Here is a 117,339-nt window from a genome sequence, read left to right as displayed (position 1 = left end):
TGTTATAAATGTTTTCATAAGGAGTAATGCTGTATAAAGGCCACTGTCCTGACATTTGTGTGTCTGAGGAAATGTATGAGATTGAGTAAATCGCCTCAGGTTAATTCTTGTCAAAGCCCATGTTACAATAATCAGAAGTAGTAGGTTAACATCTGTGATCTAAAATTTTCAGGATATTACCCCACATAGACTGTCTATTTCCACTCCCCTCCTCTCTCTCATTCCCCCCGCCAGCTCTCTTTTTCTTTTAAAAATAGGGTTTGGCTGTGTTGCCCAGGTTGGTCTTGAACTTGTGATCTTCCTGCCTTAGCATTTTGAGCAGCTGAGACTCTACGTGTGTGCTACTATATCTGGTTCCAAATTCCATTCTTTTCAAGTTACACCCATTTATCTGCAGCCTAGTGGCTGTGAACACAGGCCATGGTGTTAGCGTATGCTTTCTGCTCCATTGGTCATTATCTGTGTGACCCTGGGCAGGTCATAGCTTCTTGGTGCCTCAGTTTCTCCATATATAAAATGATTCATTTCTCATAGTCAGATGGGAATGCTCAGTGCTTGGAGTAGTGTCTGGCCAGTAAGAGCCACTGCCACATTCCTGCAGCGCTGCCCGCCTGTGGGCACTCACACAGAGACCCAGAGGTGTGCACTGATGTCTCCTTAGTAGCTTGGCTTTCATGGAAATGATATAGATGTTCTTGAAAGCTAAGTATGGCCAAAAATTAGGGAACTGGATACTTGAAATGGGTCCTAGAGAGGAAGAGAGTTTCCGGAGATACCCTTCCTGCATTATAATTTTGTTTTGATTTCCCTGTTCTCATGTACTTAAAACAGCGAGACTCACACATTCACCTACCTGCTTAGCTAGTTGGGCATCCTTTCAAGAGAATATCCTCCTTGCCATTTTCAAACTAGACTTGTGGTTCATAAGCCTCCACCATCGATACCACCGATAAACTAGGAGCATCTTGCTTCAGAAATCCACACCACCCCCAAATGAGTTGATTAAACCATCTCAGCATCGTCCTTTACTGATCTCTTTCCCAGACATCATATTGCACTTGTTCTTAAATCCTATGAATTATTTCTTTTGAGTAGTCCTCAGCTTTGACCTTTCCCTTTCTGCCTCCTCTAAGACTGCCTTACATCTAATTTTCGTTTCCAGGGACCACTGTAGAGTCATCTGGGGAGAAGGAAGTAAAGTTGAAGAATGAAGGGCTTGCAATGGTCTTGGTTGATTGGTGTAAGAGGTCCTGCCCTCTGCAGGCGGCACCATCCCTACGCAGGTGGGGTCTGGCCTGTATAAGCAGTCTAGAGGAGTAAACTAGTAACCAGTGTCCCTTCATGCTCTCTGTTTCAGTTCCGGCCTCGTTTCTGCCCCAGCTTCCCTCAGTGATGGACTGTTAGCTCGAGGTATAAGTCATACAAACCCTTTCCTCCCCCAATTGCTTTGGTTAGATTGTTTTATCACAGCAACAGAGAAGCTAATTAGGACAGAGTGTTAAGAACTAGGTTTTTGGAGGAGAAGAGGGAAAAAAAAGCACCCTAACCCTAAGAAGGGGAGAATGGGTGACAGTTGTGTGTATCGAGAGTGGAAGGCAGTTTTGAAACAGATTCTATGAGTTGGGGGACTGGTCTCACTTTTCACAAGTCCACAAACAGCTCGTGACTTCAAGCAGGAAGAGCCCAGATGAAGCCTGTGGGAGTGTGACCTGAGTTCTGTGATGGAGCCTGTAGGAGTGTTGGCTCGAGACTGTCTCTGGAGCAGCCCTGACCAGGGCCAGCTCTGATGGAGCCTGAGGGAGCTCTGTAGGAGCTGCCTGATGGAGAGTGTGGCCTGGGTGCTCTGATGGAGCCTATGTGGGCGCAGCCTGGGTGCTATAGACCCAAACATCACAACAAGATTCCTTGTGGTGGATCTGTGAGCAAAGACAGGAATTTCATGAGCGTATTCAGAAGCCTGCCAAGGTAAAAGGTCCCTTCAGACACTGAAGGGCAAGCAGACAGCAGCATGGCAGCTAGGAGACCAAGATCAAATCGACCCCATTTTCAAGGCACCATGTGAGCCTAATGCCCTAGAATTATGGGGCGGGTGAGTAATTAAAGTTTTCTCTGTCTAAGGTTCACGCTAAGCCATGAGTCTTATACCAGGAGCCGTTTCTACAGACACACCACTTAGTTTCTATTCTTCCCCCCCAACTTTGCCCATGTCCCTCCTCTTCTTCCTCTTTGTTCTTCCAAGAATATGACATTATATACCATAAATCAGTTGTGTCATCGTGAGCACAGCATGACAAGGTGGCTTTCTTGCCTGTGTGACACAGGGGGTGGGGTTGAATTTCTGCCCCAGCTTTACTACCCCAAGGTTTGATATCATCACCCACAGAACAGGATTGCCAATGCAATGACCTGAAGGCTTTTTTTTTTTTTGGAATATTGGTCATACTCCCAGCAGAAGAAATGAAAACTGAGGTTTATCTGCATCAGCAAGCACACAATTTCTTATAATTTATGGTCAGTTGTTTCCTTAAATGCCTATCAGTGAAAATACAATCAGCAGCAAGACTGGGGCCAGATCTTCCTGCATTGGGACCACATGACTTCTCTTGGAGACAAAGCATGTGAAATTGATATTCAGATCTCCTTGCTTGAGGCTGGAGGAAGGGAAGGCCACAACCTAAAGACGCTTCATGCTAAGTGAATAGAGAGACTCCTCCCTGCTAACACACAAGGGTTAGTCTCCACAGGCCGCTTCCAGTCAGGAGTGCACAAGGCTTCATGGGCTAACAGCCAGCTTCTCTCAGGGACTTTGGGAAAGGGAGCTATGTGAGAACACACTATTGAATGTAACATTCTATTACTCATGCAGATATATTGAAGGAGGCTATTGAGAAGGAAGAAACTATGATTTTCCACCTGGGGAAATCAATTGCCAGCCAAGACATCTGTTGTTATGCAGCCATCCAAAAGAGATCACTTCTGGTGTCTTCTGAGGTCCAGGTAAATCAGCCAATAGAGAGGAGCTACATCACAGGGAATGTTCTGATGGTCAGGACCCTTAGAACAAGGTCTTAACTTGTTTGATAAATAATATATTTCCAACCAAGTCTTTAAAAACATGGATTAGGATTGTTTGTTAAATAACATTCTGGAATGGTTAATACCAAGGATGCAAATGACAACAAATGCTAGTGAGGATGTAGGGAAAGAGGAGCCTTATTCACTGCCAATGGGAAATTAGTTCAGAGGTTTCTCAGGAACCAGAAATAGGACCACAATTGTCCAGGTGTACCACTTCTCGGTGTGCACCTGAAGGACTCCAAGCCAGCACACTAGAGAGACTTGCATGCCTCTGTTTCTTACTGCAACACTAAGTAGCTAAGAAACAGAACCAGTAAGATGGACGGATAAGGAAAATGCTGCACGTGTATACAACAGGATTTTATTTAACTATAAAAAATAAAATCATAACATGTACAGGAAAAATGGATGCAACTGTAAATTTTTATAATTTTTATTTTTATTTTATGTGCATTGGTGTTTTGCCTGCATGTGTTCCAGATCTTGGACTTACAGACAGTTGTGAGCTGCCATGTGGGTGCTGGGAATTGAACCTGGGTCCTCCGGAAGAGTAGTTAGTGCTCTTAACCACTGACCCACCTCTCCAGCCCTGCAACTGTAAATTTGTATGTTAAGTGAAGTCCCACAGACTCAGAAAGACAAATAACAATGTTTTCTCTCAACGTGGTTCCTAGATAGGAAGTAAATAGGAAGAGCATTGTAAGCAACTTCTAAAAATCTAGAATGGCAGAAACAGCTGGCTATGTGGTGGACAGTAATCCAAAGTTCCTCTGTAACATTGGGGCATCCATCTTCAGCCTACAGGCCTAGAGTTTTTTAGTTACTTCTCTGTGTGTCCTGTAGAATATCTGGCAGTCTCCTTGCAAAGTTCAGTGGTCACCTTCCTATGGTTCCTGCATGTTGATACATTTTGTCAAGCAGTCCAGGCAAGAATAGTTTCTTGTCCAAATGGCTTTTTTTTTGGGGGGGGGGGTGTTTTCAAGACAGGGTTTCTCTGTGTAGCTTTGGTGCCTATCCTGGATCTCACTCTGTAGACCAGGCTGGCCTTGAACTCATAGAGATCTTCCTGGCTCTACCTCTCAAGTGCTGTGATTAAAGGTATGTGCCACCGCCGCCTGGCCAAATGGCTATTTTTGCCAAGAAGAAGATAAACTCCATATAGTGTTAATGCCATCTTTCTCTTTGAAGTAAATCAGTGCTGCCAGGAGCAGACATGTCTCACTGTCCAGAAAAGTCCAAGTTTTTAAAACATTTTAAATGCCATATTATGTAGATCTTTGAAGTGTTTGAAGATTACCTACCTAATTGAAATATATCTATGTATACCTAGAAAACTTAACTAACATGACTATAAGTTTGATTATCAAAGATGACTAATAATCTGCATTTCTTAATTATACATTACAATTTCAAATGAGTTGCACAAACAAAATACCTTAAACAAGAGCAGAAATATACATACAGTATAACAAAATTAACTTTAAATTTGTATCAATAAACTAAAATCCACAGCATTGTAAAATATTTTAAGCAAGTTGTTGCTTTTTAAAAGTAGATTCAGCAATCCACCCTTTTATCCTATCCTATCTATATCCTATATTTCCATATCATATCCCCCTTTCTTCTTTTAGAAAGAGATTGACTATGACCAATGACAATTTGTAACCAACAACCTAAACAAAGAAAACATCTATAATCCATTTTTTGGGAATGTGGGCATAGTTTTCTAGGCTATTTCCTGCTGATAGAGGGCACTGGTAATCTTATGGGGATCCTGAGAAAATTAAGAATTATCATCAAGTCCTGACTGGAATAGTCAATGATGTTGTATTTTTTTCAGCCAGTTGCCTTGAAGCTGTTTGGATGTTGGATCATCTGGGCCTCTCAGGGTCTCTTGGCTAGTCAAACCATATTAGCCTGGAAGCAATCCACAGGTTCTCATCCTCTGTGGAAACAAAAGCAGAACCTCTTTTCCAAAGCAACATATCCTTAGACGTAGATTTTGAAATCAAGATATCTTTAAAAATATACATATTGATTTAACTCAGCAGCTTTTACAATCAATGTCTCTCTGCAGTTAAAAATCCCAAAGACAATATAATCCAGACTCTCTGTGTAATATCCATCTTTGTGTGGCTTATTTTTTATATTACCTTTACTATCTCTTTAAAGACTTTATTTTTTAAAACTATTTCTTTATATAACTACCTATATTCATTTTCTTCTTTCTCCCAAGCCTATGTACACTAGGAAGCTGTTTTTAGCTCCATTTTAGAATCTTTTTTTTTTTTTTTTTAAAGGTTTCTCAGGTTTTAGGTGGAAACTTTGCTCCACGTTTTGGTGCCATTTATAACAAAGTTTTTCTGTGTCCAGCTAGCCGGTGGTTGGGACAAATCTCTCTCCTGCAGCTGCTTATAAAATAATCATTCAGATGCTTATATTAATTATAACTGATTGGCCATTAGCTCAGGCTTATTACTGACTAGCTCTTACACTTAAATTTAGCCCATTTCTGTTAATCTACATGTCACCACATGTTCTGTGGCTTTACCTGTGTGCTCCCTGGATGGCGGGCTGCCATCTCCTCATTCAGCCTTCCTCTTCCCAGAATTCTCCTTGTCTGCTTATCCCGCCTATACTTCCTGCCTGACCACTGGCCAATCAGCATTTTATTTATCAACCTATCAGAGCAACACACATTCACAGCATACAGAACAACATCCCACAGCATAACAAAGCCTGTAGTTTTGGTTTGTTGGGTGTGTGTGTGTGTTAAGATTTATTTATTTATTTATTTATTTATTATTTATTTATTTATTTTTTTATTTATTGTGTATACAGTGTTCTGCCTGCATGTATGCCTGCACACCAGAAGAGGGCACCAGATCTCATTATAGATGGGATGGTTGTGAGCCACTGTGTGGTTGCTGGGAATTGAACTCAGGACCTCTGGAAGAGCAGCCAGTGCTCTTAACTGCTGAATCATCTTTCCAGCCTGAAGCCCATTGTTTTATATGCTAATTTAAAAAGCTATTAAAAACATCATTCTAGAATTCAACTTTCCCAAATGGATTTTGGTGTGTGTGTGTGTGTGTGTGTGTGTGTGTGTGTGTGTGTGTGTACTAGTATTTAAGGGGAGTACTTTTACTTTTTTCCAAGGTATAGAACAATAAATAAATACATCAACATTTCTAACCTGCTTAGAAATATAGGTGAAGTAACACATGGTAAAATTCCATTGAGGGCAATTGTGAGCAGTCATGTTTTCTTAAATTCCATTTGACATAAAGGTTCTGCATCATTTTTCCTCATAGTACCCTGCTGATCCTCAGTGTGTTGAGAATAGTGGTCCCTTAGAGAACCCTGAACACAATATTGATTTTCTCTGTAACCTAAAAAGCCACAGCAAGACATTGGTAAGTTTGGCATAGTTGATGACATTTGTGGGGATCTTTTTTTTTTTTTTAAATGCTCTTATGCTTCTTAAAATTTCCAAAATGAACAAAACATTTTTTAAAGAATTGAAACCCCAGTACTAGGAAGATGGCTCAGAAGTTAAGAACATACACTGCTTTTGTAGAAGACATGAGTTTGGTTCTCAGCATCCAAGTCAGCAACCTCACAACTGCCTGTAATTCCATTTCCTGGGATCTGATGCCTCTGACCTCAGTGGACACCTGTGCTCACAAGCACAGCCCTCCCCAACACATAATTCTTAAAGTAATTAAAAAGAATTAAAGCTCTTTAAAAATTAATTTTTGCTATTCCACTTATTTTCTTTTTATAAAAATGGTATTTTTTTTCAACTATGGATGTGTGTGTGTGTGGGGGGGCATATACATGTGAGTGTCGGTGCCCACAGGAGCCAGAAGAAGGTATTGTAGCCTTTGGAGCTGGAATTACAGGCAGGTGTGCATTGCCTGGCATGGGTGCTAGGAACTGAACTCCAATTTTCTGCAGGAGCAGGAAGTGTTCTTAACTGCTGAGGCATCTTCCCAGTCCCTTCACTTATTTTCATAAAGCAAAAAGAAACTGACTAGTTCATTGCCTTCTAGAAATAGCCCAGAGAATAAAACACATGAAGTCAGCATGTTGTATTGCCTTTAAAAGAGGAAACTGCAATTCCCCAGGTCTTGACTTTGGCATAGTGGGCTCTTGGAGGTCATAGTATTGAAATGTGTGACACCTTGGAGACCTCATTTCTATTCTTCTCAATAATTTTAGATCACTCTGACCATACATCTAGCCCTAGAAAAGTAGACTAGAAAGTCCCTGAGATGCAAATATCTAAGAGATATACAAGGATCTAAGAGATACCACGAGTAGCTGAAGGCTGCCCCGTAGCTTCTCTACTATTTGCTCCACTGGTCTTAAAATTATAGAGACCTGGGATTAAACTTTGAAGGGGGAAAAAAGGTAATTCTTATATTTTACCCCCAAAACTCTTCTCTCTGTATTTGAGTGTGTTTAATTAAGGTTCGGATTTGAATGATATTTTATTCTGAAGTCACATGGTAAAATACAGTATTCAACATTCTCAGTTCCTCTTACTGCAAACCACAGCCATATCGTCAGAAACAGGTCTGAAGGAGAATGAGATGTTGGAAGAAGGCAAAGCCCGGGCTGGGGTTTTGCAAGATGTTACTTCATTTATCAGAGGAATCTCTTTCACAGCCCCAGAGTAAAATTCTGGATATTTTCGGCTGAGGGAGTGTTAGCCCTTTGCACTTCCTCATTTTTCATCAATGTCATTGACAGCTGTAAACTCCCTGCAAATCCAGTACCTTCTGCAAGTCCCAGGTACATACACAGTGCCTAAATCTTGGTCCAAACTTGTAAGAGATATAAGTCTTATTAGAAGATCATCAAAGCAGATCTTGTAAACCTTTTGAAGACTAGTAAGCCAGGGATGGCGGGGTACACCTGTAATCCTCGAAGGCTGTGGCATTGGGATTATGAACTACAAGCCAGTCTGGGCTACATTGAGAAATCCTTTCTCTTTAAAAAGAAAAAAAAAGATTATATTACAGTTCTTATTCATCTGGTTTGTGCATCTCTTGAAAAAGCCAAGGACCTCAGCAGTTAGGTCAGCTTCATCAATTATGGTTCAATACATTCTTTATGTTGCTTCCAAATTTAACCTAAAATAAAAACTGCATTGCTCCTCCGACATGCCTGACATCACGTATGTGGTTTTTTTCTGTCAGCTACCACCTGACCAGCTCTGCAGATACCAACTGGGTGTCTTAAAATGCAGTTCATGACAGTTCTGGGATCTAGCACGCACACATGACTCACCTCACTTCTGATGCCAGTGCTGCATTCAGGCCTCCAGCATTCTGGATCAACTTCAGACGACAAATAGGGACTCCCACAGTCCTACCCCCAAGGTTCAGTAACTTGCTACAATGGCTCACAGAACTGAGGGAAACAGTGCAGTGCTTCCCCTGGCTTATTTTATGGGGCATGATAAAGACTACAGATAAACTGAAAGAACAGACTCTCCAAGAATGCTGAGGACAGGACCTGCTCTGTGGAATTGAGCTGCACCACCCTTTGGCTTGTGGGTGTGTTTATCACCCAGAGATCTCCAAACTCCACGGTCAAGGGTATGGCTGATTTATAACTGTACCTCCTCCCCAACTTCCCTTTTCAGAGATGGGGCTCCACTGGAAGTGCCAAGTCATGGCTGGACCTGGATACTGTGAAGTATCCAGGTGACCATCAGGAGGTGCCTCATTAGAGTAACAGATGCAGGGCTGGAGAAATGGCTCAACAATGAAGAGCACTGTCTGCTCTCCTGGAGGACCCAGGTTTGATTTCTAGTACCCACATGGCAGCTCACAACCAGGGTGTTAGGACCTCCGAATCAGGAACTGAGAACAGAAACCAACTGTCTGCTGCTGCTACAGCTACGCAGCCTTCTAAGTGAAGGAAAACTACATACTCAAAAATCAAGGATTCCACTCTGAACACTCTTCTCCTCTGCTACACATTTTCTACTGTAGGAATTGCTTCCAGTGGACTCTAACAACCAAACTAAAACCTCAAGTCTCCCTCATCTTCCCTAGATCCAAAGAGATGAGAAAAATTGTGGTTGATATTGGGTTTTTATGTTAGTTTTGAGTCCACCTAAGATTCTGACTAGTCATTTTTACTTCTTTTCATTGGCTCCCAGTAAAGTCCTTTTAGCAAAATAGGGCTTTGGTGATCTTGTCTTCTCAGTAGTATGTTAATAAATCCCTAAGTCTCACTTACCACTCAGCTGGTTTACCTTTAGGATGAAACAGAATTGTTTTCTATGCATCCTTTCAGTACTTTTCCATTTTTTTCTCTCATTGTTCATTCATTCATTCAATGAACATTTCATTTCAATAAAACTTCATTGTGACAGGCACTGTCCTAAGAAAAGGTGAGTCTTGAGCTTTCCTCAAGGACTTCACATAGAACTGCTAGAAAAATACAGTGCACATGCATGTCTATGTGCATTAGAAAGCGCCCTCCATCCTGATGGACAGATCTCAGTAGGACTCGGGCTTGGCAAAAGAGAAAAGAGAGGAATCCAGCCCCTTCTTGCCTCTTTGGCCGGGAGACTTTACGTAGAGTGCAGTGAGCAACTCTGTGTTATGGCCCCAGATACCCAAGCAGCACAGAACCACCGTGTGGTGAACATCAAGGAAAGAGCCCACCCGGGAAGACGGAGAGCCTGAGGAGGTTTAATGGCAGAGGTTTCACCTGAGCTGAGATTGAAGGAGCTTGCCAACTAAAGAGAGATGAGCGTGAAGGGCAGAGGGGGGCTACACAAAGCCACACAGCTTTAAAACAGTATGGTGTTTTGCATGACGTTTTATGAGCTCTTCAAGTCATTGATGAGGGCCAGAATGCCGTGTACAGAGTGGGAGGATGGGGGTGGGAGACACTCTAACCATGATCAAGGACCCAGACTGTAGGTTCTTGCTGAGTCAAGCGTCGTCTTCCACATGCAACTTATTTTACCAAGAAACATGTTAGAATTGCGGAATCCTGAGCTCACCCACGACTCACTGAATTAGCCTCTACATTTGAAGATACTCAGCAGTTCGTGTGCACATTAAACAATGAGCAGCACTGGCTTGGGGGAGAGCCAATGAGAACTCAAGGTTTGCTTCTCTGCTTTTCTTTAGATACTGGCAGCTCTGTATTTTCCTTAGGTTTGCTTCCACAGGCCTCCTGTGAGAGGATTTATCTTCAGGGCACCTCAGTGACATTAACCAAAGTTCCCAGTTGGGGAAAACAGACACATTAACTTGCCTCTAGCAACCAGCTAATTAGAACAGAAGGGAGCAAACATGAACTTTTTCCTCTCTGTCTTTGTTCTTAGTACTCAGGCCTGTGTAGCCTGGATCCCACCTCGGAGGTGCTGTCCTCTTATTCTAGCAATTGCTAAAGTCGGAAGGAGGAATGATTGACAACTGTTCAGCCTGAAGGTGGTATCTGAGCATCAGGCTGGGGCAGGGATGGAGGTGACCTAAAACAAAGATAAATAAAGCAGAAACAGCCCTCAAGTACATGCTAGGAAGAAAGGTGAATGTCTGTTCCCACTGGCCCAGCTTCACTGGCATTCAACTACTCAGCTATTCACACTTGGTCTGTGGGTGTGGGTGTGTGCCTACATGTGTATTCCATATGTCAGGCTCAGACCTGCTTTTGTGAGTGACTGCAGGACCATCCAGACTTTTTCAAAGACTCGAGCCCACCCTTAGGGCCCCCAACCCACCCACACTGTTGAAGCTTGGCCTTCCTTCCTGGCCCCAGGTAGCTCAGAAACCTCAAATCAATTGGAGCTAGTAGGCTTTACCTTCTGCTTGTAGATGCCTCATTATTTTTCTCCATAGGAAATATTGAAAGACAAAACATCTAGGATCCAGTGAGGGACTTAACACGTGTGTGATAGTGTGGTCGGAGCTGACTGTGATGGGTCGCTTAAGTCAAAGCCCAGTGCACCCCTACAAACCAGCATTTTCTCTCAGAAGCTGATGAACAGGGCATGGTGGTGCAGGCATGTAATCCCAGTCTTAGGAGGATCAGGAGTTCGAGGTCACCCTTGACTTTATAGCAAGTTCCAGGCTAAAAACATGAAATCAAGAAGTTCCTGTTGAAGGGTAAGTTTGAGGTGCACAAAGGGGGAGCTCTCGGGGAGGAGGCTCAGAAGGAAAACAACACGGCTATCTCAAACAGTTTCTGGGAAATCAGCGAAGAAAACCCACAGGTTACAAATGTATCATCAACCGATGACAGGATCATGTCAGCACAAAAGAGGGATGGTAACAGAAAGGCAGAGGGGTGTTTTGGTGGTGCCTGTTTAGGTTTTAATATCAAATTCTGCTAGGAAACTACGCAAAGCACAATTTGGGTGCTCACCACAAGTTGATCGCTCTGCACCCACATTCTATCATTTCACCTTAGCTATCTTGTTCATCTGAAAGTGTGGTTGCAGATCTAGGGAGAGGGGAAATTAGAGAAGAAATATGAAAATATCTATTTCTGACCCTGCCTTGTCCTCAGGCTGCTGGGGGATATTCAGTCACACCGTGAACCCTGAGTTTGCATTTGCATTAATTAAATAAAATTAACCTTGGGTCAGGAGCCTGCATTAGCAACTAGTTGACAGGAAGTAATCATAGAGCACCAGAGGGCATCCCGGAGTGATAGAGAGACACAGGAAGTAGCAGGGAGGGATTTGGAGTGGGACAGCCTTTTCTGGTTTGGTGAGGCAGAAGTACGGGTCTTTCGGAGACGCCAGTAAGGAGAATAGGGTTTGCTGGTTGCTACTCAGCCTCTCGGAGCTAGCAGGTTTCCACCCCAGCCTTTGAATCTCCAGTCTTATTTATAAATAAAATGATAGAGGTTTAGTTAAAGCTCCCTTTAGCGGCAGCAACAGAGCTGGTGCCTGTGGGCACAGAATTCCTCCTGCTAGGCTGTGGCTAGAGAAGCAAAGTTGCAATTTCTGGCTGAAATAGCAGTAGATTTCAGTGCAGCCACTGTGCTGACGTTAAAACATCAGGCAAATTTAATTATCTGTATTATGATAAAGCTAACAGTTTAGGTCCACATCAATTATCAGAAATACAATGTAGTCTCTCCAGATCTCTGTTATTTACTATAGAAAGTCTTCAGTGAGTGAAGACTTGTTTGAACAGGCCTATATCCTGCTTGAGTTATATTTAAAAAGAAAAAACTAAAAACAAAAGAAAGAGAAGCTGTCTTATGTAATTATCTGGTAGATAGCGATCACACAGGGCCCCGTGGTTAGTGTTTCTTATCGGAAGCAGTGCTAAGGATGAAAGCGAAAGAGACTTGGCGTTTGCAAATGTGGTCTGCACATCTTTACCCAGGCGTCACTTACGGCTCTACAGAGACCCGAGGCCAGACACAGAACTCAGAAACTCTTGAGAGAAACGTGGAGTAATTTTGGGTCTGTTGGACCTACTAGTCAAAAAATGCTTCAGGTTGCCATTTGAAACTTCTTTGCTTATTTTATTTCTTTTCTAATTTTTATTGTGGTTTATGAAACTCTTGGTGTGTGGCTGGTCCTGATGGTACGGGCCTAACCTATCATCACACAGGACACAAAGCAGGAGGATCATGAATTCCATGGAGCTTAAACCAGATAGTGAGACCCTGTCTCAAAACAGAACACAAGTTCTACTATAGCCTGTTAGTGGCATTATCAGTTGCTTTCTGGACTTACCAAAGCACACCCTCTTGTATCCAGTGGCCCTGACTTCATATCATGTCTATTGTGTCCTACCTATGGGCCATACATACACCATTGTTTGTAAATGGGATTTTGAATGGGCAAGGGATATTTACGAACATAAACTCTTAGATACCAGATATGTAAAACAACTTGTGTTTGAAACCTCATGTTTTTATTAACCTTCTAGGAAAACACCCCCTCCAAATAGGTATCATTTCTCTGTACACATCATCCAAGAAGGTTCTTTTGACTCCGTCATGACCAAGCTGAAACTGCCTTACTCCACCTCTTGTACCCTTTGGCGGTCCCCTAAGTGGAGAGGGAACATGAGACCTGTGTGTCTTCATTACAGACGAAGGTCAGTGTCCGTGGACAGGCGTCAGTCTACCTTTAGAAACATTAAACATTTCTCCAAACACACTTTTCTTCTTAATTATGTTTTGCTTAGGAGAATCCTAAGATCCTTTATGTGATTGTGTAGAGAGCTCTGGTGTTGGATAAACCTGTGTTTGTGTGGACTGTTAGCCACCTACTGGCTGGGTTACATAGCCCCTCAGTACCCATTTCTCACTAGTAAATAAGGATAGTTACCTGTTTTGCCTTGTTGGTGCAAAGGATAAAATGAAATAACTCATGAAGAACATCTAATCAGTGTTCAGCAGACCAAATTTCATACTTGATAACTTCCTCCCTTCTGGGTGATGGGTTGCAGAACGAGTGTCGGAGAGAGCTGACTGGTAAAGGGAGGCAGAATGGCTGGAGAGGTGGCTCAGTGACTAAGAGTGAACCACACTTGCAAAGGGCACAAGTTTGAATCCCAGCACCCACACCAGGCAGCTGACAACTGCCTGTAACTCCAGCACAGGGATCTGCTCTGCTCTTCTGGACTCTCCAAGTACCTGCCCTCACATGTATATACACCAGCATTCAGACAGACACAAATGCACATGCCATTTTTAATTTTTTAAAAAAGAAAAATAGCAATGAGGAGTTTAAAGGCTATCACTTTGGACTTTCAAATCCATGTGTTCAGGACGTCGTCCCCTAGCAAATGAAGTCATTTGGATTTTTAACGCCCAGTGACCCGAGGTCTCGGGAGCATGCCCTGTTGCTTTGTGAGATTGCTCAACTCGCCCACAGAGACCTGTGTGACACCTGTTAAAGTTGACCAGGTTCCAAGTGGCCACAGTTCTAATCAATGTCCCAATAACCTCGAGGCCCATCTCCATGTGTAACTGTGATAGGGTCCCTCTGACTTTTCCCCAAGGATTTCAGGGAATTCTCAAGGAATGCTTGCTTATAGCTAACCACCACTGACCACCGGAGTCACAGGTTATAATTCCCCCAGACACCGAACAGACCCTAATATTTAACAAAATTTTATTGAAGGAGATGTGGGAATAATGAAAAAAAAATAGCAGTGGAGAAAATCCCTGAGCCATTCTTTGGGTTGCCTGTCAGCCCCCTCCCTCTACTGTGTGGTAGGGACCTATCCCCTGATAAACATCCAGTGTATGGCTGTGCCTCCCTGTCTCAGATGCCAGACAAAAGAGTTTCAAGGGTGTAAACTGTACTTACAGTAGAGACATCCTTTTTACATAACCACTGCCTTTTATGAATACAGCAAGTGCTCAAAAATGTTCGTTGAATGATGTTGTTACTGATGGAGGAACTCTTCTACAGTGCCCTGAGGTACTAAGCGTTTGAGGACTACTATTAGCATACCTCTTCTCTCATCTCTCTTCCTCTGTGCAAGCCTCAAAAAAAAAAAAAAAAAGTTCTGAGAAAATATAGCTCATTGCCAGTTTTATTCCGGTGACTCCTGCTTACTTCTGTAAATGACCTCCAGAAAATAGAGAGTTCCAGAAAAATGCATGGCACTTGGTTGGAATGTTCAACTTGATGCGGTCCTGCCGAAGCCTGGCTTCAGGTTCTGAGACAAGGAAGGGGCATTGGTGGAAGAAGAACTGTTGGACCACAAGATGCGTTTCACACAAGTGGCCAGCCCTGAATATCTCTAGCCGTCTTTATTTATACTTCAAAAACAAGCATGTTTTTCTATAATAACAAACACGTTTTTAACTACCCTCCAATGTTAACCTCTGGCAAAAACAATTACGCCAAATATGTTTTTTCCCAACTTTTAAATCAAAACATCTTTTAAGCCAAAAACAATGCTTATCATTTTGCTAGCTTGGCTAAACTTTGAGCCAGGTACATCCTGTCCTTACAAAGTTAAAAGGTGACAGGATATCCAAGAGGAGCCCCAGTGAGAGCCTATTATCAGTGTCGTAGCAGAAACCAGAGGCCTCGAGCCAGACCAGTGACTCAGGGTCATGAACACTTGCAATAAAAATGAGTGAACTAAAGGGTCAACTGTGTGACTCAAGGAAGCCACACTACAGCTGCCAGGACAAGAGTCTTCTCTCTCTCTCTCTCTCTCTGTCTCTCTCTCTCTCTCTCTCTCTCTCTCTCTCTCTCTCTTTTCTTGTTTTGTTTTTGTTTCTTAGTTTTACTTAGTTTATTTATTTTGTTTGTTTTTCCTTTTTAGTTTGGTTTGGTTTTGTCAGGGAGGTTGCAAGGGCAGAGAGAGGGTGGATGTGAGGGGACAGGGAGATAAGTGGGATTGGAATGCATGATGTGAAATCCATAAAGAATCAATAAAAGTTAAAAAAAATAGGCACACATCCGCAGAAACAACAATATCATTCAAAACTTAACAAAGCATATTTGCAGAAATAGGGGTGATCTGCTATCAGCTGCTTGTATACAGTTAGCTTGTATTTTCTCTAACTGTTCCCCTGGCCTACAAAGGAGTCTTTTGCCTAAGCCTCTTTCTAAAGGGTGGACTTTGGGAAGGCATTCTCTCCATTTTGCCACACTGTCCTCAATGTTCTGTCCCAGCGTTGGGGGACATAGCTAACAGCCCTGTGCCGCTTCCTTACATGTGCCCATGAACTTCACCTGTCCCATGAGTGACTGACAAAGTAAAACTAAAAGCCGCCCAGAGAATCATCAATATGAGAGAAGAGAGTGTACAGGCCACGTAGTCCCGGTGGTGTTCTATGCTGTTCCACGGTCTCCTGGCCCTTGCCAAGCGAGAGACCGTCTCCTTCTGGCTTTACCTCGCAGACCCCCATTGGACAAGCACCCGTATGCCAATCCAAAACTAGGTCACACGGCTCCCAAGAAGCCCCTGTAGTATCATGTTCATCGGTGGGTTTTTGGTGCCTCAGTAGCTGTTTCTGACCACTCTTCTTGGTGACGAAAGCATTTACTCAGGGTCAGGGCACACTGGAAAGGGATGCAGAACAGGTTCATCTTTTTCTTGCGGACACAGCTAGAAGCTGTGCGCTGGAAAGGACCTTTCTTTCCTCTGTTTCTGCATTCTCCAGCCTAAGGCTCAATTCGGGCATCTGAGAATACTCAGTGGTGGACCCAAGCCCCTCACGACAGAGATGCTGTTTACTCTCTCTGGTTCCATGCCGTTTACTACTTGGTTTGATAAAGAAAAAGGACAACAGGTTGACTTTCCCATGTTCGCAATTTCCCTGAATAGTCCTGGTGTCTATCTTGGGAAAAAATGGCTCTTTCCCCGAGGCCTCGTACAACACTGCCCTAGTGGAGTTAAGGAATGGAGCTTCTTAAAACCTAAAACAGTCTTGGAAGCTTAAAAGAAACGATCCCCAACAGGGAAGTGTGCAGGGGAGCCTGGGACGTATGAGTACACTTCCCGACATGCTCACACTTTCTTTTCTATGCGGTCTGAGTCTGCTCATAGGTGCTTAGTTGAAGCAGGTGCCCATCTCCCTTTCCCTGCCCCGGTTAGTGGCTCAAAGTCAAGTTCAGAATGTCACTGCGGCCCTGCGCTAACCCTGACGCGATCAGATAAAAGTCAGGGCTCCTAGTTTCCTAGAGGGCCGGGGACTAAGTGGAAGAAGGAAGTTATTACCACCTGCCCCTCCACACACACACACACCAAACTCTCCTCTGCACCTTCATCTGTTTTCGTCCTGCTACGGACAAACAGATGGACAGTTATGCCAACAGACGGAAAGAGAGGCTAGGTCAAGCGAAGCACCATGTGAAAAACCAAGTTTACAGTGCTCAGGGCTGAGTTCCAGCGAGTGTCCAGGGCTGTGGCTACACCATTGTAACAGACAGAACTGGATGGAAAAATGCCCACTTTCCCAGGCACCCTGATGGCTCCTGCTGCCCTCACCACCCCTCTGGGACTTATCTCTCCTCTGGGTCGCTCAGAAGCCCTCACAATCAACAACCACAAGAGTAACTCTTGCCTCAGCAAGGCATTTCTGGGATGCTTCTCCGACATTTCTGCATGTGACCATCCTGAATGGCCAGGGAGGTGGCTGGGCAGCTGGGTGAATTTTTGGAGTGCCAATCACTGGAAAGCATCCAGGCTCAGCGCATTGCTCCATCCCTCCCTGCTTCTTGTGTTACTGACTCCCGTGAGGATCGCCCATCTGTTTTGAATTCTTTGGAGGCTCTTTCCACTCATCAGACATGCAACTGTATGCAGTCTTGGTTTTTATATAACGTTCTCGGTGTGTGATGCATTTCTCTAGTTTGTTTTAAAGTCCCCAGTGTGAAACATACCTAAGGCAATGTTTTGTATTCTCCATGACACATAGCTGACAGAGGGGACTAGGTGTACCCTACACACCCTTGAAAAGAAAGAGTGTTGCTGAGATGGTCCAGTGGCTGACCCTGTCACACTGATGCTCAGTCAGAAAACAAGAGCTCTGCTGACCTGGCTTTGAACTGTCCCTCGGGACCTGCATTGCCTCCCCAACAGCCCTTAAACGTCACTTCCGCCACGTGGCAGTCACCTGTGGAAGTCATCCTACCCTTCTTTTCATTCTGAAAACACTCAAAAAGAGTTGGTGTGCTTGTGGAAAGGCCCCTTGTACTCTCCACCCATGACTTTGCTGCCATGAGGCAGTTCTTGAAGACAACTTCCCCAGGCGTTACTTGGAAGGGAGGGGTGCAGGCAGCTCCCGTCACATGTGCCTCATATGCTCAGCCACAGCTCAGTCATGCGTGTGTGCGCGTGTGCGCGTGTGCGCATGTGCGTGCGTGCGCGCACTCTGGCCCTTGTGACATCTTCTGAGGCTGGCAGGATGCTGGCAAGCCCCGCGCCTGCTCGCACTTTCACTTAATCGGCTTATCTTTTAGTTTCTCTTCAGATTCTCAGAAAAACACAGGCGAAAGTTTGCCCTTGACATCAGGGAAACACAAGTTGGGCATGTAAAAAGTTTGCCAAAACTCCAGTGTATCTGTGACCTTCTGAGTTTTAAATATTTAAATGTTTAAATTCAAAATGTTTAACTGTTAATCGTGTGTGTGTGTGTGTGTGTGTGTGTGTGTGTGTGTGTGTGTGTGTGTGTATCCTCTCAAATACAGGAAGGATGTAGTAAAATAAGTAGAGCTCACAGTCTCCTGGCATGGACGAAGCTATTCACTGTCACTAGTTTCGTGAGATAGCCGAGAACGCAGAGGGAAGAAAGAGAAATAAAAGGAATTGAGAGTTTAACACCCCTCCCCCACAATCTTTACAAAGGATTTTATAGAGGAATTTCCCTCAAATTTTATAAAAAAAAAAAATGACAGAGAAAGATCTCAATACTAACAACATTGTGGGAGTGATTTTGTTGTCTTTGAATACCACAGCCTTTCAGTGGCCAGGACACTTTAGAGAACATATTCTAGAGAAAATGAGAGTCTGCAGGAAGGCCAAGAGCTGTGGTGTAGAAATCACGTGCATCACTTCTCTAGGAGGAACACACACGACCTTACGTTTGAACAAAACCCTCTTGATGGTCTAGTGTACTCCTTTCCAGCCATTTCTTACGCTAGTTATTGGGCTTGGCGCTGCACCCAGCATGCTGCTCAGGCACAGTTAGTTGTAAGACCACTGGACCATTGCTCCACCCATCCCCTCACTCCGGCTCTCATACACACCCTTTCCGCACACACAACAACTTTGTCTCTTAGCTGGGATTCTGGTGTCAGTGAGCTTACATTTGAGTCCTGGCTCACCAAGGGTGTAAATGTGGGGAAGTTACTCGGCAACCTGGTCCCCACTTTTTCATCCATGTGAGGCTTGAACCGTCTCCTCCCATAGGGTCCTATAAGGATGGAGAGATGTGCAAATTGTGTGCTGACTTCATAGTAAATGCTCAACATACAGAGACTTAAAATGACATTTGGGCTGGAGAGACGGTTCAGTGGTTAAGAGCACTTGACTGATCTTCCAGAGGCCCTGAGTTCAATTCCCAGCAACCACATGGTGGCTCACAACCATCTGTAATGGGATCAGATTCCTTCTGGTGTATACATAAAAATATATGCATAAATAAGTCTTTTAAAGAATGACATTTGACAATGACTTCATATTTCTAGGTAGCTGTGGTGCCTGACATTTCCACATTTCCATGATTGGATGATAACCTGTAACACAAACACAACTCACTATGACTAATCTATTTCCACTGAGCTTGACAGGTAATTTCCAGTTTGGGGCCACAGTACTGTAATGAAAGCATGTTGTAACTAAAGCATGTTCTTCCCCTCTCTTCTAATTCTTTTCTTTAGAAGAATTCTTGGAATAGTCTTTCTAAGTAGAGTCATTAACCTTGAGTAATTTAAGTAAAAGTTTTATATTTTGCCTATTTCATTCAGTGTTGTAAACAAAGTACACACACACACACACACATACACGAGAGAGAGAGAGAGAGAGAGAGAGAGAGAGAGAGAGAGAAATACCTTTTTGTACCTATGGCTTCCTCTATACTTTGTATGATTTCCTTAGAGAGATTTTGAGCAGTAGAATTATTTGAGCAAACTATAGGACAAATGGCCTGGCCTCCACATTATATAAATACTATAAATGCTGCATTGTGACAATTTACTCCACTATCAACAATTTATGAGATTACCAGTTTTAAATATCTAGTGTATTAACATATTTAGTGTATATATCCAGTGTGTGTTACAATTTAGAGAAGTCTTGGTCAGTTTAACAAGGGGAAAAATCCTGTTCAAATTTGGTCTTGATTAAAAATTTTATATTATTTTGGCCAGGCGCTAGTGGCACATGCCTTTAATCCCAACACTCGGGAAGCAGAGCCAGGCGGATCTCTGTGAGTTCGAGGCTAGCCTGGTCTACAGAGTGAGTTCCAGGACAGCCAGGGCTACACAGAGAAACCCTGTCTCAAAAAACCAAAATAAATAAATGAATAAATGAATAAATGAATAAATAAATAAATAAATAAATAAATTTATATTATTTCTTTTGATTGAAATTTCCGATTACTTGGTAAGCCAATCATTTCAGTTTGGGATTTTGGAACAAGGGGAACTGAATACTGCCAAGTTTCCTGATTTGACAAGCAACATTATTGTTTTCCCTTCCTGTCTCCACAGATAAACACCCGGGACATGGCTGCTTCCTTTCTATTTGGGTCATGGAAGTCAATTTTCACAGGACAAACAGAGCTGAGCAGGAAGCGTGCTACTGCCTTGTTCCAAAGGTCAACAGAAGATACTCCGTCAGTATATTTGTTAGCTTCCTCTTCTCTGGCAGATGCCTGACAAACACCTTAAGGAAGGAGACATTTTTCTTGCCTCGCTGTCTGAGTGAGCGCCGGCAATCCTGGCAGGGAGGGTGTGGTGCAGCAGAGTGGACCCACACCACCAACAAGGAGGGATGGAGACAGAATGGGGGTGGGCATGAATTCAGAGTAAGTCTGCTCTCCAGGGCTCTCCCCATCTCTTTTACTTTCCAGGGCCCCTCAGTCTACAGGATGGTGGGGTGCTATCCACATCCAGCACAAGTGTTCCCCACTTACACAATTTTCCCTGGATGTGACCTCACAGACACACCCATGAGTGAACTTTACCAGTCTCCTAGTTGTGAACTTTTCAGTATAATGAAGTTGATAAGTTTAGCCATCAGGGGTTGTGGAGATGGCTTGATAGATCAAGTGCTTGCCCCAAAGAATTTGGATCATCAGAACCAGTGTAAAAGTCAGGCGGGTGTGGTAGCCAGCCTGTAATCCCAGCAAGCTGGAGGGGAGGTAGGGAGTCCCTGGAGCATGCTGGCTAGGTAGACTAGCCAATGTAAGAAGCTCAGGGATCAGCAAGGGACCCTGCCTCAATACATAAGTGAATAGTCAAGGAACACACTCAACATCAACCTCAGGCTTCCACACATATGTGTACATGCACCCATACACCTACATAATGTATATACAACACACACACACACACTCAACAAAGGAAAGAAAAAAGGTTAGTCACAGTCAGTAAACTTGAAATTAGGGGAACAGTCTGGATTATGATAACAAAACTCCTCAGATGCTGTTCTGTAACAAGAGAGACCACTGAGAGGACGGCCCAATGCTGCTTCGGAATATGCTATTGCTATAGAGAAGTCTGTATGAAGAGCCAAATCATACGCGGTTCTCTTCTGGGTATCCATGTACCAGGAGAGGGTGAGAGGCAGTGGAGAAGGTGGCTGGACTGACAGCCATGGCTGGCCCCATTAGGCTGTGTGGAGCTGATACATCGTTCGCCCCTGGAGGGACAGATCTGACAGGTGGTAGGAATATGTGGAACCAGTGGTCATGCCTGAGATTCACTGACACATTTTTCCTTCTTGGCTTCTTTTCTCTAGAATTCATGCATAGTTTTTTTTTTTAAAGTATTTTATACATGTCAATCCTTGTTTTGGGTTCTATGATTATGGAAATGAATTTAAAAGAATCAATTCTTGCTTCTAAGTACCTCACAGGCTGTTATAGACAATCAGACAGAGATATGATGGCAAAATGCTGTATTGTGGGGGCTCTTTGTAACAGACCTAGGATATCTTGGACTCTTCTGATCCTGGCTGGATGAAGACTCTTAAGATATAAATGGCTATGCCATTTACTAGCTGGGTAATAGAAACAATTTAACTTCACTGGGCTCTAGTTTGCTTATGGACAAAATAAGGACTTTAAGATCCCTACTTCTCTGAATAGTGAGGTCAGAGTCATAAAACACCTGTGAGGTTATTAAAACGATGGCTAGGTGTGGTGATGCACATCTATCGTCCTAGGACATGGGAGGTAGAAGAAGGAGGACCAGGAAGAGTTCAAGGCCAGTCTGGGCCACATGAGACCTACTTTCATAAAACCAAGTAACCACATCCACACGCTGGGATGGAATGACGGCAATAATGATAAATTTGGTCAACTTTTGTGCTAGATACTGGGAGTATGGCATGGGCAATCTAATATTTCAAGCTCAGCCATGGAAGAGCATAAAGCCAAACCCTTCCTGCACATTAACACACACGTATCCTGTGAAAGGAAGGAGGCACACTATCAGGGGAGGCGCACCCACTTCTGAACCTGTGACAATTTGTCTGAAACAGAAATATTTTCACCCAAGGGTTTAGGAGGATAGTGTTATTTTTTTTCCTTCAATGGTTAATATTGACTGACAACTTGGCAGGATTAGACTCACCAAATAGACAAGCCTCTGGATACGTGAGTGAGGGAGTGTCTAGATTAAGTTAGTTGAAGTGGGAAGACCCATCCCAAATGTGGACAGCACTATTCCATGGGCTGGGGTTTCAGACTGCTCACATAAAAATGAGGACGGTAACCCCTCCGCTCAGGGCTGGGGCATCGGTGCGGAAGAGGAGGCAGACAGCCTGTAAGAGCCGGTGGGGATGGAGGACACCACGGAAGCAGTGTCTCCCAGGACAACAGGATTGATGCAAGCGGGAACTCGTGGACACTGTGGCCTCATGCCCAAGGCCTGCACAGGTCCGAGCCAGGTGGGGTCCCGGTGCTGAGAAGAAGTGGACATGATCTCCCATCCTGACCCAGAGGCTATCTCCAACTGACAGCCACCGACAGGAGAAACTGGTATTCTCCAATGGAGTCTCACTCTGTATCGAAACCACACTCAAGGGCGGGCCGCATGCACAGCTATAGCGGCCGACAGAAAATGAACTCATTGGCATTTTCAGGGATGTTTTGTCTCTTCCATCCTGGGTTTGGACTTCCTTTTTTTTAACCTTACTTGTCTTGCTTTTCTGTTTCCCCATTTTATGTTTTTCATGGGTTTTATGTGTATGAGTGTGTATGTGTGTATCTATCTCCCTGTGGGCACGTATTTCTTTCTTGTGCTCTTTTTTCTTTTACTGCCCCCCCCCCCCCCCCCGTCCATTTACTTTGCTTTATTCTGTTTTGTTTTGTTTTTTAATTGGCCCGCGTGTTTTCTAAAGAGAGAGAAAAAGGCGGCATGGGGTTGGATGGGTGGGAGTTGGGGAGGATCTGGGAGGATCGAGGGAGGAGAAACCATGATCTGAATACTTTATGAAAACAATTATTTTCAAGAGAAGAGGAGAAAGCTAGCTGAGTGCAGGCATTAATCTCCTTTTGCTCCCTGGATGCAGATGCAATGCACCCAGTTACTGCAGACTCCTGTCACCATGTCGTGGTGGACTGTCCCCGTGAACTATGGGCCAGACAGACGATTCCTTCTATAAGTGGCTTTTGCCACAGCACTGAGGAAGCTAGCTAACGGAAGCCTGGTATCTTTCCTTACCCATTTTGGTAAAAGTCCACAGGTACACTTGCGACATCCAAAATACCACTTCAAAGACTTTTTCGATGCTCGAGCATCTCTATCTTAACATCCAGCAGACCACAGGGCTGCATTTCCCTGTGACCTCACAGATGCATTAGTTACTTTTCTGTTGTTGTGATAACAATAAACCAATAAAAATGCAACTCAGGGAGAGAGGAAGGGGATTGTTTTGGCTTCTGAGCCCAGTGGGTTTGAATACAGAGGGCCTATTAACTACAGGCAACCATCTTGTGATCATAAAAGGACCCACTGAGCTGGGCAGTGGTGGCACACGCCTTTAATCCCAGCACTTGGGAGGCAGAGGCAGGTGGAGCTCTGTGAGTTCAAGGCCAGCCTGGTCTACAGAGTGAGTTCCAAGACAGTCAGGGCTACACAGAGAAACCCTGTCTCAACAAAACAACAACAACAACAAAAAGAGGCCACACTGAGTCTAGGGTCGGCAGGAAGGAATCAGAATGAACAGACAGTAGAGAGAGCTTGACTCCTGAGGGTATTTGTCAGGACCAATTCCACCTCTCAGTTATTCATTTGCATGAATGAATAATTCTTCTTTTGTATATATCCCAGTTTGCATATGAAATTTGCTTTTCTGTTTGAAACTGGCTCTCAATTTGTAGCCCAGGATAGCTTCCAACTCAAGAGGTTCTTGTGCCTTGGCTTCCTAAGTGCTGGGATTACAGACACATGCTACCATGCCAGCTTCAGTCTCACCTTTTAAAAATTATTGAAAATAATTTTTTTCATACAGTATATTCTGATGACAGTTTTCTCTCCCTTGTCTCCTCCCCGATATTCTCTACCTCCCTACCCATCTAACTCCACACCTTCTCTGTAGATGAATTTCTAAATGGCCTTATTAATTAAAAAACAGGGAGCCGAATATAGGGGTGAAAGCCTTAGGTCAGGAAATATGGAAAGCCACCAGCCAACCTTACCTTACCAATTCTGCACCTTCTAAATGCAAGTTACTTCCTGTCTACCCACGTCTTTATTGCCTTGCTCTTCTGCCCTCTCATTGGCTCTTAGCCCAGCTGCCTCACTTTTTCTTCCTACACAGCTCTGTCACTTTCTGTCTATCTGTACAGACCTCCAAGCCTCTATGGTTGGTACTGGGATTGAAGGCGTGTGTCACCACTCTTGGCTCTGTTCTCTAGTGTGGCCTTGAACACACAGAGATCCTGCCTGCTAAGGGATTAAGGGCGTGTGCTGCCTGACTTCTTGTTTACTTAAAATGGCTGGCCTTCCCCCCCCCCCCCATCTCCAGGTAAACTTTATTTATTAACATACAAATAAAAATATCACCACACTTCTCTCTCTCTTTAAAAAACAAACAAGCCAACAAACAAACAATCCAGAATAAAACAAAGCAAAGAAAGAAACAGAAAAAAAGAGAAAAAACACAAGAAACACATATACATGCAAGTGCGTGTACACACACACACACACATACACACACAAAAAATAAACCCCACAAAACTGGAAAACATAATAGAAAAGCAAGAGAAAAAAAAAAGTTTTTTTGTTTTTGTTTTAAAAAGCCCAAACAAAGTATTATGAGCTAAAGCATCTCTACAAGTACCATGGAGTTTGTTTTGTGTTAGCCATCTATGCTGGGCATGGGGCCCCCCTTAAATGTGGTGTGCATACCCAGTGATATGTCTCCACTGGAGAAAATGAATATTCCTTTTGTGAGCAGTTGTCAGTTGGAGAAGTTTCTGTGTAAGGATGAGGCCTTGTGTCCGGTTGGCCTCTCAGCACTGGGACCTTATTTAGTTTGGACCTGCGCATGCTGCCACAGTCTCCATGAGTTCACGTGTGCACCAGCGCTGTTGTGTCTAGAAGGCCTTGCTTCCTTGATGTCCTCCATCCCACTGACTTACAATCTTTCTGCCTTCTTTTCTGCATAAGTCCCTGAGACCTGGGAGGAGGGGGATGATGGAGGGGTAGGGTTGTGGAGACCGAGAAGCTGTTATATTTGAGCTTACTCTAGTAAAGATGGTTATAAGGGATGCGAGGTGAGGTGGCTGCTTCTGAATGCTTTACCGTGTGGACAGGAACAAAGCAATGAGCTCAGAGATTTCCCCTAAAACCATAGGCAGAGCATCAGTTGAGGTTCGAAGTTGACTCTAAAAATATCTCGTACTCCTTCTGGTTGCAAAAATAACCAAATATGACTGAAAACTCAGAAGCAAATCAAGCATTCAGGAACTGACAATTCTATGGAGAACAGTAACTTGGAAAGAGTAGAACTCAGGCTAGAAGTGGGAACATTTGAGCATTGTTATGAACTTGTCCCTGAACTCCCCTTCATAATGAAAGAAGTCCCTCTTTCCTGTCTGGTAAAACTAACTTCCCTTGCTTAAAACCCTGAATAACCACATATGAACAATGGCCTCACGGGGGTATCCCCATTTGTCAGACACCCTAGTGTCCCCACCACATTCAGGGGGACAGGAGCAGAGTCTAAGTGGATAGGAAAGGCCTCATATTCCAAGAGAATCACAGATTTTTTTAAAAATTTATATTTGAATAAACTGAATAAGACATGCGGTGTATTCTAAAGGTATTTGATTAAGAATAATACACACTAACATTAGATGAAGCAGAAATTCGGGTAGCCCTGACTGTCATTTCCTGAATACTTTGGACTCAATATTTTAGACTGTTACAGTATTTCTGGTCCTTCAGAATACCATGTTTCATATCATCTCTTTATACACTGAAAGCTGGCATGCCTATGTGCTTTCTTTGACCAAAGAAACATTAGAAGTATAATATGACTGGGGCTGGAGAGATGGTTCAGTGGTTTAAAGCAGTGGCTGCTCTTCCAGAGGACCCAGATTCTATCCCCAGCACTACAAGATGGCTTGCAGCCATCTATAACTCCAGTTCCAGGGAATCCAGCGCCCTCTTCTGGTTTCCAAGGGCACTGCACACATGTGGTACACAGCTCTTCAGGCAGATCACCCATACATATAAAATAATTAAAAATAGTATAAAAAAGGAAGTATGATACAATCATAGACTAACTTGAAAAGTCCTTACACATATCAGCTTTCCCTCTTTTTTTTTCTTTGCTGTTTTCAGGCTATCTTCCAGATAGGACAGAAGTGAATTGCCCCCACTTCGATCAGTCCAAATTGTTAATCAAGAAAATCATAAAATATCACTAATTGTTTTAGGTCACTAAGTTTGGGGTAGCTTGTAACACAGCAAATGCTGTGAAACAAATGTATTAGCTCGTACACCTGGGAAAGGTTTTGCTTTCTTGGTTGAGTGGTCGAAAGATTGACATGATAATAGGTTACATTCAGTGACGCTAACTCACCACATGGCATATGGAAGGATTTTAAAGACTCAGGGAGACAAGACTAATGGAGGCTTGGTCATGTATAATTATCTGCGTTGCCTCACCCCTTGGGTCCTGAAGGGACTAGGGAGTAATGCCTTCAATGAAGCCCAGAGAACTGCATTTGTGAGGTGAGTGTCCCCAAACTTGAAGAGTTCAAAGCATGGTGTGGCGGGAAACATCACCACTGAGTTAGATTTCCTGATCTCAGTGGAGATGATGAGATACCAGACTAGCACTCAGAATTTTTTTACCCTCAGGAATCTCTGGTGCGGAGTGGCTCTAAGAATCAAGGGCTATGTCATTTATAAAGCCTACCTTGGATTACAGACCAGAGACCAGACGTGTCTTACCACAACTGAGAATCTAGCTTCTTCCTCTATCCCAACACTGGTATGAGTCAGAGTATATTTTAGTGAGATAAATCACAACTAATAAAAGCAATTTTTTTTTTTTTTTTTTTTTTTTTTCGAGACAGGGTTTCTCTGTGTAGCTTTGTGCTTTCCTGGAGTCACTTGTAGCCCAGGCTGGCCTCGAACTCACAGAGATCACCTGGCTCTGCTTCCCGAGTGCTGGGATTAAAGGCGTGCGCCACCACCGCCCGGCAATAAAAGCAATTTTAAAATATAATTGTTGAAAGATTTTAGTCTAAAACAGTTAAGAATCTAAAAGTATATAATACAAAAACAAATCAGATACAACTGAACCGTCTAGATGCTCAAACTACAACTTTATGAGGTAAGTTAACATAAACATCAAAGAAAATTGACATAAATGTTTGCTCAGAATTTATATAATTTGTTCATTCTTAATTCATATTTATTAAGGAAAGGAATGCATATTTCATGGACAATTTTTTTAAACATATATATATTTCATATGACAGTCCAGTGAGAGGTGTATTATTCTTGGGATGTTCATATATAGGTGAAGACATTGTAGTTTAAAAGCTAAGTACTATATCAAAATGATTAAATTATTAAGTAAGTAAAACCCTGAGCAGGTTGAGCAGGGAAGGGAAGAGCCTTTGAGATACAGATTCTCATGGTGGGCACAGGAAGAACAGTGGTTGAGGAGTTAAAGCCAAGGTGATCAGAGCAGCCAAACCTGAAGGGACCATTGCTTTCGCCTGTCACATTGGCAAAGTTAGGCTGTAGGCATACCCAGCAATGGAAGGGTGCTCCAGTATCAAGGCAAACAGACAGCATCTCTGAAGGTAGATGACGATCTGCAAAGCTTGAGAGGTTTGCCTTCTCTACAAACCCCTGTCCAGGTAACCACCCCAAGGAAAACAATATAGCAAAACCATACTACCAAAACAAAACAACAACAACTAAACCAACCACTCAGAAATTGAATGTATAAGAATAGAGCTTAGGGAATGCTCTAAAAGTAAGAAAAGGCATGCAGTGGGACAGGACCTTCATATGAAGTTTGCTTTGTGCTCTGTCATGTAGAAGTTCGTGAATTGGCCTCATTCCCTTTTTGTATTTGTGTGTGTGTGTGTGTGTGTGTGTGTGTGTGTGTGTGTGTCACACACATGCCATGGCACAGATGAGGAGGTCACATATATACAAACATACCCACATACATATAAACATTTGAACCTTAAATACATTTTTAAATTGCCGTTTATATATGCAGAGATGTACTGATCATGGGTGCCCAGACCTAACATACACATACAATAGAACTCTTGCACCTAAGCTCAAGGAACATCATGGAAGAGGCAGTGGTAGGATGGTAAGAACCAGAGGACCAGGAAGTTTGCTGTGAAATTGTGTCTCCTGGAAATGACTGGGAAGCTACATCCATGATACTTCAACAATATGGCTGCCTTAACAAGACCTAAGCAAGGACACCACCAATTAAACTTGTTAACATGGAAGGGGGAAATCTCATAGGTCACCAGTCTTAGACAAAGAACTACAGGCAACCAATGACTTCTGAGAGGAGAGCCTCTCCTAGCAATGAGTTCCCTAATTGATTATCCAAATTGATTATACAAAATGGTCAACTTTGAAATCACATAAGTGCAAGCAACACTTAAGAGACTCAGCAAGTTGTATTTATATATTTATGTGTATACATAAGTAACAATAATAGTCAAAGAAAAAGAAGCCATTGATTTGAGAGAGAGTGGGGGGCCATGGGAGGGGTCAGAGGGAGGAATCATAGAAGGGAAGGGGTTGGGAGAAAAGAAAGGACAGAAGTGACACAATTACATTTAATGAAATTTTAAAAAATTATCATCATTCACTTTTTCAGCCAATCACATTAAAGTAATAAAAAGTTAGACTAATGAGTGTAATTTTATCCTCAATATATGAAGACATTCAGAGTCAATTGTGTACAATGGACCTATCTCCTACAAGGTACTGTGGGAATGGGAAGATTCTAGGCTTCTTCTGCCTTCCAGGAGTCCAAGAGGGGAGATTAAAAGTGTGCTCTAGTCCCCATAGTTCAAAAATAAAAACATATATGTACTTCTTAAGCCGGGCGTTGGTGGCGCACGCCTTTAATCCCAGCACTCGGGAGGCAGAGCCAGGCGGATCTCTGTGAGTTCGAGGCCAGCCTGGGCTACCAAGTGAGTCCCAGGAAAGGCACAAAGCTACACAGAGAAACCCTGTCTCGAAAAACCAAAAAAAAAAAAAAAAAAAAAAAAAAACAAAAAAAAAACATATATGTACTTCTTGAGTGGGACACACACACACACACACACACACAGAGAGAGAGAGAGAGAGAGAGAGAGAGAGAGAGAGAGAGAGACAGAGAGAGACAGAGAGAGAGACAGAGAGAGAGAGACAGAGAGAGAGAGATTTGTGCTCTAGGGAAAGTCAAATGTCAATGGTTGGAGGAAGATTAGAAGGTCAGCTAATGATTAAATCATGGACAGACTTTTTCCAGGAAAGCTTGAGGTTCCAGAAATGAGACACTGTGGGTAGAGGGGACCATATAAGACACACAGGGACCAGTGAGCACTTTGTGCTAAAGTTGAGGCCTTCATAGGAGCTCCTGGGACTGAAAGCCCGTGCAACATATTTAGGCTGGAAGTTTCTTTAGGAATGGGACTAGGAGAAATCTGCTGCTGATAAATCGTTTGATAATGCCTGAATGCTGTGCTTGCTGATAAATCAGCTGATAATGCTTGAATGCTGTGCTGCTGATAAATCAGCTGATAATGCCTGAATGCTGTGCTGTCTTTGCTGCGGGGACAGTGGCTGATATTTTGGGGGAATTCACACTGACACATATTTATCAAGTATTCATTGCACATGGGACATAATAGTGCCTGATACAGGACAGTAATAAGCATTGTTCTTTTACTACGAATTTTTCAGATAGGTGAGTTAATGCTTAAGGAGGTCAGCTGGTGGATCTAAAGACTTACATAGTTAAGCTAGAGTTTGAATCTCGGGCCCCAAACCTGTACTTCCCCTACACATCTCTTGAATCTCCCCAGGAAGAGTGAGTGTGAAATTAGTCCTTGACCAGTCAAAATACCACTGGGCATATGCAAGTGGCAGAAGTCCACCTTGAAGTCCCATCCAGGGAAGCCAGGGCACATTAAAGGCTGTAATAAATATGGGTTTGATGTCCTTGCTCACTTCCTTCTAAACAATGTAGAAGCCCTGGCCAGATCGTCTAACCTCTCTGGGCTCTGGGCTCCTTGTCTGTGGTGTCAAGTCATTAATAGAGGATTTGGAGAGGAGTCACTCCAATGGTGTGTGTAAAAGGCTTAACAATATCAAGCATGTAGTAACTATTTGGTAAATGCTAGGGGTTAATGTGAGAGGTCACAGTGTAAAACAGTTAACACACTGGACCTTATAGTCTGCTCTTAGGATTTGAAGATATTGGATCTAGATGGCCCTTTCTCTATTTGATACCCTAGAAAACAGCCCCAGCAAGGGCCATGGAATGGCAATATTTTGTCAGAATCCATTATGTCACTGATTCCTAATAAAGCAAACAAACTACTCAACATGATTGGCAATCAGGATTCGGCCTGCCAATCATGCACCTGAGAGGTGGGGTCTAGCATAAGTAGGTCTGTATATCCAGAACTACTTTTCTGTCTGCGATGTTTTCTGGTACTGGGAGGGTCTGCTTCCCCAACAGGAATCTTAGGCCATGGCATGGAAGCAGTGAGAGACCACCTTGCTGCAAAGGACACCTCAGAAGTTCCCAATAAACAGTTACATGTTTGTACTTCAAAAGCATTCCCTCTTTTGTGCAGGCAGATGAGGAAAGAGTAAGATGCACCTTATGGAATATTACTTTAACTATGGAAAGGTGTGTTGCATTTGTCTATGTTGTGGAATATTACTTTAACTATGGAAAGGTGTGTTGCATTTGTCTATGTTGTGGAATATTTAACTATGGAAAGATGTATTGCATTTATTTATGTTGCATTTGTTTAATTATGTAAAGATGTGTCACAGTTTCACCTGGCCTGCCTAAGGCAACTGATTGGTTTAATAAAAAGTTGAACAGAGCCGGGAGGCAGTGGTGCATGCCTTTAATCCCAGCACTTGGGAGGCAGAGCCAGGAGGATCTCTGTGAGTTCGAGGCCAGTCTGGTCTGCAGAGCAAGATACAGGACAGGCACCAAAACTACACATAGAAACCCTGTCTCGAAAAACAAAAACAAAACAACGCCCCCAAAAGTTGAACAGCCAATAGCTAGGCAGTAAAGGAGTAGGCGGGGCTGGTGGGCAGAGAGAATGAGGAGGAGGAGGAGGAGGAGGAGGAGGAGGAGGAGGAGGAGGAGGAGGAGGAGGAATCTAGGCTTGTGAGAGAAGGAGAAAAAGGAGGAGAAAGGAGAGGGGACACCAGAGGCCAGGCATCCAGGCAGCCAGACACAGAGGAAGCAGGAAAGTAGGACATGCAGAATGAAAGGAAGGTAAAAAGTCCTGAGACAAAACATAGTATAATATTTTATACTATACTTATATATATTATTATATAATATGATATAACACTCTTTCATCTCATTAACTCCAAATTCTGCTCAGTCTAAACACCAGGTAAAGCGCTTGCTTCAGGCCGCTAACCTACAGCTGTCACAGTAGCTAATGTGACATTTGGATAGTTCGCAGGTCAGTAAATTCACTGAGTTTCATGGTTCCAGCATACAGACCACATTTAGCACCTTTTTGTCGTCTGAGCACAATGAGACCTGAAAGAACTTCCAGAATGCCCTTCATCAAATGCCCTAACTAATGACAGCACCACATTACAGCTGTCAAAACGAAGCTGCTAGAAGGTTCACTGTAAAATCACACAGAAGGCTAGGAAAGTTGGCTTAACTTGGGGCTCCTCATCTGAAATCTCCGAAGGCACAACACACTGGCATGACTTTTTTCTTAAGGTAATGCCACTGAAAAACAACAATAACAGCAGCAGCAGCAGCAAAACCCTACAACGCTTTGTGTTAAGGGAAAGATGTAGTTGAACAAGAGAACACCAATACAGGTTACAGCAAATGCCTCGTGACTCAGCCCTTAAAAAAGCAAGGTCAAAACAAATGCCTTATCCCAAGTTTGTGTACTTCATGTGTGCTTGTCTGCTTCCTGTCAATTAGAACTTCAGAGGCTGCCAGGATACTAGGAGGCTGTGAAACCCAACAGTTATGACTGTGTTTATCCGAAACCTGTCTGAAGCTTCCAACCACCAGAGGAAATGATGGATATAAATAACTCTATGACAATCTGTTTTACTAAATGGGGAATTTCCACATCTCCCTGTGGAAACCCAGGGGAAAACAATTCTTTTTGTTCTCAGGCCCTTACTGGGGTCCAGGACCCCTGGGATGAGTTTCTAAAGTGCAGTTATACTTGTTCAGATGGAGTCGTGAGACCGAGGCGGCTGTCAGTCTTGCAGGCTCCTGATGGGAGTGCTCGGTCATCATCCAAAGCATTTGAAAAGTGCAAATAGCAGGTTCTGCAGGCCAAGGGGTCCTCATGCAGAGTCCAGAGCCTCTTGAGGATGTCCCATTAGATCATCCTAACTCCCAAGACCACAGGTCCAGATCTGGGGAGAAGAGACCACAAACAGGAAAATAAAGAAATCACTGATTAGAACCTCTGTAACCTCTCAAAATAGCCTGGAGGGAGAATCCATGTATCTGAACCAGCGTGGCTCAAAGCCGTTCATGCCACACTCTACCACTGACTGCCCCAGTATACTCTTCCCAGAACTATTGCAAGAGCCTCCCCCTCCGTTCTGTGGACCACAGATAGCTACACTATGATGAAACATTTCATAGGGTGTCAGATGCCCTGGAGCTGGAGTTACAGGCAGTTGTGAGTTGCTCAACATAGATGCTGGGTCCTTTGTAAGAATAGCAAGCCCTCTTAACCACTGAGCCATCCCCAGGCCCTTTACTTCTGTTTTCAAAGGCTCTGGCAGTTCCAACAAGCCGACTTACTCCATGCACTTGGCCAAGTGGATGGCCAAGACTGCTCCCTCCTCTCTTGGTCAATTTGTTCTATCTACTTGGATAGGCTACGGCACCCATTATCTTATCAAATGATAGTCTAGAGGTTGCCATGAGCTTTAGAGATGCAGTTAACATGTAGTATCAGGTAGATTTTAAGTAGATTATATTCCAAAGTGTAAGTGCCTTCTAATCAAGTGAGGACTTGAGAACAAACCCAGTTCCCAGAGACGGGGGAAAAAAAAAACTCTGCCTAGAGATTGTTTAATGTGGAAAGTCTGCCTCAGTTTCCAGTCTGATGGTCTACTTCACAAAGCTCAGTCTCACTGTGCCCATGATCATGGCCGCCAATCCTTTAAAATGAATCTACTTGTCTTTCCCTCTGTCACTCTCCCCTCCCCGACCCCACAGCCTTTGTTTCCCTGGAGAGACCCTCGTCCCCAATAACAGGGACCAGTTTTCCTGGTTATGACACTTCTTTTCTAGTCACTTCATTTTACATGTCAGATAAGAAGGACTGAGAGTTTTCTGGTTACATGGATAAATATTTGTTACAAAATACTCATGATGCTGTTGGCTCAACAAAGATGCTCTAACACTGCCGTACATGTGGGCACGCAAGAGGGTGAGGCGGTCAGAAGACTGAACAAGTCTTTACATGTCCTTTGAGTTCCCAGATGCTTGTTTCTTCCCCAGTGACCCGCACCTTAGGGCTAGCTGTTGGCATTTCACCTCTAGCCCAGAAGCTGCAGATGGATCCTCTGGGCGTGTGTCTGATTTGGCTAACTTGTTATTTGAAAATCTTTTCATTTAGCATTTAATAACTAGCAGACATTACATAAGCACCTACATTTCCATCGTCTTGGCAGTGACAGGCGAGAGCTGACCTAGCAGGTTGCGTTCTCCAATTGGCCACCATCCCCAGTCCCTCCTGCTGGCTGGAAATCGGAGTTTCTCACCTCTGCTCTCAGGCCTATCCCATGTCTTCCGTCCTGAGCAGTAGAAGGAGTCACTTACAGAAAGCCTTACACAAGCAGGTGCCTCTGGGTCAAGGATATCATTTATGGGAATTGGGATTTTCCTTTCTGAAGAAATAGATATTTTAATCAGGCTTGCCAGGCCTGATGGGAAACTGTTGAGTCAAGCAAATCTAATTGCTGACTTAGCTCAGTGTGATCAGAAGAACTCAGTGTGGACCGGCCCCATGCTGCGTCTTTCCTCTTATGGCTGTGTAAGAACATTTGAGACTATCCAGTGGGTAAAAAGATAGTTTCTTTATATCTTCATTGCCTGCTAATCCCTTTTTATGGAAAAAGAAACTGTAGTAAGTTAGGCATCTGGAAAGACGAGAAGACTCTAAAAGTTAAAAACTAGTGCCAGTATTTAGGCAGCTTTTTACCTGCTCTGTACTCCTTGTACCAGGATCTATCAAAATTCATCATTTATAGGAAGCACTGGTGACCGAAGGAAGGGCTGCCATATTCATCATTGGCTCTGTACCAGGATCTATTGTAATTCATCATTTATAGGAAGCATTGGTGACCGAAGGAAGGGCTGCCATATTCATCCTTGGCTCTGTGTCCAGGGTGTGGGCCGACAGTAATGACTTTCAGACCAGTTGTTGGTAGGCGTGGGGAAAGGGCTGAGGGCCCACCTTAACTCTTTTTCATCACATTTGTACTGATGATTGACATCTCTTATGGTTGAGCTGGAGGCTTTCTGGGCTTGTTTTCACAGCGGGTGGCTTTGGAATTGGGGTGCTCTCCACAGCAGAATTCTAAAAGGAGCAGCTTAAATATTCTGAGTTCCCGACACAAAGGTATTTCAAAGTCTGATTCTCCTGTATCATTTTGGTCAACTCAAGTGCCACACCACATCATTGCTAGACCACAAAAGAAGTGGCTTTTTACCAAGCAAACTAGACATTCCCATTGTCTCACATGACCCAAGCCTATCTGATCCCAGAAGCCCTGCTTCCCAAGCCCCACATCTTCCATTCAACCAGGCTGTAGGAGCATAGCACCCTCCCTTCTGAGGCCCACAGTGCATCCCTTCTCTTTTACCAATTCCAGCTGTGAGCCTGTCACCCTCATCAAGAGGCTTCGTTAGCCCTGGACTGCTCCCAACTCAGGCCCACAAACCTATTTCTTAATCACGGTTGGTTGCAAAACCCTCAGCCAATTGTACCACAGCTGAGTAATTGTCTCACTAGTAAATGTTGACTGCATTTCTAACATTACAAGTACAGACCTCCCATGCAGTATCAGCGAGGAGAATTTAGGGATACAGACAGAGCAAACAATGGCCTGATTGCTTCCAGCCTGAAATGGATGCCATCTTTGCTCTCCAACAAAGACAGGGAGCAAGACACAAATCGCAAGAACAAGCTTAGTAGAAATGTTACCAATTAGGACGCTTCTGCTTCTGCGTACACTGATCCTATTCAACTTTCATGAATTAATTAGCACAACCATGGATACAGTTGCCCCTCTGTATCTCCATGTTCCACACCCAGTGGGTCGACCAACTATAGGTTGACAATGTTTGAAAATAACAAAACAAAACATTAAATGTTTGTGGGTAATTTTTCTTTTCCTGCTTTTTAATTTTTAAAATTTAAAAAAAATTAATATTTTACAAGTAAAGCATACAGCTTTATAATGATTATTCTCTGAGCAAAAGCCATTCTTAAGATCCAGGTGTGTGCTAGCTGGTCTTACGTCAATGAGACACACAAACTACAGTTATCTGGAAGGAAGGAATCTTAATTGGGAAAATGCTTCCATAGGATCCAGCGGTAGGGCATTTTCTTAGTTATTGATGAGGGTGGGCCCAGCCCATTGTGGGTAGTTCCATCCCTGGGCTGGTGGTCCTGGGTTCTATAAGAAAGCAGACTGAGCAAGCCATAGGGGGCAGGCCAGTGAACAGCACATCTCCATGTCCTCTTCTTGTCCTCCATGTCATCGGCTCCTGCCTCCAGGTTCCTGCCCTGTTTGAGTCCCTGTCCTGACGTCCTTTGATGATGAACTGTGATATGGTAGTGTAAGCAGAATAAACCCTTTTCTCCCCAGCTTGCTTTTTGGTCTTGGTGTTTGGTCACAGCAATGGTAATCCCGACTAAGACAAGGCATAGAATCAAGAGTGCACCATTAAAGCCACACTTTAAGCCACCAACACCACATTGTTCCATCTCACATCCACCCACAGAGGTGACAGAGAATGGCACCACTGAGTCCCCTGGCAACTATTTTCCCTTTGCAATCCACCCAAAGATTCCAACAGACCCAGAGACAGGGCTGCCGAGCAGTGGAGTGGGAGAGCATGTGTGTACCCACCCAGGCACAGCCACACAGTGCACTGCTCAAAATGCATTTCAGGGAAAGCGTCTATACAGAGGATGGGAGCTGGGACTTTTGCTTGGTTAGTTTATCTTGGTGGTATGACATGCTAAAATGATGCAGGACAGAACACTTAAACTGAGGGCTTTAAAATATGAAATAACAAAAAAATATATTTTATAATACGGGAAATAGAAATATCTGTTAGGAAAGTAAGACTGGGTTTTCCAGAGCCTTCTATGTTGGAAGACTCAAAATTAGATGCTTTAAGCTGCCCTCATATTTTCAGGTCATGGATGGAAACAATTGTGTCCATTCAGGCCAGGTTGAGGGGTCCTGAGGAAGTTGTTAGACTCCCTAGGACCTGCCTAGAACCTACCTAGAACCTGAATTTCCTCCACCCATGGTCCATCCCAGAGCTGGGTGGATAGCCACAACACCTGACTTCTGCATTAGAGAGGCCTCCAGAGGTCAGGGAAACAAACAAAACAGTGCCAGCCCTGGAAGGTACGAAGCTGGAGCACTTAACCACGGCTCCAGAGTCACCTTCCTCATAATTCCTTTACTATTACTTTCTCAATGAGTAGAAAATTTGGCTTCAGGTAGGCTTAGCGGGCAATTGTTTAGAGCAGACATTTAAAAGACATTTGTACAGACTATTTGTTACCATTTGAAGGAGAAATATCCTTCACAGGCTGCTGTATTTGAATACATGGACCCTTAATGAGGCGGGATTTAGCTGGAGGAAGTAGGTTACTGGGGTTTGGCCTTGAGGTTAATAGCTTGTTCCTACTTCCTGTTCCATGGATACTTCCTGTGGAACTGAGATATGAGCCAGCAGTTGACACACATGCTCCCACTGTCATGGAGGTGCTTGCTACCATGCCTTACCCCTCCATGATGGACTGTAGCCCCTCAAACCATGATCCAAACTAGACCTCTCCCTGAAATTGTTTCTTGTCTGGCTTTTGGTTACTGCATTGAGAAAAGTAACTAATACACGCTTGTTTTTGTCATTGTTCAGTAAACAACACAATGTAACTAATATTTACAAGGCATTTGCACTGTAATAGGTATTTTAAGTAATCAAAATGATTTCAAGCCTCTGTGCAGGTGTAGATAGGTTATCTGCAAATATTGAGCCATTTTACCAAAGGGACATGAAGATTCACTAATTTAAGCGAGGCTAGAACCAATTCTCATGGATACTGGGGGATAATTGAATTTATCAGTTCAAGCTGAGATAGGGAAGAAGCTGAGAAAGAAAAGCAAAACCGTGTTGACTCATAGTTCTTTTGTACTGTGGTGGTGGAATTCGCTGTCTGCAAAACAAGAATCCCAGAAATGTCTAGCTTCAGTATTACTCCTCCCAGTCACTTAAAAATATGTTTTATTAATTCTTTGAGTTTTGTAAGTGCATAGAATGGATTTTGGCCATACTCATCTCCCCATACTGCCCCAATATCACCATCCATCAGAGCATGGTCAACTTACCAGGGACCACACACTTAAAGAAAACCGATTTTCCCTTCCCCAGAACACATCAACTGTCAATAACTTCTCAGATAGGTGTGGGGGCTCTTGAGCTCCTCCTGGCTCCATGTAAGAATGTTGTGAATGCTCCATCTAGTGTGGGCCTTGTGCAGGTAGCCATAGGAGTTGTGAATTCATGAGCACAGCGGTCCCATCGATGTCCAGAAGACACTGTGCCTGTCCTTCCCAAACCCTGGCTCTTACAATCTGTTTCTCCCTCCCTGATGGTCTCTTCATTGGCTGGTTTTATGTCAACCTGACATACAAACTGGAGTTATCCAGAAGGAGGGGCTCTTAATTGGAAAGATGCCTCCATAAGAACCAGCTGTAAGGCATTTTCTTAATTAGTGATCAATGGGGGAGGTCTCAGCCCATTGTGGGTGGTGCCATCCCTGGGCTGGTGGTTCTGGGTTCTATGAAAATGCAGGCTGAGCAAGCCATAGGGAACAGGTGAGTGAGCAGCACTCCTCCACGGTCTCTGCATCAGCTCCTGCCTCCAGGTTCCTGCCCTGTTTGGGTTCCTATCTAATGTATTAGGGTTTTATTGTTGCAATGAAACACCATGACCAAAAAGCTGGTTTGAGAGAAAACGGGTTTATTTGGTTACTTCAGCATTGCTGTTCATCACTGAAGGAAGTCAGGACAGGAACTCAAACAGGGAAGGATCCTGAGACAGGAGCTGGTGCAGAAGCTATGGGGGAGGGGGAGCTGCTTACTGGCTTGCTTCCCATGGCTTGCTCAGTCCACCTTCTTATAGAACCCAGGACCAACAGCCTAGGGATGGCACCACCCACCATGGGCTGGGCTCTCCCTTATTGATGACTAAATGAGAAAATGCCTTCCAGCTGAATCTCATTGAGTCATTTTCTTAGCTGAAGCTCCTTCCCCGATGACTCTAGCTTGTGTCAAGTTGACACACAAAACCACTGTCCTGACTTCCTTCCATGATGAACAGGAATAGGAAAGTGTAAGCAGAATAAACCCTTTCTTCGCCAGCTTGCTCTTTGGTCATGGTGTTTTGTTGCAACAATAGAAACCTTAACTATGACAATCCATAAGCTTAGAGGGGTGGGGGTGTGATATAGATGTCCTCTTGGTAGCTAACTCTCCACGGACAAGTATTCTTTGAACTTCGTGCAATTGTGAGTGTCTGTGCTAACCTCAGTCCACTGCATAAAGAATCTTCCTGATGAGGTCTGGGAGCTGCACTAATCTAAAAATATAGAGATACAAATTTAGAGAGCAGATTGATACTATTGTCCTTTTAGCAAAATCACTGTTGAAGGCTCACCCTCGGAACCTACACGCTCTCCAGTCATAGGTTCCTGGCCACAGATACAGTAGCAGCCATGCAGTTACTCCTGTGGAGTGGACCTTAAGTTCAATCAGAATGCGGCTGGTTATTATTGCCACTAATGCACCCTTGGGTGTATCTTGCCATGCCAGTCATTATTGCAGCTCACAGGATTCTCAGCTGGGTAAGATGTTGATGGCTCACCCCACCTGCAGCTTGCATTGCATCTGTGGCACTATGAAAGCTGGCCAGCAGGGAAGAAGCCTCCACAGGTACTGACTTAATATTTCTGTGTTCCACATCTTCCGTAAGCTTGTATTGTTTTGGGAGTCTCCTGGATACCTCTGAGCAACAACTGGAGGGGAAGCCATCCCACATCTTCCACTGTTTGGCAGCCTATGACTTCTGGGAGGGATGTTATCATTATCCCCTATGTAAAGTAACTCTAACTAAACTCCTTAATATAAATTTGTAGATCATATGAATGCATAGATTAGATGAAAACTATACATAGCTTGTAAAATAGTGGATTTCCATTGGCTTTTTTGAACAACCTTTTGGACTGACACTTCATACCTGCCCGTCCTGGAGTAGAACACAAGGCTTGGTTGCTTAATTTACACTAAGGTGTAAAAACCTGATGTCAGAGTTGCTTCGAGAACAAAAGCACAAGTTTGCACAACGAGTTGGCTAACATCAAGTTTTTCTAGTTTCATTTCTTCCTTAACCTCTAGTTGCACTTGTTCTTTCCCATCAGATTTCTTTCCCTTGACACTCAGCTGGCTGAACTGTCCTGACTGCCTCTGTTGCTTCTTTGCTAATCAGACCTTTGCTAACTCTATCCTGAGCATCCTGACCTTGGCCTGGGCTCCAAGGGTCAATCCTGTAACAAAACCGATGTGTTAATGTGTTCAAGAAGATTTGTTTTTAAGGAGCCCAGTGGTTAACTCAGAGGAGCTGTTCCGGAATGTGGCCATTTTCAGGGGCAGCCTCTCTGCAGGAACAATGTTACTGTTCTCCATGGGCCTTAGGCCAGAAACCACAGTCTTTGGTTTTTGGTTAAGATCGTTATGAAGTTCTGACTCGATCCTTCAGGACCATTGGAAATCTACTCCTTGGGCTGGTGTTGGCTGGACAAATGCTAGTTACCAGTTCATGATCAGACAAGGATTAGTAGTTGAGTCTAAAACTTAGAGACTTTTATAAAAATTACTTTGTTATTTTGTTTTATTTTCTGTTATTGAAATGTGTTATATTTGTAGTATCTAATAAAAATGGGAAGATAACTTCGTAAACAGTTGCTGCACAATTATGAGGACCTGAGCTTGATCCCCAGCATCCGTGTGAAAAGCTGAGTGTGGTAGCACATGCTTGGGAGACAAATGCATCCCTGGGGCTCAGTGGCCAGCCTCAAATCCCAGGGGGACACTTTGTGTGGAGAAAACAAGGTATATGGCACCCGAGGTTGATATCAGTATTCTACATACAGGCATAGACATGTGCCCTTGTCATGTATGAACATGTATGTACTCACACACCTGCACATGTATGTGCGCGCGCATGTGTGTGCATGCATGCACACACACACACACACACACACCTGCATGTATACATGGATAAAATAAAATATGAATAAAAGTTGGGACTACTATGTTCTTGTGTTTTTTCATTACATACAGACCTCAAACTATGTAGCCCTAGCTAGTCTCAAACTAGAAATTCTCCTGCTTCAGCCTCCTGAGCCTGGGATTACAGACTTGGCTTTCCATTGCAGTTTTTAAGAATTCATTTACAGTGTAGATTATGAAGGTACCAACAACACTTTGAAAAGTGAACACACACACATGACATACACACAAAACCTGGTTCTTGCCCAGAGTTTGGGAAACACAGTTCTCAAGATCTGAAGACTTGTTCCTGACTTTTCTACTTTCTAACGCAACTAAATAAAAAGTTATATGAGTTTGATATATGCTGAGGAATGATGGTAGGAAAATATTAAAAGTGTTTTGTGTGACATGTAGTGGCACACACCTCTAATTCCAGCACTTGGGAAGCAGAGACAGGCAGATCTCAGTGAGATCCAGGCTAGCCAGGTCTACAGAGTGAGTTCCAGGACAGCTGGAGCTTTATAGTGAGACCCTTTCTTGAAAAAAGAAACAAAGTATTTTTTTTTTGTAATTAAAGCATTATATTTCAGTAAGGTAATAAAGCTTTGTATGTTTAATAAAACACTGCAAATCATAACACACAACAGTCTCGAAGCAGATCATGGTTTCTGCAGCATTCCTTGGTGTTGCATTGTGTGACAGCATGCACCATGCAAAGTGATTGTGCTGCATGTTCAGAACCACGTGGTAACAAAGCGATGTGATGTAGCATGCATGGGTAAGCACCGACAAACACCAGATTCACTATACATTTCACTTTGAATTGGTTATTGGTCATTGCATGTTCAGACACCATTTGCCAAGTTTTTTGAAATCCTCATTCATTTAGTCACCCATAGTTAATAAATTCTATAAATCTAGACTCTGTGGCAGCTAACTGCTATGGGATTCTGGTTTGGCTTTGTGACTAGCCCAACATATGAATGACAGTCCACTCAATTCTTTAAATTAAGACTTGTTCTTCCCTCCTATGGATAATACTATCCAGATTGCTAGTTTTTTTTTAAACTGGTGTGTCATGAAAAGGTCACAAGTTTTAGAGTCTGACAGACCTATGGATCGGCATTCGAGTCTATGTTGTGTGACTTTGGGAGATCACATGGCTTTTCTTTTCTCTTCTTTTCTTTTCTTTTCTTTTCTTTTCTTTTTTTCACATGGCTTTTCAGAATCTCAGTTCCTGCTTGGGACAAATAAAGGTGCCATTCCCTGCCTTAGGCAAAACTTGTAATTAAGAGAAAAGGCACTTAAAAGGGATTTCTCACAGTACCATGCAATAGGAGTCCCTGCAGTGATGGTAATGTTGGGTATCTACAGTGTCCGCTATTGCAGCCTCTAGCTACCATGTGTAAATGCTTTAAATATGGCTACCAAGTCCTTAACTCAAATGGCCACAGATGGCTGTTATATCAGTCCGAGCAGATAGTAGACTCAATGTCTACGATTATAGTGAGCACTGCAGAGACCCATAACTGGCCAAAGTCCAAGAGTAAGCAATGGTGGGACATTCTGCTTAAATGGGCTATCTATATCACCCCCCCCCAAGGCTCAGGGGACATTATGGAAGAGGGATAAAGAAGGAATGTAAGGGACAGAGGGTGGGAAGATGCGCAACAAAAAGATGCACTCAGGAACCCAGCATAGCATGGCTATTCACTCAAGACCTGCACAAGACTGGTCCTGTCAACATTTCATCATGGATAAGAGAGGAGGCCACAGTGCCCACCCCCTTCTGAGGGGCTATTGGCGGTTAATGATTGGTGTCATTTTCTTCAGTGCTGTGGCCACTGATATGTTGACTTCTTTAAATAACTTCCTCCCATGCTCCTGCAAGCAACTCCAGTTAGAATCAGTGAGTCACGCACAGAAGAAGAAAGCAGAGGAGGGGCTTGTTGGGAGGAATGTCCGCAGGAAAGGGAGAGGAATAAGAGTGAGGAATGGGGGATGAGATGTCTACAATTCATTATACATACATACATGCATACATACATACATACATATGCATGTATGTATACAAATAGAATAAAAAATAGAAAAAACTTACAATTTTATTAAGCATCGTCTTACACATACCAGATAATGTTTTTAGATATTGCAAATATATCTATTGATGAGAGAAACACAGTTTTCACATTCATATGAAACTTAGGCCTAGCTATAACAGAACTTGATATTTTTGCCGGGGAATTTGCCAACGTCTTCTCTGGAATGCATCGTGTCGCTCTGGATCCTTGAACTAGTGAATGGCCCTTTGCAAGGACTGGTTAATAAGACATTTTACGGACCAGGACTGGCTGTCCTCCAGTAGGCACCGTGAGTTGTGATACTCAGGTGGGTGAATCTGTATAAGGGCCAAGGAGACTTCTGGAAGGAAAGGTTCAGAGACTTCTCTATCTTTACTTCAGTCTCAGGACAACAATGGCCCCCAAAAGAACTGAAGAGGGACAAGTTAAGGCTCCCGAGTCAGGTTCCTCATGAGGGTCTAGTGTGGAAGGGGCTAATGATGCAGCTGCTGCCAAGTCGGGAAGCCCCTCCTACCTCTTCAGCCATGACAGTTTCATGTGGTCTTCATGGGGATCTGCTCTGGCAAGGAGACCTTTGCACAGTGGCTGTAGATACCTGGAGGAAACGGAGATTCTCCCAGGCAGGACTAGAGAACTATACACCACAGTGGTAATGGATGACAGTTAAGGCCTCCTCACATGCCACTTGCCACTGGTCCCAATGCAAGACATACATGGCTGAAGTGGTAGGTGGGACTTCCTGTCTTATCCACAGTTGTCACAGTCAATCCCTTACACACTAGACCCTCAAATCAGGCACTCTGGTAAACTGACTTAGCTCCCTGGGAGGCTAGAAGAGGGCATAAGATTCCCTAGAGCTGGAGTTACAGGGATTGTGAGCTCCCTGATGTGGGTGCTGGGGATGGAACTCAGGTCCTCTGTGAGGCAGCTCATCTCTCCAGCCTAATCATAATGGCTTTTCACACACGTATACAATGCACTTCAACCATATCCATTCCCTTTCACTCGACCTGTACCTCCTCTCCCCTTGTGCAGGTACCCTGGCCATGTATTATTTTTTAACCTAGAATCTGTATATGAAAAGAAATATAATACCTGCCTGCACTGTCTGAGTTGGGTTTAAAATGATGACCTCTAGTTTCATTCACCACCCCCCTGAAAATGACATCATTTTATTTTCCTTTATGGTTGACTAGTACTCTATTGTGAACACACATCACAGTTTCTTTAACCATTCATCCACTGATGGATAACTGGGCTGATTCCATAACTTGACTATTGTGAAGGGTTAAGCTGTCCTTTCGAAGTGACTAGGGGTTCTCAGGCCCCAGGCCAGGAACTCAGCTTGTAAGATCAGTGTGAAGGGCAGGACGTACGACTTGAGCGAGCTTCGCTTGCCACAGCAGTCGGAGATCACGGGTTGACAGACAGGACTTCATGTGAAAACCAAAGTCCTGCTGAACAAACTCAGTGTTTCCTCTTTCTTTGCGCTTCCACTCCCTTCCTGTGTGCTTAAAAACGAAAAACTCCCGCCTGCCTCTCTGTCTCTTCCTCTCACTTCTCTCCTGTGTCCTTTACGCTCTCTCCTTTCTCCCTCCCTCCCTCCCTCCCTTCACTTTCTTTTCCTCCACCCCCCTTTACTGGTCTTCCCTCTCCCTTTCTCCCTCCTCCTCCTTACAGTTTCTCTCCTGAGGCTAGGCTTCACTGAGTGGCCCAGGTTGCCCTTGACAGCTCCATCCTCCATCCCCACCTCCCCCTGAATGCTGAGATCTTATTTTCTCTTGACAACAGTTCCTTGAATTCCAGTTAGAGGTTTCATGGTCAGCCCGGAGAATGCAGACAAAGGACAATGGACAAAACACATGGGACTTCAACAGGTGAGGACGCAGATGAGGTCCCCATCAGCGTAGGATGACAGCCTCCAAAACCTCCCCTGCCCCACCGCCCCGCCTTGCTGGTGCTGCCCACTCCAAATGCATTAGTCAAAGACACCATTTCCTTTTTGACAGACAAAGCCAGTGTAGATGTGGAAAGAAGTTCACTGGGTACTGCCTAGGTGCCGCTGAGGAAAGCACCAGATAGGCCTACATACATTCTGGGGATTTTGTAGACTGGCTTTTTTCCAGGAAGTGAGGAACAGACAGACACAAGAACAGCTCTATTTAGGACGTGAAGCTGCAGGCATACCCCAGCCCCAGCGGGTCCATCAGAATAGGAGCAAATGATGAGAAGGCCCAGGCTAAGCTGATGCTCACAAAGACTTCCTCAAACTGAGAAGGCTCCCAAGCCTCTCTCCATTCCTTACCCAGACAGAAGGGGTGGATTCCTAGGAGACCAGGGAGGTTTAACCCAACTCATGCCCAGAACGAGAAGCTAACAGAATCCTCAGAGAGGCTCCTGGCAACCTCTCACCAGCAAACGCCACCTGTGTTACCCAGACAGCACTCTGGAGGCTCTGAGCACAAGGCGACCTCTTTCAGTCCAGAAACGAAATCCTCTTTAAAAAAAAAGAAATCTCTGTGTGGGTTTAGCTCCCTGAATTTTCTTCTTGGAGTAGATAAAAAGTCCCCAGGGCAGTCTCAAAGTCCTCCTAGGCTTGAAGTGTTGCAGTGGAGACTGGCAGACGACAGGTTGCCGTGAGTCAAGCAGAGGCTCACACCTCGACTCACACCTCGGCTCCCAAGCTCATACTGTTTGTGGGTCACTCACCTATTTCTAGGACACAGCTTTCCACAGAGCTTCTTTCTCAGGGCTATCACTGCGGCTGTGAAGATTAAAGCAACGATGCAAGTTGGGATGAAAACGTGAAGGGGTGACGTTCCGGGAACCTTAGGTTCAGTCCAACCTGGGTGAAGGAAATAATCAAAATCCCGTCACAGGCCGCCTCACAGCCAGACATGGGGTGGCTTTCTGAGGGGTCCCCACCACACAGCCACGGGGTGAAGCCTTCCCTCCACACCTCTCCTCACGTGGAAGCTCATTGCCTGCCACAGCTACCCAGTGAAGTAGTCTCTGCTTGGATCTCCATTTTTCACTGGTGAAAAAGTGAGGCTGAGAAATTTCCCCAAAGTTAGACAGTGAAGGATTTAGCTGAGATACACTCCAGGCTGTCTGGGCCCAGACCCTGGGCCTTTTGCCACGTTGTCATTCCATTTACCCACCCACCCATCTGTCATCACCTCCCTGTCTCTATCTCCATTTCCTTTCTCTTTATCACCCTGCCCTTCCCACTCAAGCAGGAAAAACCCTCAGCTCAAAAATTAATTTTCTCCCTCACTAGTAAGAACTCAAGGCCATAGAATCTGTACCACTGGTTATTTGATTTGATAGACTAGCAAGATCCTTTGGAAAAAGCAGACTATCCCAGACAGTGGTGACATGTTAAATCTAGCCATTCAGGTCTTGGTGGGAATGATTACAACTGACTCTTAGCTTGTCTGGACTAACTCAGGTGCTGGCACTGAAGACAGCATCCATATAGTAAAGGGGTGATGAGAAGAGTAATTTAGAGGCTGGGGGACACCCTCGCAGAGCTCTGGGTACCTCAGGTTGGCCAGATGGAGAGAAGAAAGAACTATGGGGGTTTTCACAATTTGGTAATGAGTGGACACACAAGAGAGGCTATACCTATTTCAGAGACTGGAAGTTTGCCTCATGGAGTAATGAATACAGACAGACTCAACAACTGCTGTATCAGAAAAGCTGCACAAAACTATTCAGGAAGGAGGGCTTGAACTGCTGGCTGCTCTGCTCCTGACCCCCGCTCTACAGTGTTGAGAACCATGGAATAGTCTATGGTGATATTTTATTTGTGCTGAAATGTGATTTTATTTGCATGTTAATAAAGTTGCCTGGAGATCAGAAGTCACAGTGAGCCATAAGCGGGAATCAGGTGGTGGTAGCACACGCCCTTAATCCGATCACATGGCAGGCTGAGTCTCTGTGGTCAAGGACACATCCAAAGCAAGGTGACCTGAACTTTTAATCCCAGTACCAACCAGAGAGACCTGGAGGTCTGTATAGACAGGCAGTGACAAGGAAATCACATGGTTGGGTTTAGAGGCAATGAGAAGGCAGAACAGAAAGGCAATGAAAAGACAGGACACAGGAAGAAGGGTTCTCCCTCAGGGGAAGGACAGCAGCGAGTGGAAAGATAAGGTGGTCTTAGCTCTTGGCTACTGCGTTGATCTCTGGGCTTTTTTTTTGTTGTTGTTGTTGTTTTTGAGACAGGGTTTCTCTGTGTAGCTTTGCGCCTTTCCTGGAACTCACAGAGATCCGCCTGGCTCTGCCTCCCAAGTGCTGGGATTAAAGGCGTGCGCCACCACCGCCCGGCTTGATCTCTGGGCTTTTAACTCTGCATTTGGCTCTGTGTTTCCTATTTAATAAGACCGTTTAGAATTCCATCTACAGTAGTCTAGCTGAGAGTCTTAGACACCACTTAGTCCCGAGTCACTTTAGAGCCTGGGGGGGGCGGGGCTAAATAATCTGTCTGTGGTCACTGCCTCCAAAGGAACCACACAGCCAGGGCTGCAGACCCAGACCCGCCTGACCAAAGCCCAGGCTCTGTAGGAATCCTCTTCATCCAAGAGCATGCGATCACTAAGAATGAAGAGATCAGAGCCTGCATGCCTAAGCCATGTTGCAAAATGCTAACTTCTTCACTACTAAGCATGTAGCACTGTGAATCAGGCCCCTGCCTCAGTACCTTTGGGAATCTTTGCTCTGCCCAGCTTTCCTCACAGATCTTCCACGTGTGGAGTTTCTGCTCACCTCTGAAGACTTCAGCCTCCTCAGACTGTATCTGAGGACAAAGGTGGTAGCTAAGTCATCCCTCAGTCCTGTGTGAAGCCTAACATCACTGCATGAGAGGTGTCAGTCCAAGTTTCTGGGCTGAACAGACCATCTAGTGTGCCTAGCTGATCAGCAGTTACCTCGTGGCGACCTGCTGGTTATTCCTCTCATCTACTCCCTCCCTCCTAGTGCTAGGTTACTAGCTAGACATGGTTCTCAAAGACTGCTTTTTCCAGACCCATAGGCCAACACTTAGGTGTCGCCAGGAACATAAACTAGGTTCAGACCAAGAATAGGTCTTCTGGATCTTAGTGTAAAACATCAAAGGTCTCTTCCACCACTTTTTCCTCTCTGAAGGCAGAAATATAAATATGGCAGTGACCCTGTTTTGACAAATCAACAGGGACAATGTCCAGGAGAGTGGCAATGGCAGAGCAACAAGATGAAAATAACCTGGGCCACTGAGTGACTTATAGAATGTAGTCATTTAGCTGCTTAGAGCACTTTCTATCTCTGAGTATTATGTAATGGGAAAACACACGGCTGCTCTGAGTCACTGTGTGTTTGTCTCTTCACTATGGTCCCTTAAGCCTACATATTCTTCTATGTTATTTTATTAAAACTGCATTCTCTTTCACAATGATAAGATAAGCAATGGTTAAAAAAAATCTGTCCTATTCTTACCACAGACCTGTGTGCTCAGAAAGAAGCCTGGAATCTTGCGGGAGGTGACTTAGTTTTCCTTCATTTCACCCTTTAGTATCACGTTTCATTTAACTGCTACAGTAACCTTTGAACACGGGCATCATTACTCACTAGCGCTGTGTTGCTGAGAGATGAGTTCTAGGACAGCCCTGTAGGATGTTCAAGTTCTAAGGTCAAGAGGCAGCAGAGACAGCATTTGAAATTTGACCGTTTTCAGAGCCCACATTCTTTTCTGTTGCCTGGATTCCCCTCCAGATGTGCCAGGGGGGCTTCACTTTTCTGCCAGCCCCACCAGGTATTTTACAGTCATTCCTATAATCTAGCCCAGTTACATTTCCCAATGGAAATGTAGCAACTGGCAGAGGACAGCCCCGTTTCTGAAAGAAAATGAACTGATAACCCCCTAACTTCGCCCAAACTCATCAGCCTTCTGTCCCCTGAGTGGCAGGCACCCTCCCACCCTCCCACCTCTGAGCTCTCATTTCTGCATCTGTTTTATTCACTGACTTCTGGAGAAGCCTGACGTGGTTCACAGCGGTCAGCAGTGGGTGAGTAGCTCAGTTTATGAGAATGAGTAGAAACAGGATGGTTATAAGTCAGCTAGGCAATGCCCTTAAGAAGTAGAAGTGAGGACCCCCTGGGAGGACATGTGACTGTGGTTATCCTGACGCTGTTTTGTGTGTCACACATCAGGGTATCATGTCTGATCTGACTGTCCACCCAGACTAGGAGCTGAGATGAGGGAGCTGGGGTCTTCAAGATGGTGTCTCCCACCCAATACTGAAGCATTTCTTAAGCACTCCTCATGGGCAGAGCATTCTGCTTTCACTATGGTCTGGTTATAAAGAGCAACCCTGTGAACTATGAAAAAACAATACACATAAAAAATGAGAAAAGATAACAGTCACAGGAAAACAAGCAACTGATGTGGGTAAAGATCTTAATAACGTGATGTGGGTAAAAGATTTGAATGGGCAAGATGAGAGTCTGACTCTGAAGCTGTATGAGCTGTCTTAGGGACAGGGTAGGCTGGGGGCTGCCAAATGATGTTGTTTTATGGGAAAGGAGCTCACAGCACAAACAAAGTGTGAAAGTGGAAAAGGTATTGTAACAGGGTCCCAGACTTCAGTAAGTCCCCAGACCTTAGCACAATTGACTCCATGATGGGATTCCATTCAGGTCATAAAACTCAGCACATAGAGAAAGTACCACCTCACCCAAATGAAAACAAAGGCCTAGTCCGTCAAAGTCCAAAGTTCTGGGAAAGTCTCTAAATGTACTAACCTTGCTTTTTGGTTTCTATAATTCTGCTTCTGGCTAACTGTTCTTGTCAACTGAAGTATGTCAATCCAGAATATAGGGTCGTTGTTGCTGGGGTTTTTTTTTTTTTTTTTTTTTTGTGCTTAAAAACTCACCCTGAGAAAGGCTTGGGGATACACTGGGATTCAGAACACCCAGTATAGTGAGTGGCCGGCTGGCTAATAAAGACTTTCTATTGGATTAAACCCATGTCTGAGCAGTCTTCTCTGGTGGATACCCCACATTTCTGGAGGTCCCACAGAGATCCCAGAGACCAGACCTTGAGACACTGGGGGTCTCTGTGCCCCTTAAAGTGAGGAAGAGTGTGGTGGTCAGGGGACTCCTGGGGCAGAGGGTGCAAAACTGGAGTTCTGGGTCCCCAGGGCTCCCCTTGATCAATGACTGCCTAATGCTTTGGAAGACTCCGACACCTCCACCTCAAGAGGAAACAAATTAGAAAGTTGCCTGTTTTGTCACCTCAGGAGGTAAGACTGGTTAAGGTACCAGTTTGGACACACAGGAGAGGTCAGGTGGACACTGCCACTGATCCAGTGTCCAGGATCCACATGAAGTATCACTGAGTTCCCCGACTGTTCAGGTTTATGAATGTGCAGTGGCTACCTCGGGTTTTCTTTAGTGTATGTGTGTGTGTGTGTGTGTGTGTGTGTGTGTGTGTGTACCTCCATGTGTCTTTTTATGTGTTTCTGTCAGTTGTTTCCTGAATCGACCAGTTGCCTTCTCTTGTGTCAGAACTCCCTGGCTTAAGACCAGTGCCCCCTCCTATTGGGGTCCTGAATCCTTCTGGATCTGCCAGCTTGCCCAGAGAACTACCTCCTTCCTCCTCAAAACAACCAACCAACCAAACAACCAAACAACCAACAACCCTCCGCCTGTCCCACTCCAAGAGCAGGAGCACTTGCTCGGTTCCTTGCTTGATTCCCGCTCACAGTCAGGCAGGGCTGGTCCTGTGTGGAGGTGTGGAAAGGCTGGGCCTCTCATCCAGGGCTGCCATCTAGGCAGAAGGGACAAAGGGAGGGGAGGTAGTTCCTGTGGTATACATTTCCTGGCTCCTCCTCCGCCTGCTCTAAGTAAGGAGGAGCAGGGGAGAGGGAAAGAGGAAGTCTTACTCCATCTTTCATGATTAGACTTCCTTTCAACCAATGATTCATACAATTGAAAAAAATGAAAACTAGCATTCTCTGGAAAAAGTGGAAAAAACACCAAGGCCCAGGCAGACAGGCCCTGCTAGACAATGCGACCAGGACAGAATGGATTTTCCTTCTGTCCAACACTGACCATGGGGGAATTTCCCACTGGGTCCCTTTCAGAGCCTAAGTGAGTAGGATCTGTATTATTTTGCTGACTGTGGTGCCAGTTAACTGGTTCTGGTGACACATCATTTAGTAATGGTGACATTGACATTTAGTAAGAGACAGAAAATCGGTCTCTTACTAAATTATTCAGAACTTGACCGGTCACGCTAGCTAGTTCTGGAAGTGGATCTCACCCTTTGGATTCCTGTATCAACCAAATCTCAACGTATTTGGACACATCTATTTCTACAGGTGGGAGCATCTCCTAAAGCCCCAGGTTCACGAGAAAGAGAGTCAGAGGAAGAGCCTGAGAAAAGGGGCTGGGTAATGTGACTATTGCTTTTGAAGAAGCAGTCACAAGCAATATAGATGATGCCATGGGAAAAGGCAGGAAAATGGATATCTCCTAGGACCTCTAATCCTCACTCACCTTGACTAGAACTCAGTGAAACCTATGATAGACTTCAAACCTCCAGAAGTATAAGATAATAAAGCTTTGTTGTTTTGAACCATCACTTTTGTGGCAATTTGATACAGGAGCAATAAGAACTACATACACGGTGGAAAGAAGTTCCTGTCTCTTAGGCAATGATTGTTTTTCTAGTGGATAGATTTTAGTTCTCAAATAAATGTTCTTACTTGGCACAAAAAGTTATTGGTTTGTTAAAAAAAAAAAAAAGGTTACAATCTTGCTGGTGCAGAAATTCAAAAGGATGAAATCCACTTCTAATCCTAGCTAGCGTGGCCAAACTGGATGATTTTTTTGTAAGAGATCAGTTTCTTAGGGATGCCACATAGCCAATTAGCCAGCGGTACAGCCAAACAACACCCATGCTATTCACTTAGCACTCTGGACATGAATCACACAGATGTTTCTACTGCTTCTCCAGATCCATTTACTAGATTGTAACACTGTGCTCTGAGATCCAATGTTGACCTTTCTGGAAGAACCTGTGGATAGGTATCTTTGTTCTCTGAACTCCTGCTGGGATACTGGAGGACCTGAGGTGTGGTTGGGGTATCTGTCATCGCACACTTCCCTCCTTGAGGCTGCTCAGATGCCGCACCCCAAGAGGTGCTGTCCCCACAGCTGCCTTTTCCAGGTAGCCTCTCCAACAGTGGCGACTCTTACTTAAGAGATCTTTATCCTGTTCTATGCTTGTAATTCTTCTAGATTCAACTTTGACTTCCCGAAGAGTCCCTTTATAACACCTTCCTCGAATGGTTCGTGTGAGCACACCATCTGTTTCTTACATGAACTCTGATTGATAGAACTAGGAAGTGGGGGCTGCACTTACCCAGAGGGCCAATGATGGCTGAGGTAAGCTCCTTCATGTGAGCATTCCAGAACATGCAGCTGACGTTTCTGCCAGGCTGTGGCTTTAGGTGCAGAACACTGGTGACCTGGTAGAGGCCTTCAGGGGTCCTGATGTGGCTGGTGTTGGCAGGAACACTGACGTTAAGCCAGGACACTTCTGCCAGGGGGTAACCTCTAGCCTGGCAGGTGAGCTGTACCTCCCCTGTTCCTGGGATCTCTAGGATCCTAGTGTCTATATTCTTATAAGAAGCTGGACAACAGAAGAAAAAGAAATTATATTCTGATTGCTGTAGAATTCTACTCAATGCAAGAGGAAATAAAATGGTCTCTATTGATCTTAGGTAATATATTTTCTTTTTTAAAAAAAATATTTTCTATGTCCCAAGTACATTACTTTGCATAGATTGAATAGTTTAATTCATACAATACAACAAAGATGCTTTGTTGTTATCCCCAATTTTTGTTGGGGTTAATTGAAGACAGGTATGTTGAGAGTGGTGTCCAAAGTCAGAAGAATAAAGGCTGGTAGACCCAATGTTTGAAAATAGAAAGGCTGCAAACTTATATCTTAGCACTATGCTAAGATGCCACATTCTGTGGCCTTTTATATTCCTTTTTCTTTTAAGTGGTGTTAAGACTGGGCCATCTTTAGAAAAATATTTATTTATTTATTTATTTATTTGTTTGTTTATTATGCAGTGTTCTGCTGGTGTGTATGCCTGCATGCCAGAGGAGGGCACCAGATCTCATTACAGATGGTTGTGAGCCACCATGTGGTTGCTAGGAATTGGACTCAGGACCTCTGGAAAAGCAGCCAGTGCTCTTAACCTCTAAGCCATCTCTCTAGCCTTGGCCTCTTAAATTCTAAACTGTCTCATAATCAGGGGGTGGAAAGAGGCAAGAGGATGGATACATAATTAGCATTAAATAACCCAAAGAGATCACTTTTCCAGGCATCATCAGTAGAAAGTTTACTCAAAATTTCCCTTAACCTCTGTTATCGTTGCAATTAGGAGGAGGAAAATAAGGACCTATGTAAGAGTTGTAAATAATTAAGAGTTGGGTGTATTTATTATTACTTCTCAATATAGACATATTCTGGTCAGTATATGCTGAATGAATTATTCATATGTGATTGCGTTCTAGAACATGGATATCTAAAACTAAAAGGAGACATTTGGAGGTTCAGGAAGGCAGAAAGACTATCCAACAATCTTAGGTCATATCTAAAAATGAACGAATATTAACACCACATGCATATAGCTGCAAGTGTCCACAGTAGACTGTGCACTTTTTGGTGATGAGGGAGGAGCAAGTACTGTCTGTTACTAAATGGGAATTCTTTCCTTAAATAGATGTTGAGTACAATCATTGAAATAAAAGCAGTCTTGAAGTAAAAACACAGTTGTTGAGATGGTTAATCTTGTCAACTTGATTGGATGAGAAGCTCTTGGGATATTGCAAAATGTACCTATGGGTGTGTCTGTGAGGGCTTCTCCAGAGAGAATAAACAGTGGGTGGGAAGATCTACCTTGAACATGAGCAGCACCATCCCATGGGCTGGGGACCCAGATGCACTAAAGAGAAAACAAGCCAAGATGGGAGTTCTGTTGTGTTGTATGGACTGAAACCTCTGAAAGCATAAGCTAAAATAAATCCTCCCTCCCTTGAGTAGTTTATTTCAGGGGCTGTGTCAGAGTGATGAGCAGTGACTGCTAACAGGTGTGATATGACTGTTTCTCAAACTGCTAGAATATATACAAGCTTAAATTTTTTTTTTTAGAAAACTATTTCACACTAAGGTAATAACAATCATATTTTTTAGATTTTTGTTTTTGAGATAGGGTCTCTCAATGTAGCCCAGGCTGGCCTTGAACTCACTATGTATCCCTGGATGAACTTGAATTTGCTGCCTTCTGGTCTCTACATCCTAAGTGGGATTATAGGCCTGAATCATCATGGCCAGGTTGATAACAGTTATTTGAAAACCTTAAATACCTATGATTTACTTAATCTTAACTGTAAGCTTTGTGGCATGCCCTTTTTTAAAAATAATTTATTTATTTTTATTTTATTTGCACTGGTGTTTTGCTGCACATATGACTGTGTGAAGGTGTCACGTCTTAGAATTACAGACAATTGTGAGCTGCCATGTGGGTGCTAGGACTTGAACCCAAGTCCTCTGAAAGAGCAGTCAGTGCTCTTAACCACGCCTCTTAACCACTGAGCCATCTCTCCAGCTCCGTGGCATGCCCTTTTTATATAATGTAAACAAGAAGGAAGAAAGAATGCTCAGGTCCTTTTCCTTGTGTTTTGTCTCTCCCTCTTCTCTGTTGTGTCTCTGGATGTGATAACTTACTAATTTGACTTGTTATCCGGAGACACTCATTGAATCAGGGTTTCCCCAGAGAGCAGTACTATGATCATAACCCGTAGACCTTTGACATTCTTGTTTCTGTATAGTGAGCATACCCCACCTGAGGTATGCTTACAAGTATACCTCAAAATGTTTGACATTTTTCCCATTTGCCTATATCTGGGGGGATGGAGCAGATTTTTTCCTGTCTCCAGGAATTAATCCTAGGGTTTTGTACATGTTAGGTAAGCACTTCTCCACTGTGCTATATATCCCCAGCCATGAGGCAGATGTTCTTATCTTTTATGGGAAGACTTGGGGTCTGTGATGTGATGATTAACTTTAGTTGCCAACTTGATGCAACCTAGAATCATCTGGAGGGGAGCATCTCAATGAGGGATTGTCCACACCAAGGTGGTCTGTGGGTACCCCTATTGGGTAATGTTTTAATTAAGTTAATTGATATGGGAAGTACTAGCTCACTATGGGTGGCACAGTGTCCTAGGCAGGTGACTGAACTACCTGAAAGTAGAGAAACCAGGCTGAGCACAAACAAGCAGGTACATAGGCATTCATTTCCATCTGCTCCTGACTTGGGATGTGATATGAGTAGCTACCTTGAGTTCCTGCCTTGATTTCCCCTCAATGACAGACTATAACTTGGAACTGTAAGCCAAATAAACCCCTGAACTCTAAGTTGCATTTCCTCAAGGTATTTGGTCACAGCCACGGAAATGGAGCTAGAACAGGGTCTGAACTGCAAGTCTGTGCTTCTTGATCAAGGTGAGGGAGCAAGGAAGAAGGGGCTCTCTGTTCTTATTCACGTTCTCCAGTGTAAGTCATCCAGAGACACCCCAAACGGGGAGAGGAGGGGAGAATCATGTGGTCATACATCCACTTAACGTGTGGTGTTCATTCCCCATATGGCTGTGCAATCTTGTGCGTTGCTCACTTTTCCAAAAACTTAACGAACAGCAGAGGTTAAGTGACCATAAAACCTGGCCCTAGCCCTGTCACTAGACATTATCTCATTTAAAGTAGACAAGGACGGTATGAGGTTGGTAAAATGTGGATTCTTAGCTTGCAAACAGGGAAACAACAGAACCCTCGAGATGGTGGGGAGATGTGCACTCCTGCATTTTATCACACTACTTCGCATTGGACATGCCACAGAGGGATGAGAAGCAACCTAGGCAGGAACAACGTATTCTCTTGATGGATCTAGTAATACCTAGAACTCAGAGAAAAGGAAGAGAATTGGGTTCTGACACAATCTACTGAACGATTTGGCCTAATCTTACCAAGCTCCTTGGAACCAAGTTTTGGGCTGTCTCTGGCAGTCAAACCGTTATGTGAAGCAGACAAACTAGTCACTTTACCTCTAATTTAGCCACACCTTTTCCCTCTTGGTGCAGCATCCTCTTAGAACTATTTTATTCGACCATACTGCATCTTATTTCTATCTTTTGGGAATTATTGTGTAAATTTGAAGAAAAAAAAAACAGCCTAGATTTACTGGATAGTGTGCTGTAGGTGAAGTCCAGCCAGCTCCCGCAGGACAGCTCCAGACAAGAAACTGATCTGGACTGAGCAGAGAGGTGACGCAGAATCAGGGCTTGGCTGAGACTCTGCCTTGTGACATGTAAATGAAGGGGTACATGGCAAAGGGATAGATATTCAGCTAAAAGAACCAGCATAGTTTGGGTGAGGGATAGAAACTCACACCTTACGGTTACGATATCAAAATGCTTCCGCAGCCTTTTTCATTTGGGAAGTGGCTAGGGAGGCATCATCTCCAACGATGCATAATAGGGAAGCTAGACTTTTCTTGAGAAATGATGAGCAGATTTTAGAGTTTCAAGTGGGTAGTTTTAAAAGTCCAAGAGTTCCAACTTCCTGCTCAGTGAGGAATCTGTTCTCTGGCAACTTGGCTAGATAACTATCTTGGTGAGTGTTAGACATGAACCTAGAAACAATCTGAGGATGGTGTTCTACACATATCGATTAGGTTAGGGTGGCTGAGTTGTTCAAGTCTGCTGCGCATATTTTGTCCTATCTGTTATAGCAGAGCTGAATCAAAAGTTCACATATACACTCATCTGTCTTCTTCTTCTCCTTCTTCTTCTTCTTCTTTTTCTTCTTCTTCTTCTTCTTCTTCTTCTTCTTCTTCTTCTTCTTCTTCTTCTTCTTCTTCTTCTTCTTCTTCCTCTTCCTCCTCCTCCTGCTCCTCCTGCTCTTCCCTCTTTCTCCTCCTCCTTTTTCTTCTTCCTCTCCTTCTCCTCCTTTTTCTTCTTTTCTCTTCCAATTGTTTTTGAACAAAGAGAACTGAGATTTATTAAGAGAGTGAGAAAAGCCTGGGAGGCCTCAACTCTACACAAAGGCCTACAGGCAGCTAAGGGATGCTGAGAGTGGGAGACAGTCTTCCCCAGGGAAGAGAACACCAATTGGTTATCTAATACTAATGGCCATCCCTGAAAACACACATCTAAGTGACATTGTACAGACTGAGCAGGTTGTATTCATGTATGCAGAAATATATATGTGCATATATGTATAGATATATGTATAGATAAAGGAGGCCATGACTTTGAAAAAAAAAGATGAGTATACTGGAGAGTTTGGGGAGATGAAAAGGAAAGTTAAAATGATATAATTATATCAATATAAATATAAATATAAAATGTAAAAATATCAAAATATAAAAACAATTTAAAAGAAGACTAATAGAAAAGAACTGAGAGTTTGGGGGTGCTCAAGAGAAGAACAGCCAACTTTCCAATTTATGTTTAACATAGTGAAGCTATATTGTCAGATGCACATACCTTTAGAATAGTCGTTTCTCTCTATAGAGCTGATGTTTATCATTATAAATGTGACTTTTTAAAGATCCTGCCATTCTTGATTATATTGACATTTTCATACATGCACTGACTGTTCTTGGATGACAGTCACCCTCTCATTATCCTCACACCCCCCCTTCCATCCTTTCCTTCTCTCTGGAAGTCCCCTTTTACTTTGATGGCATCCCTTTCCCCCTTAGATTCCACAGATAAGACCAAACACATTGTACATTTCTTCATTATGTCTCTCTACACAATGGTTTCCAGCTTTATCCATTTTCCTTAAATGACATGATTTTGTTCTTCGTTACTATAGCTGGATCAAATGATAGTACTATTTTTAGTTTTCTAAGGAACTCTATTCTGATTTCCATTGTGCCTAGACCAACTGAAAACACTGCCTTTTATCTCTAGCATATCTATTTTTCTCGTAATAGTGATCAGTTAACTACCTAGCTTGTAGTTAACTATGTCTATAAATGGAAGCCCCTGCATCCCCAGAAGCTATCTTTGCCATGAGCACAATAAGTAATTAAACTTCCACTGAGAAGCTCATTCTTATGTCGTCAGTTTCATCCCACAGACGCTTGTTTGGCTGAGTAAAACACATATAATAAGCTCAGTGTCTAAGAACCTGGTCTTGAGAATCTGAAAGGCATTAGCCAAGGGCTGGTGACATGGTCTTTCAAATTCTCAGCTTTCTCATTAATTAAAGGACATTTCCCTGCATCTCTGCTCTGATGGTTTCTCTAGCAGCAGAATCCTTTATTTCCTGGCACTAGCTCTCACTGAAGAGTTTATCAAGTGATGATTTTGAGGGTTCTGCTGGCCCGGCTTTCCCCTTTACCTCTTTCTTGGTACTATTCCCTTGGTCCCTTGATGATTTTCAATGCTTAGTCTTAAAAGAATGATTACTTTCTACTTCAGATTTCTACAGATTTCATGGTTCCCATTTCTCTGGTATGTGTGTGTTGGAGAGAGGGTATGTGGTGTGCGTTTCTATGTGCATGTGTGTACAGGTGGGCATGTCCATGTTGAGGGTACGTGGTGTATGTGGCATATATGATATATGTTTCTGTGAGCATGTGTGTGTGTGCAGGTGGGCATGCTCGTGTGAAGATCAGAAGAAAACCCTGATTGTCTTATTCTCTATGGCATTCCCTTGAGTCAGGGTCTCTCACTGAACTTGAAGTTTTACTGTTTTGGCTAGGCTGACTGGCCAGTGAGCTCCCAGGTCCTACCTGTTACTGCCCTACAGCACTGAGGATACAGTCATGCATTGTTTTTAATGTGGGTGCTGTGAATTTGAACTCAGATTCTTATACTTGCACAGTAAGTGCTCTTGGCTATCTCTCAGCCTCCATATCCCTTCTAAGAACAAACTGTGCATACAGCATTATTATCTTAATCATCATAGTGACTGTAAATAAAGTGGGAAACACAGTTCTTACATGCTTTTGTCTTACAGGATCCAGGCAAACTTCAAATAATCACTGAAATAAATCTTTAGGGATTATGTTCAATCTGTCATTTAACAGCCTGCAGAATAATACAGGGTCAGACTGTAATTCCAAAAGCTTGACCCCCTTGGGAAGTCAGGGCAATGTGTTCTTGACTCTGATAGCCTTTGTCCTTTGATCCCTAAGGGGAAAGGAGCGGAGGGAAGAGATGTGACTCCATCAGTGGGTTATTTCAGCCCAGAGTCTCAGATGCCAGCCACCTTTCCACCTAGGGCTTCTCTTCCAGCTTCCTTTGCCAGGCCCTTTCTTTGTCCTCCTCATTTGTGGTGAATTCCCTGCAATGGGAGCCATGCTGCCCCCTTTCTCAGCCTGCTGAGGTCTCACTCATACCTTCCTGGGCCTTTGTGTTGGGTTAAAGTACTTTGGTAAACTTTGGTTCCTTCCCCACAGTGGCTCATCTGTTCCTATGCCTGGCTCCCGCTGGACTGTGGCCTGGTGTGCTCTTGCTCTGGGCCTGCCTGGAGTCCTCCTTGCTGGCCACCTCTCAGCCTCAGCAGCTCTGGGAGGCCATGGCCTCCCTCGGTGCCTCGGTACTCTGCTTCAGCCTCTCTCCCACCACCATAGCTCTTAGTCACGGGGCTACAGCGTGGTTTTCCAGAAGCACCATCTCCCCTAGATCTTCTCCTCATTCTGCCTCATCGTTTTTCTGTCCTTTGGAAATCAACTCTCTTCCCTATATTTAATATGCATCCCTGTGTGGAGAGAGGTGTGACAGATCTATTGTCCAGATCTGTCCCCCAGATTTAAAGGTACAACTAAGCCTTCCTCTACTCATACTTCATCTGCAGGATTCCTCCCCCGGCCCCAGATCCGAGGTTCTACAACACAGTAGGTTATTCTTGCGTGTTGGTCTTCAACACTGCTCTCTGCTCACAATCCTCTGATGAAAATTAGGACAGTGTCTGTCCTAATTTTCCTGTGTATCAGTTTGATTCTTAGACTTTTTCATAAGCTTCTATATTGAAAAGTGCATATTTAGCATTTTATAAATATTCATATTTTCAACAAATAATTGTATCATTCTTACAAACACACACACATATGTCTGGTAGTTCTCTGATTTATCATCCTTAACTGTCTTACACTTAAGAGCAAAATATGTACAGCTATTGAAATTAAAATTTTCCTTATTACTATGGGATTTCAGGTGTCCAAAGTTTTCTTCTATAATGTAATTTCATTACCATTATCAACACATATTATCAAAATGTAAAATATCATGGATATTGACAATTATTAAGTGTGAAAAATAAAAGTGTACTGGATGTATTATTCAAATTATTCATCAATATGAAAATACTTATAGATTATGTTTAGGACTATTCTATGAGATAGAATTCAACATTAATTTAATTTAATTTTTAAAATTTTTGTAGCTAAATCTTGTTCATATGAATTACCTAGTAGGAATTGGAAGCAATTTGAAAGACATAGTTTATCAGGCAAAAATTGCTAATTTTTGATTATCAGCTATTGTCTCTAGGTGAGGGTCCTCATCATCCTCCAGTTCTCTTGGAAGCAAAGCATTTTACAGCTGCTGGGTAAAAAGCAGCAGCCATCCTGCTCTGTGGAGCGTCAGGGTTTCTTTTCACCCTCATCTGACACTGTGGAGGTTTTAAACCTTGGGTCAATGGATTATATTTGAGAAGAGAGGCAGGCCCTTCATGAAAGAGTGTTTCAGCGGAACCCTAAACGCTTTGCTTGGCGGGTCCGTTCTCAGGTTCATCAATTTGGGAAAGAGATTGAGGATGGTGAAGAGCTGGACACCCATACTCGTTCTTCCCTTGGAGAGTCCATGGGAATCAACAGGTCCCTCCATAAGGACCATTGCTTTAAGGAAAAAAATCTTCCTGCACAAGGGAGTCCTGAGTCCAGCAGAGGAAGAGGCAGGAAGTCTTCTCATTTTCCTGACTTCCTCTACCCCTCTGTGTATGCTGTTTTAACCCCTGTGCCTTTTCTTACACCGGATGTCAAAAAGTATTTCCAGCAAAGCACTTTCCCCCACTTTGAAGTAGCTGCCTCTTTCAAGCCGGTTTCCAGCTTTTGTTTGAGCTACTGAGAGCAGCATGCTGTCACGCTCCATCAGCGAGCATTTGCGAACACTCACCTTTGACCTTGACCGTCAGGTACTTGTAGTCCCAGGCGGCCCCGCAGATGACCAGACAGCGGTACTGCCCCGCATCTCTCACTTGGACACTGGAGATGTGGAACAAGGCCTTCCCCAGGGGCAGCGCCTCCTCCAGTAGGGTGGCTCTCTCACTTGGCGAAGAGGTATCATTTTCTACCTTCTGCAGACTGACTCTAATTTCTTCGAGCTCCGTGCATTCTCTGTGGTCAAAATCACACTCCAGGCTCACGTTGTTGCCGAACTCTACTGTGTACACTTCCTTAGGGACTGTCACCGTGAATAAAGCTAAAAGGGAAAGACAGCTTGCTGTTGTCTAATTCTGTCACAGTTCAGTTCTTCTAGAATGGGAGCTGTGAGCCACCCCTCCTTCATCTTCCAGGAGACCCCTGTCATTCTCTGGCTTTCCACTGGGCTCCTCTCTTCCCTTCCCCCTGTCCCGTATAGAAACAGTGGAGTTCGCCCCGTAGAGGTGGTGGCGCACGCCTTTAATCCCAGCACTCGGGAGGCAGAGGCAGGTGGATCTCTGTGAGTTCGAGGCCAGCCTGGTCTACAGAGTGAGATCCAGGACAGCCAGGACTGTTACACAGAGAAACCTTGTCTCGAAAAATAAAATAAAAAAGAAAAGAAAAACAGTGGAGTTCTTGTCTCAGCACGCCGAGGTGATTTTCTTCTCTGAATATTCCCACCCACACAGCTGATCTACACTCCTCCTTCTCCAGAACACCCCAGCAGGAGCTTCTGGTGGACAGGCCTGCTTGCCCCCAACAGCATCTCCCACCTCAGAGCATCCCTCTGAGGATGGCTACTTTGATTTTATTTGCTGTCATAGATCTTATCATCTGGGCTGATTTTCTTTAGTTTTTACCTCTCTTTGCCAAGTATCACCACCTCTAACCAGTGAGAGTAAGGACCTCCACCTCTTACAGAGCTCTAAGATACACCAGCACCTCATGTAGTCCCCCCTGGAAGCCAGTGAGACAGGCACATTGCTACCCCCCTTTCGAAAATGAAATGAGGCACAGAAAGGTTAATCTACTTGCCTAAGAGTGCACAGCTACAGTGCAGTATTTCTCTGCCTTTCACTGGTAATCACCAGGACATAGGTGAACACTGTAGATGTTCACTATTTTGGATCAATCAAGTCAAAGGGGGGAAAATGGAACTATGTTTAACTACTATTGGCCACATTTCACAGAAGGTACTTTAAAACTATATTATTTAGTACTGTATTCTTGACCTGAAACCTGTGCTGTCCTTAGGATTTTATAACTTTGTTCAAAGACTTTGGCTCCAAGAATACAGTTAGTATGGCTACAATTCAGGGCCCACTGGTGTCTCACTTGAAAAGCTGTGGCATCTGTTTGCAGTGTTTCCCAGGATGAGGGGCACAGTTCACCAGAGACAGGCAAGGTAATTTCAAGTGGGGCAGAATCAAAGGCTAACTAATGGGTGTTGACTTAGAGAGAAAATTTCCCCTCTTCAATTTGATTCCAATCCTTCAACTACATGTTTTCTAACCGGACGCTTAGTCTTTTGGAATGGATAGTTCTTCTTTTACTAAGGCAGGGAGCTCCCAGGAAGATGCGTTATGCATCAGTAGAGAACTTAAATAATAAATAAATAAATAATAAATAAATAAATAAATAAATAAATAAATAAATAAATAACAGTGTTTGTTTTTGTTTCTAGCCTTTGTTTTACTAAAGTGTTCCTGGGTTTCTGCCAATACAGAGCAGCCTGTTGGCTTGTATTTTAAAAGCCAAGTTAATTTAAATAACCCTGCAGCATAGCCTAACCAGGGAAGGCAGTCTTTTTGTGTATAGAGTGTGGGAAACTGTATGCTGCATCTATCAGTATTGAATGGGTACCCTTATGATGGAGGTATGGAAGGATCTTGAAATCATTTCTGAATCACTGCAAAAGACTGGATCAAACTATACTCAATAGATCTCTTTCATTAATTCATACAGTCAAATAATCTGATCATCAAATAGCTGTGGGTGTTTTCTAAATATTTTCATTTAGTGACAGGTGAGCTTGGATTCAAATCCCAACAGTACCCGGATTAGTTGGGAGCCTCTGAGTGGGGGCCAGTCAGTTGACTTCTACGAATCTGTCCATTTTCTCTTCATGGGGTTGGTATCTATCTCTTGGTTTGGTGGGAAAATCTGGGCAAGGTAAATACATGTGTCTCCCATGTGGGTCAGCTAGCAGGCACTCGGAAAACATTCTTCCAGGTGATGATTTAATTCCTGGGAAAGTAGTAATCCATATATGGAATGTGCAGCCATTCTTTTTTAGCCAGGATGTTCTGTCCCTCCCTCCCTCTCTTCTTCCTTCCTTCTCTCTCTCTCTTTCTCACTCTCTCTTTCTTTTCTTCCTTTCACTGACAGGGTCTCACTATGTAGCCCAGGCTGGCTATTAACTCATACTCCTCCTGTCTCTCAGCGGTCTAGGTCCTTAGATTCCAGATGCATACCACAACTGTGGCAAACTATTTAATTAACCAGGATGGTTGTCCATTTCCTGACCTGACTTCATAGGATGAGTAACCTTTGGATTTCCTGCTGGCTGATGATTGACACTGCAATCCTCCTTTAGGTTGTCTTCTTTTGTGAGACATGGCCATGCTACATAGCCCCATATGGTCTTGGACTCAAGTCCTTCCTGCCTCAGCCTGCTGGGTGCTGGGGTGGCCAGGGTGTGGTACCATACTCAGTTTTCAAGTCTTTTCTAACTCAAGCTTTTCCTCCTGTTACCTTTTGAACCTTAGAAGTTAATGATAAGATCAAGTATGCTTTGGTATTTTTTTTCTAGTATCTAGCACATTAATCTCTGTTGTGGAGAATCAGGGAAGGGAAAGGAGAGCATAGTGAAGAAAAAGAATATGAGCCCAACTATATTTACTTCCCACCAAGGTGTATTTTGCAAGAGATCACACGAACCAGCAAATGTCGGTTATCATCCAGCACACTGGACAATGATAGGCACAAATGACCTTTACCAGAAATGCTGGCAAGTTTATTTCCTCTATTCTCTGTCTTAACTACAGCTGGAACGTTAATGTGCATTACTACGGAGGTCTACAGTACAGAGAAGGTGCACACATGTCCAGCCTTTGTTTGCGCAGCACAGAGCCAGGATAAGGGCTCAAAGGTGTGTGCTCCTTTGCAAAGCATTGCTAATCAGGCATGCCCTTGCTGGAAAGCCAATCAGGCTGAGAAGACGCAGGTTCGTACTAGCGAAAAGGGTGCCATAGTTCAGGAATTCCCTATACAGTTTCATATTGGAGACTCCACTGCATGCCAAAACCACAGTTCTTAATGTACCTTACCCATAGTTTCCATGACAGGACCCTCCTCGTGTTAAGATCCATTATTATGGCAACTGTAATAATTAGTTTTCACAATTTGATAGGATTTAGAAACACCTAGGAAATAATTCCTGGGCATGTCTGTGAGAGGGTCCATAGAGAGGCTTAACTGAGCAAGGAAGAGCCACCTTGAATGTGAGTGGCACCATCCCAAGGGCTGAGCACCAGCATGCATCTCTGAGTGCAGATGCAATGTGACAGCTGCCCCCACTCGGGCCATGGTGCCTTTCCTGCCGGGATGGACTGTGTTCTCGCAAATTGTGACACAGAACAAACTCTTTCTCCATTAGCTGTTTTCAGCAGGTACTTTGGCATAGCCAGGGACAAGAATGGCTACACCAGAAACCATCTCTAAACCCTTCACTCCCTTACAACTAACAGATACCTTGTACCAAATCCACTCTGCCCTGGCTGGGGAGGGGAGTCGTAATTATGACTCATTCATCAAAAATACGCTAGCTACCTTCTGAGCACTTAGTTTAGGAGTTTACTACTATTAAATCCCATTCCCCATTTTAAATTACAGACACCCAAATAGACAACAGGGAGAGAGGTGAGGCATGGGAGACAGGTGTACCAGGAAGGTTGGTCGTGTGTCTGGATGGATGTGGAGATGTGCTGACTGGCTTAGCTCATCTGTTTATCACTCTAGACTGTCTTCTCATGAGAGAGAGAGACCGCCTGTACTTCCTCTGGAACTCCCCAGAGGACAGCAGAATTTCCCCCATCAGTGCCGGCCTTTTACAAACACATGGCTTCTCTTTTCTTTTCAGCCTTTACCCCTCTGCTTTGTAGAGTAGATGGCTCCAGCTTTAGAAACAAAATGTTTTACCTTTCAGACAGGTGGCATTTGGGGGCTAACATTCATAAGAGGAAGGAGCAATTAACCAACATAAATCACGAATCAGAATACCTCAGAATGACTGAGAGTTGTTATTTTGACTAATTTTGACTCAATTACAGCTTCCAAGATGTGCGAAGTTTGGGGCTTGATTGCTTATTCTGAAATGGGTAGTTTAGGAGATGCAGCATACTTATGAAATACTATAACTCTCGACATTTTGTGTCATCTCACTTCACAGAGGAAATGAAAACACTCATAATCAAGTCTGTGAAGAGTTCTTCCTCAAGGTCGCTTGCACGTTAGAGTAACCAAGCAGAAGGCCTCAGCCTGCCTGACATGGGAGTCTTCTGGGACAAGGCCTCAGCCTGCCTGACATGGAGTCTTCTGGGACGAGGCCTCAGCCTGCCTGACATGGGAGTCTTCTGGGACAAGGCCTCAGCCCATTCCATGCTGTTTTAACAAATCATCTAAGGCTGTGAGCTTCATAATGAGGCTCAAGATTGTGGTGGTGAGGGTCCAGGAAGCTTGGTGCCACCATCCAGCTCTTTCTGTGTCACAACAGGGTGAAGAAGCAGAAAGGGATGGCCATACACTTGAGGTGGCTTCCCATTGTAACTATCCACTCTTCAAAAGCAGATGTCATCTGTTTATCAGTGTGGACCCTCAGGATTTAATTACTTCCCACTAGACCCCACCTTCTAAAGCTTCCACCAGGTTAATGCCACTGACTGGAGGCTAAGCCCTAGCACAGGAACTTTGAGGAACACATAACCAAACTATATTAAAAATCCGAATGCCCCAACCCCCATTTTGGCTTCTTTAGATGAAGTTCTTACAGGGGTAGAGCAGACCTCCACTTTGTAACTCTCCTGGGAGCTTCTAATGTGCAGGGTGTATTGAGCAACTCTAGTCAGGTCAACCAGACACCTGCAATTGCAAACACCCTTTACCACCCTACCATCCAAAACATTGCCTTCAGCTTCGCCTGAGCACCAATTAGAACGCAGATGCTCAGGCTTGCCCCAACCCAGAGAATCGGGATTTGTGAGGCAGGCTATGGCATTGGTGCATTTGGACTGTAACTGGGACAAAGAGTGATAATTGACTTTTCTTAAACACAATGATCCCAACAGTAAGGAACCCTTAGATCCCTGTCTTACTTGGTTCTGCCATCGACCCTCCAAAGTGGGAGATATGACCCATGTTTAACAGGTCAGGAGTCTGAGGCTTTACAAAGGGCACAGTTTGCTTAAGGGCAACGAGTGGTGGCCATGGATCTGGAATTCAGATTCATCTCTATGTGCAACTCACTTTCATCTGTCTGCTCACAAAGACTCTTGGCTGTGATTCCAGCAGCTACTACCAGATTCTACCAGCTACTACCAGCATGAGCAGACAATGTCTATGACTGAGGTAGGTAAACTTTTGGCTTTGCCTTTAGGTACATGTGTTTGGTTTATATGTCATGTGCCATGCAGTAACTAAATTAAGCTCCAATCTAGAATCGAACTTTTGAAGTTACCAGACAGAGGATGCCCAACTAGATAACCTAGAGTCTTTTTGAAGATTCTGAGGTCAGCTTGGCATTTTATTTGCAAGCAGGTCTTGATGACAGCCAGCACCTGTCACACCTCCAGGAAACACAAAACAAATCATTTGCATGATCTGCCAAGATAGTTTCTTCCTTGGGCTAATTTTGAACCTTTTTCCACTGAACAACAGAAGTTTACCTTTTCTTTTTTTGCCTTCCTATCTAGTGTAGTTGAAATGTGAGGAGGGGTTGGAAGGCTTCTCACGAAGCCGCTGTTCTGCAGAAAGCTGTGCTCTGTGCCTGAGACTCATGCTCTGTGCTGTATGTGAGCGTTGGGTGGGACACCTTCATTTTAGAGACACTGTAGTGGCCAGGATCCATTCTTTTGTTCTCTTGTTTACTTTCCATCTCCGTGACAGGACAGCTGACAAGAAGGAAGGAAAGGGCTTGTGTGGCTCCCAGTGTGAGTGGGCGTGGTCCGTCCCAGCAGGGAAGGGGTGGGAGCAGGAGTGGCCACACTGCGGCTGCAGTCAGGTAGAAACGAATGCGGGTGCTCTGTCCACCTTCCCCTCTTTGATGGGTGCTGGTGCTCAGTCCACTTTCTCCTCTTTGATGGGTGCTGGTGCTCAGTCCACCTTCTCCTCTTTGGTGGGTGCTGGTGCTCAGTTCACTTTCTCCTCTTTGGTGGATGCTGGTGCTCAGTCCACCTTCTCCTTTTTATTCAGTCCAAAATTCCAGCCAATGGCACAGTGCCGCCCACATTCAGGGTGAGTCTTTCTTGCCCAGTTAAACCTTTCTGTAAACCTCCTCACAGACATACTTTGAGATGTGTGTCCATGGTGGTTCTAAAGCTCCTTAGGTTGGTAATCGAGGTTAGCCATCACACTGTCTATATCAAGAGTCACTGGAAATCAAAAATTAGAAAGACTGGGGTGTGCTCTGCACTAGGGTACCACAGGCATCATCAGTGTAATCCCCTCCCTACCCCACCCACTCTTCATCCACACCTGGAAGATGGAGGATGATGAAAGAAACATCAATGATAGAAAAATTGTTTTGTGTCTAAGACATAAGTATAAAAATAAATAGTATTTCCTGTTGTATGATATTCTGTTTGTGCTCTGACAAATAAAGCTTGCCTGGAGATCAGACAGAGGCCACTAGTTAACCACAGAGGCCAGGCAGTGGAGGCATACACTTTAATCCCAGCACTTGGGAAGAGGAAGTAGGAAGATCAGGAGTTCAAGGCCACCCTGAACTACCCGAGATTGAACCAGTCTAAAAGAGAAACAGAGCCAAGCAGTGGGGGCACACACCTTTAATCCCAGCCTTCGGGAGGTGGAGACAGAATCTCGGCCCCCTATTCAGTCTGAGGATTCATAGAGACAGGATGCCCCACTCAGTCTGAGATGTTGTAGAGGTAAGAACTCTCTAGTGGCTGCTGCTCTACTTCTCTGATCCTCCAGCTTTCACCTCGATATCTGACTCCAGGTTTTTATTGTTGAGACTAATTAGGATTGCACTTCAACTTCTTAAGTGTATCTGGATTACAAGACAGTTTTAGATTTTTCAATAAAAGATGAAAAACTAAATCACCTGTACAAATTTACAATAATCAAGAGAAGACGATATTGACAAAAGACTAGACACCAGGGTCAATGGACCCACACAAATATGAACGATTGGTCTGTGGCAAAGAGCCAAAGGCGCTTCCATGTAAAGAAAAGAAAGACCTCAAAGAATGGGGCTGGTATGCAAAAGTTAAAGGAGCCTCAACTGGTACCCCACAATCTGTACAAACACTAACTCAAAATGGATTACAAATCTAAACGTAAAATGTACAGCTGCAAAACGTTCAGAAAAATATCACTATTTGAGCTGCTGAGATTGAGCTATGGATTCCGAAGATTGAGACATGAAAGACAACACCCATAAATTAGACCAGGGTGAGAATCTTTGCAAAGATGCCATTTAAAAGATGGAAAAATAATATTTACAAACCATATACCTGGTAATGGAATGAATAAAGAACATTCAATGCTTTACCAGGAAACAAACAAACAAACAAACAAAACAATTAAAAACTGTCAGAATGATTTGCAGACATAGGTTACCAAAGAAGATAAATGGCTAGCCAATCAGCACATTAAAATGGGCTTAACATCATTGGTCAGTGGAAAACTGCAAACTGAAACCACAGCAAGGTATCTCTACGCATCTGTTGGGATGTCATAGACTAACAGATCAGTGCCAATACCAGGAGTAACTGAAACTCTCAGACACTGCTGATGGCAATGTAAAATTAGCACAACTGCCACGGAAAGCTCTGGCAGTTTCCTATACATTTATTTACAGTGGCCATAGGGTCTAGAAATTCAATGTAGTTAACCAGAAAAATTAAAATGTATGTCCACACAGAAACTTATTTGCAAGCATTTATAGCAACTTTGTTTAAAATTGCCACAAATGGAAAACAGACCAAACATCCTTCACTTGGCAAGGGATCAACAAAATGCAGAGCATACCTACAATAACACACCGCTCAGTAACAAAAAGAAATAAACTATTGATATAGGCAGCAACATGGATGAACCCCTGATGTATTACACTAAGAGAAAGAAGCCGGCAACAAAGAGTATCTACAGTATATGTTATCCACATGTGTAGACACACCACAGTGAATTCCACTAAGCAATATAATGAATGTATATTAACAATAAAAGAATAAGTAATTACATAAAGAGCATCTGATCCCATTTTGATTGTGGAGGTCATTCTATGACTGTGTATTTGTCAAAGTGAATTTTAATCTACATAAACTTAAATACTTTTAATATGAAAATGTATCCTTAATCATTCCATTAAACATTGATAGATGGTATATCTATAGAATATACATGAGGAGAGAATTAATAATTAATGGCTCATGGAATCAGAATGAGTCAGGTTTCTCTACAGTCTTATAGAGAGGTACACTTGACTCAGAAATTGAAATAACTGCAATGCCCATGAATGAGGAGACTAGGAATATAAACTATAGCATGTCCAGTGAAATATATAGCCACTTAAAAATTAGGGTTACTTCCATTTGCTGGCTTGGAATCTACAAAGAATGCATACTGACTGAGCACTTACAAAGATTTCTTTTACTAATCTGTAGGTATTTATTTTTGTGACACTCAGAGCAGAAAGAAGAATGCCATGAGCAGTGTTTTGAGGAGGAGCTTACTTGGGCTGAAGTTGCTAAGTTCCTGGGGAGCTGGTGAACAACCTGGGGGTGTTTCCAAAGTGTTCAGTTGTGTCAAGTTTGAACTAGCTTCCTGTGGTTTTCAGTGTCTTTGCTCTATTTTACAGCAGAATGAGTTAAAGAAGAGTTATTAAGCAATTTATATAAGAAAGTGAGTATCAGCTGGGTGGTGATGGCACACTCCTTTAATCCCAGCACTCAGGAGGCAGAGGCAGGTGGATCTCTGTGAGTTCAAGGCCAGTCTGGTCTGCAGAGTGAGTTCCAGAACAGCCAGGGCTATGCGAAGAAACCTTGTCTCAAAACAACCACAACAAAAGCGAGCATCTGAGAAGCCACCCCTTAACCAAGAACTTGAACATGACATGTGACACATGTACTGTCTCCAGAAACAACTGAGACTGGATTATGTGCATCTCAGTCTCTTGCTTATCTCAGCTTGACCTTATACATTTAAAGATGCTTGAGCCACAGGCTTATGAAAAAGACATTGTGCTATATATCATCTTTCAGGGCTTGGCTTTTCACTCAGTATTACACTGCTAAACACACAGATGCAGCAGCATGCTTGTGGTTAATTTACTTTCACACTTATAATCCTCTATCCTGCTGATAGACTACAGTTTCTCTAACTATATTGGAATATTGGGGGTGCCACTATTCACCTCTAGTGACTAATTACAGATTCATCATTATAGTTTTAGAATTATAGTTACAGCATTAGTTTTAGAATTTAAAAATAGAAATGTATGCATAGAGGGTAATAAGATCTCATATTGATGTAACTTGTATATAGGAACGCCTTTTTCGGTGATGGATGCAGGTCTAATACTGCATCCAAAGCAGTTAAAGAAGTGGGATCTTCAATCTGAACACTATGATAACCAGGATATTCTCTTAAACAATGAATGTTGTAGCCCACCTGACCTCAGGTTCTTCTTAAAGCTTCTGTATATTCTTAAAAGTATATTATTTTATAACATAAATATAAATAGATTTATTATTTGTATTTATTAATATAACTGCATTATTAAAAATAATACCCAAATGTACAATTCTTAGAAGGAAAAGCCTAAACAAATAAATAAACATGGATACCAAAGTTTTCCTTTTCTCCTTACCCCAGGCCTTTTTCTTTGCTCAAATAATCCCCATTCCTCAGCTTTGTTTTCTAGGTGCTCCCACTAATAGCTTAGTTTGAAATCAAAATACTTTAATTAGAAAGACACATAATGATAAAGTTTTTAAAAACACACACAAGAAGAAGGCATTCTAATTTGTCACTCATTTGAATTAAAATTATCTGCTAAGAAAGTAGAAAAAAATTCCAAGCTTATGGAGAGAGCAAAATATGCTGGTTTGGTTTTCTTCTTATTAATTCATCAAAATAATTCATTAAACATTTTTTTGGGTTTGTGAAATGCTCAGAATAAGCATTAAACATGTATCCATTTTCAAACTTATGTAAAACTCCCATCCCCAGTTAGATGATTTATAGATTGTCAACCATTTCATCATACTGTTAGTGTTGTGCCCAGATCGTGACCCCCAGAGAGACCACCAAAGACGAGCATGCCGGAATGCAAAAGCAAGGTTTAATTCTGGATATCCAAAAGCAATACAAGCCTAGGCAGGGTCTTCGTCCAATACATCCAACGCAGTGGAGGCTGGAGGAAGCGCCCACCTGTCTGCAAGCTCAGTTTTTAAAGGGAAAAGTCACAAGGTTACATCATTTAGGGGTGCTAGTACGGGTACAATTCTGATTGGCTTGTGTCTAGGAATTTCAGAAATCACAATTCAGTTTTCCTTCTAAGGAAGTAGTTGCCCACCACCATTTTTCATTGGCTGCCCCCAGATGGGGGCATCTGGTGATTACACAGTCACTATGGAAACTAGGGTTGGGACATTCTATGGTCAAGCAGTTGCCTAGGGGGCCAGGGAGAGGACATTCCATAGTCCGGCAGCCATTACCTCCTGACTACCTTGTGACTCTGTACTTTTACACTTCCTGGTTTCTGGAATCTGAACTGACTGGTCTCAGTAACTTCTGGCCTGTTCTCAAAAGGAGAAATCTTAGGCCTTAATTTTAGGGTGAAAGCATTTTGGTCTTATTTCTAAGATGGCTCATTTTGGTCTCACATTAGCACCACATCTGGATAGGAAAGAAAGGATATCAGTGTACACAACTCTTTCATATGCCACCTAGTAACTCTCTCATTTAGGACACATTAAAAAAACGTTCCTGAGTCTCAGGCTCTCTGCCTGCCAAATGGATGTTGTAAGGATTGAATGGGATACATAAACTGCCTTGTTCAACATTCAGCATATATAAGCCCTCGTGTGAATGTAAACATACCTGCGTCTCTCCGTTCTCCCACTCCCTTAATACCTAACTCAGAGCTCATAATGACTATAATATCCCTGTGCTGCATTTTCTTACAGGGAACAGTCCTTCCTCTATGGAAAGATTCAGTGAGGGTTAAAAAAACTGAATTTGAAGGCAAATGGATCGAACTAGAAAAAAAAAAAATCACCCTAAGTGAGGTAACCCAGGCCCAGAAAGACAAACATGGGATATACTCACTCATAGTGGATATTAGCTGTAAAGTAAAGGATAACCATGCCACAATCCACAGACCCAGAGAGGCTAAGTAACAGGGAGGGCTCAAGGGGGACACATGGTTTCTCCCTGGGAAGGGGAAATAGAAGAGATCTCGAGACGCCTAGCAATAGTGAATGCATAGACTGAACTGGCCATTTCCTGTGATCAGATTGGTGACTTCCCCAATCACCATCAGAGGTCCTTCATCCAGTAACTTACGGAAACAAATGCAGAGACCCACAGTCAAACATTAGACTGAGCTCAGAGAATCCTGCTGAAGAGAGGGAGGAAGGATTGTAGGAGCCAGAGGGGTCAAGGACATCAAAGAAAACCCACAGCAATGGCTAACTTGGCTCATAGGAGCTCACAGAGTCTGAACCAACAACCAGGGAGTCTGCATGGGACCAGCCATCTACATATACATGTGACAGCTGTGTAGCTTGGTCTACTTGTGGGACTCCTAATGATGGGAGCAGGGGCTGTCCCTAATGCTTTGATTGGTTCTTGAGATCCTAGTGCTCACACTGGATTGCCTTGCCCAGCCTTAATACAAAGGGAGGCGATTAGTCTTATCTCAACTTGATATGCCATGCTTTGTTGACACCCATGGGAGGACTGCCCCTTTCTGAACAGAAACAGAGGAGGAGTGGATTGGGGGAGAGGGGAGCAGAGGGAGGCTGGAGGAGGGAATGGGAGGAGAGGAGGGAGGGGGGAAACCGCAGTTGGGATATTAAATAAATAAATAAAAATTTAAAATTAATTTAAAAACAGACAAATGAAATAAAAGAAGAAAACAGGCAAACAAGCAAACAAAAATTCTACCCCAACCCTCCTGTTTCCTAAGCTCCTTTCTTTCCTAAGAGAAAACACTGAAGAAAACCAGCAAAGCAACAGCCCTGGTGGTTTTACAGTTATTAATCTATAGGGGTTACACACTCCCTGAGATTTCTCCTAAAATCCTCAATCCTGTCAGGGCACAGGAACTCCAGCTTCAGACCCTACTTTTGCCCATTGGTCCCTTATTGGCTTTATGGGAATAAAATCTCTTGCCCAGTGAGGGCCAGGCAGAAATCATTACATGCCCCCTTTAGCTAGCACTGGCGTAGAGTGGGACAGTAAAGAGGAAAAATTCTACGGTCTTTTAAAAGAAGAATGTGCCAAATATGTGTCCTTAGTGCCAGATCAGAATAAGTAGCCCATGAAGAAGGAAAGACATGGCTGGAAGAGAAGGGTGGGACCAACCACCTGGACAGGTTGAGATGGGGAGACCACTCATCCAAAGGTTATCCAGTGCCAAAGGATAACTTTCCCCATGATTCCTCTCAAGGAAAGCCTCGGCTTCTGTTGTGGGGCACCCGGCCCCCTAGCCACATGCCTGTCTCTTTTCTTAGTTCCTAGTATTTTCTTGAAAGTGTAGTGCCACCCTGACGGCACACACCAGTGATCTGAAATACCTTCCCCAGGGAAACAATCGATTCTGAAACTGCTTTCTCCCTGCTCAACCACATCCTCCGCTAGATGTCCCATCTTCAAGTTCAAAGGCATAGGCTTCAGATTCAGCTTTCATCGGGGCTTTACGGGCACTCTTGAGTTTTCAATTCAGTCCACATTAAGACATTAAATGACCAGTGGCCACCGCCATTGCTTGTTAAGAGAACTCACATGAGTAACAAAGAACTTTATGTTTGCCCTGGCCACTGTCCCTGATAGAGGAGAAACAGCTGCTTGGCACTTTACCTTAAACAGAACTGAACCGCTGCCCTCTTACATCCACACAAACGCATGTGTTCTGACTAGTCCTGTCTCAATGTGAGCTTCAGATGATGGGGACCGAAATTCCCAGCCTCTGTTTCTGTAAAATGGGACCAGCCACCCTGGGAACCATTCTTCTCTGCTACTTGAAATATCCATTAACCACACTTCCTCTCAAAGAAAGCCCGCAGATGGGGGAGCACACTCATTTCCAGCTTTGGCTCGGGGCCACGACATCCCTGTCGTCGTCCCCAGGCCCCACCCATTGTCCTTTCTTACCTGCTATGTGATGAAGTTGCAAGCCCAGGCTCAACATCAGCAGCGGGAGGAACATGGCCTGCATCGACCTGAAATAGACAATTGAGAGTCTCAGGCCTTAGTGAGCGTTCTCAGTCTCTGCTGGTTTAACTGCTCCCAAGAGCATGGTAATGACCCAGATACAAATCTTGTGGGAGACGCAGGTGACAGACAGCAAAGGCAAGAGGAGAAGCGATAGGTGCCTCTTCTGCAGAAGAGGGCATGCACAGTAAGGAGGAAGAAGGTACTCTTTCTGAATTCAAATGAGATGCTCTTCTTCCTTCTTGCAGGGCCTTTTCTGGAGAAGAGGATGGACCTCATTGGTCACCCACAACGGTGACCATCCGTATCCTTTCGTGCCTCCATGTCACTGTCTGAAGTTTAGTCAGTACCAAAATCTTGACCACCATGGGTTCAGAATGGGTAAGGTACTCCATTTTCTCTAGCTGGACCAGAACTTGGAGAAGGGACCCTGGAGAACAGAGCCATTGTGAATGATGTGTGACTTGCCTCTTAATGAGTTTTCTATTATTTTTTAATTATTTTTTTTTAAAATAGGGTCTCATATTGTCCAGGCTGACTCTACCTATGTAGCAGAGACTGGCTTTGAACTCCTGATTCTCCTATTTCCACTTTCTGAGTACACAAGTGCCACTGTGCCTAGCCTACTTTTTATTTCTTTGAACACTTTAAATGGAGATGTTTTATTATTTATTCTAAGTTATACCTCAAAGAAGCTGATTAAAATCTATATGCTGAAAATGTTTACATTCATATTGTAAAAAGTTTATTAACTATTAATTGTATAAAATAATGTATTTCATTGTGACTCTTCATACATGTGCTTTGATTATGTTTACTCCCAGCACCTTATATGTCCACCCCATCTCTTCATGCCCCCTTCCTCATTAGCAGTTCTCCTATTTTCATGTATTTCATGTTTTTCTACAAATGGCATTGAATTCTTTCTGGCTGAATAATGTTCTATTGTATACATTTGCTATATATATATATATATATATATATATATATATATATATTCCATTCATCCATCAGTGAGCACCTATTATTAGACATGGACCTGTTTCTCCAGGGACAGCTGTACATCTAAGTCCTGGGAAAGCAGAGCTGTTCAGAGAACACAGTAAGCTGGTGGAGGGATTCTCTCTGGAGCCTGGGTAACTTCATTTGCATTTTCAGAAGAGGATGTTGCTTTGGTTAGAGACTTGCGTGCTATTGGAGGGTGAGTTAGTTGGCCTTGCAGACTTAGGAGGGTAGTGTGATGGCTTACGTTAGGGTTCTGAGCCTGTTAGAGGGAAGTGATCTGTTGAGGGTTTTATTTTCTATGTGTTCTTTAAATTTATTTTTTAAATGTTCAATAGCTTTATTAAAATATAGTTAACACACAAAAGAAAGCTGTATAAACTTAATACAGATTCTTAAAAGTACAACATTAATTCAGTGGGGTGTTTAGTGTATACATAGAGTTGTATAACCAGCACCCCTGTTTAACTTTGCAACATTTTGATTACCACTGAAAGGAACCATACCCATTTAGAAAAATTTCCATTTCCCCATCCTTTTCCTAGAATCCCTAGCAGTGACCAGTCTGCTTTCTGTCATGGCCAACTACTTGAGCTGAAGATTTCACACAAATGACCTCAAGCTTCTTGACCTTTTGGGGCTGGACTCTTGCCATGAACAAAATGTCAAGAGGCAGCTGTTGTGCATCGATATCAATGCTTTATTCCTTTCATAATGGGAAGTTATACCAATGTATAATAACCAAATTTGTTTATGACTTGCTAGCATTTTCTTGTAAGAACAAAATACGTTTGGCTCCTATCTAGGTCTCTAACCTGTTTTGAGTTCATTTCTGAGGATGAATAAAGTTCTTTTGCACATGTTCCAAAACTAAACTATCCTTTCTCTGTAGAATTGTCTCAGCATCCTTGATGATAGATGTGGGGACATATTTCTGGTCTTTTCATCTAGTTTGCTCAGCTCTATCCCTGTTCTATGCCCTATCACACAATGCTAATTACTGCAGCTTTGGGGAAAGTTTGAAACCAGGAAGTGAGACCTTCAACTTTGTTCTCAAGTCCTCTCTCTCTCTCCTTTGGTCCTTCTGGCTTCTTTCCTTCTCTTCCTTGAATTTCCGTATGAATTTTAGGACAGCCTTGTCTTTTAGGCACAAAGGGACTGTCCCTGTGCTTTGGTAGAAACTGTGTTGACTCCACAGCTCCATTCAAGGGGAATGTGGTCACCTCAGCAACGCTGTGTTTCCACTCCTGAAAGAAACCCGTCTTTCCATTTCTTTTCCTTTGTTTTTCTTTTTTCAGACTTTGAAACTTTAAAAAATATTATTTATTACTATTGTTGGTGACATGGGAAAGTGTGGACACATGTGCTCTGATGTGCATATGGAAGCCAACTTCTTGCACCTCTCTGTGAGGTTTGGGAATGGCACTTAGGTCTCCAGGCTTGCCTAACAAGCACCTGTAGAAACCGAGCGATCTCACCATCCAAAGCTTTTTAGAAGTTTTTATTTGCACATTCAAATGTTATGCATTCTAACAATTAAAATAATTTGAACAAAAAAATGGCACTCTGATTGAACTGCATGCTGCAGCCTGCAGGACACCATGGACCACCTCAGCTTTTACTCTAGATCTCTCCTCCGCCCACCAGCTTCCTCCCTCACCAGCAATGCATTTCCCCTTCCCTGTCAGCCAGAGCGCAGATGGGGGAGGCAAGCAGAGGACTTTGTGACCAGTCGCTATGGATTCTGTGATGTGAAAAGGCAAGCCCAGTCATTTAAACTTGGTCCAGCCTCTTCATGTGACAAAGTTAAACAATGTAAAGAAGTAAAATCAGAAGGCGATACTCGTGGGGTGCTCAGTGCATGTTGCCGGGGCTTGCCTCAACTTCTGCCCTCTCGTGTCTGCCTGCTTCTTTCTTTTGAGGGAAGAGATTCTCTCTTACATTTCTGGGTTCTTCCGTCTCTGCTTAGTGAGTTTCAGGATGTCAGCCACATCGGGTATTTCAGACAAGGTTGAGGAGAGAGTGGAGTGAAGTGTGTGAGTGATAGGAGTCTGATGGGTGTGGTCACTGAGCGGGCATTTTCTTAGATCTCTATTTTGAAAGAAAACCTATAGGGCATTGCTGATAGTATAGATAAGCAGTTTTTAAAAATACAGCACAACTCCTGGGCTTGGGGATTGAGTCATTAGGGTGGTAGAGAACCAGGAATATCCATCAGATCTGAGGTGCCTGCTCCAAGTGAAGCCACTCAGGAGTTGGAAGAGCACAGTCCAGAGTTGGAGGTCACCATAAGACCTTGTATAACAGTAACATAGGCCACAGCCTGCATGACATCAGCTATGAGACACATATGAGGCAACAGACCTGGGGTATTCCAGCATGTCTGGACCTCTATGAAGAGAGGAACCAGCAAAGAAGAGGTGGCAGAGGTCAAACACCCAGATGACAGCACCTGTTAACTATAGATTTTGCTCTGGGTAGTCTGATCTTTGGTAGATTGAAAGCTTGCTAATGCTACCAGACCACCCTCCCCAAATCAGCCAGTTCTAAGAGGTGGCATCAATGGGCCAGGAACACTCCGTTTAAATGTAAACCAGGCATTTCAGAGTCTTTGTGCTCGGTGGCCTGTTTTATCGGGACCTTGACATTCCTGTTCACTGTCTTACTCCTCACAGCCAAACGCTACCAATCCTTGCTGAAAGCCAGCAGAAATTGTGTTAATTAGTCCTAAATCTGCTTTTTCTGCCTCACTTTTTTCTCCTGAAGAAATAGTAATGCAGATACCTGCCTACGTATCTCCCTTCTCCTGGCTAACCCTGATGTTTCCCCATGTGGGACCCTGTGGCACAAGGTGTTTTTCCTTTGAGATTTATAAATATATCAGACTATCTTCTCAATGGCAAAAGGAACTAAGGCTTGGCACACCAGGCATTCATTCTTCAAATAACAAAGTGTCTAGGTTGTTCTCAGGAGACGTCTTCAGAATCCACTTGAGGTGGCTTTGAAACTGGTATTTCTAGAATGGACAGTCATGGAAGAAGCCAGACCACCTGGTCAAGACATTGTGTCAACAAAAGCTCAAAAATGCCCATTGTGCCCTGTTGATGGGGGTGGGGGTGAGGTGTGTGTGTGGGGTAAGCTGGTTCGAGAATGTGAGCATGGGAGAGCTGCCCCCCTCCCCCACCCCATCATCATGTGGCAGGTGGGAGAGCCGGCCCTACCTCTCACCAGCTGCAGCACTCTGGAGAGCTGGCCCTGCCCCTTGCCTGGGTCACACAGTACAGCTGACCCTGTTGGAAGGGGGTTCGGGTGAGCTGGCCCAAGGTTGTGAGTGTGGGAGAGATGACCCCACTGCTTGCCTGTCCTGTATGGGTGAGGGAGAGAGAAGCCCGCTCCCCATACTTGCCCCTTGCCACCTGCCGTAGGTGGGAAAGCTGGTCCCAGGGTCATGAGAGTGAGAGAGCCGGCCCTGCACCTCACCTGAGCAGCACAGTAGAGTTGGTCTCAGGGACACGAAGGCAGGAGAGCTGGCCCTGCCCTGCACCGGCTGCAGCACTCTGGAAAGTGGGCCCCACACCTCGCCTGGGCGACACGGTAGAGCTAGCCCTGGTGTGGGTGGAGGCGAGCTGCCCCTGAGGGTGTGAGAGAAGCAGAACTGGCCCTGCCCTTTGCTGCCTGAGGCATAGGGCGAGCTAGCTGGGCAATGCTGGAGAGCTCGCCTGGTGGGGAGGATGAGGGGGAACTGGCAAGCTGACCAACCCAGCTATCACCCAGGCCTAGAACCAGGGCTGTAAGTCGGCCCACCCTAACATCCACCCTATCGATGAACTGCTGGAGCATGTGAAGGGGCCACTCCTTCAGACCCAAAGCTGCAGGATCTCCATGACACAGGGCAAGAGCAGGATAGCCAAGAGGAGTCCGGGTATCGTGGAGTAGCAGAAACAAGAGGCCTCGAGCCAGACCAATGACTCACGGTAATGAATACTTGCAAACAAAGACGTACGGGCTAAAGGGTGAACTGTGTGACCCACTGAGTCAATGCTATAGCTTCCACAACGAGATTTTTATTCTTTTAAATTTTTTTTTTTTGGGGGGGGAGCGTTAGGGGAGGTTGCAAGGGCAGATGGTGGATACAAAGGGATGGGGAGATGATGGGATCAGAATGCATGATGTGAAATCCACAAAGAATCTATAAAAAGCTAAATAAAGAAAATGTCCATTGGAGATCCTAACTCTCCTGGATAAGAAAAGAGCACCTAAGAGTCACAGTGAGCACCTGTCTGCAAAAGCACCCTACAAACCCCTCTTGCCACCAATAAGCAGTGTCTCCTGCCCCCTTCAAATAAATACCCCCCATCAATCCATTGAGAAGGCAAGTTTGAGCTTATTACTGCTCCTGACCCCTTACTAGTTAATCACATGATACACACACACACACACACACACACACACACACAATTTAAAATAATACAAATTAATCTTAAAAAAGAAAAGAATGTGGCACAAAGGAGGAGAAAAACAGAGCAGTATCTCCAAGGATGTATGAGTCCACAGTCATTGTTTCCTTGCGTTTATTTCAGGAAGGGCCACATCACACAGGTAATACTTAGGGCTTACTATTTGTGATGTACCTTAGCTGAACCCAACATCAGCCATCCACTCATCAAAATGCACGCATAACTTGAAAAGTTATTGTTTTCATGCATGGCAGCAGGCCTGGCACTTGCCAGTATTCTTATTTTAGAACATGAAAGGATGGCACGCAGCGGAGTCTAGTAACAGGAAAAACTCCTGGCCACTCACCTCTGGCCAAGCTTCTCCTTCTTCTTGGCCATCTAACAGGACTTTCCTGGTACATTGCCTCCTTGCAAAGCTGAGGGACTTTCCAGCCTATTAATTTTGCTTTCAGGGAAGATGTGACCCGTGCAATGCATAAGAACACAGACTCTAAAACCAGACACATAAGCAATCAAATTCTGAGGTTACAAATTATTAGCCTCTAACACTTTGGACAACTTATAAAAGCTTTGTGCTTTCTTTCCTATCATTCTAATAATAATAATAACAACTATTTCATGCCAGAATCTTAGGAGCAATTTCATACTTTCCTCTAATCCTCTTACTTCCACATCCGCCACACATCTTAGATGATCCCTCTCCTTTCTGCTGTCCTTTGGCATCACCATAATTCAGACCCTCATCACTTCTCTGGTTCCTCAGCACATCTTCCTCACCGCTGATTCCTCCTTTCGTCCTGCTCCCTCTCTACCAGCCTTGTTGAGGCAGAGGACATCAATCCTGGAATCATTCTTCACTCTTTTCTTCTCCCATTTGACTTCTGACTCATCAACTCATCCTATAAGCTCTCTCTTCACAAATACGCAGAAGCTACTCACTTCTCACCAGCCCCAGTATTCCATTATCAGGTGGAGCCATTATCATCTCTTGTGAAGATTCTACAGCTTTCTGATAATAGGACTCTAAGACCCTAGTCTCACCATTTGACATTTGATGCTCAATTCAACAGCCAGAGTGATTCTTTTAATGCCTAAGTGCTATTGTTTATGGAGTTTTCCTTGGGACAGTCTTTAATGCCTTTCTTGTCCTGGCTTCTCTTGCCTCCTCAGTCACATAATAACCCATGCCCTTTCCATGGACAGAACCTCATGGTGGTTGTGAAAATTCCAATCTCATTTTACTTTGTAAAGCATTTGTTTTACTCTACCTCAGTTTATGAGTTTTTAAAGATTGATATAGCACGATACATGTCTTGTTAAAAGGCCTTATATTCTACTACATTCAACACAAACCTCTCCTAACTGCCTCACACAGTTCCCTGTATCTTGAGTGTACCTGAAAGCTAGCATGCAGCTCATTACTCACCTCTAATGCTAGTATATAGCTCATTACTCACCTCTAATGCTAGCATGTAGCTCATTACTTACCTCTAATGCTAGCATGTAGCTCATTACTGGTATGTAAAGTGATTTTACTTCAGCCTTTCCTGTTAGAACTAAAGCTTTTTGCATTTATTTAGGTCTCAGAATTTTGTTGAATATACAATAAATTTCTGCTCATAAGCATGATCATTCCCTCAGGAGTCTGGCTCCTAGTTGGACCCTTTTTTCTTTTAGATAAACAGACAATTTAGGAAGAACTTCTGTTAGTTAAGGCTACAATGGGATGAACTAGTAACAGGTAGGCAATCATTATCCTAGGACTTGCTGAAGACAAAGGCCCATATTGAAGCAAGAGTTTTCATTGGTGGAAGGTTCTTACAAGGTTGTCAGCACAGGTACCTTAAGCCCTTCCCTTATCAACTTGTCTCAAAACTCTACTCAATGCAAATAAGACCTTTGTCTTCTGAATTCTTTGTGAGGACCATATTTTCTAAGTGAACAGGTTCTTAGAGCCTTTATAGTTAGGGAAGCAAACGTCAAGTACAATGAAGTGAAGGAAGAATGGATTCTTTCATAGCCAGGCAAGCAGGGTCTGGAGAGTCTGGAGGATGCATGGAATGAATGGAGAGTTTAGAGGATATATGGAGTGAGTGGAGAGTCTGGAGAATGTATGGAATGAATGGAGAGTCTGGAGAATGTATAGAATGAATGGAGAGTTTGAAAGATGTATGGAATGAATGGAGAGTCTGGGGGATGTATGGAATGAATGGAGAGTTTGAAAGATGTATGGAATGAATGGAGAGTCTGGAGAATGCATGGAATGAATGGAGAGTTTGGAGGATGTATGGAATGAATGGAGAGTTTAGAGAATGCATGGAATGAAGGGAGAGTCTGGAGGATGTATGGAATTAATGGAGAGTCTGGAGGATGTATGGAATGAATGCACAGACAAAATTAATAAACTCATCATTTACAGGGCATCCACTCCTTCAGCTGCATGAATGCAGTGATGATACGGATAAATGAAATGTTCAGGTGACCAGTCCATCTTTCTAGTCTCCTTTCTGAAATTCACTTGTGTTTTATAAGTCAGTACCCCACCATCTATCTATTCTTGTTGGGCATCCATTTTTATCTTAATTATACTGTGATGTGGTGGATGCTAGGAATTATCAGGCTCACTAACCCCTGGATCTCTTGGTCAAACCTCAGGAAGTGAACAGAAATACCTGTGGGTACTAGGATGACACATTGTAAATGATAAACCATTCTTCAAATTTACTGCTGTTATCCCTTCTAAGGTGACAGACAACCTTAGGTTTAGAAATTGCATGGCTTTACATCTGCCCATTCATTTTATCAACCCACTAATCATTCATCTAGTAGAAGTCTCTCTAGCTTATATGACTTACAGGCCCACCTACTCTGAGGAACCTCCCCTGGGCTTTCTAAGCATATATTATTATAGTGTGTTCCTTATTTGTCTTGTTTTCAATAGTCTGTATTCAACTTTCTCCCTAGTATAGCTATTAATAATATCATCACTATTCAGTTTTTGAAGAGAGAGTTTTATGTAGTTCAGGCTAGCTTTTTCCTTCTTTACTATCTGAGTGCTGGGATTATAGGCATGAGCCAATATACCTGGCTCCCTGGTAGAATTTTAGCTCCTTTTCTCATTATTTCTACACAAGAAGTTCTTAGATCAGTTTATTCGATTGTATCAAGAAGTCATATTTTTCCAGAGAAATCAAGACAACTTCTATAAGTTGATGAAAACTTTTCTAAGAAGAACTTGTAAGAGGCTCAAAGGTCATAGTGGACAGTTTCACTTCATGGTTGTCATAGGTTTAGTTTCTTGCCATTTCTGCCATCTGACCAAGTAGCAATGAAAGAAATTAAGTTTGTGGTGTTATAGAAATTTAGAAAAGCTTTTCTTCTTTATTTTATTCAAAATATTTACTGAGTGCCAAGCTCTTATTACAAAACGCAAGACACAGCCAACAAGCTTGAGAAATTCTCCTCAATCTTTGAACAACCCAAGAACAGATACTCTGAAGATATCTCAAGAATCCCAGATTGTTCCTTGGTATAATAGTGACCAGTATAACAGATCCTGGATGTCTTGGTCTTAGCCAAAAGGCCAAGAGATGATCAGGTCATGTTTGTGTATCACCTCACTTTTATTAAACATTGCCAATTTTATCTGGTTTGGTTTCTCACGTCCTCTAAGTGTCTGGCACAGCCTAGAGTGCCCATGAAAAACTAGATTAAACAGACTTGTAGGCTAGATTAAAGTGTTTGAATTTGCTACTGATTCTGAGATTAAGTACCTAAGACCAAATCTGGAGTTAGCAACGTTTGAAAACAATTTGAATTTGGTGCCTTTCAGATAAGAATGCAGGTTTGGCCCTGAGATTCTGCCACTCCACACTGTGTTATATCTACTTGGACTCAGATGCTTTTGTTAACAGCCAGTTTCCATACATAGTAGGAGGTCTAAGAGCCAGTGCCCTGTTCTCATGGGTATATGAGTAACTGTGTCATATTTGAATCATCTGTGGCATCATAGACAACTCATAGTCCTAAATGGTTATTCATCTCAATTAATGAGATATGTAAGTGCAAACGGCATCTCAGTTTTTCATTCACTAAACACTGAGCTCCCCCCAATACACACATTGGCTTTTGTGAGTCTTTCTATCAGACTGTGGAGAATTTGTAGTACGATTCATTTAAGAAAAGACTCTTGCAAGCTAAAGACATTATAACATGATTAGAAGGTCAAAAGTCACACTGGAGTAGGAGCTGGTATAAAAAGGGTGGTAACAGGGTGGGCTCCATGTAAACTGCCTACAGATAGGGAGACTTTCTAGGGATGGGGACCTTGAAGTGGTTTTTGGGTATGCAGCTGGGAAGTGGAGACAGGAAGCCTCAGAAATGCAAATGCACGGGAAAGCTGAGGGGACACTGCAGACAAAGTGGTTTCTGAAATTCAAACGGAAACAATCATATGCTCAGTGCCAGGCAGAGGTGCGAATGAGGTTGTAGTGCCCATCGTGCAAAAGTAGTTAAAATGCCAAAAGAGTGTGGGAAAAGATTAAATCAGGTGTGTGTGTGTGTGTGACAGGACTGGGGGAAGGATGGTCACTTGGTTAGAGGGTCATTGTCTTCTTCTAGATGTTCGATCATAAAGTCTTTGTTTAGAGTCAGAAGAAGGAAGCAAGAGAAAGGAGAAACTGTAAGACCCTTGACGGAACTGTTGACAAAACAATTGGCAACTGATCAACCATACAGGTGAGAAAAAGAGAAGCGTCAGGGATGACAGGGGTCCGAAGACCAGAACATGTTAGGGCTAGACAAAGAAGTCATTTCCAACAGGAAAATGTCAGCTAACATTGGGGACTGAAGAAACTGCCTTAGTCAAAGAACACATGGCCAACTGCCTTGGAAGGCTAATCAAGTCTGAAGCATAATCCCCCAGGGCATGGTACCTCGGCACTACCTGGGGATATTTCCAGTATCTTCTTTTCAAATCACCATCAAACTTTCCCTTGCAGATGCCATTTCATTTCTGGTGGTCCACCTACCATCTTACTGAATAAATTAAAACAGCAATCCAATAGCATCTAGCGAGCTCCTGTGCTCACAGCCAGTATATTAAGGTTCTCTAGAGTAACAGAATATATATATGATTTATTAGAATGACTCACAGACTGTGGTTCAGTTAATCAAACAATGGCTGGCTATGAATGGAAAGTCCAGGAATCCAATATTTGCTCCATCCAAGAGGCTGGATATCTGAGCTGGTCTTCAGTATATGCTGGAATCCTGAAGAAGTCAGCTCTAATGCAAGTGAAGAAATGGACTTGATAGAGAGGCAAGAACAAACAGGCAAAGACCAAAAGCTTCCTTCTTCCATGTCCTTATTATATAGGCTTCCAGCAGAAGACATGGCCCAGGTTGGATCTGGATTAAAGGTGTGTCTTCCCACTTTAAAAATCCATATTAGAAGTAGATTTTCTCACTTCAAATTTAAGCAGAAATCCCTACATTTGGGGGTTTTAGTTAATTCCGCATTTAGTCAAGTTGACAAACTGGAATATCCATCACAGCCAGGCACTGTGCAAGGCACCCAGAACTCAGAGAAACTCAAGGCACTCCAAGTCAATGGAAAGGCTCACAGATGGAATCTGAAGACACCCAGAAGCATCAGACAAGGACGAGCAAGTTGATGGCCAGAGTTGAAGCAATGAAGACAAATAGACCAGCTTTTCCATTGCAAGAGCAATGCTGTCCCTCGCTCATGGACCTCAGCTTGGAAGGCAGCTTGTAGAACATGCAGGTCAGCTGCCATTTGACTCCCAATACAACTGATTGCTGCTCCCACTGAATAGTTTTACTCCGCATTTTGGCATTTTTTACCTGTCATCCCCTTCTATAGAGTCCTAAAATTTCAAGGTCAGAAGTCTTGAGTAGCAGGAAATCTCTCTCAAGCTTCACCACTGTGTCACCATGCAAGAATCCACTGTCACAGCTTTTCTCTTAAGCATGTCAATACATAGCAATTAGTGCAGCTTTAATTTTGCTATCTCATCTCTGATTATCTTATATGAAAAAAGCTAATTGGTAGGCTGCAATCATGTTTTTTCTTTTTTAATTAAATAGTGGTTAGTGCAGAGTTGTGGAGACCAGTTCCAAAGGATCCGTCTATAAAACATTCTGCATCTAAGGCTCAGGGACCACTACAGAAGATGGCAGAAAGATTGTGAGAGCCAGAGGGTTAGAGTTTGCTATGAGATTGTATCCTCTAGAAATGTCAGAATCTAGGCCCATAAAGGCTCAGCCACATGACTGCCTAAATAGGAGCTGAGTAAGGACAATGGACATGCCAAAGGAGAAAACCCACAAGGCCTCAACCCTACACAATGAACTACAGCAACTAAGGGCTGCTGAGACTGGGAGATATAGTCTTCCCCAGGGAAGGGCACATCAATTGGTTACCCAATACCAAATGGTCGGCTCTGAAAACACACATGTGAGTAAAATTACACAGACTGAGCAGGCTGTATTTAGGAAAAAAATGTATATATTCCTATAACAATAACTAATGAAAAAAGAGGCCTTGAATTTAAAAGAGAGCAAGGAGGGGTCTATGAAGGATTTTGAGAAAGGGAAAAGAAGGGGCAATGATGCAATTATATTGTAATTTCACATTAAAAAATAAAGAAAAAAATGTGTAGGTTCATGGAATATAATCATTAAAAAAAAAAAATCTCTCCCTAATAGTGTACTCTTGGAGCCTTGCTTTGTAAACGCAAGCCAGCTGGGACTGTTGACTGCTGTTCAAAATGATAATCACCCACAGATGTCAGTTGTAGAAAAACAGATTTTGAAAGCTTTTGGACTGCTAACCCTTCAAAAGCTCTGAGGGAGGTGATCTCAAGAATAGTTTCTGAGGCTGTCGAGACAGGTTGGTGGTAAAGGTGCTTGCCTTCCATGCCCAAGTTTCATTCTGATGAAGTAAAGGTAGGAAGATGGAACCAACACCACACTGCCCTTTGACCTCAACACATATGCTGTGACAACCCCCCAACCACTGAACGATATTAATAAAAAAATTTTAAACCCAAAACAAGGATAGTTTTCTCTACAGTGGAACTTCTTAATGTACAAAGTTCTTAGCCACATAAAGAGGTTGAACAAGAATGAGAAACAACGGAAAAAGTGAGAGAAACCCTGATGTTTGGGAGATAGAAATTTCTCAGACAGAGTGTGATTTAAAGAAAAAGTGTGCTCATGGTCTCCCACCACGGCAGACTCACCTACACAAACGAAGACAGTAAGGGACGTTCTCAATGCACCACCCTCCGTCCTCACAGCAGGACGTGGCACAGCTCCCAAGCAAAGAAAAAGCATCTCACAGCAGCCCTTTGCCTCAGGTTCCTTGAAGCCAATGACATCAACAACGCCTGTGACACCAACAACCCAAACTGTCCACGTCGGGAAGAGCAAGTGGGTTCTCTCTAATTGTAAGACAGGAGGGTGAGATAGAAGTATGCCCACGTTTGAGATGATATTCAGAAAAAAAGATGCAGTTGGGATCCTTGAAGTTCTGTTTTCCTGTTAAGAAGAAGAAAAAAAAAGGGGGATGTTGTGATTCAGTCAGAATGGTTTCTGAGGAACTAGAGGACGCTGCCTGCAAGCGAGTTTCGCTTTTGCCTTCAGCACCATGGCGTTGGCTGTAGCTGCTCCCAAGTCACACCCCTGCCAGTCACCCCGGAGCTAATGCCCCTGTCAGCTGTCCTTTGCTGTGCTCCTGGTCCACATGTAACAGGGGATCCCCACAGCAAGCTGGCGTTGAGACGCCATATCACAAGCTTGCTTTGGATGAGAGACCCTGCCTCATTGAATAAGATGGAAGAGCCATTGATGGTGATTCCCAACATCAGCCTCAGGCTTCCACAGTCATAAGCACAAGCTCATGGGCATCCACACAAAAGTGTGCCCACATACATGCACTCAGGTGCATGGACACACACACATGCACACACACACACACACACACACACACACACACACACACACACACACACTTAGAAATAGAAAAATAAATAAAATGAGAACACTTCCCAGTGTCTTCATTGTTTCCCACCAAGTAGCCACTTGGCAATCCTGAGCATCCCTTGTTACCCTTTGTGTATCTCAGTGTGTTTCCTGTTTTTATAAAGGCATCAGCCATTGGATTAGTGTTCACTCTGATCCATTATAATTTTATCTATAAATTTCCAATTTCCAAGTAAATTCGGAAGTTCTAGGTCTAGGATATGATCAGAGGTGGGGGGCGGGGGAAGCTAACTCATCACAGCATCTAGGTGGGTGTGACTAGGGGGCACTAACTTACTACAGCAACTGGGTGGGTATGACTGGGGGGCACTAACTCACCACGGCATCTAGGTGGGTGTGAATGAGGGGCATGAACCGACCATAGCATCTTATCTCATTCTCGAAGCCACTTCTAACCCAGAAACTCTTGAACCCATTCCACACAAGAGGAATGACCAAGAACAGCAACAGTTTCTAGGTGCATGGCTGGATTTGAACTCAGGCCTGAGTGGCCCCGTCATTCTATGAAGCTGAGCAGGGCAAGATTTAAACAAGGTGAGAGGAAGAAAGGCCAAAGTAAGAGCAGATGTGGGGACAGTTGCTTCTCCTTGTACCTGGGGGCAGGGTGGCTGGCAGAGATTTAGGTCTGCAGGCAGCCAGGTCATGGGTTGTCTTGCTCTCTGCTCTCCCCCTGCCTCTCTGACCTCTGGTTTTCCTTCTGAAAAGGCAGGGCTCTTCTTTACTTGTCTGCATGCTTTTTAAATGTTAAAAAAAAATATATTTACTTGACTCTCCCTTGAGTAAGAAGGAATGATTACAAAAAGGAATGGTTGCCTCAACTATAAAAAAAGGGGGGACCGTAATAAGGGGAACCCTGTCTGGGAAGCAGTCCTCAGTCCTTCCTCTAAGGACTGCCTCCCACTCGTGCCTCTAAGATGCACATTCTCTGTGTGGCTCCGGGAGTTTAGCATCTATGGAATCCTCAGCCCACCCCCAGGAGTGAAGCATGTGCAAGCCACTCTTCAGACCTTCTGAACTTGCTCCAGCGACCACTCAGCTCTCAGTCCTCAGTCTTTTCTGGACAGGTCTGAGGCAGGGAAAGCCAGGTCTCTCCAGAGCAGAGCCAAAGCAACTCAAGAAGGCGTCTCGGCATGCTGGCCTGCTTTGTAAATCTATATATCTAGAAAAATGTCAGAGAGGGCAGATACTGGAGCCTCTGCAGTGCATTCCTGGGGGTGGGGGAGACACATGGGGTGGCTTTGCCGTTTGCAGTCGCCCTCCCCTCCCCCGCCCCGTTATATTGTATTTTCTGCCTGCTATGAACATGAATTACTCTTTTTTATTTATTTATTTATTTATTTATTTATTTATTTATTTATTTTTTTTTTTCGAGACAGGGTTCTCTGTGTAGCTTGCGCCTTTCTGAACTCACTTGTAGACCAGCTGCTCGAACTCACAGAGATCGCTGTCTGCTCGATGCTGATAAATGCCACACCCCCGCTGAATTACTCTTTTAAATACACAGAAATAACTTTTTTAAAAAAAAAGAATGGAGAGTACTGCTAGATTGAACAAAAACAAGAAAACATTTTAAGAACTTCCCAAATGGCTCCTATGTTTTTAATTATTTAATAAAGAACACATAGCTGTGAAGTTCTTAAATTAGAAACACCCATAAGCTCTTTGCTTTGTTCCCAGAGGTCTCCAACAGACAGAGACAGAAGGGAGGAGAGAGAGATTGGGATTAGACCCCTCCAACATTGTATGGATGCTTGGTAATAAAAAATGACAAATTAGGTCAAAAAAAGATGCCATTACAATATACATGAAAATGATCTCATCAGTGTACAAAACAGCACAGTCTTCCATTCTGTACGGAGAAAAGCGGAAGTAAGAGAGATTATATCGTTTATCAGGCTAGTAGAGAACAGAGAGAGGATAGGTCACACCATTTCTGCCCTCCCCTAAGACATTTTGTTCTAAATGCACTGTCATGGAAATGCTGTTCAGTGTATGGAACTTGAAGCCACCTAACAAACATGACACAGATGTGTCCGTTACGTTGTGGTGTCTGTCACACAGCAGGCACTTGGCACAGTCACAGCTCTGAAATCATCAATCCACCCTGCCTACTCTGATTGGCCTAAGCACATAGCATGAAGATGAAAAAAAAAAAAAGTGGCTTTGGAGAAATAACCAAAGGGCAAGAGCTGGAGAAGCCATGAGACCCGTGAAGAGCCAGCATCTGCTCTAGAACTGTCTTCTCAACTTTCCCGAAGTCCAGAACCAAGGTTCAGATGGGGGTTTTATCTGGAACGTGATAGAAAGGAGCAAGGCTAGCCTCCTTTGGAAGACGGGGACTTGTGGGTAGAAGGATGGTCATAAGCAGCTGGGGACAGAGAGAAGACAGAGGTCCACACCTGGAAACCTGCCTGGAAACCGGCCTCTTGTATTACAGCCAAGGCAGGAACTGGAGGCCAGTCAGTTTCTGGATGCATACTGGCTTGGAATTCCAAGCTCTCCTCCGAGGGAGGCCCGATGATCTTGATGTGAGGGAGGGAGAGGCGTAGACTAACGCTCTGTCTAAAGCAGCTGAGATGTTCCTTTCAGGCTCATCCACTGACAAGGACTCCAGAAGCTAAGGGAGGTATATTCTAAGTCGGGGGTTGGTGCCTGGCGCTGGGGAAGTGCTTTCCTGCTCCGACTCCACCACACCTGCATGGCGAACAGAAAATAACGAAGGCCGTGGCTCCTGGCTAAAAGGCAAGTCACTGAACTCCTCCTGTCAGACCTGCTTCCTCAGAGGTGTCTCAGGAGAAGGGGTCAGAGGTCGAGCAGGAAGTCAGGGAGAAGAGATGGAACTTGCCCCCTGGCCTTCAACAATGGAGAATAGAGGAGGGGACTCATGTGACAGAAAGAAGCTTCTAGGAGCCTAGAAAGGACTTGTGCCGTCCTCTTTCCCCCCATTCCTGGACAGAGGATGGGGTGCTGGATGCACTGCCCTGAAGTCTAACAGTGTGCTGCAAAGACTTGCTACCCGACGTTTCTGAAGGGGGGTGGTCTGCCACCCTACCATGCTTGTAAGGGGAGATGCAGTTGTTCACAGGGATGAAGGAAACGGGAAGACCTTGGCTCCCAGGCCTGGACCACAGGAACTACAAAACCCCAATACCTACTGCAACATTGCGGAAGGAAGGAACAGGGCATAGGGAGATAGGGCGCTAAGGCCTCTGAGAGTGGACGGAAACAGACTAAGATGGCCGTGTCTCTCTTCTGCTCCGAGGCAGGAAAGCTAGAAGCTTAGCCTGCTCTGGGAGTAAGTGTGAGTGGAAAGATATGTTAAATAGGACTGACTCGGTCAGTTCCTCAAATCTTAAGTCCCTTAGGACCTGGTGTCTACTGATAGCAATGTAACGTGACAAGAGAAGTGAAAATATACAGCCACACACAGTCTACGTCAATGTCCACTGCAGCATTATTCACAAAGTGGAAATAACCCAAATATCCAGAAATAGTGCCAAACACCGTGTTCTATACGATGGACTGTAATTCAGTCCTCAGAATAAATGACACACTGACATGTGATGTGATGATATGCTACCATATGATATGGATACAGTATGGTATTCTTTTAAAGCATTCTATGACAAAGAAACTGGGCACTGAAGACCACATGTCATATAATCCCATACCTATGAAGCACCCAGAGTAGATAAATTCACATAGAGACAGAGAATACTGAATGATTGCTTAATAAGGAAAGCATCATGGGGGGCTGCTAAAGGGTACATAGTTTTATTTGGCCATGAAAATGTTTGCAATTTGATTGTAGTATAGATCACACTATTCTGTGCATAACAGTAAAACCATTTACATGGATGAACTGCGTTGTATGTGAATCGCATCCCAGGAGTTGATAGAAAACATGAGACTAGGCTGAGTCGTAACAAGAGGCCTGGAAATGATGAGCTTAGGTTGGGAGATGATGAAGGTCTCTACTCAACAGGTTAGGAGAGTTTGACCGACTGCTGGTGGCAACTTTAAAACATTTCAATGAACTGTGCCACCTCATGGCGGCTATAGAGTGAGAAGAACCAGGAGGCAGCCCCTGTGCCCACTGTTGGCGCCTCTCATAATGAGCAAGTCCCTCTCTCTCCCGGCTTCTCTCTCTCCTTCACCTGTCTCTATTCGAGAGACTAAGCAGTAGCAGTTGGGAAGGAAAGATTGGCTTGGCTATAGCGCCCTGGTCCTCGTCCTGATCCCTTCCACAGTCCGGGTTGTGCTCACAGCCTCAGTTTTGTGTGGATGCCTGTGTGTATTTATGAGTTTTTATTCAAGGAGATCAGACAGAGCTGCAGAGGAGCCCCTAATCTCCAGCACCACACTGGGCCAGGCCTGAGGTTGCTTGTAGGGCTTAGAGGGGTAAGAGAAAGACTTCAGAGCTGAGAGTCAGTCTGGGGACTGAAGGACCCTCAGAGCCGGCCATCTCCCCAGAGTTTCCCTCACCAGAGCTAGCCAGGGCTATGACATGTTCCGGGAACCAAACTGAGACGGGAAGACAGTTCTGGCCTTTAGACCTGGAAGTGGATAAAGGGCTGGGGTCAAGCAGAGGAGCCGTTTAGATTTACACTCAGGTGAATGGGATTGGATTCTCACAGTGACTCTTAGGTTTCAGTTCAGCTAAAAAAGGAAAAGTGAAGCGACGATTACCTCTTCAAATGCAGCCAGAGGTGGGGGAGAGGGCAGCTGACTCATACTTAGCCCTCAAGTCCACGGTGGCTCCGTAAACAGTTCAAGTTAGTGCCTTTTGGCTGCTCTCCAGAATCCCCTCAGGAACTTGGAATGCACGAAGGTGCCAGGGTACTACCCAGACACAGTGGCTGAGCCTCAGGAGTCTGCATTTCTCGAAGGTTCTCAGGTGGTTGTGGAGCAGCTAATTTGGTGGCTCGGTGCTAGGGAATTCATGCGATGGATGTCCACAGAAATCATTACATCAGAGGGAGAAAAGGAAGGTGAGGCTATCAGACTTCAAGATGCGACTTCTGTCGGCCTTCTAAGACAAGCTCACGTGGTCATCCCCAACTCAGCAATGCAGGAGCGGGATGATACTTCATGTAAACTGCTCTCTCCTGAACGTAGGTAGCAGAGTTAAATGGCAGCCTATTCTTCAAAGCTCTGCAACTCTAGAGGATGGGGCAGTGTGGAAATTAGAGTGGATAGCTCCCAGCAGAAGCCAGTCAGTCTCCCAGCTGTGTGGCCTGAATGCTCAGAGCCCTGGCCCACGACATAGGGCTTTATGGATTATAGTTTATAACGTATACAGAATTTCTTCACTTGAGTGTTTAGAATAAAGCAGGGCCTACTGGCCTCTCTGGTTTAAGTGACATGTTAAAAATCAGCAACGTCTTGGTGTCTGAACTCAGAGTCAGGTATGGAAAACAGAAAGTCTGAATAACCTGAAAGACTGATTCACAAATGCTACTTTATCTGCTACTCCACAATTCCAGGCTTCCTGTGGGTAACTTCCAATTATTTGCTCAAGAGAGGATGCTCATTTCCTGAATCTTCTTTTGCAGAGACTGGGGATGCAGAGGCTCATGAGGTACTGTGTCAGCCTCATGGGCTTGTGCCCAAACGAACAGAGTCATCACAGGGTGGTGAAGGACACAGAATGCTCATCTCCCAGCCACCTCTGACGACTTCCCGACCTGGAGACCCTGGGGTTTGAGCCTCTCTCAGTGTGGAGTTGGGCTCAGCTTAGGTCCCAGAACCCTGGCTAGGGGCAGCGAGGGGATGAAGAAAGGACAGACACACAGATCGTGGAGCTGGGGATCAGGTGGGGCTCTCTGTTCTACCACTGTGGCTACAACAGGGAACCTCAGCGTGTTTATGAGGTACAGTGCAGAAGGAGGGGCCAGCAGGGAGGAGGCGTCTGTAGGTGGGCAGTCTTGGAATGTAAACATCCAGGAGGAGGAAGCTGCAGTTACCAATCTTTGCACACACCGATCGTTTGTCCATAAACACCCATCCTTGGACTCCTGAGGAAAGTCTTGCTGATTTCCCATGGGCCAATTGGTTTTGGAGTCCTTGACTGGCTGTGCCCATGTTAAAATACACCTTCACTTAGGACACAGGACTTCCTCTGCTCCACCTTGGTCTAGGACAAGGTGTTAATGGTGACAGTAGGAGACTGAAGTGGCCCAGCATAAGTAGCTACCAGGTAGGTACCAATAGCAACTAATCAGTTCTAAACAGAGTGCCTAAGAAGATGCCCTCAGCTAACAAAAGAGCAAGCAAATCTGGGAGAAGCTGAGGACACAGGTGGCCAGCTGGACCCCAAGAGCCCCCAGGAACAGCAGTTTGAATACACAGCCTCCATTTCTGCCTCCTCCCCACCCCATGGCTGTCCTGGCTCCTGCTCAGCGCTCAGTCCCTTCCAGGCCCCATGGAGCAGAGCAGGCAAACGGATGCTGCAAACCAACGGCACGGTTGTGGCTGCCGATTTGGAAGCAGGCCTCTGACCAGATGCGTTTCTGTTTCACCCCGTATCAGCCAGCGACATTAGATAAATGACTTCTTCTCTGAGTGCCCATCTCATCATCTGCCAAATGAAGATCAGAAAAGACTTGCTTCCTGAGACTGTTGTACCGATAACGTGAGATGATCCTGGAAGGTCCTCAGGACAGGTTTCGCTGGCAACATGAAGGACTCTATAAATGTTGTTTTAGTCTTACAGGGTTGGGCAGCAGTGGTGCACACCTTTAATCCCAGCGTTTAGAAGGCAGAGGCAGGCGGATCTCTGTGAGTTCAAGGCCAGCCTGGTCTACGAAGCAAACTGCAGGATAGCTAGGGCTGTTATATACAGAGAAACCCTTTCTCAAAGAAACAAGTGAAAAAAAAAAAGAAATATGTAGTCTTACAGGGCAACCAACCCAAGTCACAATTTCTCAAATATGAGTGATTTAGTTCATTTACTTAAATTCAAATTCTAAAGTTTAGTTTTTTTCTGGGCACAAAATGACACATATGTATCACTGTAAAAATATTTCAAGATATAAAAAAAAGTAAATTCCAAAGAAGATAGTAAATATTCCCTAAGGAGTAAACCTCTAGATAATTATTCTCTTGAGTTTTGGTGAGCACAGTTGTCTGTGCCTCTCTGGACACATCCACGGAAATGTACTTCTAAATAAGTGCCATCGTGTTAAAACTCAAGTTAGTGAACTAATAACACATAACATTATGGACATTTTTCTCTTTCATTTAGGGGTGCAAGTACAGGTACAATTCTGATTGGCTCAGGTTTTAGGGGGCTTTTCAGAATTTCTATGTTATCTTACTTTGTAGTTTTAACCGATTGTTTGTCAAACTTTATAGATTACCTCCGGCATTGGGGCATTCTGTGGTTAATCAATTGTTACCAGATAGTTCTTCAAACATCCTGACTTTGTACTTTGACCATCTCCGGCATTGGGGCATTCTATGGCTAATCAGTTGCTACCAGATGACTCTTCAAACATCCTGACTGTGTCCTGGGACCTATGTCAGCAGCTCTGAGAATTTTGAAACTCGGGCCTGTTTCAAGCTGGGGTGAGGCACTTGCTTGAAATGGGGGTGCTTTGGTTCTTTACTCACAAGTGGAGGAAGGAGATTAAATGCCTGGACCCTCAAACCAGAGGTCAGGAAGTTTCTCTACTTCCTCCCAGAAACCAAAGGTCAGCTTGTCCCTGCCCACATCCTCCTGCCTCCGACCTCTTTTTCCAACCACCGTCACACAGAGTTACGGTGGCACATCCTATCACGGAACTGCCGCTTGCAGTCACTCCTGAGAAGAAAAGCCAAAGCAGAGGCTGGGCTCTGCCAAGGTGTAAACACAGCTGGACAGTTCCAACTGCTTTGAAGATATCCGCCATTTCACACACACAGCCCGAGGAGAGAGGCACCCTCATCACTGCCATTTTATAAAGTAGGGAAACTGATGCTCAGCGGACAGACGATTGAAGGTCGCTCAGTGAATGAGAGAGGACCATCTAGCTCTGGGTATATTTTCCTCATCATTGCTTCTCTTCATTGTTAGAACAGTGCTGGTCATAAAGGCATCTGTCCTCTTCTCTTCAACCAGCCCTCCCATGAGAACAGAGCAGTCCCAGAGACTCCAGAAGAAGTTAATCATGAGCTCCAAGTAAACCTCAAGAGCCATGAGAAACTTCCCAGCATGGCCGCTGCATGGTAATCCCAGCCCTCAGTAGGCAAATAAATAAAATGAACAAAAAATAAGAACAAACAACAACAAAAGCCACCACCATTCTCAAAAGCGGTTCAAACAAGGGCCTAGAGTGGAGTCCACCAGGCCTTTTCGAGGAATAGGGGGATATGGCCGGCGAGTGTATTTGTAGTTTAATGCGGTGCTTTGCATCAGAAGTGGGATTGTAGGAAGGACATCTTCGATTTCACTCTTCCTCAGCCTTACCTTCTTTCTGCTTCTTGTTTCTGCTGTCTCCTCTTCACAGGTGAGCTCCTTCACAGCCAACACACACACACACACACACACACACACACACACACACACACACACACATTTCTCCTGCAGGTGCATGTTCTCTGTATTACGTACACACGATTTGTCTGCACAAATTTAATTTTCTCGGAGTGTGAGAAAGTAACATGATTTACCACATATTTTAAAACACACGTCCAAGTTCATATTATGACCTCAGTGCTCAGGAAAACAGTTGGGTCAAATGAGGTAGGTTAGAGTCAGGGGCCTTTAAGATGGCCTCAGTGTGATGTGCTGAGAATGAAGAGAAGCTGTGGCTTCTCTTATGTTATGATGCCTTGTGTTTGTAATCTCAGTACTTGGGAGACTGAGACTGGAGGATTGTTGATCATTCAAGCCCGGCCTACAATATATAGTAAGTTTTAGGCTAGCCTCAGCTATCATGTGAGATCCTGTCTTAAAAACAGAAACAACACATCACCTCACCTGTGTTTACCTGTACAAGGCCTACTACACTTGTCAAAATGTCACCCTTGGTGGAGGAGCTCCTGGCAATTGATGGTTGCTAAGGGAGAAAGAGTCACTCTCCTTTGGTCACAGGGCTGCTGGTAGAGTGCTCACACCCAAACGGATGGCAGCTTCTCACCACGACTGTATGGGCGGTACGACATGGGCTCAGGATTAATGACAACGAAGCTGGAGAGGAGACGTAGTGGGCACTTGGGGAGTTGGAGAGATGTGGTGGTGGGTGGATAGGATGGAAATACTTGTATAAATGTATAAAGCCATTGTTTTTAAGATAGAATGAAGAAACAAAGGCGAGCAAAGGATAAAGTCGGAAAAAACACCATGCAATGTACGGGGAGAAGACTGGCATAATTGGAGGGACGCTGCTCTAGAGAGGGGGCAGAGCACCCTTCTCCTGTGGATACAGTGGATTCATTTCCTGACCATGCCCACACCGGTAGCCAACCGCCACTTTCTCTCAGCAAGAAATTTTATTGGCAAGACATGGTATTTTAACAAAAGCAACAACAACAAAACAGATGTTTGCTTCTCCTTCTCCCTCCCCCTCTCCATCTTCCTCTTTTTCTCTTCTTCCTGAGGCAGGGTTTCTCTGTGTCCTGGAACTTGCTCTGTAGACCAGGCTGATCTTGAATGTACAGAGAGCTGCTTGCCTCTACCTTCTGAGTGCTAGGATTAAAGGCATTCACCACCACCACCTGATGGTCTCCCACCTTTTAATTGTAGTCTCAAATTTGAACCAATGGAGTGATTAAGTGGTGGTGATATTTCATTTGTATGTTAATAAATAAAGTTTGTCTGGAGATCAGAGGAAATAGCAAGCCATTAACACAAAAATCAGGCAGTGGTAGTACATGCCCTTAATCCGATCACTTGGCTGGCAGGATCTCTGTGTGTTCAAGGTTACACTGGGAACAGAGCCAAGCGTGATGACACACGCCTTTAATCCCAGTACCAACCATAGAGACCTGGAGGTCTGTATAGACAGGCAGTGACAAGGAAGTGAGGTAGGTGGGCTAAGAGCCAATGAGAGGGCAGAACAGCAAGGCAATAAAGGCGTGGGTAGACAGGAAATAGCTCACTTTGGAGCTGCAGAGCTGATGAGGTAAGGTGGTTGGTGGCTCTCACTATTTCCCTGATCACTACGACTTTCACCCCTATATTTGGCTCCAATATTTGGCTTCTTTATTTAATAAGACTGCTTAAAAATTCGTCTACATAAAGTAGTTTGAAAAGTGGAGAGGGGAGCTGGAGAGAAGCCTCAAAGCTGAGAGCACTTGCTGTTCTTGCAATACATGCAAGCAAAACATTCATATATGTAAAATAAATGAATCTGAAAAAATATTTTAAAATAAAAAAATCTCAAATGTGGAGAGATTATGGAATGTTTGATGGGATCAACTATAAACTAGTACTCTCCACCATGGACCTCGCAGTGACATTCATACTGGCGGTGAAGCAGGAAATCGTGTGAGCTGTCCAGCACTGGAACAGGCGGAACTTGAAAATCAAAGTGGAGTGAGTATTGAGTTCAACCCTTGGGAAACATGGTTATTACTTTTCTTGCATTTATTTATTTATGTATTAATTGTGTGTGTGTGTGTGTGTGTGTGTGTGTGTGTCTGTGCGTGTGTAAGTGGAGGTCACAGGACAACTTACAGGATTCGGTTCTCTCCTTCTCCCATGTGGGTTCCCAGGATCAAACCTGGGTCACCAGGCTTGGCGGCAAGACATTTCCCAGATGAGCCATCTCATCTCCCCAGTCTGTTGTTTCTGTTTTGATTTTTGAGACAAAATGAGTCTCACTCTGTGGTCTAGGCTGTTCTGGGACTCATTACAGAGCCCCAGTATTGGCTTTGAACCCATAGTAATCCTCCTGTCTCAGCTTTCCCAGCTCTTAGATTCAGTTGTGAGACATCATTTCCTGTCTTAACCAGTCTTTTGAGATATAACTCTAGAAGCCACCAAAATCCTATATATGGATATCGCAAAGACTTTTGAGCTGGGTTTTCTTTGAGAAGCCCCTGCCCACACTTGGGTTGTGCTAACCTTTCCCTAAATGCCTCTTTTTCTTTCAGCCTCCATGCTTGAGCTATTTTAAAATCCCTTCTTAACAAACTTCAATTCTGCTCCCTCCTGGCTCTTCCTGAAATTCTTTTCTGTAGCAGAGTCAAGAATCCCAGCTTCAGTGGTTGGAGAGATGGCTCAGCAGTAAAGAACACTTGCTGCTCTTTCAGAGAACACAGATTCGACTTAAAGCATCCGTGTGGTGATGCTCAACTCTCTGTAACTTTAGTTCCACAGGATCCAGACACCAGTCATGGACATGGAGAACAGACATATATACACACAGGCAAAACATTCATACACATAAGTCACATTAAAAAATGAAATGGAGCTTCACACACAAACACATAAATAAATGTAATTAAAGAAAAAATGTAAAACATCAAACACTTGCTAGGGAAATTTTTCCCTTTCTTTTTTGGTAAAATAACCAGTCTTCCTGGCAGAACTAAGATATTCTAAAGAAACACATGTTATCTCTTTAGGTTGGAGAATAGCTCAGTGGTTAAGAGCACTTACTGCTCTTGGAGAGGATCTGGGTTCAGTGCCTAGCACTTTCATGGTAGCTCACAACCCTCTGTAACTCGAGCTCCAGGGGATCTGGCATCTCTTCAGACCTCTGTGAGCTCCTGCACTCAGGTGGTAAACATCCATGCATATACTCAGACACATAATACACAAAAATAAATTAAAACATTTTTTATTAAAACTTTTTTTATATATATTACATTCTGATCATGGTGTCCCCTCCTTCATCTCCTCCCAGATTGACCCCACCTCTCCACCATACCAGCTATTACTCTCTTAAGAAAACTAACAGATAAATAAAACAAGTAAACAAGAGTAAAAACAAAACAAAGAAGGAACCTGAGAAACACACATACATACATACACACACACATGCACATACAACCCATAAAAACACAAAATTAGAAACCATAATGTATAAGCAAAAGACCAGTAAAATAAAAAATACCCAAACAAAATAATATGAGACGAAAAAGTCTCCAAAAATACCTTTGAGTTCATCTTATGTTGGCCATCTACTGCCGGGCATGGAGCCCGCCCTTAAGTGTGGTTTGCACACTCAGTGAGACTTCCTTGAAGAAACGAATTTTTCCTGTGTGAGTGGTTATCCATTGGAGAGAGCTTCTTGGTTAAGGATGGGAGCTTGGGTCTGATTCCCTTTTCAGTGCTGGGACCCCATCTGGCTTGGACCTGGGAAGGCCTTGTGCACACTGCCACAGTCTCTCACCCTCTGCACATTGATTTTTAAACAGGTGTGCCCCCTTCTTTGGCTGTCAGACTATTCAAACAACAGACCCACTGACTGGAAAAAGAAAGCATTGGAGGGCAGCCCGGGGAAGGATATTTGGTTTTTTGAGACAGGGTTTCTCTGTGTAGCTTTGGAGCCTGTCCTGGAGCTTGCTCTGCAGACCAGGCTGGCCTCTAACTCACAGAGATCCACCTGCCTCTGCTTCCCGAGTGCTGGGATTAAAGGCGTGCGCCACCACCACTCAGCTTAATTTGGCTCTTTTAATTAGCTTATCCAGGACAGATGGCTGTACCTGGCTTATTGCGTCACAACCCATGACCCTGAGTCCTATAAAAAGATCACAGAATGGTCCCTTAGTTATGTTGGATAAGATTATAGCTGATAAGCTAAAACTGAGGCCACAAGGGATGCATAAGGCAATTAAGACATCTTTACAGGTTTATTTGTGGAACTCCCAGAAAATTGCTGGTTTAAATGTGGGAAAGGAGTAAGGACATACATATGCAGGCCGAAGCATGGCTCGTTCCTGTTTTCCCTTTCCTATTTTAAAAAATTCTTCATGTAAAGGGGATACTGTCTCTTCACAGCAAGTTTTGTTAATTGTGCCAGAATTCTTGATTCTCACCTAGAGAGGCTTCAACAGAGCTCTGGAGTGAGGGTCTCCTTCCCATGTCCCCTAACTTCTCCTCTCTGTCCCATCTCAGCTCCACATAAGGTGTCCTGGCTGCTGCTGGCCTGTGGTGTAATTCAGGACTTGATGGTCAGAGCTTTACACCAACAGGTCCTAGGGAGTCAACTCCAAAGGTCACTCTGTGGCCAGCTTGTGAAAAAAGCAAATAAAACATGGGTGGCCCATGACCTCTACATAAACGACCTCTGGAAGAGCACACAGGTCTCCTCTGCATGTTTTAGAATTCAGGCACATTGGATTTAGGAACTTCATCTTAGTTTTTATGAAGAATAAAAATAAAATGATGTTGCTTTGGGGTGTGTGTGTGTGTGTGTGTGTGTGTGTGTGTGTGTGTGTGTGTGCACTTGGGCACTATAGTTTGCTCTGAGAAGTCAGGGGACAATGTGAGAGTCAGTTCTTTCCTTTCCCCACGTAGATCCTGGGGCTCAGAATGCAGCCTTGGTGGCCAGTGCCTTTACCTGCTGAGCCATCTCACTGTTGTGGATTTAAACTCTTTATAAGACGATGAACAGTTCAACCACATGTGGGCACAGAGCCCAGATAGTCTTCAAGTTAATGAGGGGGAGCTAGGTATAGCCAAGACTGAGGACAACTGTAGGAAAAACAACCTCCCTTTCCCTCCCTTAGTTGCAGGTTCTCCAGCTGGAGCCACTAAGACAACACTACCAAACGGGTTTAGCAGCATCAGCATCTCGCTGGAATACATGGGCATCCCCAGATGTAATGCAAAAAAATGTGGTTAGAAATCTGGGTTTCTAAAGTATCCCGTGCTACACTCAGGGGTCCGGGGAAGCAGCAACTGGGAAGTTGAAGAGGGAAAATATGTGAGCAGGATTGTTCAGAAAGGTTTGTTCTGCAGATTTAAGTTGCAGCCCTCCCTATTGATGAGCCTTAAGAGGGACCCTGAGGGCCAGGCAGTGGTGGCCATCTCTCCAGCTCCCAAACAAGCCCTCCTCTCTTTTCTTCTTCTTCTTCTTCTTCTTCTTCTTCTTCTTCTTCTTCTTCTTCTTCTTCTTCTTCTTCTTCTTCTTCTTCTTCTTCTTCTCCTCCTCATCCTCCTCCTCCTCCTCCTCCCCTCCTCCTCCTCCTCCTCCTCCTCCTTCTTCTTCTTCTTTTCTTCCTCCTCCTCCTCCTTCTTCTTCTTCCTTCTTTCTCCTCTTCCTCCTCCTCCTCCTTCTTCTCCTTCATCTCCATCTTCTCCTCCTTCTCCTTCTCCTCCTCCTTCTTCTTCTGGTTTTGGGTTTTGAAGACACTGTTTCTTTGTGTAAGCCCTGCTGTCCTGGAACTCACTTTGTAGACCAGGTTGGCCTCAAACTCAGAGATTCACCTGCCTCTGCTTCCCAGTGCTGGGATCAAAGGTGTGCACCACCACTCCCAACACTACCTCTTTCTGAGAGGTGTGCATGTTTCACGTACATGCATGTGCACGTAATTTCCATTTCCAGTAAGTTGAAGTTCAAACCAGAGCATTCTCAGAATTGTCTTGACGTTTGAGGAAGTAGCCTCATGAACTTCACTTCTCCACACTCACCCTATGTTGATGGTTTCATAATCAAACTTCAGTTTTCCCAACCTCTTCACAGAATTTCCCATTGTCTCCTTTCACACAATCTAGGTGAGTATCAAATAACTTTTTCTTGGCTCCATAATCTACATTCATCCATATTGTGTGACAATTTTTTTTTTTTTTGGTTTTTCAAGACAAGGTTTCTCTGTGTAGCTTTGCGCCTTTTCTGGATCTCACTCTGAAGACCAGACTGGCCTGGAACTCACAGAAATCCACCTGCCTCTGCCTCCCAAGTGCTGGGATTAAAGGTGTGTGCCACCACTGCCCAGCTACAATTTTGGTTTTATAGAATCACTTTTCCTCATAGTTCCCCTTGTCTTTACAGCTTAAATCTTTGGATCCACCCACCCAGAAGCATGACCATGTCTTTCTTGGCTGTATTGTGAAATTATTACTTTCAAAGAACATGGAACAAAGAATCCATGTTCTAGGATTCAGAAATGACTTAAACCATTACAAGGATCTAGATCATCTAACAAGGAAGATGAGGAGAGAGAAATACTGAGTCTGAAGAAAATTTCTCTCTGGGGACACACGAGAAGGACTAACTCAACATCAGGATCTATGGGCTCCCCAAGGTTGCCTCCCTCTTGCCAGATTTCCCCAGGCTATGACCCCAACATCAGCTATTCCCTGCTTCCATGGCCCCCACAACACTGCTTCCATAACAGAATCAGTCTCACAGCCCTGTTGACAAATGCACCTACACAGAAGCCATTAAATGCTTCCCATTGCATTTAGAACAAAATTGAACTGTACTATGTGCCTGGGGACCTGCATGGCAAGCTTTAGACCCTCACCTTGTGTCCTCCACATCCTTGCCTCTCACTCTCTGGCTTCCCATGAACTGGATAAACTCAACTGCACTCTATTAGTGATTTGGTGAATATTGTACTTCTAGGGCTTCTTCAGGATATGAATAGGGAGTCTATATAAATATGCCATTTACAAGAAGCTCCTGTCCCATCCATCCTATTTAAAGTTGGCTCCCAACTCTGCTACCCATCAGCATGGCCCCTTATTGCTTAGTTTTTTGCACTGACATGGCTGTTCACTTTTTTCTGCTATTTCTCCGCAATATTCATGTCTCACCTTGTTCTTCCTTCTTTATTCTCAGTATCATATTGGAAACTTGACATCTAGTAAATGCCCCATAAATGTTACTTGGCTGAAAGAATGAAATGATTTCTGGTCTTTCCAAGCCAATCCTGACAATATTTCCAAGATTTATGGCCAAAGTAAAGCAATTCATTACTTAAAGGAAACACTAGTATTTTGGTTTTAAAATCCTAAAAAAAATTTTCCTAGTAAATTCTAGAAATAATAAAATTAAAAAAAGTTTTCTTCATTACTGGTCTTAGACTATAGGAAGAAAACTAGTTTCAAAAAATATTTTGAGAGTGGAGAGTTGACTTAGCAGTCAAGAGCACTGATAACTCTTCCAAGGGACTCAGGTTCAATTCCCAGCACCACAATTGTGGTTCACAACCTTCTCTAACTCCAGTCCCAGGGGATCCAATAGCCCCCCCACACACAAACTACACATAAATGCATTCTGGAAATACTTGTAACACAAAATAATAAATAAAATTTCAAAAAATGTTTAAAAATTGTTATTAAACAACTAAAAAAAAGGCTCAGTAGAGCCTAAATTCTATAACTCACTATGGGCTTTGCATAGGTACTGTGAGACAGTCAGTTCTGATACCCCACCTTGACCTCACCTTACATGCATACACCACTTTCTCCTGGGCAGCTAGACTATTTTTCAGCTTCCTTTGTTATCAGGCTCTGCCAGGTGTGGCTAAAATTCCTTTGTAAGGAGACAAACTATCACTGCCTGGGGAACCAGCCCTCAGTAGCACTGGTCTCAAAGGGAAATCCACAGCATCGACATGCACTAGACTTTTCTATCTGAGGGGGTTAGAGAAAAAGACACTCACACACTCTCTTGATGGTTCCCTTCTTTTTTCTTTTCTGTTCTTCTATAGTATACTTTTCCTACAGTGTATATACCCCAGCGAAATCTTTCAGGCAATACATGAATCACAATATGGTTACATTCTATTTTTCAAGTGAATGATTTTAATGAATACAGGTAAAAACATGTTTTTCATGTCTCTTACATGATTAAAAACAGTCACCCACATGCATTTACATTTAAGTAACTTGTCGCAGGTTAACAGAACATGAGCAAGCAGAAAGTATTTTTTTTCTCAGCCAACTCTTTTATTGGCAAGCTGCATATTGCAGTTACAAAGAAAGAATCAATCACTTTATTATTTATCTTGAAAAGTAATCTTATAAGGAATCTTAAAGGACTCACAAACCTGAACTTTTATATATGAAAATGAATCAGTCAGCTCTACTTTAAATCTTTGGGGGGCATACCAACTCATCAATAGTTTCTTATATCAGGAGATCGAGGGCAGGAATGAGTATAAGGAATTAATCATCACCTTTGATCATCAACCAACCCTAGCAAGGAAAGTATGTCATCTAGTAACAATTGGGCTGCTTTGTATTTTTGACCTCAGCTATGTGTCCTTGTGAACTTTAGATTTTCTGGTTTTTTTTTTTTTAATCTGAAAACTATTATCAAAGCATCTGATCTAACCTGAAGTTATTTTAAGGCTTTGTTTCAGCTAAAGATGCACACCAAAACCTGTGACTAAACATGTGTCTGTATTTTAGCATCAAGAGTAAAGGAATTTGAGTGAGCCTGGCTTCTGGGACTCAGTTGTTTTTCTTAATCATTAACTTGAGAGCTGTGATCTAATGTAGCTCCTAAGGTGAAACTCATAAGCCCTAGCTGTGTAACATTTCCCTGTATTTATTTTTATTCATCAAAACTCTCTATAAACATTATTATTATCAATTAAACAGTACAATTTAGGGAGGAATCATCTTCATAATAATCCACAAGTAAAAATGCCCAGTAGATGGGATGTATCCATGAGATAAAGCACACTACATTACAGGCAGTGAGATCTCCCCACACCCATTCACACCATGCCAGATACCAGAAAAAGATAGCAGTGGCAAACACATTAAGGCATAGCAGAAGCAAGACATTCCAGGGTCTGTGGTCCCGGGCCTTGCCTATGGGAGATTCATCCATCAGGGAGTTTCCATCCTGGTGGGCTGACACCTTGAACTTCAATTGCCACCTGCTGCTCCTCTGACATGGCCACCAGCAATAAACTCTACTCCTCTTTCTAATTCCCAACAACAGAGGTACAATGCCACTATTTCACTCTGGAGGAACCAATGAGTGTATCACTCCTACTTAATGAACATGGAGTTAGCAGTTAAGGGTCTTAAAGTGGACTGCCCTAAAAGAGACACACAGGAACTTCTGAACTCAATGTGGATGATTACCCTGTGACCAGAAGATGGAGTCCTCCCCCAAACCCACTTACCCAGCCTCTGTCCTCTAGTCCTTTCCTGAGGCTATGAGCAATTAGGGCAGAACTGCATACAGCTGGGTGGAAGGTGAGGCTAGAGACTCAGGTGAGAGTCCCATGACCCTCTCTCCCTCCCCCTCCTTCTATGGGTCATGTCAATAGTCAACAAACTCAGCTGCAGTGACCGTGTGCAAGCAGGCACAGTTGGACTCATGAAGATGATGGCAGTTTGGCTCAGAGGATAGTCCTATACACATCATGTGTCAACCAATGCAGTGTGAGGAAATGCTGTGTGCCCTTGTAAAAATATTCTGCTGAGACTTTCTATGCTTTTAGTCCAAACCCTTACATTGAACACTCTAAGGAAAACTCAAAACCCTGTGTTAAAGGGACTTGAATCATTGTTCACCTATTGTCACTCTTATGTCCTGCTGTAATAGAAAAAAAAAAAAAATAAAAAAAAAAAAAAAAAAAAAAAAAAAAAAAAAAAAAAAAAAAAAATGAAACTACACTGCCTGCCTAGATGGGTGTATTGACTCTGTTTGCTGATATGAATTTATTTTATGTCTAAGACTGAACATATATATGCTTTTTTTTTTTTTTTTTTTTTTTTTTTTTTTTTTTTTTTTTTTTTTTTTTTTTTTTTTTTATGTCATCAAGATGCTGTCTTATGCTTTACTCGATCATATATTTATATATACTCTAAACAATGTTTTTATCTATATTAACTCATGCAATTGCCCTAGTAACTCTTCTAGCCAGATGCTATCACTGGCTCCAATATATATATCAGGAAATCAAGACACAGGCTAAATAACATATCCGAGTTCATATAAATAAGCAGAAGCATAGCTGTAATTCAAACCAGATCTAACTCTAGTTCATGATCATTTCACGATTACGTTTTAGAGTTTTGTTACATTCTTTGATGATAGAGATTTTTTTAAATGAGATAAATAAATAAATAAACCAAACTTTAGTCTTTCTAACAAGTTTGTGGTTCCAAAGACCTTGGGAAATACTTTGACATTTGGCATGGAGGGTTTATGGCCTCTAATACATTGTTTCTCAAGCAGCATTCAGTATCTGTAGGCCTATCTATAATCTTAATTGCATTGCTACCTGTGACATTCTTCATTTGGAGTTACTTTTTAGAAGTGAGAGGGGTCAGAGATAAGATTTCATAAGTAGGGTGGCCAAGTGGGGGCAAGGGTGAAGGATCCAGATTAGTGACTTGCATGATTAGCATGGTGAAGAAACAAGCTTTTTGCCTTAGTTAGCAGTACCATAGCCTAGAAGTGTTAAGATGGCCCTAGAGAAAACTCTCATGTATGAATCAGTTGATTGATCTGATTGATAACCTTACAAAAAATAACCTGTCCTATGAACCACATGGGCCATCATGGAGGAAAAACCCTAAGGATGCAGTAGTGGTACACATACTTTGGTGGTTGAGGCAGGCAGAACTGCTGCATGTTTCAGATAAGCTAGATCATGTGCTATACTGCTCCCGCAATGACTAGGCATCCTGCAAAAATAGCCAAAAGGGGGGCCTTAAGGCCAGCAATGGCCAGCAGATTCCAGAGCCTATCAGAAAGCATCAACTTAGCAACAAGCACTAAGACAGACCTTTCCTCAGGATAGGGCAGAGGGTATATAAGGCTTACCCTTTCCTAAAATAAATGAGCTTGCTTGCATTCTCTTGGAGTCTGTGTCATTGTCTCTGCGTCTCCTCACCCACTGCCCCCAGGGCACAAGGGCCACACTGAATAGACAGCAACAGGTGGTAATCAAACAGCTCTCTAGTTAGACTTAAGACCTACTCAACAACAGGGAAATCCTGTATAGTCCCCCACAAAGGCTCATGTGTTGAAAGTTTTGTCTATACTTGCTGGGCTATTAATTGAAACACAGAAAGTGGAGGCCTATTTGGAGGAAGTATGTAACTGGAGCTGCTCCTTCAAAGAGTGTATTTTATTCTTAATTTTCTTCTTTCCTTCTGGGCCAACACAAAGCAAGCAGCCTTCTGCCATGTTCTTTCTCACCACAGTCCCAGGAACAATGAGCCAATTACTCATGGACCAAAATCTCTGACATTGTGAAACAAAGTAAATAATCCCTTATTTATGTTGATTTTCCTCTCTCAGATATTTTGTTACAGTGACCCAAAGCTGACTGATACAATATAACATGTATGCTTTGCAGTACCAGGGCAGAGTTGAGCAATCATGACAGAGACTGTATGACCCTCAAGACTGAATATTCCCTGTCCAGTCCTCAACAGAAAATGTCTGCTGCCCATGTTATAAGAAAGAATGAGCTGGGTGGTGGTGGTTTGCACCCTTTAATCCCAGCACTTGGGGGCAAAGGTAGGTGGATCTCTGAGTTTGGGGCTAACCTGGTCTACAGAGTGAGTTCCAGGACAGCCAGGGCTACACAGAGAAACTCAGGCTCAAAAAACAAAAGAAAGAGTAAAGGGTAGGCTGGAATCTGATTGTGGGGGTCTTGAATAGAGGGACTAAGGTATACAGGCTTTGCCTTTCAATCAACAAAACCACCTAGGTTCCCTGAACAAGAAGGTGCTATGATGACAGAAGTATGTTTAAGGATGCTGCTGACCTTAAAAGTATTGAAAAAATGGAACTAAAACAAGGAAGCAGAAATTAGTTAGGAACTGGCTACAATTAGTCTATACAAGACAGTTAGAATCTAGAGTTGGCACCATTGTTATATACAGCATTCAGACTCTATTGCCCACAGTGACAAAACCAGGATTTTATTCAGACATCGTTTTCCATATAGCTCCATGGAAGATGGTCTCATCCTGGTTACAGGACAAATCCTTACTTATGCCTATTATCATATCAGAGCTGATGCTGGCCACCAGGTTCTCCCAGCCTCACTCAGTCCCCACCTGTTAAGGGGTCCTCCTGGCTGGCATACCCCACCCTCTAACCCTAAACTTCTCCAGCCCAGGAACTGGGCTGGGCTGTTCTTCCCCAGCTGCTCTTCCCTACTCAGGTCCTTTTTGGTCTCTTCTCCTTTTGGTCTCTTGGTTCCTGCTCTCCTGGCCTCTTGGCTTCTGGCACTCCTTTCTCCTCACATGGCCAGGTTCAGTTTGCTGGTCATGTTCACTCTGGACTCTCCCAAATGTCTCTACCTCTGCCTGTATTCTCCCTTATATTTCTAATAAAAGCCTGAACCCCTTAGGAGCTGTCATGTCCTCTTTCCTTTTCTTTTCTTTTCTTTTTTTTTCATTCATCCATCCACCTTAGGAAAGTCAAATCAGCAGCTTGATTCAGAGCGACCAAGTTCCTTGGAAGGGAGCTCATTTATGCCTTGGTTTCAACCATGAACAGAAATGAAAAAATGATGGGTATCACCCACAGTGTGCTCTCAGCAAGTTACAGCCCAGGAAGTAAACCAGTAGGAGGCCAAAAGAGCAAGGAATTCACTTTGGGTGCTTCTGCATGACTCTAATATGTGCTAATATTGTTTCCTATGATGTTGAGGCTGTGCACAGAATTTCTAGGGTGGTACAGTTTTAAACACATTTATAGGTGTTTAAATTACAATGGAAACAACATATTGCTTTATACTGATTGTTGCATTGAAATAAAAATCAACTCCTTCCAGATCTCAAATACCTAGCAGTTCTAGGGAAAGAGCAGATAACGATTTTCTGAAACCAAAGTCACCAAACTTGCAGTAGAAAATTTTTCATTGAAAGTCACATAGTTGTAAGTGTAGTATTTTTAATAAACAAGACAAAGCATGGTACAATCTACTTTCTGTTGTGTGTAAAATGGACAAAGAGGAGAAATATAAAACAGATAAAATAAATGATAAGTAGATAATTTGTTCTTATAGAGAGACAAACACATAGAGAAGGATGGAGGCTGAATAAAGACTTGGAGTGAATGTGCTGGCAGAAACAGCTGCAGAGAGAGACAGGGGTCATCCTTTGCATCCTATAAAGACCCACAGGCTGGATCCTCTGGTGGCTGTCATAGTCTTTAATGATACCATAGTCCCAGAGAGAGAAAGTTAAAACTCACAAGTACTGCTTTAATAGAATTTTCTAGACACAAAAGTAAATGAGCTGATCAATGAAATAGACAAAAAGATCTATGAACAAATCAATGATATAGACATAGTCCTCTGTCTTTTGACACTAAAGCAAAATGGGGAAGTGATATTTTTCAACAAAGTAAGTGGTACAAGGACAATCAGATCTACATACAAAAATATGTTTTTATCCCTGTCTCATATTATACACACACACACACACACACACACAAATAAACTTCTAGAAGGATTTCATCTAAATGTGAAATAAAACAAGAGCAATTTTAGAAAAGGGGGAAATAATTCTTCATTAATTTTGAGTAAGCAAATATCTGTTTACAGCAATATGCAAAAATAGTGCTAGCCATAAGGAAAAGGCTGACAAGGTGAAATATATGCAATGGATTTCTGTTCACCAGGTAATTCCATCAAGAGAGGTAATAGAAAACCCATCAGCAGTTGCAGGGGAAGACATTCTCAGCTCATCATCTGTCAAGGAATTCTATCTAGGACCTCTTAAAGATCACTAGAAAATCACAAAGATAGCCTATCCTCTTATGTCTTTTCCTCTTTTTTTGATTTATTTTTACTTACGTGTATGTGTGTGGGTCTGTGTTGGGGTATGTGCACAGGAGTTCAGGTGTAAGCGGAGGCCGGAAGCAGCGGATAATCCTGAAGCTGGAGTTACAGGCAGTTGTCGCTGGCAGACACAGGTGCTGCAAACCAAACTTCGGTCCTCCACGTGAGCAGTACATGCTCTTAACCACTGAGCCACCTCCTCCACTCTTATAACTTTTATTTGTGCGCTGCATCCCAAGACTCCTGTGGATGCCTGAAACAGTATGTTTTCTACATACAAGCATATATACATGTCATATACATACCTATATGTAATACATATGACAAATGTTAATTTATAGATTACATACAGAAAAATTAAAACTATGAGAACAGGATAATTACAATAATATGCTAGAGTAAAATTATAGGAATAGTTTCTCTTTCTCAAAATGTCTTATTGTAATTTAGATCTTAGCAGCCTTGGGATATAGTTGTTGTTGCTGTTTTTTTTTTTTTTTTCCTTATTGAGTCAAGAATTTTTACACTTTAACTTAAAAGGAAGTGTGTTATGCCAACTTCCGTCACCACCACCAGCAATGGCTTTAGGACCATTATCAAGTAAAATAAGGGTCACTTAGACACAAGCACTGCAATCTTGTGACTGTTGATTTGATGAACCAGACCACTTCTAAGTGACCAGCGTGTCAGTGGTTGTGCAACAAGGGTCCCCTCAGGAAATTCACGGCTCAGTCGTGACAGAGAGGGACAAGTGATTGTAGACTTCCACGGTTTATTTTTGACAGTTTTCCATCTTTTGTGCTGTTCAGCTTTTGGAGGAGGGGCTATGCCCATAAACCTGAGAGTATATATATTTCTGCCTTCATGTTCTTGAAGATGGACATCTAAATCATGTATGGATTTCCCAAAATGCCTAGTGGGTATAGTATGCATCCAGCGAATAGAGACTAGAGAAGGTAAATTGTCATTTATTGTGTGTGGACCCCGATTCAGTCAGACACCAGCTCGGTCACTGTTGTGTTCTGCTTGTTTTCAGTTTGTCTCAATCATAGACTCATATATTTAACTTGAAGTCTGAAAAAAGGGATAGCTTCCTGCTGAAAAGCTCTTTGTTGTAAAATAAGCAAAGAATGAAGCATCTTTCCTAAAAACAAAATAAAACATGGTTTATCCAAGATCAACATTCATTGAATTACCCTAAATATGTTAATCCAGTCTAAGTTTAGCTTTGCAGTAATTCAACACAAATTGACATGAAAGACCCAAATATCTCTAAAGAAATTGATGCCAGAAATTTAAATGCACAAACTTGTGGTGATATTGTGTCCCCCAATATATTGTGCACCTTAATAAACTTATCTGGGGCAGAGAACAGAACAACCGCTAGATAGACATAGAGGCCAGAAAATGGTGTCACTCACACCTTTAATCCTAGCATTCTGGAGGCAGAGATCCATTCGGATCTCTATGAGTTCAAAGCCACACTAGAAACAGCCAGGCATGGTGGCACATGCCTTTAATCCCAGGAAGTGATGGCAAGCAGAAAGGCATATAAGGTGTGAAAACCAGGAACTAGAGTCTCTTTAAGCTTTCAGGCTTTTGAACAGCAGTTCAGCTGAGATCCATTTGGATGAGGACTCAGAGGCTTTCATTCAGTCTGAAGAAACAAGGCCAGCTGAGGAATTGGTGAGGTGAGGTGGGCTGTAGCTGGTTCTGTCTCTCTGATCTTCCAGCATTCACCCCAATACCTGGCCCTGGGTTTGTTTTTATTAGTAAGACCTTTAGAGATTTGTGCTACACAAACTGAAAATAAATTCCAGTTAATTTTGATATCATCCAAAATCACTGTGTATCAATTTAGCTCTTTAATCTGCCACAACTTCGATTAGTATATGTACCAATTAAAGATAGGTATGAAAGTTAAACACTATAGGGGATGGGTGGAGAGATGGCTCAGTGGTTAAAAGCAGCCATGGCTCTTGCAGAGGACCTAGGTTCTGTTCCCAGCACCTACCTGGTGGCTCACAACTATCCATGACTCCAGTTCCAGGAGATCTGATGCCCTCTACTGACCTGTGTGGGTACCAGGGATGCATGTGGGGAATTTTAGTGCAAACAGGCAAAAACATTCCTACCCATAACATAAAATTAATAAGTATAAAAAATATTTTGAAAATTAAACTTAAAAAATATTTTAAAAAATGTTAAGCTACCTTTTAAGTACTTCAGATATAGCGGTAATAATCTGGTGGATAGAGAGCTCTTGGATCTTCAAATAATTTAATAAACCACTTCCTGTAATCAACACTACCAACATACAGGGTTTCTGCTGCCTGTGAACGCCAAGCAGTCTGCTAACTGCCTAGATATTAAGTGGTTAGTCGTGATCCCATTTACCATAAGAAAACAGGTTCAGGGAAGCTAGATGACACACTTAAAGTCATGACTGCGTGGGATTTTTAAGACACTCGCCTGTTCTTCCCAAATCCAGGTAGGTTTCTCAGTATACACAGATGTTTTTCTTTCATTATCTGTAGTCAGAGCCCTGACTTGTACAAAAAGGTTTTGGTTTTGTTTTGATTTGGTTTGGTTTAGTTTAGTTTTGATTTTTTGTTTATTTGAATTTGTTTTTTCAGTTTTTCCCTAGATGCCTGGATTATTAAAATCTCTTTGAAGTCTTCAACACCTTCAGTGTCCTAGAAAGAGATAATTTTTTTTTTTTTGGTTTCATACACACTCACATTCATAACTTAGTTCAAGCTTACTAAGCCATCTGTAGCCAGAAAGAGGAGATGATTGACAGAAAAGGCTTGCTGGGTATTGGGTGCCGCTGATGGAAGGAGGGCTTTGTTTGGCTGATTGGCAGTTATTGTTGCTTGTTTTCTTGTTTGTTTGTTTGTTTGTTTTGTTCTGGTGTAAGTGTACCTGGCATTTTCTTCAGTTTTCAGCACCACAACAGAAGTTCCCACAATGCAGGGAACTTGCATTGTACATGTCACTGTCTGTTGAATAACATCTCACAGTCTTTCTCTTTTCCCTTTTTCTCCACTACCTGCTTTGAGCGGTAACAGATGTGTGTGTGTGTGTGTGTGTGTGTGTGTGTGTGTGTGTGTGTGTGTGTGTGTTTAAGGTTGAGGACCTAATCTCAAATCAGACAGCTAAATTTGCCAGGAAGAAACCAAGATGTTAAGTGAGAGGAAAAGCCTAGGTTTAGGGGATTTCAAGACTCAACAAAGGCCCCAAGTTACTGACCAAAAAAGCCCCACCTCTGTTATGCCAAAACTCACTTGTAAGAGTGTGTTAGAACTCATTTCTCCGACTGCACAGAGAGAGGTGAGGATCATCCCTGTGAGTTGGCTGTGATCTAGATCTCTCAATTATTTCATCCATGGAAGCATAAACAATGGGCTGGTGTGGTGCATTTATTCTTCTGTGGTGCTCTATATCACTTATCATCGTGCAGATCCAATCCTACAGCTACATAATCAGATCCCCTAAATAAACAATCTGCTTGTGTGTCCACAGGTCACATCAACCCTGGAAGGTAAATAATTGAGCTCAGACTTTTGTTATAAACTAAAAGATATAACTTGGTTATTTGAAGTGATAATATGCTTACAACATTCAAAAGCAGCCAGACAGGTGCTACACAGCTTAATCCCAGGACTCAGGAGGCAGAGGCAAGCAGATCTCTGTGAGTTCGAGGCCAACCTAGTACACAGACTTCCAAGACAGCCAGGGTTACTCAGAGATATCCTGTCTTGGAAAAAAAAAAAAAAAGTTCAAAAACAAAAAGATACCAGACGTAGCTTGGTGAAATTTGCTTATCAGGGTCCCAATTTGCCACATGAGCCATTTTTCTATCAATTTCTCATTCATCCTTCTAAATATGTAGTTTTTGCAAGCAAAATGCAAATACAAGCAAAATGCACTTTTTTTTCTTTTCCCAAAGAACAACATTTGTATTTGCTGAACAGACACACTGCAGAGCCCGTAATAAATAAATACATAAATTAAGAGTACAGATTATCAGCCGGGGGAGGGGGAAGGGGGCGGGGCGCATACACCTTTAATCCCAGCACTCAGGAAACAGAGCCAGGTGGATCTCTGTGGGTTCAAGGCCAGCCTGGTCTACAGAGCGAGATCCAGGACAGGCACTAAAACTATACAGAGAAACCCTATTTCGAAAAAACAAAATACACAAACAAAAAAACACACACAAAAAAACCAAGAGTACAGATTATCTATACTTAGCACCTAGCATGCAAATGAATATTCATAGGCTGCATATTCCTTGTACAATTAATATAATGCTTGGAGTGTAGTGTAATTTACCCTTTCTCCTATAGTTTCCTTAACAATAGGTACATCTTAGAGACTGTTCCCATATCAGTCCGAAAAGGATTCCTTATTTACTTTTGTAGCTGTCTATTCAACTATTCTATTGTTTGGATGTAACCAAATTTATTTAATCAGTTCCCTGTTAACAGGTATTTGGGCTGTTTTAAATGTTTAGTCATTCTCAATAGAAGTACAACGGATAAGCTTATGTGTGTGACAGTTTGCACACACGGGAAACTTTAAAAGTGGAAATGCTGGGTCACGTGTAATCTGATAAAAATCGCAGCTTATCCACCCCAGGGGTGATAATGCCACGTGACATCCCTGCTGTCCCTGTAAGGAAGCGCAAAGGTTCTTTGTTACGTTTATACCGTCGGGAAGAAGTCACTTTTTGTGCCATCAAGGGTTGGCATCTGCTCCGTGCTGCAGTGGCTGCGATGTATCTGCTGTCCTCTGTAAAGGACTCCCAGGCCTTAGGATTCACGTTTAGTTTCAATTTGAGGATGGCTGTTTTACAAGGAAGAGAAATTTCTTTAGCCTACATTTTCAGAGCTGTCAGAGCCCAGGTTGGCACTCCACATCTGGCAAAGACCTCTGACGTCATCAAAGCACGTGTAGCGGGAACATGGGTGAGAGCAGTGAGCAGTGTGCAGAAGGGATCATAGGGGAAGAGATGAAAAAGAAGAGCCGGTGAAGGAGACTGAGGTCTCACTAGAACCACCATGATACGAATTAATCCCATCCAAATCATGCCAGCGAGAGGTTAGCTTCCCACAGTAACCGTATGACCTGACTCACTTCCTGCAGGAAATCATCAATGTCTCTTCAAGACTAGTCATCAGCTTTTAAAGGTTTCATCCATAGCACTGCTTTGGAGACCGAGCTTCCAGTTTATGACTATTTGAGGGACAAACCATATCCGGGTCAAATCTCATCTGTTCAGAATTCACCATCTTATCGTCTCGCCGTCCCCAGGCATCATCCTAAACTCTCATATTCTAACACACAAATTAATGGCCATTAGTGTTTTAAACGAATGTTTACATTGTCTCTTCGGTGAGACTGCAAGCTCCAGGAAGGCAGAGAGTGTTTCTTTGACTCCTTCACAATTCCTAGGAAAATGTAAATGTGAGTCACTGAGATCTTTGTATCGGAAGTGGAAGATCGATGATTGATTTCTGAAACTAAATGGCACTTTGTACATCTCAGCTTTGATGTAGGCCCGAGGAAAGTGACCTTTAGACTGAAGACAGGGTGAGGGGCGGGGGTTGGGGGTTGGGGTGGTAGGAGGGGGGAGATGGAACCATTCAGAAAGAAGACATTAATCAACATGTTGGCCCATGGTCCGACCCAGTCATGAGGCCTTCTGCTGGTACTGGCATAGATAGTGTCTTAGTGTCTTGTTATTACTATAAAGATACAGATCTTTCTTTAAAAACATTTGGAGTCTGTTGTATGTCATTAGAAATGGCCTCTGTGCTTTGAGAGAATATGATTTTAAGAAATTATCCAAAGATCAAAAGCTTCTTCAAGCTGAATTGCCAAGGAAGTGATAAAGAGAGACAACACATTTCTTTAATGGTGAGTGTGATGATGTTTGTTTAAAGAGAGTACAGATTTTCTTATGGTTCCAGAGACATCTTGGGTCCTAGTCCTACACTTTGCTCAGTTTTGGGTTTCTCACTTCCTCTTCAGAACCAGAAGATTGAAGCACATTCAGTGTCAAGATG

At 43.4% G+C, this 117,339-nt stretch overlaps 1 protein-coding gene and 1 long non-coding RNA gene across 2 annotated transcripts; one reads left to right on the top strand and one right to left on the bottom strand.

Annotated features, from left to right (window-relative positions):
• Positions 1 to 1,831: 1,831 nt before the first annotated feature.
• LOC119087931 lies at positions 1,832 to 22,968 on the top strand. The gene is made up of 3 exons (XR_005091490.1): positions 1,832 to 2,997; positions 19,241 to 19,342; positions 20,264 to 22,968. It is a non-coding gene; the product is annotated as an uncharacterized LOC119087931 (long non-coding RNA).
• Positions 22,969 to 31,691: 8,723 nt separating this feature from the next.
• Positions 31,692 to 88,140, bottom strand: Pdcd1lg2 (programmed cell death 1 ligand 2). The gene is made up of 6 exons (XM_037205584.1): positions 87,811 to 88,140; positions 75,027 to 75,094; positions 61,381 to 61,686; positions 52,538 to 52,807; positions 45,841 to 45,976; positions 31,692 to 32,869 (listed from the first exon to the last, which is right to left on the bottom strand). The coding sequence occupies exons 2-6, from the start codon at positions 75,088 to 75,090 to the stop codon at positions 32,833 to 32,835; spliced, it is 813 nt and encodes a 270-aa protein (XP_037061479.1). The 5' UTR covers positions 75,091 to 75,094; positions 87,811 to 88,140; the 3' UTR covers positions 31,692 to 32,832.
• Between the last annotated feature and the right edge of the window lie 29,199 nt (positions 88,141 to 117,339).

The sequence above is a fragment of the Peromyscus leucopus genome, chromosome 1, assembly GCF_004664715.2.
Source record: "Peromyscus leucopus breed LL Stock chromosome 1, UCI_PerLeu_2.1, whole genome shotgun sequence".
Taxonomy (NCBI): domain Eukaryota; kingdom Metazoa; phylum Chordata; class Mammalia; order Rodentia; family Cricetidae; genus Peromyscus; species Peromyscus leucopus.
Note: the sequence above shows the minus strand (reverse complement) of the source record. Positions and strands in the feature narration are given on the sequence as shown.

Bases quoted from the DNA above. Each gene is read 5' to 3' on its own strand.
- Pdcd1lg2 (XM_037205584.1), bottom strand. From the start codon at position 75,090: ATGCAGGCCATGTTCCTCCCGCTGCTGATGTTGAGCCTGGGCTTGCAA. The intron at 61,687-75,026 runs GTAAGAAAGGAC...TTTCCCTTTTAG, and splicing joins GCAACTTCATCACATAGCAG to CTTTATTCACGGTGACAGTC. The intron at 45,977-52,537 runs GTAAGTGCAGCC...TCCTTCACCCAG, and splicing joins AGCCATCATTGGCCCTCTGG to GTTGGACTGAACCTAAGGTT.